At 38.5% G+C, this 144,179-nt stretch overlaps 1 pseudogene; it reads left to right on the top strand.

The window, feature by feature from the left end:
- Positions 1 to 41,319: 41,319 nt before the first annotated feature.
- On the top strand, positions 41,320 to 142,266 carry LOC101968314 (hexokinase-2-like; annotated as a pseudogene).
- Positions 142,267 to 144,179: the final 1,913 nt, after the last annotated feature.

Here is a 144,179-nt window from a genome sequence, read left to right as displayed (position 1 = left end):
ATTTAGCTCTTTCTGCCTCTACTGCTGTGAATCTATAAAATATTCAATGAAGGCACTCTTAGTTCCAATTCAGAGAAAAAGTCAATAAATCAGCAGAACCTGATAATAATTTAGTTTTGCAAATTGCTTGTCTTGAAGACTTAACTTAAAACCCATGTAATGGCTGGCATTTTTCTTTCACCTGAACTGAAACAAACCTCTGATAACTCAAGACAAGGTAGAAAGATGCACAGTTCCCTCTCTTGGAATTCCAGGAGTCGAATACTAAGAAAGGTGGCTTAAAAATGTCATTTCTGCATGGAAATCACCAGTAATAATACACTATCCAATCCTTTTATACATAAAAAGTGCAGAGAGTTCTCTGGAACTTTAAAAAAAAAATTGAAAGTTACAAAGTGAATATATATGTTATTTAGAATACATCTGTCAGACACATTGAAATAAGTTATAAAATTGATTTTTTTCTGTGTCATTCCCACTGTATTCAGGTCCTCATAAACTAGGAAGCTTTATAAAACCTTTACAGACACTCAAGGGAAAAGACTGCCAGAAAAGCAGAGTCTTGGTATTTGTATCTCTATTTCCCTAACTATTATGTAAATGTCCTCCTTCCTCTGGGAATCCATTTCCCAGTTTCTCATCTGCAAAACTCAGTGGCAGTCCCCAAATATGAAGTCTACATTCCTTAAATATGCAGATACCTGACACAAGGTTAAACTAAATGGAGTCTCAATCAGTGGCCTGTGTAAATACCTTATCATCTGCTCAACTGAAGTTTTGTAATAACTTTTCCTGCCAATCATTCCTGTACCCAGCACTACATGTACATTGTAAGGACATCAGCAAGTTGGAAAGAAAGTGAAGACGAATGGAAACCTGCTTTGGGCCATAGATCCATGTATTCTAACAAATTCTACTGCCTGCTTCACCAGTCTCTAATCCATTCTTGCATCATTTAGTTGAAAACAGGCAAAATACAAGCTATTAGAACTTCCTCTAAATTTTGTATTAATATGCCTTTATAGAAAGCTTTTAATATTCTATGTCCTTAATTCCTGTTTTGTGCCCATCAAACTGATCATAAACCTCAAAATTTTGTTCTCTTTTTAAAAACCCTTATTCCTACCAAACACAGTGTTATTACTCTTCAGAATAGCCCTTTCCTTTATTAGTTAAATTTTGATCCTCTATAACTGTGTTCATTTTAAAAATTCTAGTCTTGTCCTTTTTAGTTGGGTACCTATAGTCAATCCTGAAACTATTATGAAAACATTCACCATAAAATGATAACAAGAAAAGGTATTGAGCTCAGAATTAAGGAACTGGAGTTCAAATCTCATTGTCATCATTGTTTATACCAGAAAAGTCCCTTTAATATATTTAAGTTTCAGGCTCATCCTCAAAACTGTCATTTGGCCAGCATGTCAAACACATACTGAAAAACTAGATGGTTGCTAAAATTCCTTAAAATTCTGAAATCTCTGAACTTTTGATTCTGTCAAAAGAAAAAAAAATAGTATTCAATTGACAAAACAGAAACACAAAGAAAACAAAACAGAAAATACAAATAGAAATTAAATAAAAGATTATAGTCCTAGAAAAAGAAAAAAAAGTATAAAAGTAAAAGTCTTCATAAAGTGGATAGGGATATTAAATGAAGAGAAACTAACTGGAAAGTCAGAAAGTAGAGAAAGTAGAATTTCCTTTAAGGATTAATATAATTAATACAACATTTTCTAAATAATGTTATTTTTCACTTCCAGAAAAATAATTTCTCTACAGCACTTGCCTTATCTTGTTTATTAGAAACCATGTGGCCATAGCTCTGTGAGATTTTCCAAAAAAAAAGCTTTGTTGTATTAAAAAAAATGGTTACCAATGGAACTGTCAATGTCAGGAGAAAATCTTGGACTATAACCTGGCTTCTCAGGTAAAATATATATCAGAATTAGCACACAACTGCCTTTGACTTTCTAAATTGATGATAAAAAATTAATGAAAAATCTTGGTATCAACCTGAACAGTGGAAGAACACCATGAAGTTGTCAGCCAGGTAAGACTACAGTGTAAACACAGGGATGAAACTTAATAATTAGGCAAATATGGGACAAATAGTCAACCTCTATGAATGACAGCTGCTTTATTAGTAATTAACAGGTTATGATAGCACAGGTACTTTCAAAGTGCTTATAAGACAACTTTAGGAAACAAGTGTTAACTGAATGTGGTGTCTGTCCCAGACTAGAATACACAACAAATCCTTTTACTTTCACTCTCCAATTGGTTAATAGAAATTTTTTTAATTTAAAATCTATAAATTCATATCTTCTTAATGAGTCAACTTTAGAACTTTATTTCACTATTAAAGAAAACATTAAAATATATTTCTAATCAAAACAAAAAAATTAAAAGGTTATGACACTGATGTTTTGTTATAAAATATTCCTTCAGGCCCATATTGGAGAAATTTTTAGAATTAATATTAATTGTATTTTTGACATGTAATTAATGAATGCATTAGCAATTCCTATGTCTCCCACTTTCTACTTATCAAATGCAAGGAATAAACATGGGAATTATAAAAGTTTGATACTTAAGTAAATTTTTGGTCCCATAACCTTAATATTTACTAAAAGCTGTAAAAAGAAAGAAAACCTTATCTTTGTCACAGAAAATAGCATAAAGATATCAGTGTCAAACAAGGGAAGACAATCAGGAAGTGGCTTTTCTCACAGCTCCATGACATGGGACGCAGAGAGTGAGAAAATTGCTTCTCTGTGAGGTGGGGATTAAAGCATGCCCCTGATACTCAATATTGGACAGAGAGCCTTGAAAACTGGGGAATTGGGGGTGCATCAGACGAAGATGAGAAACAGAACTAGAGCTTAGGTTCTGATGTGACTGGGGGAAATTAGTACATGAGGATGGAAAAGACTAAAAAGTGCTGCAGACAAGGGGCTAGGATTATTCCTCAGAGGTAGAGTGTTTGCCTAGCATGCATGAGACACTGGGTTCAATTCTCAGCACCATGTAAAAATAAAATAAAGATACTGTGTCCACCTAAAACTAAAAAAGATAATAATAATAAGAAGACAAGTGCTGCAGACAGTCTTGGAATGCAGAATCTAGGGCCAGGGGTCAAGTCTGCCCTGGGAAGGCTCAAGTTATTCTACTCATTAAACTGTGGAATAAAAGTCACCACCGGTCTTCCTGCTATGTACAGGTAGCAGAAGCTGGAGATATATTTAAACATCTGTTACTGCATTGGCTCCAACTCAGACTGAGAACTTAGATCCATGTGTTGAGGCTCAGTTTGATACATAAATCTGGCAGACACCAGCCACAAGACCTAAACTGAGCCTAGCAAATCAGTAAAATTCCTGGCATGGACAGTATTTTTCCTGGAGGTAATGCAAGTCAGATAAGCCAAAGAGAGCCTATCCTCCTGTTTTCCCTTGACACAGCAGTGCCCCAAACCAGTGGCAGTGGATTCAAAATCTCATTGAGCAGGAGTGATGGAGCTTGGTGCTTGGGAGCAAACCTCAGGATGTCAGAAAGAACAGTGCCCTAGAAGTACAGAATAGTAAAGGACTGGCTTCCCTGTCCCATGAATGTAGCCCTGAGGAGAATAGTGGGGTATAGTATGAGGTGTGCATTGATTTATTTATGCCCATTAACTCCCCATGGAATAAAACAATTGGGGCAAAAACTGGACCTCACTGCCTTCCCTGAGTACATCTTGTACAATGCAGCATAACCCTTATCATGGGAATGCAGCTGACAGCACTTCTCACAGCTTCCCATGCCATTCCATGGAGAAGGGAAACTGAGATATGGAAATACACTTTGGAACAGACAACAAGCACATAATCTCAGTAACAATCCAGGTTTTTATTTTTGTTGTTGTTTTAGCTTTTCTCAGTGTACTGATTGATGCATGATGAATATTTATACACTTGCACATCTACATGTTTTTGCTTCTTCATTTGTGCCGTTGTTAAACATAGTTATTTTATCCATTATCTGTTTCTGAGGGTTAAAGATTTCAATTAGCATATTCTTGATTGACTTTGTATTCTGTTTCAAATCTTTTATTTCCCTTTGTTTCTATGTCTCTCGTTTTTCTTACAAATAATCAAATTCCATTGTTCTGTCTTTACTCTTTATTTCTTTTACTACTAAGCAAATAATCTAACATTACATCTTAAGGACCTAGAGAAAAACACTAAAATCAGCAAAAGAAAACAAATAATAAAAATCAAAGATGAAACTGATAAAATCAAAATATTGAAAAAGAAATGAATTAATTTTTTTAATAAACAAAATTGGTAAATTTTAGCCAAGCTAACACAGAGAGAAACATGCAAAGTTATAAAATCTATGGTGAAAATGGAAATATCAGCATAGACACTACTGAAACAGAGCATAAATAGAGTCTATTTTTCAACATCTATATCCAAATAAGCTAGAAAATCTTAAAGACATCAGTAAATTCCTGGAGACATGAGGTACTCAAATTGAACCAGAGGATATAGAAAATTTAAACAGATCTATTGCAAATAATGAGAATAAATAAGTCATCAAGACTCTACCAACAAAGAAAAGCCTAGGACCAGATGGATGCTCAGCCTATTTCTACCAAACCTCTGAAGAAAAACCAATAGCAGTCCTCCTCAAATTATTTCATGAAAGTTAAAAAAGAGAGAACTCTTCAAATTAATTCAATGAAGCCTATCTCACACTGTTACCAAATCCAAAGACACATCAAAAAAAGAAAAATTCAGACTAATACCCTTGATGAACATAGATGCAAAAATTCTCAATAAAATACTGCTAAATCCCATATAAAAATATATTTTAAAAAATAGTGCACCATGACCAAGTGAGTTTCATCCCAGGAATGCAAAATTGATTTAACTAATGGAAATCAATAAATGTAATTCATCACACAAATAGACACAGAGATGAGAACACATGATTATCCAAATAGAAGCACCATCTATTTTTGACAAAATACCACATCCATTCATGCTTTAAACACTAGAAAATACAGGAATGAAGGAATCAAACCTCACCATTGTAAAAGCTATACATGACAAACCCAATGCCCACATAGTTCTAAATGGAGAACAACTACAGAATTTCTTCTAAAAACTAGAATGAGACAAGGATGCCCACATTCACTACTTCTATTAGTACACATAGAAACTCCTAGAAAATACAAAATGTAGAGATAATACCCTGCAATCTATCAGATTATAATGGAATAAAACACCAAACAACCAAATTCACTATTGAATGATAAACAGAGCTGAACAAATCATGTCCTTTAATCTCTAGCTAGAGCAATGTGGCAAAGGAATGCAATTAAAGGGATATGAATAGGAAAGGAATGGCTAAAACTAGCTCCATTTACAGAGGACATGATTCTATAGAATACCCTCCACCCCACCCCACCCCCTCAAAAAAAAAAACTCACTAGAAAACTTTTAGAACACAAATGATCTCATCAAATTGCAGGATACAAACACAACACTCATAAATCAATTTTGTTTCTATACTCCAATAAAGAATGAACTAAAAAAGAAATTAGGAAAATTATCCTATTCAAAATAGTATAAAAACACTTGGAAAACAATGCAGATTAACTGATTGGGGGAATTTCAGCACCATAGGGATGTGTCATTTATGTGACCCAGAGACTCAGAATTGGCCTACTGACTATGAAGCACTGGCTCTCATGATTATAGAAGAGGCTTCAAGGGTCTCCAAACCTGTACTGAATAAGCACAGGACTGTATGTATGACCTGGAGACAGGAAACCCACAAGCATCCCTGAAGTTCCAGGGTTCAGATATAAACTGTTAAATGTCTATTTTTATTATAGTAAAAGTAACAACTTTACATTACTCAGACTTCCCAGACCACAACAAGGTAATGCCTGGTGAAATCTGCGAATTTCCTCAACAATATTACAATACTCAGCACTGCAGTTTTTAAAAGACATACTGTATTCTAAGTTTCACAGTAACATTGTGGTAGATGCTATAATGATCCTACTAACATCAAGTTCCATGGAAGCATGGATTTGGCCTAGTCACTCTGTACTCCACACCTAGTATAGTGCCTGGCACACAGAGGTTGATCAAGCAAAGTGATTAAATCACCCAAAGACATTTTTAGACCAAATTAAAAGTTTAAAAAGCCCAGACCTCAGCACCAACATGCAGAGTAGACTCAATTCTTCTGACAATTGAATGGAGCATAAAGAAAGAGAAGATGGCACCAGGGTGGAGCTCAGGGGCACAGCACTTGCCTGGCATGTGTGAGGCCCTGGATTCCATCCTCAGCAGAACAAGAGAATTTTTTAAAAAGAAAAAAATAGGAGACCCAAGGTCAGTCCTGTGCTTTTCTTTTTTTGTTGAACAACCAGACAATAACAAACTCTTTCACCTTAGGTTGGTATTGGTCACCATGAGGTAAAACAGCAATATGCAGGTAGATGTCAGGGAAATTTGCTTTGCAGCAATGAGAGTCCCAGTTCCCTGGCAGGGGACTGTAACTTTGTTTCTGTTCTCCCACTAGCTGACGGTTCCTGGTCAGGGTCCAGCAGGTAATGCAGGCATAGGCAGCATTTACCTGGTCTAGGGGCACTGTCAGTCTAGACCCCAGGGGAGTCCTTGTGTCCCCTGTGTCAACAGATTATCCTGGGAAGGTGCTCTTGGCAGGAAGGCTGCCGGCAGCTTCAGTTGCTACAGGATGGGGCCTGGGGTGTCTGTAGCCACCTCCCCTGGGAGTGAGGGAACTAATCCCAGGGACAAAGGCAGCTGCCTCCTCCCCCAACTCACATTGTTAGTTTATTGGTAAGCCCAGAAATCTGTGACTTTGTGCAAAGGGGGAAAGCAAAATAGTTTCTACTTTAAGAAACTCCTGAGTCCCAGTTTTCTTATTTGTTAAGAAAAAGTTTTTCATTTTCTATGCATTTACTCATTTAAATCTACACTCAGAGCCAAGGAAAAGAGTAGCACAGATGAGGATCCACCCTTTGCCCTGACCTTTATGCCAGAAGACTTGCCCCTGAGATAGAAAATCTTCTGTCCTTCAGGTGCAGCTGTTCTGGTTTTCCCATCTCCAAGTAACATACTGTATGCACTCAATAAACGTTAATTTTGCATGAGTGAATGAAGAAATGAAACTTCCCAGCGGAGTCTCAGCTCTGGCAGGGGTGAGCGGGTGGTGGAATGGATCAAGGCCTATCCTAGTAAGGACTCCTGTGCAGGTGGAAGAGGCTGATCAGGGCAGAGCCCAAGCTCTGGTGGAGGTCAGCCAGTGGTGGGATGGACCCAGGCTTACCCTGAGAACAGGCTCACTTGCAGTTCAGCTGGGAGGTTGAGGCCTGGGCCTGACCTCTGCAGGGGTCTGCAGGTGGCAGGATGGAACTTGGCTTACCCTTTCCCAGGCTCCAGCACAGCTGGCCTTGGCTGATTAGGCAGGAGCCTGAGCTCCGGAAGGTGTTTGCCTGTGGCAGAGGCGGTCCTGGGTCTGGCCTGAGCTCTGGTGGGACTCCGCCAGTGGTGGGACACAGGGCAGTCTCCCATGCCTGTCAGCAAGGCTGACCTGGGCTGGGGTTGAACTCTGGTAGGTGTCTGTCAGTGGGCAGAGTCTGTTGTTGGCAGAGCCTGAGTTGGGATGCCAGTCTCTTGATGACTGGAAAGACATGGGCTACTCTGGGCTCGGGTTCCATTCTGCCATGTCGTCAAGTTTGATTTGGGAAGAGCTGGAGCTCTGGTGGGGTTCTGAAGGTGGCGGGATGAAACAGGGCCTCCGCTTGCCTGGGCTCCTGTGCAGGATAGTGAGGCAAATCTGGGCCTTGTATGAGCTCTGGCAGAGTTCTGCCTGTGGGTGGAGTCAGGCCTGGGTCGAGCCTGAGTTCAGGTGATGGGCTATGGTGGCCATATGTTCCCAGGGCTACCCTCTTCCCAGGCTTCTGTGCACATTTGTAAGGCTTATCTTGTGTGAACCTGAAATACAGCCGGGGTCTGCTGTTGGCGGGAAGGACTAGGGGCCTACTCTGGGTTTCAGCTACCATTCAGGTCTTTGAGGCTGAAATGAGCTGGGATTGGCCACCAGCGAGTGTCTGTTCCTGGGCAGTCTATCCTCCTCCAAACCTGAGCTCTGGATGGAGCTGCTGAAGGGTGGAGGCAGTCTTGGGCAGAACCTGAGCTCTGGCGCCAGTCTCACAATGAGTGGATGGACTCTGGCTACCCTGAGCCCCATCTCTTTCACAGGTTCTCAGTGTGGATCTGGACTGGATCTGAGCTCCTGCAGTGGTCTGTCAGTGGGAGAGGTAGTCCTGGCCCGAGTCTCAGCTCCGGGGAGGGTCGGCCAGTGTTGGGATGGACCCTGACCTATCCTTTCCCTGGATCCAGGCAGGTTGGCAAGGCTGATCCGAGCAGAGCCTAAGCTCCAGCGGGTGTTTGCTGGTGTGTTGAGGTGGTCCTAAGCTGGACCTGAGCTTGGTGCAGATCTCCTGGTTGAGGGATTGATGTTGGCCTACCCTGTGTCTGATCTCCTGCATAGGTCGGTGGGGGCAGATCTGGACTGTACATGAGCTCTTCCTGGTGTCTGCAGGTGAGTGGAAGCAGTCCTGGGCTGGGCCTGAACATCCTACTGGAGACAAAATGAAACCAGGCTACTCTGGGCTCTAGCTCCAGTGCATCTATGAAGGGCCTAAGCTCTGGTGGGTGTCTCTGGACCTTTATTTTATTCATTTGTTAGTAGGTGGTACTGAGAATCAAATCCAGTGCCTCATATTTGCAAGACAAGAGCTATGTCACTCAGTCACAACCCCAGGCCTATTTGCTTTTCTTGACCTTTAATCATACTATGTTTTGATTCTATATCATTTGTTCATGCATGCATTTGAATTTTAACAAGTAGCTATTATGTGATATCACCAGCAATGCTTTGCAAGATGTCCCCAAATCAGACCTTGGTCCTCAGATGGATTACATCCCACACATCCAGGTCAACTCTGGCATAGGTGTGGAAGAGAGATGACTAAGACATGGTCCATGACTTTGATCTCGGGTGATCAAGGCAAGCAGCAGTGGAATGACACTGATTAGAAGGTGAGGAGAGTGAACACATAATGGAGATGCCCAATCATTAAAGGCCAGAGGGACAAGAGAGACAAAGCCACTTAACACTTAACATACGCTAGGAGTTGTGTGTTCTGCCTGTGGAAACAGAGATGATGAGGTTCTCAGCCATGGCTGAGGCATAAGTCACAGAGTTGAGGCTAGGGTTTTGTCTGGGTTGCACTTGCACCAGTGCCTGGCACCCATGAGGCTGTGGCTGTGCTTAGCTGGGCTGTCTTCTCTGTGGCTCTGCTGACCACTATGATCCAGGAGAATGGGTACTTGAGGTACAGGTGTCTCTGACACCACTATGTCCCTCCCTGCTGTCACTCTTTGCAGGACCCTGGGCAGCAGCTGGGGTGCTGCCCTTGCTTTTTTTTGCCTCAGGGGGACACAGCCCCTCCTTTGTTCTTGGTGCAGGAGCACAAGGCTGGAGACTGTGGGGTAAGGAAGCGGGGAATTCAGGTGCACTTTCTGTGCCATTTAAGAAGTACTTTAGCAGGCCTGAGGGCTGGGTGTTTGTAGGTATTTAAATTTAAAAAACCCAGAGACACCTCTGAGTGACACCAGGGCCTCAGAGTCTGAAAGCTCTTGTAAAAGCCACCAGCACCCTTGGCTTTCACGCCCAGCAATGTGGGAAGAGGAGAAACTCTGGGGCTGGAGCAAGAATGGAGGTTCCAGCTGACTCGGAGGCCAAGGCTGGGTCCAGCATGCAGAGACCTCCCCCAGCAGCGCTGTTAGACAGTCACCTTAGGCAGGATGCCAAAAGCTAGAGGAAGAAGAGCCACAGAGCACATAATCATGAACCTTCTTGGAAAGTTTGGGAACAAGTTCTGAAATAATTATAATTTCACTTGAATAACAAGCACTTGCTACTTATCCTCGGGCTTCTTGGCCATAAACACATGGCTCTTCCTGCAGGATGCCTGATGGCAGTGGGGCCCATGAGAGGAGTAGGCAGTGAGAATGTTATTTTAAGCTCCTATGATTGGAAGAGACACTTGTAACTGGAACAAATGACTTTCAGCTATTTGGATGAAGAATGGCTGGGTTGCCTTCAGCTTTTCCCATTCATAATGACTCACTCCTGGAACATGAGAGCTCTAAAACCTGGTCTGTTTAACCTTCCCAATGAAATGCCCTCCATCAATAATGGCAGAGTGCTTCAGTGCCATCTCTACAGTCACCAGGCAGGGAAACCAAGATGGTAGCCTCAGGAGATGCTGGTCTCAGGGCAGGGGGAGGGGAGGCCTGTGCATATGTCCCCACGTGCCCAGCATCATGCTGGTGTCTGTGGAAGGACAGATTTTCTGACCTAGAAAACTGTTACTTGCATTCACAGCTGGCTGTGGGGCCTGGGGCTTCTCAACCACTGGTCAGCTAGTCAGGCTTCCAGAGGCAGGGTCTACCTGCAGGTTTTCCCCATGAGCTTATGCAGACTGTGGTTAAGAGCAGTGGCAGCTGCCATGGGGGATGGAAGGGGTCTCCTCATTCCCACGCCCTATGATGAAATTGCACATGCCCACCACATTGGCCATATCAAGCAGGCTTGTTTCACTGAAGCTGCCTACTAGAGCTCCGAACTGTGAGGATGGCCTCCAAGGCCTGAATCTCTTTCTGTGAATCTGGGTCTTGGGTTGTGCGCAGTGCTCCCAGGGGTGCCCCGAGCAGGAAACAAAATCTGGAAGTTGTGCTGGGAAGGTAGGGCTGTGGCCCCCAGAGCACTCATGCTTCAGCTATGAACATTGCTTTGTGCTTTCTAAACGTAGGGCTTTGGAGAAGGACATGCCTGATGCCCCTGAGTATTTTTCACAGTTATCACAGGTCTTGCAATTTCATATTAAGGTCACAATTTAGGGGGATCCCCAAATGCTACTTTGTACTAGTGCCAAGTAACAGAATATTCAACTGTAAGACTTGAAATGAGAGGCATTAATATCAGATACTCCAAGATTCCTAGAGCTGCCCAGTTTTAGGGCTAGCTCAGGAATTCTTTCATGTAGGCAAGACCCAGCCTCTTTCTATCTTAGTGAAACTTTCTCCTTAGCATGTTGGTTGGTTCTCAGTCTGGGCCCCTCATGATCACATGATGGTTGCTAGAGCTCCTAGGATCATAAGATCACCAATGCACATTTGAAGACTGGAAGAATAAACTCAGGTTTGCGTGTGGTTATGATTTAGTTAGTTAGAAATTTATTTTACTGGATAACACAAAATTCAGAAATAAGAATTTCAGTATGGTGCAACCAGGCAATACCTTTGTCCCTCTATTGTGTCATGATTGGCCTGTGACTCTTATTGCCTTTCTCTATTTTAGAGAAGAGAAGAAATGAGGTAGAGGGGAAAGGTGCCAAATGATTCTGTTTCTAGGACCATACTTGGACACCATGCCCAGTAGCCTCTGTCTACTTTTTATCCACATGGACTGTAGGATATGTCTACTCTTAACTGCAAGGAAGGCTGGGAGGTGTCTACCACTCCAGCTTGAGCAAAACTCAGGTATTTTCATCAGAAGAAGGGAAGAGCAGCTACAGGGACAATGATCAGCTGCATCTGCCAGTATCTCCATCACACAGAAGAGAAGACTGAGCTGGGAGGACTTCAGCTATTTGTCCAAAACCATGTAGCGGGGCTGAATCTAATTTTTTTGTGGGGCTCAATAATGGACTCCTCCCAACTAATAGGCAGGGTGTCAGGGCTGATGACACTCCAGGCACTAAGAAGATTCACAAGAAAGTTGATTACAGGAGGCTTCCCTGGGGGAACAGCTCAGAGAGCAGTTCTTGGTGGCTAAAGGAAAGCAGGGGATGGACCCTGTGGAGTAGAGGATGGACTGGGGACAAATTCCAGGCTGCAGCAGGGCTTTAGGCTTGGTTTTTCCCAGTGGAGGGTGAACTAACTGTTTTCTTGTGGATTGTTCAGACAGGATCAGATGGGACACAGAGGTGGAGTCTGAAGGCCTCTGCATTTCAACACAGATGGCACGCAGATCTCCATTATGAGTCTGTGTGACTGATTTCTGAGTCTCTGCTAGGAAGCCTGGGCACAGGGAGAGGAAAAGCATGCTCTAACTCTGGCCTCAGTGGGCCTGGCCCATGCTGGGTGGGGATCCCTGTGCTCCCAGCAGGTCTGATCCAGAGAGAGAAGGCTGGGTGGTCAGCACATGGCTGGACTGTGAGGGCTACATCTGGTATCTCCTAGCTGTGGGGGGTGCCATCATGGAGGGGCCTGGTGGTGCCACCTCAGCTTGTGGTGACCATGGGCCAGTGTCCAGAAGGTACCAGCACAGCATGGTCATGGCAGCCTGCCCGCTCAACATCTCTCTGCAAACATGACATGCACCACCATTCTTTCCCACAATCGCCTGTCAACACAGAATTCCACAAACCCCAGCAGTTCACTTGTCCTGACTTTGAAAGTCATTATGATGGAGACATGGGCAAGATGACATTGATTAAGAAAATACTTGGTGACTCAAGAAGGAGTGTCCAAGTGAACATCATTAAAGGGATCAGTGGGCAGGCTGCTGCTAGCCCTTCAAGAATAACAATGACTTGGCCTAATGGCGAGAGACAGTCGGTGAGTTCACTACCAAGGCTTGATGTTTCTCACAAGTTTAGATGGCCATTGTGTGAGTCTGGAAGCAATGCTCTGTATTGATCTTCACCTTCTGCAATACCTCAGTCTGTTTAACAACCACTGACTCAAGGTCCCCACCCTTCAGGCCATAGGAGGTGAACAGAAAAAAAATAGCTCACACTGAAATAGTTGCCAGAAAAGGAAATTGGAGGTTGTGTTGTCCATGGGTACCTGTCTCATTCTGTTCTCTTGAGACCTGCAGACTCTTCTGGAAAACTCTATCCTTCTTCTTTGGCTCTGAGCCTTAAGTCTGAAATGGAGAGAACCAGGAGCTATGCTCAGACCAAGAGGTAGACTTGTGCTATTGCCTTTCCTGTGCTCTTGCTTGTCTTGGTCTCAGCTTCTGAGGCACTTTGTGAGTCCATTTTTCCCTAGCAACCCACAGTCATCCCTGAAGCCTCTTTCTCTATCTTTCAGGTTGCTATAACAGGACAGCATGCACTGGGTGGTTCAGAAACAATAGAAATATGTTTCTGAGATCTTTGGAGGCTAGAAGTCCAAGGTCAAGGCCATGACAGATTTGGTGTCAGGTGAGAACCACAGACAGTTCATGAATGGTGCCCTTTCTCTGCATAATCACTCAGTGAGAGGCTGGACAAGCACTCTGGGGCTTCTTTCATAAGGGCACAACTCCCATTCATGAGAGCTCCACCCTCATTATCTAGATCACCTCCCAGAGTTTCCCTCCTGATACCACCAACTGAAAAATGAAGGTTTCAAAATTTTAATTTTTAGGGCACAAAATTTAGATCTCTGTGGCCTCCAAAGTCCAAGCAGGTTCTCCTCCATGGTTGGTGCCTGTGTGGGTTTCTTTGTGGAGACAGAACAGCTGGAAAGAGGAATACAAAGCACCAATCACACAGGTCTCCTTGGCTCTGGAACTTTGCAGACAGAAGCTTGGCCCTGCCACAAGGCCTGACATTCACCACAACTGGGCCCTGGTGCCAATCATCCAGGGCCCATGGCTTCCTAAATACATGGCATCTTACATTGACTTTTTACAAGTTAGCATTTGTCTTAAACTCACTCAAATTCCTGCTTTTCCTTAACAAATATCTCAAGATCAATCACACATCACAGACATAAATACATTAGCTTATTCCTTTATCTGTCACTGTAATTCTATATTTCAAGACAAAAATCGATGTGACTTGAATAATGACCTTGCATACTTCAAGTGGCTTTTAGAACCAGCAGGGATGGTGGCAGCAATCAATGTAAGATGCCAGCGTGGCACTGGAGCATGGGCAGATGTGGGGTCGTTGCATCACTCACAGTCCACGTCAATGTACAATGCCTGGAAGGTGTGGGGATTCTCTGGGGGGCAAGAAGGCTGCAGTCTGGAATAGGCCTGGTTTCCCAAGTATAAAACAAGCTGAGGGTGCTGCTTGGGAAACAGGATAGTTCACACTGAAGTTTCTGTGATTCTGCCTTATGCTGGTGTCGCCATTCTCAGGCTTCTCTACTAGGATCTGGGTTGTCCTGGAGGCTTTTAAAAGTACCAAACCTCTGTCAACCCTCTCCTTGAGTTTCCAAGTTGTCACTCTTTGGTGCAAAATCATTCTGTGGCCACAGCATTTGTTGATTACATAATGTTTTTCTTTAAAATATGCTGCTTAAATCTGGGTTTAAAAGGGAAGCCACTTGGACACTATGAATGCAAAGCAGTCATAATGTATTATCAGCAGAAGAAAATTGCCACAAGGAAGCATCACACTAGGGAAGTCCTAATGCCACCAGGTTTATCGTGAGGGACTCCGATGTATGCAAGAGAAGGCCTGAAAGTCCACACAGTGAGCTGAGACTCCCTTTGAAGTGCCAGAAAGTCTCCAAGAGATCTATTCAGGGAAATTCCTCCCTGCACCACACAATGGTAATTAATCCCCAGTTAAATGACACTAAAACCATCTGGCCTGTCAACTAAATTTTTCCCTGTCATCAGGTGATGTGCTTCACAATTTGTGGCTGACATTGGACCTGTGTCCAGTGGTCACCTCCTGTTTTGCTCATATATTAAGCATTTTGCCCAACCCTCATTCTAGGGCATGGATCATAATTGGTTTAACCCACAATTGGCCTCATTACAACTCAGCTTCAAGACAATGCAGTTCTGGTATACTTTTGAAGGTTGCAGTCTTCTAGGAGGGAGATATAAAGTAATTGAAGCACATGCCAGAGCGATCACAGCATTGCGGAAGGGTATGGACCAAAAAGAGAGAAAACAAAATAAATTTTAGGTGACTTTTATTTCTTCTTTCCCTTCATTTGTCTGTTAAATATTTAACAATCACCTACTAAGTACCAGGCACTTTGCAATACCAACCTATAGGGACAGCTCCCTTGTTTTCATCTAGCTAGTGGTGGCATTTAATTCTGCTGAGTGATGCTTTGCTGTCTATGGGCACCTGCTCTTCTAAGACGTAAAACCTGGGCTTTCTGGTTGACACTTCTCACCCTTCATAAGGAAATCACTATCTGCTCTGAGTGGAGTCATAGACTGTGTGAAAAGATGGAAAGGAAAGAAATGGACGTCTCCTCTCTCCTCATCTCCTATTGGCTCAACCACAGCCTGTTGCCTCTTTCTTAGAAATTAGACTTCAGTGGCACCAAGTCCTTTTCTGTCAGTGATGCCTCCTAATGATGGTACCAGGATCAGGTGGCTATGGGTGGTTATAATGGGTGGTCATATGCAGTAGAAGGGTGGCCTCCTGTTAAAACTTTTCTTTTTGGGTGTCACTTCTCACTGATAATTAGCAAAGTGACCCAGAAAACAATTTGCTATGGCTTAAATATGATGTGTTGCCCCCAAATCATACATTTTGACCCCCAAAATCTTATATCAGTTGTATGGAGAGGTAAAAACTGGATCTAGCTGTGGTGTCTAGATGTGGGACTTTTGAAAAGTGACTGCATTAGATAGGTCATCAGGGAGAAGTTTTATGATTGGATCCTAGTGGCTATATATGTAGGGGGAGACCAAAGACCCTGAGATATAGCCACAGGGCTCTTGGGAGCACTTGAGCTATGCTTGTGGGACCCCCAGCCTCCAAAAGGCAAGCTAAATAAAACTCTCTTTTTATATAAAGTGGCTGCCTCAGGTATTTTGTTACAGTACTTGGTTATTTTCCAGGAGCAAATCCCTGTTGACACAAGTTTTCATTCTGGGTTAGAGGATGAGAGTGAATTGCTGCAGGTGCCCAACTCTTCTCTAAGTGCTCATGGAGTCATGGAAGAGATGATCACCATGCTAGAATTTCCATGATTTTTAGGATGGTTTTTCTCTTCAGTTTACTGACATTTGTTGAATGAGACTGAGTAATCTGCCTCTCACACACTCTGTAGAGATTTTAACCTCAAGAAGTTGGGCTCTTAAAGTTCCTCATTTTAAAAGATCCATGATGTACAGAATTGGAGAGAGAGAAACACACCAAAGACAAATATGTCCTGAATAAAATCAGCCCAGAACCAGGGGCCATGTCATGAACCAGGATCACAACAGAGTCTGATGCAAACCTGTGATCTTGACTCTGTGTTTATGCATGTGAGGAAACTCTGTCCAGGGCTTCTTTTACCCTTCTGGCAGTTCTGGGTGTTTTGCCAAGCATAACTGCAAATAAGCCCCACCTGAGTATTGAGTGTTGCAAGGGAAAAGGGGCAAATCCAGAATGGAGAGTGACTCTATCAATGGTGTTAAGTATGTGTAGTTCATGGCCCCTGCTCATCATAGAGCCAGGCACACTCAAGAGAGGAGGAGGGAGGGAGAGGAAGAGGGAGAGAGAGAGAAAGGTGCTTCTGCTTTGTGGTTCATCTGCAGAGATTGAGGACTTGGTGTGGCTTTTGATGGACTGAGGTGTGTGTGTTTCTAGCTGATGGCAGAAGGAGCTTTCCAGAGATACCATGAGAGCCTGTCACTGAAGCTAGTGCCTTTCAGGCCTCAATGCCAGCCACACCATTGATAGTTCTTCCTAAACACTTGATTTAAAATAGTCATCAATTCCTTGAAAGTTGCAAAGAAACACAGGGGTCCTGTGCACACTTGGCTCAGCCTCCCAGATCTGACATCTGGAATGACCACACAGAACATCAACCAGGCAGTCAACGCTGGTGTCATTCCTGCAGCTCATTCCCTGTCACCAGTTGGGTGTGCATGTGGCAAGTGCTTACATAGATTCACAGTTCCATTAGTTTGTTCCCTGTGGATCTAGCTAAAGATGCCACACCAAGGTATTTGACCCACCCAATACTGCATCATGTTACCCCTTAGAGCCTCAAGTCCTCTCTACTGGCCCAGATTCCTGACACCTCAATCTGGTATCCCTCCAAGCTATTTCAGTGGATACTTATGCTATGTAATGGTGTCACTTAAAATGTGCCCTTTGAGGTTTCCTGGATGTTTATTTCATCGTGAGGAGCAGCAGCTACTTTGTCTGCTCAGCAGTGTTTCCCAACTTTTACATGCCCCAGCTTCTTAAGTCCTTCACTCATTAGATGAAGTGCAGATGGTTTCTTGGAGTGCATTTTGAGAATGTTTGCTGAGTCGCCAGATCATGTAATGTCTCTCTGCACACCACTTAAGAGAGAACTGGTATTGGCCCTCTATAGGCAGTATAAGCCCATGGCCTGCAGCCATGATTGCAGAACTTGGGTTAAATGGGAATTTGAGCAAATAAAGACATGAAGAGTGACCATATGTCAGTCTAAAGTGAGTTCTGTGTATGAGGGAGGAATGAACATGAGGATACATAGAATCAAGAAAAATAGGCAAGCACCCCAGGAACCCCAGCTGTGCCCAGAGAGCACTTGCTTCCTCCGCCACCAGAACAAGCTGAAAACCACCCCAGGGTATCCTCCATCCAAGCCCTGTGGAGTTTTTCAGTTGGAAACTCATAAAATGATATTATTTGCCTGAAGCCTTTATTTCCTAGCATGCATTGATGAGTATTAAACAGAAAAATAAAGTTGTGTGAAAGATTAAAGTCATCTTGTGCTAATGAGAGACATCTGTCTATTCCTGTCTTGATATTGTGCATTTACCCAGTAGGCAGATTATTTTATGAGTTAGTAATAAAGTAAGAAAAGGGGAGCAAAACAAACCAGAAATGGTTGCCAAAAAAAAGGAAGATTGGCAGAATAAGGCAAAATTTGGTTTGTAAAAAGTTTTGCTGAGGGAAGAGTTCTGCAGTTATTTCCATTTCCTGTGGACATCTTTGCATTTCAGTCTTGCAGATGCTCCACTGGATCCTCACCTAAGCAGCCCCTTAGTTCATCTGACAGGTATTAATTGAGCTTCTCCATGAGCTGGCGCCATGTTGATGTGGAGCACACTTAAGTGACTAAGCCAGATGCAGGCCCCGGCCTGGGGAAGCAGGGCAAGAGGCTAAGACAGGTGTGAATTACTATTGTGAAAGGCCACCAGTCCTCACCAGGAAAAGGCATCTTTCTAAGGGATTTTCAAACAAAAACTTTTTATTCCTTTATAATTCAAAGAGGTGTTGACTCATTATTTTTGTCCAAAGAACATGGATGAGTGACGAGGCACTCAATCATGACGGGAACCTGTATATATCACCTGGGTTTGTGCTGGGTGCTGGGGACAAAGTGATGACATGTCACTGCTGTGGGTTGAACTGTGACCCCCTCCATTCTGTATGCTTATTACCCTGCAAAACCTCCTTGTATGTCTGTGTGTGTGACAGTGGAATTACTGCCCTGGGACTGGCAAGCCTTTCCTCTCTACCTTCCAGAAGCCTCATGTCTTGGTTATTTCAGTCAAAAGACACTTCTATGCATGGGAAGCCTCTTTGGAACTTGCCAAAGATGCTTAAAGGGGCACTTAGATAGTTGGTCAAGAAGCATTCACTAAAAGAAGGAAGAAGGCACTGGCCTTCAGCTTGGAGCTGGACATGATTCTGCCCAGTGGGTTTTTATACATTTTTTTTTCTGTATACAGGGCACTTTCTTTGTACAGGCTGTGATCTGTTTCAGTTAAGTACAAGTCTGGGACTCCATCACTCATGGAGCCCTTCTGAGAACATACCTCTCTGTCACAGCTCCCCAAGGACATCTTAAGAGCTGAGCCTTCAACACAGAAACCCTGGGGGACAAGAAAAACCCAAGCTCCTGCCCATGACAGGATTAAGGCCATTTCAGCTCTGGTCTCAGCTTTGTTGACTAGAAAAGTTATTTGAGGTAGGGGAACCTTTGGTTAAAGTAATAACCAAACTCAGCTTAAACTGAGCTTCATGTCTATCAAAGGGAGCAGAATTTTCTCCTGGGCTTCAGGAGTGAGCTGTGCTGGGTGTAATAAGCCAGGCCCTGGGAAGACACAGGGCCACCTCTGCATGGCAAATTGATGGTGATTTCCTGGAACATCCACTTTTGCACCTGATACAATGACCTGGATCAGCCTTGCACTGTAAATCTATGCCACGGTGGTGTTTTTCTGGTTGCATGAAGATGACAACACATATAAAATATTGCTTCCAGTCTTGAAGTAAAAAGCTGTCATCAGTATGGGGACAGGAGCTTTCCAAAATTCAGATGTCACAAATAGTGCGAAGGCCTACAATGACCATGGCTCTCTCTGAAAGCTTAGAAAAGACTGAGTCAAATGGCATCTCTCAGTCGCTGGCCCTTCCCCTGCACAACTTTTCTTTTTTGCCACCCCATCTCCACCCCACTATGGCATAACATTTCTCAGGCCCTTACATTGTCCCCACCTGTGAAGGGGTATGGTAGACAGAAGACTGCGCTGTGTCTCTGTCATGATGTCAGGCTCTTCTCCAATGGGGTACCCATGAACATCCCCTATTAAAATAGGCTCCATTTTGATAGAGAAAAGGATCCTTGGCTTTGTTCTAAATATGACCACCTTAAAGAAGAGCTTTTGGGGGCTCTTTGGGGTAAAGCTCCTCACTTCATGTCCCAGCGGTTTGCATTGTTTCTGAGGTGAATATCAAATGAAGTAAGATGCAGGGTAAAAGCATCTGCACTCCTGGTTCAGTCTGTGGCCTACATGTGCATGTGTATGCATGAGTGTTGGGCAAGGTGAGCCTTGGCTTCTGCATGAGTGTGAGTGTTGGGCCAGATGAGTCCTGGCCTCTGCATGTGTGCATGTGTCAGGCCAGGTGAGTCCAGGCCTCTGCCAAGTCCCTGTATGTGTTGGTTGTGTGCCCTCTAGATGTAGCAGATGGATTCTGGGGTGGGGAGAAGAAAGTGCTGATGGTCACAGACCCCAGGACTGGGCACACACCTGCACCAGATTTAAGACACTTCCAAAAGATCTCTGAGTCATAGTTCAGTACCTACCAGTGAGACAGGGAATGTGATGCTGAGCACAGGAGAGAGGGATGAACTGAGCTTGGGAGGCTGAGAAGGGATGATGGGAGGGAGGAGAGCATGGCTGGTGGTAGGTTGTACCCATGGTGAGGGGTTCGTGTGCAGAGAGAACTGGATTTTTCTGGCAGGTTCCCAGCACAGGTTCGGATCCTGGGAGAGCATGAAGCAGTCCTGCTTTGAGCACATGGATCCAGGAAAGAGGCAACATCAACAGGTGGTCACTTGGAAGGCACCTTCTTCCTCCACTAGGGTACCCATGCTCTAGGGAGTCCCTAGGGTGAACAGCACTGCATGTGCCACAGGAGCCATGGTCTCATTTTACTTGGAAGCATGACACCTCTGCTTTTCACCAGGAGCAGAACCCCTCTCACCTCCTCCCTGGCTGCCTTCTGTCCAGTCCCCTGGCTGTGCTCCTTGGAGACACTGCTGAGTGTCACAGAGGTAAACCTACCCCTGCATGAACTTTTGGGCAGCATTATGTGTCTGTGAGTCCTGGCATCGAGGGGGACATGGGGACTTCTGCTCCCACTGAACAACACTGTACCATTGACTCTTTGGGGTGTGATCTATTACTAGCATCCAACTTTAGAAAGCCAAGGCCATTATCTTTTTGTAGCAGACTTTGGATAATGACTGTACAATGATATTTGTTCCTTCCTGCATTGCTCTTGGAGAGAAAAACTTCTCATCAGACATTAATAGAAGGCTTTTAATCCTTGAAAGCTTAATCAGCCAATATAGTTAAGAGCATTATGGGCACCACTGGGCTGCTGTGCCTGGTGTCTTTATCCAATAGCCACCATCTGCTGCAATGAAGGCTGCAGATCAAAGCTGATGAATCAAATTTTTTTTTCAAGTCTGTTTCTGCCAATAGCTCTAGATGTTCAAAACCTCTTTTATTGTCTTCTCCTTCTTTGAGAGCTGAAGGGGAAGATGAATGTTCTTTTCCTTCCAGAGTCCCGGTGGCCTCAGAATCAAATTTTATTTCCCCTTCACACACAAGGATACCTTAGCCTGATTTCACAGGGCTGGTCAGGGTTTTCGGAAGCAGCTCTATTGTGTTTTCACAGCAAGCTTTTCACATATAGATTTTCTTATCCATGTGTCTCCAAAAATAATACTGAGCAGTTTTTACCTGGGTTTCTTATTGAGAGGAAGAATCTCACCCCACTTTTGACTCTGAATTATAGGCAGGAACTCATGCACAGGTTCCCAAGATAATGAAAGAATTACATTATCAGGTGGGCACCGGAGAGTGTTTTCATGTCTAATTCACACATACTGTCATGTCACAGACCAGACACAGACCCAAGTGCTCTTCTTTCACTGTCTCCTCCAGGGTCAAGGGTGCTCAAGGAGAGGTCATATTACTGTAGTGAGAACTGGCCCTTTGGCTACCACACCTTACCTTTCCCTTGGTGATGCTGGTCAGCATCCATGGTCTGGGATATGCATATTGCCAGACCATGCCTCAACCTGTCCCTTAGCCCTGCCTGTCCTCCTTCTCAGCCAGATGAGAAGGATACACATCTTGGATCAAAGGCCTAAATGATGACAGGGTGGTAAGGTGGAGGAGTCTGAGTGCTAGGACTGCATGGAGTCACTGTGAGTGTGGCCAGAGGCAGCAAGCCCAGCACTGGGGGTTATTCTGCATTTCACAGATGCCTGGCTGAGAAATTTCTTCTGAGAACTGGTCAGCCTCAGGGGGACAACAACACTTCACGCAGAAGATGAGATTTAAGGATGGCATAAACCTCAGTATGCAGTACAGTTACACAGTAACTTCCCTCCCCATAGGAGGGAAGCACTCTGGCTTGTAGAGATAGGAAAAATTCTCTCTAGACTCACATATATGCACATTCAATAACATATTAGAATAAATGTCAGATTGGTTTTCCTCTTGTCAGCTTAATACACAATAAAGTAAATGGCCCATAAAGAAGAAAAGGTTTTCTTCATCAAGAAAGTGTTAAAATATGCAAACTTTTTGATCGTTAATAGGGAAGGTGATAAAATGGATTTGATGCATATCTTGATTGAGTGTTCACAAGACTTTTGTAAGAAAGACTTTTTGTTAGTACTTGTGTTTAGTAGTTTCTTCTTGGCCTCTGGGACCCTTTTCCCTTAGGATTCTCATGGCATTAGCACCGACAGTCTTACAGAAGCTAGAGGATGTTGTGGTTAAGATGAGAGACCAGGATCTATAGATACCTTAATAACTGAATGCAGAAGTAATGATTCCAGGGTTTTTCTTTTTAATATTTTTTTTTCAGTCTGGAGCAGCCTTTTGTAAAGAGTACATTGCTTCTTGAGGCCAGGTGCCTGGGACTCTTAGTTAAAATCCCACTGGCTGAGGCCAAGGAGGATGCCCAAGTCTCAATGACTGTGGCCAATGGAAATTAATTATAGTGAAGTTTCTCACTTAAACCAGGGATATCTAGCTGGCTGGGAGAGACCGGGCAGGAGGCAGCTCCTTGGAGACCAGAGTCAGCCAATTGAGAGAGGCTGGGGAGCAGCAGCTTCACAGGGACCAGATTCCTTCCATTTTTAAGGCCTTCCTTTTCCCCGGGGACCCAGAGCCCTCTGCTGGATTTGCAGGGCCAGAGGTCAGTGCTGATGGTTTGCCTTCCTGACCTTGCAGTGGAGTCTGCTAATGCCATTATCTGTTCCTCTCCTCTTCCTGGGATCCTGCTTGGGCCATTTGCAGCTGCCCACTAGGACAAAGGATAGCTTCTTGCACCTGAGGTGAGGGCAGAAGTGATTCATGTCCCCTTCTGATGAGATGGCCCTTCCCTTGTTCCTTCAAAGGGGGACCACAGGGGAGTGTGAGGGCTGTGAGGCTGGCAAATCCAGAAGGCACCCAGAACTCAGGCTGCTGTGACAGGGCCTACACCTCAGCAGGTGGTGGGCTGGCCAGGTCCACAGGTCACAAATGGAAGGAGTTTCACCCATGTCCCACCCAGTACTCGCTCAGATGAGGCTCCCGGAGCTGGAGTGAACTGGCACTCTGAGGGTGATGGGCCTGGGTGTGGATCTGGAAATGATGTGCATTCTGGGGGCTGGGGGTAGAGCTCTGCAATTTTTGTCTTTACCCAAAGATAGGTTGACATCCAGCCCCCCCAGGGCAGGATCTGAGCAGATTTAAAATTGGGTTGTTGCAGAGTTAGTCAAGATGAGGTCACACGAAAGCAGGGAGTGCCCCTATGCAGGGTGACCATGGCCTTATGAGGGGCTGGAAGGGTGAAGAGGACACATAGGGGCCCTGTGATGACAGAGAAAGAGGCTAGATCCAGGCAGCTGGGAGGGAAGGGCCTTGAGAACTGTGGGGGTCACTGGAGCTGGGAGGGCACAGGATGGTACCTGGAGGTGACTTAGAGCATGGCCTGAACACCTGGCTCATTATTTTGCCTCCAGGACACAGAGGATAGGTCTTTAAGCCACCCTGGGTGTCCAACCTTGCTCTATCAGCACCTGAAGCTGCTGCACATTTCCCAGGAGAAGCAAGATCTGGCAGTGGCTCTAATGTGGATTTTCTCTGTGTCCAAACCCTCAAAAAGCCCAGTTTTCAGGGTAAGTTGTAACCACAGCCTTTGCCTTCAGGCTTAGTCTCCTCATGGCTGGGGTATGGGTAGCAGCATCCCCATCCTGGACTACAGATGAGGCCTGAGGCATGGAATCTTCGGAAGTGTTAATGGTTTTAGAAAGGGGTTTCTAGCAAGTCAGTTTGGAACAATCTTGTTTATCTGAGACCACTGGTCCTTTTAATTTCTTGTCTAACTAAAATTACTTAAATTACTTTCTTTCAAGACAGTAATAATTTTAAAGGTGGTTATTTCATTAGAGTGCCCTGGAAGAGACATATAAGCCTAATAGTGCACTTTATTTTATGAATTATCCCACCTGGAGTGCAGGTGGCCATTTTTTGTGGAGACCATGAGACTATCCATGTCTACTCTTCCCTTCTTAGGCTGAGTGCTCAGCTTAGCCTTCCATCCAATACTCACTCTCCCTTCTTCATACTCCCTTTCTTCCTTTCTTCTTCCCCCCCTCCCACCCTTCCTTCCTTCTTTTTTCAGGGACAGAGATGCTATTCTAAATAGTAGAAAAAACAAAAATTACAATATAAATGGTCCTGACTCTATGAAATGTATCCGTTTGGATTCTCTGTGATTTGCAAAAGGAAGATAATAATTAAAACAGGTTTAAACAAAGAGTAACATTGTATAGCTGAAGTATTCAGGGGAAGAGTGGGCTGCAGGTCCAGTAGCATCCAAGGATTCATCAGGATATAACTTATCTTAACTTTCATTTCTTGTCTTCTGCTGTGTGTGTCTCATTGTCAGAAAGGCTCTTCCCTCATGGGGGAAACTCCAGCATGACATACCTTTGGGTTTATATCTAGAAAAGCAGAACTTTTCTCAGGGAGTCATCAAGCCCTGGATGTATTCTAACTGAATCCTTGGAGGAAGGGGAGGGGTGTTTCTGGTTCTTCTGGAATCAGTCCCTCTTAGGCATTGGTCTTCAGAAATTGGCTACAAGGCAGCCAGCCGGTCCAGTGAATACAGGGGAGGCTGGTACTTCCAGCCTGGGAAGTAGTGGGTGGGAGGAGAAGGCCCTATGTTTAGCTTAGAGCAGATTTTTTTAAATGGCACCAGAAAACCATTTCAGGGCTTTAGACTGATACCACTGGGGAGAACAGGAACTTAGTAAAGCCTCACTTACCACTGACACACCCTCAGGTGGATGGGCATACCCAGCACCAGATCTCCACCCATATGTCTCCCAAAGAACTTGTGCTGTATGCTTCTGCTGTGAGCTTCACCTTCCATAAAACTTTTAAATGCAGTTCCACTTTCCAAGGCCACTGAGCTTATTGTCTGCTGACTCCAATGTTGCATGCCCATTCCCCTAACAAGATACCCCCACTGGACACATTCATGGATCAGATCCTTTGGGGACTTTGGGAATTATGAGAACAGCCCAGGGGGTGTTTCTGCAGAAGTGTGCTGTGAGTTCCATCCCCCTCCACACAAGGAACAAACCTAGGTAGGGGGAAGTGACCCACCAGGGCCACCCCAAAGAGCTCCAGATGAATCTGCCCATTAGGAGAGCATGGCCACAGGTGCCTGGCAGGGATTCACCTGCAGACAGCTAGGCCTTGGTGGCTGTGCAGTGGGTGGCTGCACTGGAGGGGCAGCAGAACAAGGTGTCTCCTGTGTGGGATGGAATTGTGATGCCAACTGCTGCACCCCCAGGGGATGTGTTGGCCTGGATGGGTGAGCTCAGCCGGGGTAATAGACCTGAGTAGTGTGAGGTTCTGTTCTTCTGTCAGGTATCGATGCTGAGGGAATTTGAGCAGAAAGCAGGAGAGGTGGCCTTTGAACAAGGCTGTGCTGTTTGAATGAAATGCTCAGTAGATATCCAGCTTTGCAAACCTGTCAGCACCTCTGAGAGCTAGTCATGAATCATTGAGCACAGGTGCTGATCAGGTGAGACCCACTGCTTCCCTGACTTCCCCAGGATCAGACAGTTGGTTGGAACCCTAAGGACAGGAGAAAAACTGTTTGAGATGGGGGACAAAGGATTTGGAGTCTGACCCCTTTCACTCTTGAGCTCATGAAGACAGCCAGGCCAAACGGGTCCTCATGCTCCATAAGAAGGGACTGTGTCAAATCAATGTGAATTTTTGCATGGTGGCAGTTGTTTAAATTAATTTTTTTAAAGCAGCTTTACTTTAGTAAAATTGATGTGCAAAGTGCTGCACATGTTGATTACTCACAATTTGGTGAGTTTGGGTATGCCAAACAACATTGCCACCCCCACTGCCAAGTAACAGATGCATCTGCAGCACATGAGTGTGGGCTCATGTGTCCATGTGGCTTGGTGTGCATACTTGCATGGTGTAGGTGTTGGAAGGATACTTAACAGAAGAGATATGCTCCTGACAAGTTTCTAAGTGGACAATCTCATGTTGTTAACTACAGACACAATCCTGTAGAGTGGGTCTCTAGAATTGATCCATCTAAATTAGCTGAAGCTTTGTACATTAATAGGTTTTATTTTTATAATAGTTTTAGATTTACAGAAAAAATGAGCAGATTCAACACTTCTGGTATAGTCACTTCCCCCTGCAGTTTTCCCTATTATTAAGATTTTGATTTGCTGTGGTGCATTTGATACAGGTGATGGACCAATATTGACACATTATTACTGGCTAAAACACATAATTTATTCAGGTTTCCATAGATTTTACCTAATGCCCTTTTTCCATTCTGAGATCTCATTCAGGAGACCTGATTTGTCATGTTTAGTCAATATAATTTTGAATTCCAAAATTGAGACTGTGATTATCTTGAAGATATCATAAGATTATAAATTATCTCACTGTTAAGGTAAAGGTAGCTATTGTCATGAAGAAATTTCAGATCTCAAGAGAGCAGCACAGAGTAATTAGTATCAACAGACTTATTTCCTTGTGGTGCCAGGATCTGGCTCTTTTTCCTTGTACCTGGGAGTCCTTGGCATCTAGCCAAAAGAACAGGAAGCACAAGAAGGCACCTCAATTCAAAGGCACACAGGCCACGTAGTGACAGCCATCCACTCCTCCACTCACGTGGCACAAGAAAACCAGTGCATGGTTGAGCTTGGTGGTGGGGAGCCCACGTATCCCAGGGGAGGGAACAGACCTATGGAAAGTTCTGTCTGCCACAAAGATTGGAATAAAAACACCCAAGGGGCTGGCTGAGCTTTTACCCAGAGGAAAGGTGGGAAAGGGTTTAGGCAAATCCAGGCAGGGATCCTGGAAATCTTGGAAACCTAAAGCACCTTGTTTTCATTCTCCACATAGCACCCTTCCCTATCTTATTTCTGGAATGATTGGATTATACTTATTATGTTTTGTTTTCCCCTCACTACTATAGAAGTCTTGATTGTTTTGTTCACTGCTGTATCCCTAATGACTAGGATATTTCCTGGCAGTTAATTGGTGCTCAATGATTATTTATACAATAAATGAATGATATAATCCCTACTTCCCATATTTGCTTTAATTACTGAAAGTCATCAGGGGCCTGAGAATATAGAACCCAATAAATATAGACTCTCTCCCAACTCAAGTGAGCATGGATCATGAACAACATACACAATTAACTGACCTGATCTTCATAGTTCACCAGGGTAATAGGCCGAGGTCCTTTGTTAGACTGCTACAAACATATGCTGTGTTCCTAAGTTTGTTGGTAATATGTATCTCCCATCACTAAGTGCAGTCTGGCTTTTCTGCCTCTTAGAGAAGAAATAAAAGGCCCAGTTCAGCTTCCTCTTTATGTTTTCTTTTCCAGAAGATAGTTAATCAATTATTTAAGGTGAGTTACATTAAAGTATAGAAAAAAACTTTATTTTCTTATCAGAAAATCAGGTTAATTATACTTATTCAACAAATGGGATTTTTGAGTACCTACTAAATACCAGGTTCTTCTTTTCTTTAATTTTGCTTCTAATACTGGAGTCAGATAACAAATATTAAGCAAATTTCATATAGAAGCCACTCACATTGTTTGATTTAGGAATTTTTTTGTTATATACTAGAAAAATTAAGCTTAGAAGAGTAATGAAACAACACAGGCTTTCACTGGTAGTAGCAAATTGGGATCTGAACATAAATTTTTGTAACTCCAAGGCTCCTCCCTTTATACTTTAGAAAGTTTAAATTATAACAAAACTTAGTTTTAAAACAACTTCAAAGAATTATAATTTATAAAATATCAATTACACATTCAAATAGAGAAATTAGCTATATGTTTTGATCAAAGAAACTAAGTATATTAAAATGCTGCCATCATATATAACTTTAAACATCCACACAATGCATCATTGTATAAATTAGACAGAATCAAGAGGTCATCCAGACAAAAAAAGTTTATTAGTTATTGTCCAATGTGTTCTCATTAAGATATTTCTAACTACTTTAAAGTGTTTAATGCAGTAAACACTAGGCTATGGTAGGCAGAAATTCATCTTTATTGTCGACCAACACTCCTATGCTAATCTTTCACTAGGCTCACTGTCTAGTCTTTGGTAAACAGCAGTGTGGACCTCAGTCCTGCCCCAGGGATTCTTCTGCATGTTAATTGTGAGTTTATGGTTTAGCCTTGAAATAATCTGGAGGCAGGGAGAAAGTTGTTATTGTAGGCATCAAGGGTGAAAGGGGTTCTAATAGGAAATCCAGTGTCTGTGGTGATGTGGGAGTCATACAACCCAAATTACCAGTATAACATTGAGGTTTGAGAGGAGCAACTGAGAAATGGCACTTTATGATTGAGTGCCTGGGTGTCACATGAGCACATTGATGCTTAGGACTTCAAGCTTTCAATCCAATTACATAAGTGCACAAGATCTGCATACAGTATTTAGACCATGGTAGCTGATGCATCTCTTGTTGACATTTTGTCTGGTCAGGATTACTTTGGTAGTCACAAATGTAGCTATGGCTTTTTGGTATGTAAAAATTAGAGATGGATAAGCTCATAAAATAAAGAAATTTGTCTTTGTCATATGAGAATATGTGCAATTCAAAAACAATCTAGTGTATCAGCCAAAAGAATTAGTTAAAACAAGAGAAACTTAGACAATGTTTTATTCATCTAGTCATTTAAAAAACATTTATTCATTGTCTACAGGTATACTAGAAGCATAGTTGGATACACAATATTCTAACAGGAACTTCACAATCAAGATGCAGCAATGAGGCAATGAACACTCACATTAAAAATTAAGTGACATATTCAAGAGGCAGCACAGCCAATCTATAATAAAGTGCCAGATGAATAGTATGAACAATAAAGAACATGAGTTTATAAAGAGGAAAGATCAAGAAAGGTACCATACAAAAACAAATCTTGGTTTTTTGGGAGTTTAGTGGTTGTTGATGAACAAGCAGAAGGTGTTCCAAGTTAGGTGGGGCCTAAGGGAGTGCCAGGAATATTCAAAAGGGTATTGAATGCATGAAAGATTCAGAAACAGTGCTCAGAAATAGTGGGAAGTCTCAAAAAGTAGTTTTCGAACATATTTTTGGGCCCTTGATTATTAACACATTGGAACTTTATTCTGAGAATAATGGGAAATCACTGAAGGTTTTCTATATGAGAGATAGGAAAAATACATCATGTCAGAAGGACTAAGCTGATAGAAATGTGCATAATTTCTTGAAAATAAGGAGATGAGAAAGGAAGACAGTAGTTATAACAGTGGTTCTTGACTTTAATGTGCTTAAGAATACACCTAGGGAGCTTGTTAAAATTGCAGATTACTGATTATTCCAGAGATCCTGACTCAGTAAGCCTGAAGAGGGTCCATAATCTCCATATTAACATGGATCAATGTGATTTTGATTTAAATGGTCCTCTGACAGCAATTAGAATAAAACAAAATTATAATAGTAAAAAATAACCCAGGAGTGAAGTGGTGAAGGTTTGAACTGTAATTTTGGAAGTAGGAATGAAAAGAAAGTGATGGCTATTAAGAAAGAATTGATAAGATTAAAAAATCTTCTGGTACCAGAAATCAAAAGGAAGAAATAGTCTAAGATGATATTATTAATGCATTGAACAAACAATATTTTGTCTATATTATTGGACTTTCTTGCCAATTAACTCACTGAAAATGTTTCATTTAAAATAATGGTCAGATGTGAACTAAGGATAAAATAAAAATATAGAATTGTTTATGATAATATATGTAAATTTTAAAAAATCCAGAAAAACAATAAGTGACTATTTTCTATATGCTGAGGCGGGGGGCGGAATCTTTCAGTTGTTTTAAAATTATAGTGTCATTCTAAGAGAATAATCATTAATATTATTGTCTTTCCTCAAATACTATGAGAAAAATGACATTGATTAAAATAAAATAAAGTCTTGTATCACTATAACAAGTGTGTAAGAAGACTGTATAAACAAGCAAAAACATGAAAACTATCAAAAAGTCTATCTTGAATTATACATTCTATATTTTTTCTCTTCTAAATTTCTTGTTTTTTTTTCTATTATGTTCAAGAGTTACCTGGAAATTTAACATTCCCCCTGAAATAAATAGTGCCTTTTCCCATTGTTTTTAAAGAAGTACTACTCTATTAATTTTTTTATTCACAAACAAGGTAAATATCTTGGCTATAATCCAAGTCAGTTTGTGAATGTGCCCCAGGTAATTATCCTATTTTTATCTCTTTTACAGCAAACATGTATTTGTTGGGGGTAAATGCCAGGAGCCACTTTGAAGTCTTGTTTACTTCAGATCTTAAGAAAGAATTGTGGTTCTGCTGGAAAGTAACACATTTGTTATCACTTGATGAAAATTCATTTGATATGAGTTAGACTTTTTTATCTTTCAATTAAGACTAGCTATAACTATATTAGCAACTGAAGTCAGTGGTTTGGGATAATTATCTTAAAATATTCTCAGGCCTCTTGGAGCTAAAGAATTTAAATTTGGATGGCTAATCCTAGATTGGTATTGTTTCTACAAAATGGGAAGAATCACCCTTTCTCCTATTTAAAGTTTCTGTTTGGACACCAGGAGTTCAACATTCCATTCTTAAGCCATGTGATACAGGAAGGAAGAAAGAAACTATGTGGTATATTTTACATATACATACACACAAAAAAATGTATATATATACACATAGTACAGCATACTATTTTGCACAAAGTCTGAAGTAAAGACACACCTGAGTTTACACTGGTAATCTTAGTAATAACAACAGCAGCAAATTTGTATTGAGTGAATAAAATGGATTGCTTTATTTAATCCTTACAAATTCTTATCATGTAAAATTTGTCACTAAACTATTTTACAGATGGGGGACCTAAGACTTATCAAGGTTACAAAACATTCCCCATATCACACAACTTTCAAGAATTCATATTAGTTCTGCCTGATACTTAACGCCATCCTCTTGAGTAGAACACTTCATTGCACTCCTAAAGAAATTGACAATGTACAGAGAAGACTGGGTTCTGGGGCTGCAGAGTCAGGCAGGAAGCATAGGTCTGGGTTTTGAGCTTTGTAACTAGCTGTCTGAACTGCAAACCTGATTTGCCTATGCTGTGTTTCCTCTTATAAGGTACTAGCTTCTTGGTGCTTCAGTGTCTTTATTTGGGCAATGAAGATAGTAATAAATTAATTCTTTGAAAAGCAGAACAATTCCTGTGTCATGTAAACTCAATAAATATTTGTTAACATTTGAATCTAAGTACCCCACATTTCATACCTTTTGACCTTGCCCCAGTGCCTCCTTTCCAGATTTTTGGAAAAGTTTTAAACATCAGAACCATTCAGAAAACCTGAGGTGATATTAGAAACTAGAAAATTTTCTCTGTCACTATCCATCTTCTATCATTAACTTAATTCTTATCTCTTCTCTGCCAACTTCATTTTCTGATCCTTAGGCAACTATCTTGAATCTTTGCTAGTTGTTAGAAATCCCTGCTGTGGTGTTTGCTAATAGCTAAAATGTTAGATAATAAGAAATATTACATTTTAATGAAAGACATTTGAGAAATGAAACCACTTTCTGATCCTAAGAAATATAATTTTGGAGGACTAGAGGAGATGTAAGTATATACGTGTGCTTAGATGGGGGAATCAGTAAATGGAAAAGGTTCTCCTTGCATTTGAGAGCAACTCATCTTTTTATAAAAATTTTTACCTAAATTTAGTGTTACTTTAAAAACTAAACTTTGAGAGGAAGATGAGCTTTATTTTAAAGTGTTTCAGAACTTATTTTTAAGCTTGAGTTCTGTTTGGATTCCCCACTTTGTTTATTCTACAATTTGAAACCTTTTCCCAGAAGTTTAATTTGGGGTTACCAACATGGAGTGCTTACAATGCCCTAAACTTTCTCTTCTAATGATGGAATATTCAGTTACATTTGTGTGCTGCTCTTCCTATCTCTCTCATTTTTATCTGTTCTGTTGGTGATGAGATGCTTCCTTGACCTGTGATGTCTTTACTATAGCCTTTGTGGTTTTTTTTACCATTCAATACCTAATATATACAATTATCTGTAACACAGATGTAGTTACAGATAATATAATTTTTGATCTGCAATGCCTTCATTTATTGTCTCTTTCTCTGAGCATCTACATTTTCTCATGCACCATCTTTTCCTTCTCCACTCACCAGGTAACTACCATCTGAAATTTTGTGAAACATGTGACCTTCCAATTCTTAAATAGTATTTATAAAACCGCATATGTGTATGTACTCTAAAACTTTGTCTTTTAAGTATGCTTCCCAGGCCTGTAGCATTGACATCATCAGAGCACTTCTTAGAATCCCTGAATCCACTCTTCCCCAGAACTACTGAAACAGAATCTGCATTTGTTTAGAACCCAAGTGATTTTTATACACATTAGTTTCAGGAGCTCTGTACCTAAAATATATTATTTTGTTTTCCGTGGATTGTTTTATTTTTTTCTTACTTTTTCCTTATTTTTTGAGCTTTATAAGATTCATGTAAGATTCATCCAGGTTGCTTTGTGTTTTCATTTATGGCTAAATGATATAACATTTACATTGGTATTTTTTCTTGATAAACATTTGTCTGCACTTGAAATGCCTGTACCTGTGTGTTTGCATGTTAAGATATTTTTTCTGCTATGTACCCAAGAGTAGAATTGTGAATCAAACATGTGAATGTTAACCTTGACAAGATATCAGCAAATCATTTTCAACCTGCAGTGTGTACTCCCCTTGCCAACATCTTTTCCAATGGTATTACCAGCCTTTATGGCTGACATACTAGATATAAAATGCTCTCTTGCTGTGGTTTTTGCACCCATCTCTTATTATTAATGAGATTAATCTATTTTTTTCTTATGTTTAACAACCATTTTGGTTTCCTCTCCTGTGGAATTTCTTTTCATGTATTTTTTTTCCAAATTTTCTACTTTTTTCTTAGTGATTTATAGGAGCATTTAATTTATTTTGAAATGGTTCTTTGAAAATTACATTCATTGCAGTACTTTCTCCAAATTTGACTTGTTCTCTAACTCTCTTGGTCTCACTTTTGATGAGTAAAGTTCTACATGGTAGTATAGTTTGGTTTATGAAATTGTTACTGTTTGTGCTTTTGAATATTTTAAACAAGAAACCCTCCCTGTGTGAATGTCATTATACTCTAATTATATCAGTGGATAGGTGGTTATATACGGGATTAGAGAGTTAAAATAATATTGGTTGAAATATTAAACTACCCATCCATGGATATTATTAAATAACTCATCTATTGCCATTTCATTTTCAAGAGATCTATTTTTAGTTTCTCCCTTTTGTGATTTCATCAGACAAGATTACAGATTTGGGGTCCAGCTTGGCCAGGCAACAAGTCCAGGCTTGGACAATACACAAATGTCTGACCTTAGATAAGTATTGGCCCCTTTGAGCTTAGTTTCTTCCTTTGATCATAAAATGGAGTCACTGCTCAAATTATTCTATCTTAAAAATGTTTCTTAATTATAAAATGCCACTGAATTTAATAGAGGGTTTTAAAAATACAAATTGTTACTTTAAATTTACATTTTTTAAATGAATGAAGTACACTTACATATTGCCATGTAAACGCCTACCATGTTACTTTTCTATATTTCAAAGTGAAAGATGAAATCTTCTTCATATTGAGAATCTAAAGATCTTTTTATGTATTGTCCTTTGGTAATTGGGCCTAATTTCATAGTTATAACCTGTTTCTTGTAATCTCTTTGCATCTTGAGATTGAGAGTGCCATTTCAAAGCATACTTTTTTTTTAAATTTAATTATCAGCAACTAGAAATTAAACATCTTATCTTATAGTCAGCTAGAAGCATTTGAAAGATGGAGACTTAGCACCTGAATAACTATCCTTCAGGTACACAAATCATTTTGAAAATTCTATGAAATCTGAGGAATTTGAAACATCTACTCATGTATATTGCAGCTATATAATTGACCATGCTTTTGTAGTCATTTCAATGATAAGACAACAAATTTTCAAATCCTTATGTCTGATAGTCTACAATAGAATAAGTAATTGTGATAGCTATATGAATACAAACAACAAATCCAACATCTATATCATGGCCAAGTGGACTTCCTTGAATTGTCACCATTTCTAAACAGCCTCTACTTCACTTCACCCCAGGCTAACAGTTGCTTTTCTACTACTCAGTGTCATTCCACTGAATTTTCCCACGTTAGAAAACTGGCTCACTTGCTTCCTTCAGGTTTCTGTTCAAATGTTGCTTTATCAGGAAAGTCTTCCTTAGCTGTTCTGCACAAAATAACATCCCCACACATCAGGCTTGAACTTCTTAATTTGCTTAAGTTTGCTTCTTCAAAGCCACATCTACATATTTAAATATGCATTTGAGTGTTTATATCTTACAATTAAAACAAGAGAATTGGGAATTTTTCCTACTTTATTGACTTCTGTATAGCCAGAACTTAGTATTTGACATGTGTTAAGTGTTCAATAAATATTGGTTGAATGAATAAGTTAAGGTTGAGACAATCAGGTGTTTCATGGATGTCACCTTGGTTGTACTCAATATATACAAGGAGCTAGCAGAGTTCTTTTAGTACCTTATGGAAGGTTCACCCTGATTTTCAAAATGGAAAAATGCAAATAAAACAGTATATTGTTGAAATATTAAAAAAAATAGTGTATGAACAGTGCTTGGAATACACACATTTTTGTACAATGAGAAAATATAATTTCACCCTATACCTGGAATTCATCATAGATGTCTCTCTCTCTCTCTGAGAAGACTTTCTGAGCCTTAAGAATTAGCATTTCCATCCGTGTTTCCATGTAAACACTTCATATCCATATCAAGATGTACTGTTCATTCATTCATTCTCTCCCCTAATTATAGTTGCTTATTTATTTATTCCCTTATAAGAAACAAAGCTTCATAAGGATGGTATTTTGGTATATATTTATGAATAAAATACCAAAGTTTACATGGAAATTGAATAGTAGGTAAGCAATATTTTTAACTTGAATTGACAAGACCAGTTTCAATAGAAAATTTCAAAATTGGTTTCTGATTATACGAGTCACCAGCCAGTTTGAGATTAGTACATTGTTAAAATTGCATTAGTATGCTAATGGAAAACCAATGTATTCAACTGCAACATTTCTTAGTTTAACATTAATTTTATATTGGTTTTTATTTTATATTGGAGAAAATATCACATAGGCTTAATATATTGGAAACAATGGAATAAAAACTTAAATATTGGTACTTATTATAGTGGTGATATTGATGATACATACCACCTAATGTCTGTGTAGATATCTATAATGACAAGAACCCTTCCTATATAAATGTCTATACAACATTTCTATTCAAAATCGAAGACCTTGGGTAAAATCTGAATTCTTTCGATATTTCTAGTTAGATGACAGTTGGGCATCATGTAAGACAAAATATGATGATAAAATTTTCTAATTTTAAAGATATAAATCAATAAAAAACTGGGGATACATAGAATATATACAGATTAAAGTCTCATTTAAATTTTTCATCACCCAGAGATAAAGGAACCCTTAGTTATTGCAGCTTACCAGTTTATTCTGTTTTGGATAGAAACGGTGCTTGCTATCTGCTAGTTTTTCATTGACATCATTTCTGCTAGAGTCCCCATAATTATTGATAGGAATATTCTTCCTTATTAATTGCCCAGCAGCACATTGAGTGATTGATTGTATCATTGGGGAAGACTTGAAATGTGTTGGCAGAAGAAGATGGTAATATGTAATCTCCGTCTAATAGTAATGGCACCAACTAACTGCTTGTTTAGATTTGTTCAGGAAAAAGACCCTGGTCATTTATGTAACTGCTTTTCCACTTTTTATAAAAGTATGCTGATTGTATAAGTATTGACAGCTTTTAAAGATTTCCCATATACTAATTCACAAACTAATAATTCACAAAAATTCTCTCAGACATATGCATTATAAAAGTTTAAGATCTGTGGTGAATTGATGGGATGACAATTCAAGGAAGTCCACTTGGCCATGATATAGATGTTGTATTTGTTGCTTGTATTCATATAGCTATCACAATTCCTTATCCTATTGTAGACTACTAGACATAAGGATTTGAAAATTTTTTGTCTTATCAAAATTTGTGGGTCAATTGGTGGGAAAACATAGATATTTTATGTGACATATAATCGGTGACACTAAATGGGTCTATTGAATGTTTTACATTTTTATTGTTTTAACTGCAATTAGAAAATATCTAGATTAAGAAAAAGTTCTTATGTAAGATTTTCTTTCAATATAGAGACAAATATAGTTATAAATATATTTTCATAAGAGCTGGGCTTATAAGCTGATTTTACCTGGAATTATTTGAGACACATGGACAAGTCAGCTAACAGCACCATGTGTTTTGGCATATCTCTTAAAAACTATATTTCAATGAATCTCATATTCTTTTTACCTATAATCCTATAATTTTTAACAACACTGATATTGAAATGCCACTAATAATTCAGACTGCATTACAACTATATTTGGCAGTTTTTAATTTTTTTTTTACACAAAATAAAAAACCATTATATAATGTGTGATGTCTTACCTTAAGTGAAATGTGAGACATACAATAGATTTATAGCAGTTCTTGTCACATAAATGACATTTTAATTGAGTTCAGTTCAAGCACTATAGGTAAAATAGGCTTGATAATAACAGCAAAAGAACAAACTAAAAGCTAAATATTTCTTATTTATCTTTTTTTCCCAAGTAACTTAATGTCAAAGGAAAAATAACCCCAATGAGTTAGTATGGTTAAGTTATTTCAGTATTTAGATACAAATATCAGTGGGACTCTGTCTCTAAATATAAAAAAACATGGCTGGAGATGTGGCTCAGTGGTTGAAGTGTTCCTTATTTAGTTAAATCCCCAGTGCTCTGCCACCCCCCCAAAAAAAAGTTTTCAAACTTTACACAGAAAAGAAATTATGTAATATATACAATGATAAAACTTTAGCATAGAATGCTAAGTGAAATAATTATTTCACAAAAATACAAATACCATGTTATTCTACTTATGATATATCTAATGTACCAAACAAACAGGCCAAAAGGAATGAAATCAGGAATGGAAAGATGAAAGCCAAATGAGCACTTTTTTGGTGGAGAAAAAAAATTTCTTTTATGTGATACAAACTTTATAGAAATATGTCACAAAACAATGTGAATCAACACTTCAAAGCAGTATATTTAAAATATAAAGACAGTAAGTTTAAGTAAATTAATAGTTTTGATGACAACTAAAATTTGAAAATATATAAAATAAACAAAATTGTGAAAATCATTATATTTACATGCTAAAGTCTTACTCCTAGATTAAAAGAACAGATTTATCTATATAAAGATCGTGAATTTGCTAGTAATTCTAGCTACATGGAAGTTTGAAGCAGGGAAATGCAAATTCAGCTTCAGCCACTTGGCAAGAATCTATTTCAAAATAAAGTCAAAATGTGCTGGAGATGTAGTTTAGTATTATATCACCCCTGAGTTCAATACCCAATATAAATACATATGCCTGTATACATTTATATAAACAACTTTTGATAAATTAAATAAATAATTACATGAACAGAGTAAACAACCACAACACTCTCTACAAATCATAAACAAAACAGGGATAATATTTACACATGTAAGTAAAAGTATATATGACTTTATTAAAAATGAGCACATGGTTTACATGTGTTTTAATTTCAACTTATATTATCCTCAAGTAAAAAATCAAAAAACTTTTATTTCAGTTAAAACATATAGGTATAAAAATTAAAAAAAATATATTTATTGATGTGAGAAAACCTACTGAACAAACTGAAACTACACAGTTATGTATTTGGGAATTATGATTTAAGTGGAATTTAAAAAGAGATATGATTTAGAGAAAATATAAGCCACAAAATTCTGAATAACTCTATTACTTTAGAAATCCTTCTTTTTGAAGTTTTTGTAGTAATAGATGGACAGAATTCTGTTATTTACTTTGCTTTTTTATAAGTGGTACTAAAGACCAAACCCAATGCCTAACCTGTGTGTGTTGTGGGGGAACCTCAGACTCTGAGCTACAGCCTCAGCCTTATAAATCCCTCTTCCAACCACATTTATCTGCTATACTTATATTGTCATGAGGATCAGATATTTTGAATTATTGCTATTCATTACAAGGCACAAAAACATTTCATGGAGAATCCATAAGTATTCATAAAAAGCTGTGATGAAAAACCTTTGAGTGAATAAATATTTAAATTATATTAAAGTAGCAAAAATGGTGGCATGTGATAGACATCATTATCCAAAGTACATGTATGAAGAAAAGAGATATGAAAAATTTTGATATTATATATAATAAGAATTATAATGTAAAAAAAGAGAGTACATGTATAAAGACATAAATTCCCATAAACATACTTTATACACAAAAATATGAAAAATTGTTCTTTATATGTGTAATAAAAATTATAATGTATTCTGCTGTCATGTATTTAAAAAATAAAATAATAATGTTATATATATAGAATATATTATATATATATTTATTTATTTATAATAAAGTAACTCTTCTATTATATTGATATATTACAAAACTTTAATCTATAAATATTCAGAAATTTGTGTAGATTTTCCAGGGAGTTCCTCAGTATCAATAAAGGTCTATCATTATGCAAATCCTCACAGAAATTAGGGAGTACTTTTTTTAACTTTAGTGTAAGAAGATCACTGGAGAACAAGAAGAAGCTTCAAAGATGGGGTCGACATAGAGCTAGGTATGCTCTTTAATGAATACAAGAAAAATAAACCTAGGTTTGGAAAAATAATTCTTCTGGATTTTAGCTTCTCAGTTAATATTTTTAAATGTGACTTCCTCTTTGACATTTGGACATCTTACCTTATTCTTTGCTTCATTGATTTCTAAACACTTGGATATATAACTATTATCACATTTCTCTTGAAATTACAAAGTTACTCCATTGGGAACAGAAAAATGGCCAAGGATTACTTAGGAACAGCAAGACATGTTTGTTAAGAAATAAAATATGGATCATTTTGTTATTTTTGGGTAACTGTGACTTTTTCATAATACTATTCTCATTATAAAAAAAGAAAAAGAAGATATCATAAAGGATTCTATACAATTATTTTTATATTTTTTTGACACAAAGATAAAATACTTTGGAATGATTTTCAGTCTACAGATTGTAAGCACTACTTTGCAATGATAGGTTAAACATAAAAAAAAAATCTCTAACATTTTTCTTTCTACAAAAGCAAATGCCCAATCTTCATTATAAAATCAGGAACCTAACACTTTTTCATGCAGACTAGAAGCTTCCAAAACATATTCTACGAATTTAGAAAATAAATAAATATTGTCAGTGAATTAGAAATTCTGAAGGAAGTTTATACTCACACACAAAGACCAGGTTTCTATAGACCTCTAACATCACATCATCATATAAAGTCTGGTGAGCTGGGTCCAGGCAATTCCACTCTTCTTCAGAGAAACCAATGACCACATCTCTGAATGTCAATGGTTCCTGAAATAAAAATAAGAAAATATATTTCACATCAACCATGTGATTCTTAACACAGTGTTCAATGACACAAGTTCTAATGAGATTTATAAGAACTGGTTTTCACATAGGGGATTGATATAAATCATTCAATATGATACATTTAATGTGGTTTTGGGAATTGAAGTCAAGGTCTTTTGCATGTAAGCACAGTATACAGATACACTCACTGTTCACCTGGTAGAGGTTTGCATGATAGCAGCTGCATGATTAATTCGAAAAACAATTACAAGCTCCCCAATGTAATAGATGTCTTGATGTTGCTTAGCTGTCCACTATATTCTTATTTAGAAAGATATTCATGACATTTATATGTGGGCTTCCATTTAAAAAAATCCTCTAAACTTGCTTCTTCACCATAGAATTACTGACATATTTTGTTGACATAATCTAAATAAGAAGGATGGTATTCATTTCTGTTTATTATGTACATTAATATCTTTATCTTGTTTATTATTACTTGATAGCATATACAATCATATAATCATTCAAAATGCAATTCTGGCTTCTCCTTGAATTCAGCGATTAAAAACAAACCACATAACATGATCTGCTGTGTTTGGCTTCACATCAAACTCCCACCAGTTCTTTGGTAAAGGCAAACTGCAGGCTACTAAGAAGAATAGGCATGACTAACCAAGGTAAATTCTTCCTGCATTAATCTTAAAGTCTTTAGGAGTCATCAAGGTTTTATTTCTATGGCTCCAGATTTAACTGTTGAATTTTGCAGAAAGCATGAAAAGTTACACAAGGGAGATTAAATTGAAACAAAAGATACATCTGTCATTAAGGTAATATTAAAGAGAATGGAAGAAAATGTATAGTTTAAGCTCTAAAAATGTAAAAGAAAAGTGTGTGTACAAATCTCTCTCTCTCTCTCTCTCTCTCTCTCTCTCTCTCTCTCTCTCTCTCTGTGTGTGTGTGTGTGTGTGTGTTTTAAACTCTCTCTCTGTGTGTGTGTGTGTGTGTGTTTTAAAGATTTTGGCTAAGAAGATCTACCTTTCAACTTGTACTGGAAATATTTGTGTTTGATAATCTCATTGAATATGTTTATGTTTAGAGTGAAATTGAGAGAACAACTTATGAAACATCTATCTGGCAGGTATGTTAGGCAAGCACTATGGGAAAATGGTATTAAAAATATCATTGGGGCATAATGTATAAGGTTAGATTTTTTTTCCAAAATGTAAAATAATTTGAAGAACCAAATAAAAACAAAGTTGTTTTTATTCCATCTAAATCTGTATCATATGATCTTCAAGGCCACTTGCAGTTGCTATTCACCAACTTTTCCATTCTTACTTCCTCTATAAGTTTATTAGTTTTAAATATAAATTTTCATGCCTTTCTCCTTGTTATGGTTTGGATGTGAAGGGTCCCCCAAATGCTCATGTGTGAGACAATGTAAGAAGGTTTGGCAGAGAAATGATCGGGTAATAGCCTTCATCTGATTAGTGAATGAATCCCTAATCGGATTAACTAATAACTCAAGGCAGATGGGATGTGGGTGGAGGAAGTGGGTCATTGGGGGCGTGGTTATAGGATATATATTTTGTATCTGGTGCATAGAGTCTCTCTCTCTGCTTTCTAATCTTCATATGAGCTGCTTCCCTATACCACATTCTTCCACCATGTTGTTCAGCCTCAACTTGATTCCCAAGAAATGGAGCCAACCTTTTTTGGACTAAGACCTCTGAAACCGTGAGCCCCTAAATAAATCTTTTAACCTTTAAAATTGTGGTTATCAGTTCCTTTAGTCACAGCAGCAAAAAAAAAAGCTGACCAAAACTTTCCCTTTTCTCTTGAGACATTCATTTTTATCAATTTTTTGATGTTCTAGATGAAAACCCATCCTTCCATTCCTCTTTCTTTGTCATGCCTATGCATGTAGCTAAGTCTTTGTTTCATGTTCTCTGCTTTCATAGGTGAATACTTTATTACATTATTTTGTACTGATTTATAAATTGCTTATGAATTTTATGCTGAAAGCATGTGTTTTGTATTATTTGAATGTTAATAATTATGTATAAAATTTAACATAAGTTCTTTTATAAGCCATGCAAGTAGATTGTTGTATCATGGAAAAAATAGACTGTCTTTGACTTTTATTTTTCTCAAAGTACCTACCAAGGTGTTTTTACTATATAGAAAGTATGTGTTGGATGAATTAATGAATATTATATTTAACTATTTTAAAGTTAATTTTTATGAAAGATTTTTCACTTAAATGGTTAAAATTATATGATGAATTTGCATAACAACCAATAACACCACCAAAAATATTACTTCTGTAGAATGGTGGCCTTCTTTAATCTAGCTTAATTTTCATTTAGTAGATAGACAATCTGAATGGATAAATTGTGAACTTGGTATAATCTCAGTAATCAAGCCAGAAGAATATTTGATATTTACTCCTTCCCTGCATTTGTGATACCCCTCCCTCATTGGTTAGATATTGTCAATAAAATACACTAATCTAAAACAAACATTGTGGTAAATGGTTGCCCTTGATATTCAAAGAGGGTCAATATTGCATGTTGGAGTTAAGCTCATGTTTTGGAGGTTTGCACATGGGCATAAGAGTTTGATTTTATTGTTCCTTAACTGGGAGAATTCAGACTAGTAACAAACCCCAGTTTTGTTTATTTCTTAATTGAGATTAATAATTGTATCTGTGTCAAAGCACTTAACTCATTTGACATATTTTCTATGGCATATAAAAGTTGCAGGTAAATGTTATCTATAATTGTTAGCATTCTTGAGCCTTTAAAGGAATTCTAGTTAATTTAACATATAAATTTACCAAATTTATATTATTCAAATTTATATTAATTCATGTATACCAATAATTGAACCCAGGGGCATTTAACCACTGAGCCACATTCCCAGGCTGTTTTTGTATTTTATTTGGAGACAGTGTCTCACTAAATTGCTCAGAACCTTGCTGTTGCTAAGGCTGGCTTTGAACTCACAATTCTCCTACCTCAACCTTCCAAGCAAACAAGATTACAGGCATGGGCCACCATTCCCAACTTAATCCATTTATTTTATTGTACACTGTAAAGAAATGTATGTATATCCTTCTATTCTACCTTGTCAAATCCCTCCCCACCATGGCCCTGACACCAGTTTCTTTAATCACATTTTTTTCTAAATAGAGAAGAAAATTATTTTGAGTTTTTAGTTTGGATAATTTTTTTTTTTTTTAAAGAGAGAGTGAGGGGGGGAGAGAGAGAGAGAGAGAGAGAGAGAGAGAGAGAGAGAGAGAGAGAGAGAGAGAGAGAGAATTTTTAACATTTATTGTTTAGTTCTCGGCGGACACAACATCTTTGTTGGTATGTGGTGCTGAGGATCGAACCCAGGCGGCACGCACGCCAGGCGAGCGCGTTACCGCTTGAGCCACATCCCCAGCCCTAGTTTGGATAATTTTGATGTCATAGATATTTTGTTTTTATTTCCAGGAAAGTTCTAATGATCCTCACTTTGAACATAGCTCTCAACAACCTTAAAAATTACTTATGATTTTAGTCATACACCTCCTAAAATAACTTTTTTTTCTTTCAGTAAGTGAAATAATGAAAAATAATACTGAGGGAAACTGCTTATTTTATTCTTATGTAACACAATGCCATTTTTATAGATATTTCTCCTTAAATCATAAACATAAAATTCACATGTAGACCAAATTGGAGATTTCTTTAATTAGTTCTTGTTTTTATTTTAACTTATAAACATTTTTTTCAGAAGACTGGAGAAAAATAAATTTATGGAAATGAGTTACATAAAATTAATATTTTAAAACATATTCTATTAGCTCAAATCAAACTAATACAAGAGCCTTTCCTTGGTCATAAGCAGTCTTTAAATATGGCTGTGCTAGGGCAAACTCCAAGTACCAAATGCATTATGCTTATAATTGAAGTTATTATTTCTAATACCACCATTAATGCTGATTGAATCTTAAATTTGTGTTGGGATCATTTATTTGAAGACACTATATCTCTTTAAAATTCATGTCAAGTACAGCCTATAAAGGTTAATCTATAGTCTTGATGCCATTTCTTAGGTTTTAGCAACTTGGAGAAGGTCAGATTATGAATCTATGCAAAAATAAAAGCCTGTATTTTATGGATTGAGAAAGATAACCTATTTTATAGAAAGCTAGGGATTGACAATTTAGCTTAAAGGTTTTATTTTTTAAATATAAAAGGGTTGATAGCTCTATTAATAGTATCACCCTTTAAAAAATTTATTTTGCTAAATCGGATAATTTTAAAGCATTTCTTCTACTCTACCTATAGTGAATTCCTGGAATAAGTAAACACCTCTGATCAATCCATTTCTTTGTGGTCTCCTCCTGGTCTCTTTCACATCTTTTCTTGCATAGAAATTTGGCATCACTATCTACACAGTTGCTCTGTTTATAAACCTCTTGGGAGGGTTCCTCTTGATGCCACCTTTTTCCTCCATTAGCTATATCCAGTCAATCTTCAGCTTCTGTTTTCTCATAAATAGCTGAAGAAGGGATAGAAATCATCTAGATCTCTCTATTCTCCCTCTAGTGGAAACAATAGTTGCATAACCATTATGAGTAAACCATGTCAAATTGGCACTTATGTCAGACAGAATAACCGTATTGATGATCTATTTAATCTCATCTAAAATATTTTACTCTATTTTTTCAAATTCACTTATTTCATACTGCAATCAGAGAAATCTTCCCCCAAATAATATTTTTCTAAACCCAAGATCAGTTCTAAATTCCTTTTTGTAACCTAGAAAATCCTGAAGGATCTGGTCTCTAGTGATTTCTTCAGTACCTGTTTTTGAAACTTTCTACTCTTATAATATTGCTTGTCTAATCTCTGGACTTTGTATATATTGTTTCTTCTACAAGGACATTTTCCATTGCTTATTTTTATTTATTTATTTTTGAATTTTTCTTGTAGTGCTAGGGATTGAACTCAGAAAGGTGTGCATGCTAGGCAAGCATACATAACCTTCATTGCTTTTTTTAGACTGGCTTAATCAAATTCATCTTTTAAAAAAATAGTTTATTTAATTTATATTTATGTGGTGCTAAAGATCAAACACAGTGCCTTACCACTGAGCTATAGCTCCAGCCTCCCATTTCATTTTGTATTTCAAGATAATCAACACTTTCTCTAACCTCCCATCACCACCCACCCCAGGTCAGAGATAGGAATTCACTTAGGCACTTCTGTAGCATGTTTAATTTAATATCATGCTTGCTTTTTTCTCTCTATTTAGTATGCACCATGAGGGCAAGGACCATGTCTTTTTTGATGAAACTTGGGCTTCCAGTGCCAAGGCATGGAATATGCTCATAACATTCTTTGGTGAGTTACTTCATCTCTTAGTCTAAGTTTCCACATTTCAAAGATGAGGATAATCTATATAGATTTGTAGTTAAAGGCTACTCTTTTTTAAGTATTAATTAATTAATTAATCTACTAACTTTTGGTACCAGGTATTGAACCCAGAAGCACCAGGGGCACTTAACCACTGAGTCTCATTCGCAGCCTATTTATTTATTTATTTATTTATTTATTTATTTATTTTAAAGAGAGTGGGAGAGAGGGAGGGAGAGAGAGGGAATTTTTAATATTTATTTTTTAGTTATCGGTGGACACAACCTCTTTGTTTGTATGTGGTGCTGAGGATCGAACCCGGGCCGCACACATGCCAGGCGAGCGCACTAGCACTTGAGCCACATTCCCAGCCCCCTTTTTATTTTTTGAGACAAAGTTTCACTAAGTTATTTAGGGACTCATTAACTTGTGGAGGCTTATTTGAATGTGAGATTCTCCTGTTTTAGCCTTCTGAGTCACTAAGATTACAAGCATGTTCCACCACACCCAGCAGGCTACTCTCTGATTCTAGACCATTGTACTTCCATTCATCATCCACTCCCCCAGTATTTATTTCCTTTCATTTGAGAGCTTTATTATGTTACTGATAGAGAAAAGGTTTAATGAATGATATCCATAAGACAGAAGAGAAGGAGAAATAAAATGGTGTCACTTATGCAACCTTGGAGGGTTGCATAAGCTCATTTCTGGGACTAGGATTTCGGTGACTACAGAGAGGAAATAGTGGTTGAATGCTTCAGCATAGACTGTACCTGGGTAATAAAGGAAAACAGAGTTGGGAAGGAGGGCCTTCTGCCCTTTGCACAGCACCCAGAATTTTGTGACTCTCAGATGATTGGGATCTTGAGTTTGCTAGGCTCAGGTTATAGGAATTTATTGTGAGGCTATACCTGGGAGTTCGGAAGGCAGCATTTATCTCATGGGAATATAAAAGAAGTATTCATAACAAGCCAGTCTTCACACAGACCAGAACTAGATTCAGGGATATTGATGGGACTTTGGTTTTTAGATCTTCATTTCCTTGTTCTCCAGTTAATGGCACTCTAAGACATTCTTTGGGGTTTTGTTTATTTATTTTGGTCTTCTCCATTCTCCTCTTGAAGGCAGCAAGTTTTCTTATTTTTTACATTGTGTTTCCTTTTTTCTGCCAAAGGTATTACTCATTTAAAGCATCTATTAGAACTGAAGCTATCTTTATCATACATGAGAAGACAAAATTAAGTAAGAAGCAAACTCATCATTATAATTTGACTTTGATATTAATTTCTGATCCTATGCTTCTGAAAGGCTTATCATACTTACACTTGTTCATTCAGTTCATTCATTTACAAATATTCATTATGAATCTCCTATATTTCAGGTGCTTTTCTTTGTATCAATAATACTGCATAGATACCATACACACAAAAGTCTCTGTCCTCCAGATGCATGCATTCTAGAAACATTCAAATTGCTGATTTAGTATTTGAAATAGAAAAGAGCCTGGGACTGGGGTGGAATTTAAGTTGTTACCAATGTAATATCACTTTGAGATCCAAATTTGTTTCTCCCTATATGTAATCTGATATTGTGATATCATTTTGAAAGTGATCAGCAAGGTAATGGATGAGAATATGAAAGTCTATTTGAGGTTTCCTTGAGACTATCTCAGCATTCATTCTGCCCATTGATTGTTCATAGCCTTTTTGCACAACCTGCAAGTACACTCTATATTTATTCCTTAGGCCTTGTTCTGCATTAGACCACTTGCTCCTGTGTCACACACTCAGACAAGACCACTCTGTTTTCTTAGGTCATGGATGGTTTATCTGAAAAGTGAATTGACGAACTGAAGAGTATTTATGAGTTCATGTATATCATGTCTAGGTAATATATTTGCATTTTAACAGTGGATATCCTAACCAACTTTTACCCCCCAAAAATCACCCATGTTGTTAATGTCAAACTTGTTTTTCAGGCTAATGGAGAAAAATTTTGGTCAATAGGTAGATTCGTAATTGCTTCTGAATTTCCATCATCTATGTGGCCATTTGGGAAATACTCTCTTAAAACTCCAATGAAAAGAGCAATGAGCCAGAATTATTATATGTTTTAGGCCAACTGTTGCATTTGCCCTTCACCCTCTTTAAAAAGAAAATGTTGTTAATCTAAAAATATTGTGAGATTATTTCCAAATTAAGCTCATTAGCAACTTGAAATGCAGTATGGTATGAGTGTCTCTTGTGTTTAACATTATAAAGAAGGCGTCTTGGGCAAGACTTCTAAGCGGGACAGAAACTGTCATAAGTAAATAGCTGTTTAAGTACAGAGATGTAATCCAGTTACATTGATGTATTATTTATCGTCAGGCTGTTATGCTCTTCCCTTTAGCAATGTTTTATTTTAAATATAAATACATTTATTGCCTTGGATCCCAAGACTCACCACTCTTGGAGTTATTGGTTACTACAAGAGCAGAGAGTACTTTAGAAACAATAGTAGTCTTAAATCTTCATGTTTCCCAACTGTCATTCTCCTGTCATAGTCCTCTTTAAAAGGGTTTGGGGTTCTCCTTTCATTACATATGAATAATCTCCATTAATGTAAATCACATGTTCCATTTTAGAGCTGTTTTGGCCCCTCTGGTTAAATGGGTGTTTAAGCAGTTTTTAATGCATTATTTGTACTTATTTTTAAAATGAGTATTATATGCCCAATTGACTAGAATGAATACAAAGTCCATCAGGTTAATACAGATTTATAATTATTTTTAAAGCATGTATTATTTACTCAACCAACCATGACAGCCCTTTTGGAGTCATTCCAGCTGAGAGGAAAATACATGTATATGTCAATACCAAATAAAGCTTCATGAAATATTTTAGTGAGGTTCTCTCAGCTCAGCTTAAACTTATCTGACTAATAATTTCCTTTTAACCTATTTTCACAAACAAATTCTCAAAATCTTGTTCACTATTTTCAGTGTGCATTCTCATCATTTGTAAACCAGATGAAAGGGTACATACAGAGAATTAGGCTCTGTTATGGAAGTAGAAAGTATATGCACACTTCTTTCAAGTCAGATACAATTGAGCTAAAGAATGATTTTTATTAAAAATTATCAAAAGTATCTAAAAATTAGTAAAACTGAGCAGACTCAAAAGAAATTAAGCATTCTTCTCTCCTCTTTCCAAACAATTAGATTCCACTCTGCTCCTATAGAATTAAGCATTTTTGGCGTCTTCTCTGAGTTTATAGAGTTATCTTACAATTGTTTCCCAGGCCTTTTCTAATTTTGATAATTTGAAGTATTTTTACTATTTACAATAAAAATGCATTGCCCATATATTAGAACACTGGAATTAATTTTCCTTAGTTTTTAAAGCTCAAGGAAAATATATCATGCAGTTTTAAACAATGCATTCAGACCCTATGCCAAATGACAGATGCCTGTTCTAGACCATAGCATAAACCATATCTTGTGGTAGAGTTGGAATACACATTAGCTTTGAGATGAAAATATATTACTCTTTATTAGAAAACTGTAGCATATAGAACATTTTAGGGGGCAGGCAGGGTACTAGGAATTGAACTCAGGGGCACTCAACCACTAAGCCACATCCACAGCCCTATTTTGATTTTATTTAGAGACAGGGTTTCACTGAGTAGTGCTTAGAGCCTTGCGTTTGCTGAGGCTGGCTTTGAACTCATGACCCTCCTGCCTCAGCCTCAGAAGTTCCAGGATTACAAGTGTGCACCACCATGCCCAGCAGAAAACTGTAGCATATAGAACTTTAATTTATGATTGAATGAAATTTGAGTGTCAAATTTTCAAAAATACTTTATAAAGGCCTTGCTTATATTCAGTAATTAAAAAAATGAATACATTTTCATACAATACCTGTGTGATAAATTCTTCTGTGCTGGTGACCCTGGTAGCAGAAACTGGGTGATGTTTGCAACTACAAACCTGTAGACCTGAGGTCCAATGTTCTTGCTAGCATAGTCTTCCCATGTGACAGGACTTGGAGCCCAGGTGTGCTGCTGCCTGTTGTTGTTGCACAGTGATTTCCAAGGGGGGAGGGTGGCATTATGATTCACAGATGTTCTTATGAGTCTTCATGATGAGAAAATCAGTTATAAAAATATGGTTCAAAAACTAGATAGTGATGGGTGGGATGTAATCTCTTTGAAAGAAAAGCATAAATCCCACTATCATAAAATGCATTCTTGAGAAATTATGATGAAGTAAGCTTACTTTATATCATAAAAAACTCCACATTGAAAGTTTTTTTATCTGTTGTCATGTGATTGTCTGTGTGGATGCTGGAATCCAGGGCCTTGATGTTAAAGCACATGCTCTACTGTTTTTTGAAATTCTTAATAATAGATAAATTGTCAGATTTTGACCATATCTATGTCTGTAACTTAATGATATCCCATGTGTGATAGCAAAAGCTGTTTAGCTTAGTTCTGCTACATATTTTATATCATTCTTTATCTTTGGGATTTTCCTGTTTTTCAGGTTTCTTATTCAAGTCTGTCCCTCCTTCATTAACACCTACATTTCTCTTTCTGTCTCATTTCTGTCCTTCCATAAATACTAATTACACATTTGCTACATGTTCCTCTCTGAATTAAACTTTGAATAAAATACAGTTCAAATATTTCACACCTTTATTATTTATAAGGACTATTACATATAACATATAATAATCCAGTCTAATGAGGGAATAAACATTGTTAACCAAAAAAAAAAAAATCCAGTGAGACAATGTTAGCTGGGGGTCATTGGTAGCTGCAACTTTAAAAATTGTGTTTGACGTGGCATATCTACATTTGTGTTAACCTTTAGCAGGCTACCTTTTAAGCAAGAATCTTTCTTAAAATTTAAGAAAAGCCCTTCCTTGAAAGAATCAAAATGATTCTATTAAAAATTATTGGAGAGTTCCCCAATGTCCTTCTGAGTGAATACCTTAGTTAAATATATGTATTTTACAGAATAAAAAAATAGAGTTAATAAATTCCATACAAAAAATATTATATATATATAAAAGTAATAGCTTGACATCAAGATGGAAAGTACTCTAAGTTTTATTACTAAACCTAAACTACCAAAGCATAATTTACCAAGGAATAAAAATTTGCATGATACTGTAAAAGGATTGGCAAAAGTATTTGCATGTCACTTCCTCTCACTTTATTTCAATGACTTTTAAAATTATGAGAATGTAGGAAAAGTATCTTGAGAGAAGAGCATACATCATTTTTACTAACATTCCATATCATCAGTGTATTTTGTTTTTAAGCTAGCATATTTTCTTTACTATTTTATAAGCAACTTTTTTTCATTTCTGTTGTCTTGTGCCATACTGCAATGTCCTTTGTGTATGGGACACATTCTCTTACACATATAGGTCCCCACAGGAAAATCATGTAGATTAATTGACCTGGAGCATTAATTGCTACACTTAAAGAACTCTATAAACTATCAGAGAGGTGAGTTGCAATGTGACATCAACCATGGTGTTATTTATTTATTTATTTATTTATTTATTTATTTATTTATTTATTTATTTATTTCTGTTGTTTGCTTGTATTTTAAAATTGTTTTCTATTACTTTATTATTTTTCACTTGAAAACAATAATACTGAAAGCTTTCAATAGCAATAAATTATCTCCATATTTAGTAATCTCTAAAAATAACAAAGCATTTCATTAATTAGAATGATCTCTACATTTTTCTGAACTTTGTATTAGAAAGGCAACAAATGAATAGCTTTCTTCACATACCTCCTATGCTACTATTATATTGAAAATAATGAAGTAAATAAAAAGCATCAACATTGAAAAAGTGATTTGGTTGCATTTTGGAAAAAGAACTTAGACAAAATTGTGGCTTTTAATGTTTATTGATATTAATACTGTCTCATTCTGTCCTCTTTTGTTCCTTGTTACACAATAGGGGGCTTCATTGAGAACCTACAAAAGACCTAACCAACTGAAAGTATGCTTTACAAAGGAATAAAATTTAAAAATATGAATAATATCTGATTGCAAAAATATTTCCACTGCACTTTCTTCTTACTTCCTTTAAAATGCAGGTGTTGTGGTATACATGTTTCTATATTATTTTTTGAAAGCATAGATCTTTTAAATATTTTATTCTCCTCTGAAACATTTCTAAATGCTTATGTGTTACAATATTCAAAGCCTACTAACCTGATTCAAAGAAAAAGAAATCTGTTTGGTACAGCAGATATATGCTCACAAAGTCACTCTTTGAGAATCAGAAACACATTTCAGTTTTCAGAAAAGAGAAAAATGCATTTTAAGGAGTTAAAGTATTCCGCCTCTCACTCTCTCTTTCTCAGAACCCCCTGAAATCAACACTGCAGCTGAGGGTATTTCATGTTAGAAAACTGTCCTAAATACACACTGACAGAAGGACCTTGTGAAGGGATACAGAGATGTCTTCTCTCTCTCACATGCAACCACATGCTTGCTCAGGTTCTGCATTGTTTAAGAATGCTGTGCAAGAGGCCCTTAATCTTATCTTGAAATATACCATGTAGTTAAGATGAATGCAGATTCATGCACATACAGGTATTTCCTGATAGTTTTATGTGTATTAGAAAATACAAAATCACTGTTGGCATCTTTGTTGGTTAAATAAACATTCTGGTGAGTATTGTGATTGATCCAGGCCCCAAAACATGAGTTTAAAAAATGAACGGTGCTTTAACTGGGTAGGGTTGGTTTGGAAGGTGCTTTCTTAATTTCTTGCATGGTAAAATGAACTGCCTAGAAGAATCCAGTGATATAAAGAAATAGAATTCCTACATATCTTTATCGGATATGACACAATATAATCAAAGAATGCACATAATTAAGTGTTGTAGCTCAAAGCATCTTTGAAGTAGGGATTCTGCTGATTTTTTTATTTTATTAGATTTATTATTAGATTAGTTCTCTATTTGCTCCTAAATAATATACTTAAACACTCAATCAATGAATAACCTACAGCAGTTTGTTGTAGATTCAATAGTGGGGAATGGTGCATTGTACCAGGATAGTCAGATATACCCATAGGGAGTGTCAGTTGTCAAAATGCTTCCATTGCCAGAAGGTAGTCTAAAAATGGTCTAAAAATTCAATACATCATTGACCCTACATTGTATACATGATTTACAGTCAGCTTCTCAAGCATACTTGAATTTTTAAAAAGAGCCATTAAAAAAGCTAGGAATTTTTTAAAATCTATTTTTAAATAATATATTTGTTGTGTGAAATACTTTTTAATGTATTAGTTCAAATGAGTTAAACAGCAAAATCTAATCATGTTTGTTGGAGGTTAAATGCATTTAAAATTACTGTATTTAAAAACTAATTTCTAATATTTAAAGTTGCATAATATTTCTATTTGTGTATGTATATTTAAAGTCTCATCTACTTCACTCTTTTAAAATCTGATTAATGAACAACAAATAACCATCCATAAACACACAATTTGTGAAGTCTGTCTTATTTCTATTACATTGTTTTTTTTCCTTATTGTATTATTGGATTAAGAGCAAGTTAAATGGCAAGATTTCTAAGTAAACAGCTTAAAGACATTAACCAAATGTTACACAAGTATGTTTGCTTTTTACTACATTATAAGAATTGCCAGTATATTTTCATCCATACCCATATCAACATTATACTTTATAATTATTAGGTGGCTTTATTTGTTTAGTTATTCTAAATTGCTTGAAGATGACAACTTTGCTAGCCTAAAATTGGGATGAGATTAGAAATTAGATTTCCTACCAACAGAAAAAAATAACACAAAATGTCAATATAAAAATTTCTTGTCATCCTCATTCACAAAGTTTATTTTTTGTTCACAGTTTTAATGAATTAAAAATGTGCATTTAAATGGCAACTTATTAGATAAATTCTAGCACCTAATTTGCATGTTTTAGTTTTCTAATTTTCAAAATTTTAAGGGTAGCTTCATTGGTATTTTAAGGACTACCAGTATACTTAAACATACTATAGTAAATATTATACATACATATGTATAAAGATACTTCCAATGTTTCATAGATATATGTATATATGAGACAAATTCATTGAATGTTAGAAGCTGATTCTAAAATTTAAGTTTGGTATTTATGCTTGGTATTTATTTGGTCAAATTATATGGACAAATATAACATATGTATAAAGATACTTCCAATGTTTCATAGATATATGTATATATGAGACAAATTCATTGAATGTTAGAAGCTGATTCTAAAATTTAAGTTTGGTATTTATGTTTGGTATTTATTTGGTCAAATTATATGGACAAATATAACAAACATGATATACTATGATGTTGAGAATAAAATGCTCTGATAAGCTTTGCACAGCATCTGGTTGATATTTTGATGCAATTTGTTTTTTATATTTAAACAATATTTGATGATAATGTGAATGTTACCTTTTTTTCCCATATTGGTTGACATGCTTACTTTTTAAAGATATAAGCTACTACTTTAGGGAAGTTGTATTAAATCTCATGATTTATTATTTAATAATTTATTACGACCTTCACAAAATCTGCATACGAAAATGCTGTCTATCTAACTATAAGTGTAGAAATAGTGGTATTACTCAGTTAATTAATCCACACTAAATTAATTTTAAAGATTCATTGGTTGTTCTATTGGGCTTTCTTCAATGTTAAGATAAAGACTATACTTTTCTATAAAACAACTTAGTTGATTTAATCTGCTTATGAAATATGTGAATGTTTGCAGTGAAAAATGTTAATGCTTGCATATTGTGAACATGTCTGTGTGGAACATATGCAAAGTGCCTGGAAGTGAGATCATTAGATGGGGAACAAATGCTAACTCTTTCTATTCCACATTCTATATTCATTGTAAAGATTCTAAATTTTTATGCCTTTCTATGAGAGAAGACTACATTTTCTAATTTAGGGAAACCAGCTGGGGAACTACAGTGCACTTTGAAAATAACACAGGCTATAGAAAGAAAATTTGCATAAAAACTGAGCTCAAGAGGATTTAAGGACTAATGGTACTAGAAAAATTTCACTTCTAGACTGGCTCACAATCATAACCTGATAGTAATGGTCTTGAAGCTGGGTTTTTAGTTTGAAACTACATAGGTTCCAAGAGAACATAGTTGTGACTTTGGCTTGCTTATAGTTGTTTTTATAGCTCCAAGCAAATAACAGGTTCCCTGTAAATATTGGCTATATGAGTAGACAAAGAGATAAAATTTTCTTTTATTTCCATCTTCTTATTTGAAACTTGATTTAATGATCTTGTGATTGAAAACACATAACTTTCTATTTCAAATATAAATATTTAAATGAATTTTCTGAGTACTGTATTTTTTTTCTGTGATTGAAGTTAAATATTCTAAATATTCAGCAGACTCCTCATGTCAAAGAATCCCTAATCTGCATTTCTTATTCTCTAAATATCCTTGCTGAGTGGTATTATACCTAGCACAATATTCCTTCCTCAACTGTAGAATCTGTGGGAGTTCAATGATGTGAATTTATGAGTCTTCATTTTTATAAAAAAAACTTTGTATATTTCTAAGCAAAAATTTCTATCATGATGTTTGGGAGGAACCTCTGAAAGGACTTTTCATATGCCTAGAAATTAGTGCATGCTCTATCTTCACTTATGCAAATATTTACTAAAAAGAATGGAAAAGAAAATAACCTTTCTTCGTTTTTGTTCCCCTTTTATAAAACCTAAAAGCATTTTATTTTCCAGAGCTCTATAAAAGCTCAGAAAATAAAAGGTTAGGAGCCTGACTTTTTTCTGTCATGTATCTTTGAAAAATCGGTTTATGAAGAGTCATACATCATGTAGCCAGACATATGGGAATAGTTAAAGATTAAGGTAAATAGACAAATTGAACTTCTTTAAATCATTTTTCTGGTTTCAGTTCTATGAAAGAGCTTATGAAAAAAAAGCTGACATTAAGTAGTCACAATGGGCTCTTCTATATGTTTTGGACAGTGCTAAAGACTTTAGTGTCAGAGAGTGTTGCATCACCAATAGCTACATCAATTTGATTAGTGTCCAGATTTCAAAAATGTTACCTTGTCAAACCATAACCTTTTCCAAGTCTTTCATTTGTCATTGTTTTGTAGACTATATCATTATTTTACATTAACTGTATCAGAAAGCCTGGATCATGGATTATAAGATTTTTTTATTACAAACTGTTTGTTTTTATTTTTTAATTAAATTAATGCGATAAGCATTTGTGTTCAAAGAGACTAATCAAATATTTTGGAAAGATGTTTGATTTCATGTAACAAACATTACTGTCCCTTTACCTAAGGAGACCTTTGGTTCTTTTTTTGCTTTGGAAAAAGATATTTCAGAACCATTAGAAGAACATTTTTAATAAATTGAGTAAATGTACTGAACTTTTCAGGGTACCTAATACACTAATATCCTGTGGAGAAAAGCTAGCTGTTGAACTTTAAGGTAGTTCCTAGGAATTTGCACAGTGGCATGGTGAGAAGCTCCTACTCTTATGAAAACTGATATGGGATCTTTAATGTCCACACAGGAGAGGAAAGATTTGCGATTTTGTGGTCTCATTTTAAAGACCCCTACATAGTAAACTGCATGGAACTCAATTTATCTACCTCAGAAAGGACAGAAGGCTTTGTAGCGCCTGCAACCTATAAATCTGAGTAATTCTGTGAATACATGCCTTTATATTCATGAAGCACCAATCTCTTTAAAATAATAAAAATAACAAAGTCTATGATCATCAGGTTGATGTTGATAAAAATCCATTAACTTTTTATCATTATCACAGCTGTTATATCAAAGTACAAATGTTTGTGGGGCGAGCTCACCTGCCCTGGTTGCTGTGCAGAGGTAGATGAAGATCTTTTACATACCTCTTTGTCGGTTTGGCTTTTTTAGAGTATGTGCTTGATTTCAGTACCACAGATGATAAAAGTGTCATTTAAGAAGACTATAAATATTTGCGCACAGATAGGTGAGCCCAACTTATAAGACATCCAGCTAACAGCCTTTTCCACAGTCTGAGTAATGTGAGTGATAGAAATTTTAAAAAAAGGAACTTCTAGGAAATGTTGACCAAGTATTTTCTTGATCATGATCTTATTCTACATGAGCTAGCACTTGCATTTATGCCTCTCCTGGAGACTGATCTTTTATAAATGCATAATGTTTTCCTATCATTTGAAATACTCTAATTGTTATTAGAAATATATATTATAAATAATCTAGTGAAACTAGAAACTTCTTGCTGAAACTCCTCAGGATATAAAGGTATGAACTATTTCTCCTTAAGAAATTGGGGTATAAATGAGGAAAACACCATCAAGTATATTTTGATGAAATTCTAGCATTTTTGTGGATTGGAAATCTCTGTGGAATTGGGTGTCTCCAGCAATTTTATCCTCAGTCTTTCCTTATTTTATCTTCAAGTACAAAACTATTTTGGTTTGACACTTTTGATTCAGTTAAAAGCTGAGATTTCTATTGTTTTTTTTTTTTTAGATCAGGTTAGTTGAATCGCTTTTTTATCTGAATACAGTATGCTCCTGCATCAAAATATTATTATAAATTCATGCTTTCTTATTCCTTCATTTTTTATACAATTAGCCCATCAATTCAGAAATACATATAGATCCTTTAATACTGAATATACATCTCCTTTGCATCTGTTCTTTTGGACAATGAAATCCTATTGCAAAATGCTTCCATACCCAGTATTTTGCACATATTCTTTAATTTTTCTCTAGGGGGACCATTTTAGTCTGATGTACTCAAGACTGTAATGGGATTTATTTGTGAAATGGAGGGAGTTAAAACAAGAAAAACTTATTGATTCAATAATTTGGTGGTCTCCTTTTTTACTCACCTTTATAACTTTTCTTATTATAACATACCAGATTCATTAAATGTTGTGATTCAAAGATAAAGTCATTATTCCCCCATTACTGGAAACAATGTAAATTCAATATTTCATTGTACATTTTGGCATCAAGTGTGAAATAACCTTTATATTTAAGGTGTTGTCATTAGTTAAGCTTTACTCAGTTATTCAAGCAATTTAAACAAATAAAATATATCCCAAAATATCCATAAAATTTGACAATGTAAAACTAAAGCAATACCCTAATAGTGTTAATGCACTATTAGAACTTAAAAAAAATCTTGAATCATTTTAAATTTCTCCAGCACGCTTGATCACAGAATTATATTAAAACATTTTAAGTTTAAGAGCACATTTTAGGTCACTTGTGATGATAGATAAGCTTTTTAAAGATTCTTCATATTGGCCATAAAGCAAGTGTCAATGAGGTTAAACTGCGTGCAAATGACTTTTTTTTTTTTACTTTCTACAGGATGCTTCAAAACTATGGGTGCTAGAGGGTGCTCTTGGAACTGATACTAAATAGGAGAAAACTAAACTTGTTCTTTTAAATCAATACTATCAAGATCCAAAAGTGTTTAGAATAAAATACTGTATTGTTATTAGTTTTTGACATTGGGCTCCATGATTGTCTTTTGTATAACTTCCAAAATAAATCACAAAAACAGTAATTCAAGCTGAGAGCTCCACACTGAACTATTATTTGTTATTGAAATCAAGATTCTCCTCCTCCTCTACCCTTTTCATTACTTTGCCTCTTTCTTCTGGAGATATAGATTGGTGATATGAGCCCATATTTTTAAGATAGGAGAAAGAAAGAAAGAGAAAAACACTCAGGAGGGAGAAGGGGAAATTACTTGTGCAACATTATTGACTAGGCAATAGGGGACAGGCTAAAGTAAATATATACATTGAGGGGTTGGCCAAGTTAGAAATGAATTCTTCATTTTTTCTCAAATTCATATGTGTCTTGAGAGAAAAGTATCATATTTCTCTTTTGTTTTGGACTATTTTTTCAAGGATGTTTGAACAGCAAGTTAAAATATGTTTTCTTACTGTTCAGTATAATACAGACAATGTCTCCCTATGGGTACAGGTCAAGAGAAGTTGTTCACATCCCATTATAAAATATTCAGGTTCCCTAAACTCAAAATTCCTTTCCTGTAATGCAACCCATTGCATATACAGATGTTGCTTATTCTCAATACAAAGCCCTGTGGAAATCAGGGCCAAAGGAACTATATTAGTCAGGGTATAAAAATAACAGAATTGATAGATTTATTTATTTATTATAACAAATTGGTTCACACAATGATGGAGGCCGAATAGTACAAGATCTGCAGTTGAAAAGTTAGAGACCTAAGAAAGTTGATGGTGTAGTTGTAGTTCCAGATTGAAGATAGTAAATTGGGAAAAAAGAGAATTTTTTTTGACTCAGACTTTTATTCTATTCAGGCATTCAACAGATTGGGCAAGACTCACCTACATTGGGGTGGGCAATCTGCTTTCATCAGTCTGCAATTGGAATTACTATATTTGCCAGAAAACTAGAAACACCCCAAAATAATTTTAGACAAATATGTGGGGCCCCTATGGCCTGATTAGGATGACACATCACAAGAAAATGTATGTATAGTAGGTGCTTCATTTTCTTTTTTTTAAATAAAATGTGTTCTTTTTAGTTATAGATGATAGTAGAATGTATTTTGACATATATACATGGAGTATAAGTTCCCATTTTTGTGATTGTATATGATGTGGAATTATACAGGTCATGTAATCATTAAGAACATAGAAATGTTATGTCCAATTCATTCTACTCTCTCTTTTATTCCCATTCCCCTTCCCACCACTCCCTTTCCCCCATCCAATCTGGTGAACCTCCATTTCTGCCCCTGCCTCCTGATGCTATTGTGAGTTAGTATCTGCATATCAGAGAGAACATTAGGCCTTTGGTTTTTTGGGGGATTGGCTTATTTCACTTAGCATGATAGTCTCCGGTTCCATTCATTTACTAGCAAATGCTATCATTTCATCCTTCTTTATGGCTAAGAAATATAACATTCTGTATATGTGCTGTTTTTTCTTTATCCATTTATCTATTGAAAGGCACCTAGATTAGTTCCAAAGTTAGCTATCGTGAGTTGAGCTGCTAACAACATTGATGTGACCACATTGCTATAGTATGCTGATTTTAAGTCTTTTGCATAAATGTGGATGAGTGGGAAAACTGGGTCAGATAGTGGTTCCATTCCAAGTTTTCTAAGGGATCTCCATACTGCTTTCCAGAGTGTTTGCACCAATTTGAGGTCCTACCAGCAATGTATGAATGAGGTACTGAAATTTCTAAGAGTACTAAACTGTGCTTTGTATAAAAACCAAGACTATCATGGCTTTTGGTAAGCTAACATTTCAGGCTCAAAGTAAAATAAATAATTAAACTTAAATATATTAAAATTAAAACAATAAATTTAATAAAAAAATAATAAAATAATTATAATAAATAAATAAACTTCATAATTCTTGACAGGTAACATCTAGGATCTGGGCAATTTTCTATGTTAACAGAAGGGTAAGTAGGATTTATGATCATAGATGTGAATAGTTGTGATAACTCCAGTTATCTCAATTCAATTGGAGGCAAATTTATTAAAACATAGCAAAGATGGAATAAAATCTATTGATGACTGGAAATGACAAAAATATCTAAAACTCTTATTAAAGAGAATGAGAATGTGAACAAACAAGAATTTGTACAAATATTGTGATCTTTTTTGGTTCTAAAGAATATGTTTCCATGAATTTAAAGTGATACTGGATATGTGATTGAGACTAGCTCAGTTGTAGCCTTGTTAAGATTCAATCATAGATGTAGGTATAGAGGGTGGAAGTTCAGTAGAGAAATCCGGCAAGAGCCAAAGGAGCTAAGGACCTAGCAAGAGTGATGGTAATGATTGAGCTGTGAAATGTAAACTGGCTAAATAGGGTAGTGAAGGCATCACTTGGGGGTCAGTGAAGGGTGGTAGAATCAATGGATTGTAGACCTCATTCTCAGGGTAATCGAAAAAATTTGGGCTGTAGCCTAGAGTAAGTGAGCCGGAAAGATTATTCTGGTTATCTATCATACAAACTATTCTTCCTGGCATGTGTCATCTAAAGTCTGCTATTTTTTCACATCTTGATTTTTTTGAGTGTCTTGCTCAAAACAATATGGTAATATTTAATCTATTTTCTAAATATAAGAATGATATTGAAAAGATAAATGAAGTCAGTTGTGTGATTTTTTTTTTTTTTAGAAAAGTCAGATTGGTTTCTAATGATTATTACATTCTTTGTATCATGTTCACATTGCTTTTCAAATGTCCCTAAAACATCTTTTTTATCATGTTCCTGGTTATTGATATTAGTTTCCTTGAGCTAGTATTTAGAAAATGTTTTTGATGTGCATCTCATAAAGTAAATATTTTCATGAATTTGAATACTAATATTATTGATATTAGTTTCCTTGAACTAGTATTTAGAAAAATGTTTTTGATGTGCCTCTCATAAAGTAAATATTTTCATGAATTTGTATACTAACATTTTAATTATATGTTACCATATGGATATAGAATATCCCCCAATGGAAAGATTGATCCCCAATGCAGAAGTGTTCAGAGGGAGGGCCTTTGAAAAAGTTATTAGATCATGAGGCCTCTAACCTCACAAAAGGCTTAACCCATTGATGAAACTATAATTTGGCATTATTGGGAATTGACAATGGAAACTGTAGAAAGTGGGGCCTGGTTGGAGGAAGTAAACCAGAAGACACATGTCCTAGAAGGACATCTTTTTTGTTTGTTTTTTTAAGGTAACATTTATTTGTTTGTTTGTTTGTTTTTCTCATGCAATGCTAAAGATCAAACCCAGTGCTTCACACATCCTAGGCAAGAGCTTCCAGGCTTCTCTGAGGTAATCAGCTCTAATACACCCTTTTGCCTTGATGTTTTGCCTTACCTCAAACTCACAGCAATGATACCAAGAGACCATGGACTGAAATTTCTGATATTGTGAGACAAAATAAATCATTCTTTCACTGAGTTTATTTTATCAGGTATTTTGTCACAGCAATGAAAAGCTAACACAATATATAAATTATGGCCTGTATTAAAATATAAACACATTATAATATATGATATCTAATTATAAAACTTTGCCAATTATAGAAATAGAAAAAGAATGAGGAAAAGGTGAATGTAATATTAATTATTTCTTTTTTGAAAATAATTTTCAAAATTTCCCATTAGTAGAAAACTTTCTCATTAGATTTTAATAATTATATTTTAGTCAATATCAATACTATTAATGAATATGACTATATTAGACCTCATGGAAGTATTATTGATTTTAACTCATAAGTGTCTGATAAAAAATAAAGAAGAATCAAGATCTTGGCACTATCAGTTTCTAACTATTTAGTTATATTAAGACAAATGCCTGCTGTTTGTAGACTAATTTGTAAAAATCTTTTAAGATTTCTTTCTCATTTTTGGTGTGTGTTTTATTAAAACCAGACAATGTGATCTGTCGAGATACTTAACTAGTGTGCTTAACTTACAACAGTTCAAATTGGAGCAAGGTCACCTGTCTTATTGAACCACCACAGTTTCATCAGGTTATCTCAAGAAGCTATACAACACATATGAGGTCTTGCATTTGGGCTCAAAAAGGAATTTCATGCCAATTTGTACATTAAATATTAGTATAGCTTTATATATTTATTATTTATAAGTGAGAATTTAAAGAGAAATTGTAGTATTTAACTTCCAACCCTAGTGAATTATCTCATTTCCCCTCAACTTTAATGTCTATTATCTTATTCAGTCCAATTCATGGGAAAATCAAGGTTTCTTTTTTATTGTTCTAGTTTCCAATCTATCATAGGAACTAACATGTATTCTGTGTTTATTAATATTTGGTGAATGAATAAATTGATATTGTCCCCTGGTTTAATATCAGGAAACTGTTTGCAGTATTTGGCTATATTTTTGTCTTCTATGATTTCTTGAAGTAGTTATAAAATTATATCTTCTTATCATCTTTCTAAAATAGAATAGGTCTAGATCCAATCCCATACAGAAATTTTTCATATTGGAAAATATATGATCATCCCCCATTTCAAATGGTCTTTTCCTATCTGCAATGGCTGGCTACACTTCTGTTGTTTTCTGTTTGTTCTAAAATATTTTCCTTGTAAAGTTTTTAAAGCAATGTATATTCAGGGCACATATGAAATAATTTGATAGATATCTCTTTACCTATCATGATTCCAAGGATCAAGTTCAGATACTTTTTTCCTTAATAACTTCCCACATCCTCATCCCCAACTTGAAGGATCTCTAGAGCTCTCTGAGAAATGGGCAACCATGCAATGACAACTTTCTTGCTGGTACTACTTTTCCATCCCAGAAAAGGAATTTAGTTTACATAGAGCACATCTTCTGAAATTCCTCAAGGCCCTGGAGTAATTTTATTCCTTGGTACATGTCTCCCATGGTATTCATTTGGTAAAGATTTAAAGTATTCCTTGGAATTATTTCTTCACTCATGTTACTGTACTTCTCATCTCCATTTCCTTCAATACTTAGAAATATCTATAGTCCACCATTAATTAAAAGAATTTGTCTTAGATAATTTTGAAAACTGTTACTCAGTTAAAAAAATTAGTAGAGAGAATAGGAAATAAAAAAAAACAGAGGATGTGTTTAGTTGATTCTAGCATTTCCCTCTTCATCATGCTATTGCATTTTTCCCCTAGTTTTTCTCCTGTTATGAAAGTGATTCTTAGGCTAAGGATATAGCTCAGTTGGGAGAGTGCTTGCCTCACATGTACAAGGCCCTGGATTCAATCCTCAGCACCACATACACACAAAAAGATTCTTACCTTCTTCACTGTTACTTTGCCATCACTGTACAGACCCATAGAGAAGTGTTGGTTCTGTCATGTATGTAACTGTGCCACACCCTCAATGACAAGTAGGGACTTTCTTTCAGCATGCATAGCACATGTGTAGCAGTATTTTTCCTTTACACGTTCAATATATTTAGAGGAAAAAAATAAATTTCCCATTGCCTTGTCAGAATGTGAGTCAACAGTTGAAGTTGCTTCCTGCTGAAATGGCTAGTTTAGGAGCACTGGGGCCCAAGGTCTACTCAGCTGCCCCTGGAACTACAAGTGATCAGCATCCCTGATACACCTGTAACATCCACTTGGAAGGAAAGTGGGAATTTCTACTTTGAGAGACTGTCAAGACCACTTTTATCATATTTCATGTAATTGTTTATTTTCATCAGGCAATATCTAAAGTCCAAAACTCTACATTTTTAATATTAAGATATGGCATCTTAATATTGAAGAACCAATAAAATAAGAATTTAGGACTAGTATTAAAACTCTTGTTGGGTTAAAAAAGATAAAAATACATATTCTTGAAATGAGAAAATAGCTGCAAAAATATTTAACTTACATATAAAAAGAGTTTTCCTTTTAGTGTACAGTTTTATGAGACTTGATGAACACATAGAGCCATGTAAGCATCACCACAATCAAAAGGTAAAACAATTTCATCAATTATAAGAAATGCCCAAGAATGCCCCTGTAGCCTACTCCATTATCATCGCTGGGCCATAGGTCATTACTGGTTTATTTTCATTAGGTTATCATTTTGCATATTTTAGAACTTCATATAGATGATTTTCTGCATTTTGCATTGTTTCAAGTCTGCCTTCCTCCACTTAACATAAGACATTTTAGATTCCATGTTGCTGCATGTTTCAGAACTTTGTTTCTTCCTCTTTGCAGGGGAGTAGTGTTCCATTGTATGAATGTATCTAATCTAATAGTTGAAACACATTTGAGATGTTTGAGTAATTAAATTTGTTGTAATGATTTTTATACAGTGTTCTGAGTGAGCAGAGTTTCAGATAAATGCAAAACATACACTGTTACCTAATTAACAATAATTTATGTACATCCATGAATATTCCATATTCTATTACAAATTCATTCTGGACTGTCACAATAGCACATAAATCTTACTATGATCTTCTAAAAAGTTAACTTTCCAACTCTTCAGGCTTCTCGATTTCTCCAGACTAAATTTAATGTGAAGACCTTTGCTTCATTCTTCATTTAAAAAATAGAAGCCAACCAGTGCAAAATCTGCCATCTCTCCCCACAGTCCCAAACCTTACTTTTGCATTCCTTTACTCCTGGTTTTGTCCTGCTAGAATAGGAACATTTCTTGTATCTTTCTCCTCAAAGAGGTTATTTCTAAGCTGTTTTTATTTATTCACTGTTTATTTTCACCTATCTACTTACAATTCATTTCCACCCTCAGTGCCCATGGAGACTACTTTCCTGTAAGTTACAAATGACCTTCATGATGCTAAATTCAATTGAGTTTTATTCTGTCATTATCTTACTCTAATCTCTTGCATATTTGTCAGCATTACCACTTCCTTTTGTTTCATTTTAAATTCATTGATTGCTGTGGCTAGAATATTTAATGCAATCAAATTTGATTATTTCAAGTCATTTGGAGAAGTGTTATAAAGCAGTTTTGTTTTGTTTTGTTTTGGTACTGAGGTGCTTTAGCTCCGAAAAGCATCTACAATCCATTCATTTTTGAGGCAGGTCTCTGTAGTTGTGACTCTGGCCTACACCCTGTGATCCTGGTCTCAGCCTCCTGAGTTGCTGGAAATAAAGGCTGTGTCACAGCACTCAGCAGTGCAGCCTTTATTATTATCTGTTTTACTCTATTATTATATTCTCCCCCAAATATTTAGTTTTCAAAACTTTCAGACATACAGATAAGTTTCAAAAATAGTGAAAAGAATGTTCATGTCATGTTGTTTTTTCAATAGTTAAAAATGAAATTTGATTTCTCTCTATACATGTCTCTAAAGTGTATTTATCTACTTTTCTATAAACACAAACAAAATATTTTTTGTATTATGTGTGTGGATATCCAACTCTTCCATTTCCATTTGTTAAAAAACCCTATCTTAATTGAATTAATTACCTTATTAAGTTTGCTGAAAATCAATTGATAATATTAATGTGAGTATATTTCTAGACCATGTATTTATTCCATCATCCAATGTGTCTCTCAATGCTGACACCAGTCTTTGTTACCATAGTTTAGCAATGTATGTTAATTTCAATTCACATACTGTAAATTTTCCAAACTTCCACCTTTTAAAATTCAACTTTCTATTTTAATGCAGTTTTACATCTACACAAGTATTGAGAACATGGCAGAGGTTCCCATATAATCCATATTCAGTTTTCCTCATTATGAGCATCTGGTACATTGTCACAATTAGCACTACACTGTTAATACATTATCATTAAATGCTGTTCATACATCATTCATATTCCTTAGTTTTCCCTTAATGCCCTTTTTTTCCTGGTACGGATTTTATCCAGCAAATGACAGAATATTTAGTAGGCATGTCTTCTCAGACTCCTCTTGGCTATAAATGACAGTTTCTCAGATTTTCCTCTTTTCAATGACCTTGACAGTTTTGAAGAGTACTCATCAAGTCTTTTATAGAATATATCTTGGTTTGGATTTGTCTGATGTTTTTCTCATGATCAGGTTGAAGGGATGTATTTTCAGGAGGAAGACACAGAAGTAAAGTGCCTTTTTAAAGACATCAAGGTTATATGATGGGTGTGTGCTATGCATACCTTGATGTTTATGAAGGGTATATACTATTATTGTGATTTACCACATGATTGATGTTTACCTTGATTACCTGGTTTTTGTTAGGGACCACCTCCTTGAGAACAGAGTTTTATATAAATTATTTGGAATTTATCTACACAGAATATTCTCTCATTTGTCTATTTATGAAATCTTTTATATCAATAAATAAAATGCATTTATTTATGGATATGTTGTTTATACATTGGTTAATAATGAAATGTTTATTTTTTTATTTTGTTGCTCCAGGTTTGACCAATGGGAACTTTCAGTTGGCTTCTATTCCCATTAACTATTCCATCATAGTAGTATTCTTTTTTTTTTTTTTTTTTTTTTTTAGAGAGAGTGAGAGAGGGGGACAGAGAGAGAGAGAGAATTTTTAACATTTATTTATTTTTTTCTTAGTTCTCAGCGGACACAACATCTTTGTTGGTATGTGGTGCTGCTGAGGATCGAACCCGGGCCGCACGCATGCTACCGCTTGAGCCACATCCCCAGCCCCATAGTAGTATTCTTTAGTTTGCTTTTTGGGGGAGAGGAGTTTTACTACAGCATGCTCCAAATTAGTCATGTATATTTACTGCTCAGTTCTAAAATCCAGAATTTCTCTAAGAATCCTAGGAGAATCTTATTAGAAAGTACTATCTGAGTCCTAAGCATGTTTTTTACTCTAGTAATATTATTGCTTCCAGGCCCTCTTAGCCAATTGAGCAAGGAGACATGAAGATGTATTTACATATCTATAAACATTTCTATACCTTCTATCTCTTTATTAAGCTAAACATGTGTTCATAAACGAACTCCAATCCATTTCCACATGGTTCATTCTAGGCTCCTTTCTTTATCCTCTATAATCTCTCATTTCAACAATTAGAAAACTGACTTAATGCTGTCTGCCATCCACTTACTTATGTGTTCAGTTTCTGTATTTACGCAAAGTAATTCTAGAATTGTAAGCTTATACCTTCAGGGAAGCAGTTTTGTCAATTAAAATATAGTACTTGTGCATAGTTACTTCTGCCATTATTCTTACAGATTCTATAATTTCCCATGATACTAAGGTAAGTTCACCCCCTACCTCCAATCCCTTCAGTGAATTGGCTTCAGATACCTGTAATACAGTTACATTGTTTTGTCACATTTGTATTCTATCCTGGAGCCCTGTGACTTCTATTTCCTTTTTTTAAAATAAGTGACTATGTTAAGCTTCTCTCTTGTTCTCTTGGTTTTGACAGATGCATTGTATCATGTATCCACTATAATCTTACCACACAGAATAAGATCATGACCTACAAAATTCCCTGGCATCACTCATTAAACCCTCCCTCTCCAACTCTTGGTAGAGTAACCATAGTTTTGTCTTTACCAGATGTCATATGTTGGAACAATACAATATAGAAGTTTTTCAGTTGATCTTTATTTCCCTTAACAACATACTAGTAAGATTCACCATATCTTCAAATGGTTGAAGGGATCATTCCGTTTTTTTAGTCACTGTATAATTGTATTGGTCTGTTTGGGCTGCTATAACAAAATACCTTAAAATGGGAGGCTTATGAACCACATAAATTTATTTCTCATGTTCTAAAAACTGAAAAGTTCAGAACAGGACACTAGCAGATTTAATGTGAGTTCTTGCTTCCTACATGACTATCTTTTTGCCACAAACTCACATGGTGAAAGGGGCAAGCAGCTCTCTCAGGCCTTTTCTTAGGGCATTAGTCCCATTCACGATGCTCCCCACCTTCATGATCTAATTGCCTCCCAAGAGCCTTACTTTCTAATACAATAAATTCAGGGTTAAAATTGAAAAATATAAATTTTGGAAAGGCACTCAGATCATAGCAATAGTATTTCATTGTATGAATGTATCCAAATAGTTTATATAGCCCCAATGAAGCTCCTCTTGGTTGCTTCCAGTTATGTGATTATGAATAAATCCATTACAAATGTTCACATGCATGTTCTTATGTGTATGTGAGTTTTCAGATTCATCAGGTAAACACCTAAGCATGTGATTGCTGGATCAGATAATAAAACTGTGTTTAACTTTGTATAAAACAGCCAAATTGTCTTCCAAAGTGACTGTAGTATTTTGCTTCCTCATTGGCAAAAATAAGCGTTCCTGCAGGTCTTCAGAAATTGATAATTTTAGAATACTGGATTTTTATAAATTAATTAATTTACTTTATTTGTTCTTTTTAGATATTCATGATAGGAGAATATATTTTGGCATATATACATGAAGTTAGAATGTTGGATTTAAGTAATTTACTAGGTGTTTAGTAGTTTCTTATTGTTGTTTTAATTTTCATTTTCTTAAATACAAATTATATTAAGCATCTTTTCATATACTTGCTTGCTACCTATATATCCTTTCACATTTTTGTTCATTATTAATTGGCTTACTTTTTTCCTACTGTTGAACTTCAAATATTTTGAATACAAATCTGGTATCAGATATGTGTTTTGCAAATATTTTCTCCCAGGTTCTGTCTTAGGTGTTTTTTTGTCCCTCTCTCTCCCTTTTGCAGTGCTAGGAATTGAGCTCAAAGCTTTGTGTGTACTAGTCAAACGGGGTGCTGCCAAACTACAACCCAGCCCCATTTTCGTTCTCTTACCAGTGTGTTTTCAGAGCAGAACTTTTTTTGTTTGTTTGTTTGTTTAATTTTTCATTGATATCTAAAATACATTTTTAGGTAACTTTATTGGAAGGTATAACATCTGTGTTATTTTATTTTTAATGAATATTCAATTCTTTCAGTGCATTTTGTTGCAAAGTCTATCATATCTTCATTGAATTGTTTTTAAGACTTTATGAAAAAAATTAGATGAGCCAGGCACAGGCCTGTATTCCCACCTACTCAGGTGGCAGACACAGGAAGATCACATGAGCTCAGCAGCTCAGAACTGGCCTGGGCAACATAATGAAACACATTCTCTCAAAGAAAATTAGTTGACTACTTTTGAGAATCTATTTATAGGTTGTGTATTCTTTTACCTTACTGTATATATCTATATTGCATATGTATATGTGGATTTATTTTAGCTTTAAAGTAGGTCTTGAAATCAATGAATTAGTTATTACTATTTTTCTTCTACAGTAATTTATTGGTAACTCTGGGTCTTTTGATTCTGTATTTAAGGTTTAAAATCAGTTTGTTGATATTTCCAAAAGAAATTGCATGGGTTTTGAGAAAGATTCAGATAAATTTTAAGATAAAATTTTGAAGAATTGATAATTTGATAATAACGAGTCTTTTAATCCATGATCATGGAATATCTTTCAATTTTTTAGACATTCTTTGATATAAGTTATAAGTGTTTTATAGTTTTTACATACAAATCCTAAATGTAGTTTTTTTTTCAGTTTGTACCAATGTATTGCTTTTTTTGGTGATATTGGATATGATATTGTTTAGTGATTTCTTATGTTAACTATTTATTGTTGGCTTATAAGAAAGTAATAATTAGCCTGTGATTGATTTTGGATTCTGAGAAGTTGGTTTACTTATTAATCAGTCCCATTTTAATTTTTTTGCTGGTTATTTGGGGGTTTTCAATGTGGAAATTGTTATTTTATTTCTTACTTTGTAAAATGTATAATTATTGTTTCTTTTTTCTTATTATACTAACTAGAATATTCAGTGTGATCTTGAATAGAAATAGTAAGACACGACATCATTGTCTTGTTCCCAATAATAGAGGGAAAATGTCTAATCTGTTCACTACTAGATACAATATACTTGCTGTAGACTATTTGTGCACATTTTTTATTTTATTGAGTTGAAGGAGTTTTCTGAGTTTAAATAGGCCTAGTGTCATTTCTATTGAATTATATTGGTTAAAGCAATAATACAGTCCACTTAATTCAAAGAGAAGGATGATAGGTCCACTCTTATCATGAGAGGTATTTCAAATGTGCAGCTATCTTTACCCATCATGGTTTGCCTTGAATTGTAAGTAGTTTATATTTGTTCTACATGGAAAATATACTCACTTCTAAATCTCACTGTCTCATCCTCTTTCATTATTATTATGAATTCCAAAATTTCATTCCACTTGAAATGAGGACTGGTATGTATTATACGGCCTTATGTATGGCTTCTCTGGAGATTAACATGTGATTAAGAGCTAAATTATTTTTTTTCTCCACACACAATATACAATGATGATATAGTCATTAAATACAGTAATAGACATGTTTTTTAAAAAAGGAGGGGAAAAACAGGAAGCATATGGGAATGTATGGCCCATAGCAGTTGTGAAATCTAGTCAGGTACATGTGGCCATTTTAATTATTGGAGTCCAGTGCTGTTGAAGGATAAGATTCTCATCTGGGACATTGGATTTATCTTTCCATTCTCTAAAACACGGTTTATGTTTGTAGCTGAGTAGTTTTCTTAGCTTTATTTTTATCTACAGAAAATTAGAGACCCAACTGCGTTATTCATTCTGTAATGTAACTATATTTTTCCAGTCCAACTGGTATAAATCTTTTAAAAGCTTTGTAAACTTTTTGTGTATTAATTTACAATTTATTCCAACAGACAACACTACACCCACAAATATTTTCAAAATAGATTCTTCTATACTTAGAGCACTCTTTGAAGTTAAAAAGATGACCTCAAGATTTTTGTAAGCCTACTATTTTAACAAATATATTCTACAGGTTTTGCCTAAGAAGATATTTTTTTCTTTATGTCCTTATTAGTCATTTGGTCCAAATGAAAGAAACCCTGAAAAAACACCGTTGCTGAGGTCTTAAAAAAAGAGTTTCACACGTTCACTCTTAGCTTCACTTTCACCCTCAGACCATGCATTACTAAGAGGGACCTGCATGTGACATCTTCTCTGAGTCTATTTCTTACTTTTTAGTTTGGAAAAGATGTCCTGAGATCTTAGTATTTTTTCCAGGGGTTTTTCAGCAGTTTGGCTCTTTAATCTTTCATTTTTGTCATAGGAAGTTAGGAAAATTTGAGCCTGAAAATCTTAGCAAGATTTCTGAGTTCACAAAGTTCTTTTCTGTTTTCCATACTATTGTAAACAATAGTTTTGCTAGCTGCTCTCTCTGTATGTAACTCCACTGTACTTTATATTGGCCTTTTATAAAGTTTTCCTTATCATCCATAATGTTCCAGTAGTCTCCCTAAGGCCATTTAAAGATTCATCAATAGTTCCATCCAGGTCCTGTCCACCATACAACTTGAATTTCAAATATTCGGTTTTAAAAACTTTTTTTATAATAGCAACATGTTTACAGGTATCAACTTTTGTCCTAGTTATCTATTTCTAAATAACAAATTACCATAGGACTTAGATGCTTATAACAAGATATGATTTATTATATTTCATGATTTTTTGACTCACTAATTTGATAGGGCTTATATAGCACATACTTCTCTTTATGATGTTGAACAGTGCCATTTTCTAAGATTCATCTGGTAGATGCGATAGTCTGCAAAGTCAATATTACTTTACAAACATACTTGGTCCCTAACTCTTTGATTTGACTCCTGGTCTAGTCTGAGTTCTCTGAGACTTTTGAACATAACACATTTATCTTAGCACTGAGTTCTTCTCGTAGATGGAATTAACATTGCAGCTCAAAGTTCCCAAGGTATTTCCAGAGACAAAGAATTCAAGAGAGCCTTCTAAGGCCTTGGGCTGGAAACTGACTTGAGTATACATCCAGTATATTCTATTACTCAGAACAGTCACAAAGCCCAGGCAGATTCAAGTTGAGTGAACATAGAGCCACTTCTTTTGGAGAAGAGTCTCAAAGACTCTTTTTCGTCATTTCTAATTTATCATACCTTCTATTTTCTATTTTTAATCAACTGTAACAAATTAAATCTTGAAATATGAACTTCTTTTTGTCGTAGTAACTGTTTGTATACCTTTACAAGTCTTGAAACTTGGTTACCAATTAGTAGTCATTCTGTTAAGAAAAAAATCTATTTAAAAATAAAAATACATGTTAGAAATTATCTAGCCCTGTTTCTTGGAAGAACATACCTTTAAAAATGGAGGATCAGAAGCTTCCTGGTCAATGCCAGTTTTATTATCTATTACTCTTATAAGAACTTTAGTTTCCTCTTTTATAAAGTAGAAATTTATATTTATAGTATTCATATAATTTAGTCTAAATTGCAGCATGTTGAGGAATACTAAAAATAAAATGGGCATGTTTCATTTGTAGTAGTCTAAACTCAAGATATCTCAGTCAAATTTCAGGTTCTCTTTCTATTTCTCAAGACTTTTTTGATGGCCAATGTTATGATTTAAATGTAAAATATCCCCCCCAAAGCTTATGTGTTAGACAATGTGAGAAAGTTTAGAGGTGAGATGACTGGGCTATGAAAGCCTTAATTAAATTAGTGGGGCTGGGGATGTAGCTCAAGCGGTAGCACGCTCGCCTGGCATGCATGTGGCCCAGGTTCTATCCTCAGCACCACATACAAAAGCAAAAAGATGTTATGCCCGCCGAGAACTGGAAAATAAATATTAAAAAAAATAATAAATAAAAAAATAAATTAGTGCATTAAACCCCTGATAGGGATCAATTAGGTAGTAACTCTAGGCAGGTAGGGTGTACCTGGAGGTGGGTCACTAGAGGTTTGCCTTTGGGGTATATATTTTGTCTGTGGTAAGGGGAGTCTTTCTGTCTATGTTTTATGATGCCATGTCCTGATTGTCCTAGTCTGCTTTTCTCTGCTATGTCTTTCCTCCATGATGTCCTGACTTAACTCAGGTGCTGTGAAATGGAGCCAGCCATCTCTGGACTGAGACCTCTGAACCCCCAAATACACTTTTCCTTGTCTAAAATTTTTCTTCTCATGTCTTTTTGGTTACAGTGGTGAAAAGGCTGACCAAAAGAATCAAATATATCAATGAATATTAAAAAATATCAAACAAAATAGGAGTAAGGTAATGATACACATCCAAAACTTTTGGGGATTATTCTTATCATTTATTTAGTATTTCTAAATATGTTCAAATCATTTTCACAATAATAAATGTCTACTGCTGATCTTTAATTGAAAAATTGTCATATTTTAAGGTAATTCCTTTGATAATCACCCCCTTAGGCATGGTAGTCTTTCCTGATCTTTTACAGCAACTCATGTCTTTTTAGTTGAACAATTGTCAGATTAAGTAATATCGGGTCCTTTATGTCCCATGTTTCTTCTTATTAATATAGTTTGATATTCATTAAAGTGGCTCCTCAGTGGTTTTAAATTACAAATCTCAGGACAATTTTCAACTCATCACTCATTAAATAAAGCTATTCTTTTACTTAACTACAAATGAAAATCTTTAGCTTAGCACTTGCAAATTGAAACCATTCTAAAACACTCTAATTCAAAATAGTTTATCATAGACAATAGTCAATATTCATTCTGATTTTCCAGGTCCAGAGTATAAGGCTCCACTCTGGCATTATATTTTGTGAATTCTCTCCTCACTCCTGCATTGTTCGTCTTGCTGTTTTATTCTGATACAGTAGGATCAGCATATGGGGAGCTGTATTCTTGGTAATCCTGGGGTAATAAAGACATGGAAGAATAACTCTGAACAAAAACTTGAAGCCAACTGCTCTCAAATATAAAAGTGGTCTTCAAAGACAGAAAATTTCTTCTTTGTGGGAAATGGAGGTACTCAGTGACTGGCTGGAACTCAGGTGTGAAAGAACTGAGAGAACAAGGTCAGATCGTGCCTAGGAACAATATTGACCCAATTAGCTGTCCAAGGAGTAATGATTAAATCATGGCCTCACACCATTCCATTATTGGGCCTTGGGTTTTTATTTGAAGAGAGTTTTGTCTTACAAAAACTACAATTGTGATCTCTGTGTTTAGAATCTATGTAATATATGTGAGATTTGATTAATTTTTCTAAATGTATAATAATAAAAATGTGTGCTTACAAAATTTAACAAGAACGTGGAAAAGAAAAGTGAGTTTGGAGGTTTGAAAAGTTCCAGGGAACTTCTCCTAACAGGGAATATTTATCTTTTAGAGTGTTTAGTTCATGTTTGGGTTCAGATATGGGAGTGTCACCAAGGTGTTATGAAAGGAAGCTCAGGAAGTGCTATCATGTACACATACACAACACTAGAAAACTGCTTCAAAGTGAAGTTTTTAAAACCTCTACCATAACCCAATTCATCCAAGATTTGATACACTCATGTCATTTTTAATTTAATGTTGTATTTGTTTAATTTCTCATAGATTTTGCAGTATTTCATAGACTTTGCTTAGAAATATTATTTTAGTGTATATTTTCTTATATTCTAGGCTTTTTCTAATGTTAGATAACAAATACTTTCTTGTAGATTAATAAAAAGTATCAATGGTCCCTGCTTAAGTGGCCTCAATCTGAGAAGAAGTATCAGCTTTGCACATATTGTCAAAAACAGACTTAAGCATAGTGTGAATCATGAGTTCCCATGTAGTATTAAGAAGAAAACTACAGCACTCTTTTCCCCTTTTAATGTATGGCATTTCATTCTTCTGTCCAAAGAATAATAATTAAAGAAACATTCCACGGTGCATGGTGTCATGGCAATATTTGGTAGAAGGTTACATGTTTTGATAATTTATTTCACCAGTAGTTTTACTTATAAGAATCACTTACTTAAAAGTAACTGTAATATTCACAGAAAACAGTTCTATTGTTTTCATTTTGAAGATGTTGCATTACATGGGATGAAAGAGATTTTTATTTCTTTGATCTCCTTGTCCTTACATTTTTTTATATCTGCAACAAATTTGTATATAACCACTTTTTACTATATAAGATATTCAAAGTTGATAAAATGAATGTTCAAAGTCTTCTAAGGTTTTTAACAAATAAGACTTTAAAATTCTAGCTAGTAATCTTTGACATTAAGAAAATACCCAAAACAATAGTGTTCTTTGAGTTGATATGATTAAACTGTGAACTAGATACATTTTATTCATTAAATATAATGCTATTTAGCATTTAGTTCTGAGATAATAAAGCTAATGTTATTTGCTTTAACAATCCTCTCAATTAAAATATACACTATGATTAAATTATTGCCAGTTACATAAGTCTTTGTGCTTTTTGTAAGTTTTTCATTTTTAATATTAAATATAAAAATCAACTATTTTCTAATTATATTTGTCTTCATCATACTCATATCCAAAGTTCATATTAACCCTGTTACATCTTTCTTTGAAGATTTTGTGTATGTTTATGGTACTGGTGATTGACTTCAGAGCATAGTAGACAAATGTCTTATCATAAAGTCACACAAAAGCCCCATAATTTCTTAGAATGTTTCAAAATGAGGAAGTCCTAATTTGTATATATTTATATCAAGGATTAAAGTACTTTATATCTCAATTGTTAAGTTTTGATTATATTTAGTTTAGATAATGTTACTAATTATTATACACCACAGAAACATTTTTGTTCAGATATTTGCTTTTTGCCTATGTTGTTGTATTATCTATTTTACCTTTTTTTAATGAACATCATAGCTCCATGATCATATTTATTTCATTTTTTTTTTCCTTTTTGAAGTGCTGGGAATCAAACCCAAGACCTCAAATATGCTAGGCAAGTGCTCTATCAATGGTTCATGCTTCTAGCCTTTTTAAATAGTTTTAAACTTGATTTTTTATTAATATGATCTTTATATTTTTAGTATATTTTATGAAATAGTTCTTATTTTTTCATTTTAATTTTTCCTATCAAATTACAATTCAGCTAATACTAGTAGGTTAAAATTTATTAAGAGATTATTTGTACCTAATTAATTCTTAAACTAACATGGCCATTATGATAGAGTGGACACAGCATTGCAAAACCACAGAGGAGAGAAGGATGGTTTTTCCTCATCTAATACCACCTCTCAGATATTTTTTATTTAGTACTTGGGAAGTGTGGTGGTTACATTTGTAAAATAGGTAAATCAGAATTAAACTATTGGAAAGTGGAAAAGTCTCTTGAGTTTCATTCTAATTCTATGATCCCAGATTCCCTGAACTTTGATTTCCTTCTTGGTGTGGAGCATTTGAATTTTTGATGTTTGTTGATATAAACAGAATTTTTCCTATAACCTTTAGTTTTCAACTTCCATTTAGAAAAGCTTAGACAATGACCTTACTCTTTCCCATCTCACATTATGTATATTACATGCTTACACAATATCAGGTGTAAAATTATTGGGATGTGACTTGATATGATTCCAGTAAGGAAACTGAGTGTGAACAGATGTTGAAAGCAATATAAAAAGAAGTGTATGTCATTCATAGAAGAGAAGAGAATAAAAGTCTGATAGCTCTATGACACTGTCAGAAGAAGGATGGAAAAAACTATCTCAATATCTATACTGGCCTTTGAGTTATTTGGTGAAGATAAGGTAAGAGTGGGGAAAGGAGGAGATGGAAAGAGGTAGTAACACGTGCTGGGGTTGTGGCTCAGTGGTAGAGCACTTGTTTGCATGCGTGAGGCATTGGGTTTGATCCTCAGCACCACATAAAAATAAATAAATAAGGATATTGTATTCATCTACAACTTAAAAAATATTTTTTTTTAAAAAAGGAGGTAGTAACACAGCTCAAGGGATGGATGTGGCTTTTGTCAGAACATTAAAGAATATCTTCAATTTTACAGTACAGATAATATTTTAAAATAGCTAATAAATTAATGATTTATGCTGACCACTACTATGAAATATGGTGGTATAACTTCAAGGTTTCTAGTGAGCCACTATTGACATCTCTGTGACTTCCTACAAGTCTTACTTTAAGTTTGTGAAGTTTTTAAGAGAGTTTCATGATTCATGGGTACCCATTAAATGATTGATTTTTCTTTATTAGATTTTTTTCTGCAATATTGCTTAATAAAATAACATCAGGATTATTACATAAAACCTTATACTGAGATTATCTTTTAGAAGATTTTATAATAACTTATTACAGTCTAAGTCTATCTCCCAAAGATCCACGTGTTAAAGGCTTGATCTCAGGGATGTGCATTTAGGTGGTTTTGTGGACTTTTTGGAGGTGTGTACCATTATAGGAGGTCTTTAGATCACTGGGAGTATGCCCTCAAAGGGGACTGTGTGACCCCAATTTCGTTTTCCTCTGTTTTCTGGCTCCTGATGTGAGAAGTTTAATTTGTCATGTGACTTGCACCATTACCATCTGGTATCCCCACTAATGTCCCAAAGTGACAGAGCCAAACTTTCTTGGACTGGAAACTTTGAGTTAAATAAACCTTTTCTTTTTTATAAGTTGCCTCAGGCATTTCATTACAGCAATGAAAAGCTGTAGTCTGAAGTTGTAGTCTGAAGTTAGTCTCAAGTGTCTTGTAGAGAAACAAAAATTTAGAGTTGTAGAAATTAGATATGTAAAATAGATTTTGACCCACATTTATATTGGTGAATTATAGTGGTACATAATGGTGATATTTGTTGTTACATATTCATAAATGCACACAATATAATAATATACTTTGGCCAATAACACACCCTAGTACTTTCCCCCTCCATCCCACGTACCTTTCACATCCCACCTGTTGGTCCATTTCCTCTACTGATCTCCCTTCAATTTTCATGAGATCCACCCCCATCTTTCTTTTACTTTTTCCTCTCTAGCTCCCACTTGAGAAATGAGAGAGAACATACTACCCATAACCTTCTGATTCTGACTTATTTCACTTAACATGATGGCCTTTACATTCATCCATTTTGCTGCAAATGATGTAATTTCATTTTTCTTTATGACTGAATAAAACTCCATGGTGTATATACACCACATTTTCTTGATCCATTTATCCATTGACAAAAATTTAGGCTAGTTCCATAGTTTGGCTATTGTGTATTGTGCTGCTATAAGCTGGGTATGCATGTATCACTAGAGTATAATCACTTTAATTCTTCAGGATAAATATGAAGAACAGGTATAGCTGGGTCATATGGTGGTTCTATGCCTAGTCTTTTGAGGAACCTCTATATTGATTCCATAGTAGTTGTACTAATTTATAATCCAACCAACAGTGTAAACATGTTCCCTTTCTCCATATTCTCTTCATCATTCATTGTTATTTGTATTTTTGATGACTGCCATTGTGATTGGCATGAGATGTAATCTCAGTGTAGTTATGATTTTCATTTTCTCTAATTGCTAATGATGCTGAACCCTTTTTTATATATTCATTGATCATTTGTACTTCTTTTGAGAAGCATCTGTTTAATTCATTCCCATTTATTAATCGAATTACTTCAGTTTTTGGTGTAAAGTTTTTTGAGTTCTTCATATATTCTAGATATTAACCCTCTGTCAGAAGAGTAGCTAGCAAAGATTTTTCTCTCTTTCTATAGGTTACTTCTTCACATTCTGAACTGATTTCTTTACTGTGCAGAGCTTTTTAATGTGATGCCATCTCATTTATTAACTCTATAAAGTATTTCCTGAACTTTAAGGGTCCTATTGAGAAAGTCCTTGCCCGTTTCTACACCCTGGAGTTTTGAACCAATGTTTTCCTTTACAGGTTGTATCGTTTCTGATCTAATTCCTAGTTCTCATTCTTCTACAGATGGATAACCAGGTTTTCTAGCACTATTTGTTTAATAGACTCTATTTTCTCCAATGTATGTTTTTTGGCATCTCTGTCAAGGGTTAGATAACAAGATGCATGGGTTTGTCTCTTTGTCTTCTATTCTGTATCATTAGTATATATGTCTGTATCTATGCAAGTTCCATGCTATTTTTGTTACCATAGCTCTATAGTATAATTTGAAGGTTTTGTGATGCCTCTATTATTGCTTTTTTTTTTGGCTTAAAATTGCTTTGACTATCCTGGGTGTCTTTTTTCCTTCAAAATGAATTTTAGAACTTTTTTGTAGTTCTATGAAGAATATCATTGTTATTTTGATGGGGGATTGCTTTGGAATATATATATATATATATATATATATATATACATATATGAATATATGTATATATATATATGAGTTATAATGGTACATAATGGTGGTATTTGTTGTTACATATACATTTTACATATTTGTTGATATATAGTTTTGATAGTATGACCATGTTGATGCTATTATTTCTGTCTATCCATGAACTTGAGATGTCTTTCCATTGTCTGAGTTCTTCTTAAAATTTTTTGTACAATATTCTATAGTTTTCATTCTCAAGTTCTTTCACCTCCTTGGTTAGATTTATTCCTGTGATTTTTTAAAGGCCATTGTCAATAAAATAGTTTTCCTGATTTATTTCTCAGCAGATTCATTGTTGATATATAGGAAAGTTGTTGATCTTTGTTTGTGATTTTCTAATCTTCTACTTTGCCGAATTAGTTTATCAGCTCTAGCAGTCTTCTGGTGGAATTTTTTTATCTTCTAGGTATAGGATTGTCTCAGGCATTTCATTATAGTAATGCAAAGCTGACTAATATATCCTACAGTTAGCCTTAAGATTCTTGTAGAGAAATAAAATTTTAGAGCTCTAGAGATTAGACATGAAAGATACCTCTAGGGAAAAAAAAACAAAAATTATGTGGATAAATGATACTTAACCAGAAAATAAGGAAAAATAAATGAATGGAGTTGGAAAATATCATGCTAAGTGAAATAAGCCAGTCCCAAGCTAATATTCAGGAAAGGAGGAATTCCATAAGTAGAGTCTTGGAAATGAGGAAACAAAGTATGGTCAGAGTATGTTCTTTTTCAAAGTTGGAATGGGGGAAAAAGAAAATGTTCCTTGGCTTAAATATAATGTTGTACTTAGATAGTTTATATTTAATATTTTAAAAAATATTTAAAATTTAATCTATATTTATTATATTGTAAGTACATTTATAAATTACCACATTTTCTATGTGGTGATGGAAACTTATGTGATATATGTCTAGTATCATACACTGAGAGCAAATGTTTTAATAGATTCTATTTGATAATCTACTGAATAGGGACAATATTGTGTACCATTTTGATCTATTGACTTTTATTATATTAAAATATTGGCACAATTTCCAAATTCACATATTTTATTTATGCATTCATCTGTTGAGTTGTTGAAAAAGTGATTATTTTAAGCTAATTTTGTATTCAAACTTCTTTCAAAGTACCACAAAATGTTAGATCTTTCACTTCTTATAGTTTTAAATGTAAATCAATTAACATTCTGACTCTCTAATAATTATTCTAATAAAAGATTTTTAATTGCCTTTATTTTAGTTGAGTACTAATGCTCTATTACTTGGCATTTCATAATTCTTCTAAGTTAATGGCTGAATCCCAAAGTCATGTCTTTTCACAAAGAAACAATGCAGAAAGAGAAAAAGAAATATCATTAGCCATAGCTTATGTTTAGACATAACTAGGGGGAGATGACTGCAAGTTTCAACTCACACAAATTGAGTAAATTAACATTCAAAATAAGAACAAGGTTCTGAACCTTTCAAGAAAGCAGAGAATTATCAAAGATTGAACAGAGGAAAGGAGAATGAGAGGGGAATACCACTGTGGATGCAATTTGAATCATGTCTGTCAGTGCTGTGTGAGGCTGATTATGAAGAAATCTATTAAAGAGTGCAATTAAATTAAAGGTAGGAACTTAGAATGTGCTTTGGACCAGAGAATGTGTCACTTTTTGAGGAGAATAGTACCTCTATGAGATCAAGTAGCAGCATAGAAATAGGAGGTACTAACCAGAGATTTTCTTGCAAGAAAAAAAAGAAAAAGAATTTGATGAAAAAGAGCCAATGAAACAGGAAAATGCTCAGTTATTAATTAGACCATATGTGAATATACATCCAAACCATAAGATTCAAAACAGACACATATAAAAAACCAAATAACCTAGTCAATAAATGGACTAAGGAACTGAACAGATAATTCATAGAAGAATATATATAATCTATAACAAATATATAAAAAATGTTCAACATCTCTAGCAACTAGAGCAATTTTGATTTGTATTTCTCTAAGATTTCATCTCACTCTAGTAAGAATGACAATTATCAAGAATACTAGCCACAGTAAGTGTTGGCAAAGAAGTGGGGATTGCTGGTGGGATTGCAAATTAGTGCAACCACTCTGGAAAGCAGTATGGAGATTCCCTAGAAAACTTGGAATAGAAGCACCATTTATCCAGCTATCCCACTCCTCAGTCTCTACCTAAAGGACTTATAATCGACATACAGCAGTGACACAACCACATCAACGTTTGTATCAGCTCAATCACAATAGCTAAACTATGGAACCAAAAGAGATGCTCTTCAATAAATGAATGGATAAATAAACTGTAGAATGAATATATGAATACACACACACACACACACACACACACAAACACACACACACATGATGGAATATTATTTAGCCTTAAAGAAGAGTGAATTATGGCATTTTTAGATAAATGAATGGAGTTGGAAAATATTATGCTAAGTGAAATAAGCCAGTCCCAAATAACCAAAGGCCAAATTATCTCTCTGATATGTTGATGCTGATCCCTAATGGGATGTGGTGGCAAGGGAAGATTGGAAGAACTTTGGATTGAGCAGAATGGTGTGAGGGTAGGGGAGTGGGTATTGGGGTAGAAAGATGGTGAGTGAAATGGACATTATTATCCTGTGTACATGTATGATTGCATGAATGGTGTGACTCTGCATCCTGTATAGCCAAAGAAATATAAAGTTGTGCTTCATTTGTATATAATGAGTTATAACGCATTCTGCTGTCATATATAACTAATTGGAACAAATTTAAAAACTAAAAATTTTTAAAAATAAGAGCTGACCAAACTAAGGAAATAATTTAAGGAAAGAATAACCATATCAATAATTCAGATTCATTACAATGTGCCCACAGGAAAGTAGGTACGTTTGATAAAAGCAAAAAAAAAAATACTAATGAGAACAAAAAAGCTGAAAGAATAGAATGATCAAGAGCAATTCAGACAATCATGGAGAAAGGGACTGTTGTAATTGGAGTCCAAGAACAAGAACAACAAAAAAATGTGACGATGGAAGTGAACTATAATTTAAATTGATGATCTAAGAAAATATCCGAGAAATAAAAGAAGTCATGATTATACACACTGATAAATGTCTTCCATACACTGAAATATTTGTTTTTGAAATGTATTCTAGTAAAATTAGTGTACCATGAGGATTAATTTTTTTCTTCAGGTTTTTCAGACTTAAAAGTCCACTTAAAAAGAAAGAAGTACCAGCTCACCTCTGGAATTCTTGATAGCAATATATAAATCAAGACAATTGAAGAAATGAATAAATGTTTTCAAGAAACGCTAGGGTAGAATGACTAAGATTTCATATCTAGTCAAATTTTCTTCAAAAAGTTATGCTTAGGGAGCGATATTGGCCAAATTAAATTGTTATATTGTTTGCACATATTAATGCATAACAACAAATTTCCATCATTATTCACAACTATAATGCACCAATAAAAACTCTGGAAATAGAACATAAGTTATGCTTAAGAACTGGATATGGAGATTACTGAAACACAGTAGGAATCCCAAGGACTTTCGAAAGCTAAGGAAGAAGGATCATAAGTTAGAGGGAAGCCTTAGCATCTTAGTGAGATCTTAAGCAATTTAGCAAAACCTGATCCCAAAATGAAAAATAAAAAGGCACTGGAGATATAGCTCAGTGTTAACGTGTCCTGAGTTTAATCTCCAGGAATATACTACACACACACACACACACACACACACACACACACACACACACATATATATATATATAATATATATTATATAAATATATATATATATACATATATAATATACATATATATTATGTTAAAAAACTGTTTAAACTTGTAAGAGTTTGTTGTAGTTTGGTATCCCTCAAACCCCTCTGAACCCTCTCATATTGTGTGAGACAATATAAGAGTGTTCAGAGGGGAAAGGATTAAGTTGTGAGAGCCTTAAACCAATCAGTGAATTAATATCCTGATGGGATTAATTGGGTGGTAACCAAAGACAGGTGGGGTATGGTTGGAGGAGGTGGGGCATTGGGGGGGCATGGTTTGGGGTGTATATATTTGTTTCTGACAAGTGGAGAGCTATCTCTTTGTTCTCTGGTCATAATGTGAGCCACTTCCCTCTGCCACACTCTTCTGTCATGGTGTTCTGCCTCACCTCAAGCCTGAAGGAATGGAGCCTTTTGTCTATGGATTGAGACCTCTGAAGCTGTGAGCCAACAAATAAACTTTTTCTTCTCTACAATTGCTCTGGTTGGGTCCTTTAGTCACAACAGTGAAAAAGTTGACTAAAACAGAGCTCAAATATATATATATATATATATATATATATATATATATATATATATATATATATAAAATATCACAATATATTCCTGAAGAAGAATCTACTTTGAAGCTATCTACTCATATTGCTAAAGGAATTTGTGACATATACAATGGATAGTGAAAGTTAAAAATGTTCAGATGGATTAAAGTATGGAAGAAAAGCATGTACTTTGGAACAGTACTTGACAAAGAAATAGTAGAACTAAAAAGGAAATGAGAGGAGATGGGAGAAACTGTTAGTAGTAAAAGCTCATGAAATAGTATGTCATTAGCATTTTGGAATAAAAAATCACTAAATTACTATTTCAAGCTGAGAAAACAAATAGGAGAAGCTTAAGAAAAAAAAGAATAAGGACAACATAAGTAAATATTATCCCAAAAGTAATCACTAGGAAAAATAAAAACCTTTATATCAAAGAAATAAAAAAAAGACTCCTGACTTCCATGAAGTGAGAACAGGGATCCTATGGGTTAAATGAGTTGTTCCAAGCACTGCAGTAGCTATCACAGAGGTGGTTGGAGTTTTTCATGACTCCAGGACACATACTCTACCCTTCACAGTCAATAGGCCTCTAATGTGAGAAGCAGGGCAGTATTAAGTGCAGACCCATTTTATCTATCCTGGTTCTTAGGAATGGTGTCCAGGCCACCATGACATTAGGCAAATGAGGTTCATGGGAGCATACTTTGGACACCATCTTGGACTGTTCCCTGTATGAGAAACTCCAGCCAGAAGCTTAGGATGAATGTCTATATGGAAAAATATGAAGGCCTTGTGGGAGTGTTTTTGTTAGAATTGTGGTCATTTGTGTGGTGGTTGGAAAAGATGACTGGGTCAACCTCAGCTTGAACTCTGTTGTGATTCCCATTTGAGACTGAGTTCTGGAACTGACCTCAGAGAAGTATTTCCATGAATAGTGTTGGGATTTGAGGAGGCCAAGCATGAGAGGTGCCCTTGGAAACTGAGATCTAGGCCCAGGGTGGCTTTCTCCACTACACTGGGAATCTCAGCCATGATGTCACATGATTTTCTTTGAAAGTCTTGTCAGCCATAGTTGAGAGCTAAAACACACATGGACCTCACATTTTGCACCCCAATGGGCCTGGCTTCCTGTGACCTTTTGGCCACTCTTTCAAAAGACTTCCCTGTGTGAGTTGTCCAGAGCTTTCTTTGAAAGGATATTCCTCACCTCTTAATGGTTGCTGAAAAAATCAAAACCCACAGTGCCACCTACTTCATTCTTGAGTGATTGATAGACCAATAGCGTGAAATATTTGAAATTCCTATGACCAGAAAGCACTGGAGAACCTTTGAATCTCTTGTTGCTCATCATGACTGAACCAGATAGTGCCTTTATTGACTAGAATTCATGAAAAAGGCTTAGAACAGAGATTCCATTGAGTTGGATTCTGCTGGGAACTGGGTCTGGAGCAGTGTACTGCAGGTATGTGATAAAACATCTGTGGTGGGGCCATGTGGATCTGCCATTGGCTTCCAAATGACATGTGACTGACATGGGGCAGCCATCAGACCCTTATATGTAAAGGCATCTTGTTGTGGGGAGAGGTTTTGGGGTAATGCTCAGAATCAGGTTGCTGTGCTCAAGTGGGCAAGATGTATGGGATAGCAGCCCAGTTGGTGTTTTCTCTTGCAGACCCTGACTCACCACACGTGACAGAACCCCTTCCAGCAATGTGTCCCAGTTTGTTGTAGGGACAAACAAGGCATGGCACTGAACATAGCAGGAAACAGTTTTATTTGACTGCAGCCAGGTTCAGAGGGCACAACGTTTGTTTGTAATCAATCAATTTCCTGAACCCTGGGTCTAGGGAGTTTCAGATATTTATACCCAGCATGTAAGGGGAGAGGCTTAGAAGTTTACATTCTGCAGAAGTTCACATAAAAGCAGATTTTTGTTTCACTGTTCTGGGCAAGTTAACCCTTCAAGGACAACACCTGAGAATAGGAGAGCTTCTTCTCACCTTGCTTTTCTCTTCCTACCAGCTGTTACCCTGGAGCCCATTGTAACTTATCTCAAAAATGTAGACATCTCTGTGAAGCCCAGCTCAAGGCCAGAGGCCTTGTTTGCACATTTCTTCAAAGTACTATAATGGATACCTTTGTGAAAAAGTAGTAAGGGGGTGTCCAGCACCACCTCGAGTGCTTGTATCTTCCCAGCCAGTGTCCAAGTAAACATGGCAAGATGAAAATGGGAAGTTTATCTACATTGATCTCTTTTGCAGAGACCCTTTGGCTGAGGGTCCCCAAATCAGCCATAGAGAAGAGTGAATCTGTGGAGAAAGGGGGTGCCACTCCATTGGTCCCCTTTTTTCTCCAGGGAGATGTCTTTTCTGCTGTCCTTTAATAAAGCTTTAACTTTCCACTCTAAACTTGCCTTGGCGTACTTCTCTGGTGTTATACTTCAGCATTGGGGAAGCAAGGACTCATTACCAGTGAACAGCGGTAACAATAACAGTCAAAGTACAGATATAATGCCCAAAATAAATAAGAATTGAAGATAAAAATAATCTTTAGTGATAAGAATTTCTTAATTTGATACTTAAAAATAATAACAACTCTCTCCAGGGGGCAAATTTGTGACATATGCAGTCAAGGGGAGAAATAAAGAATGTAAACATGCTTCTGCCCCTTTCAATTATTTATTCACTCAAATTAATACAATTTTACTCTATAGGTTCTTAATGAAGAAAACAACAATCCTTAATGATAGGCACTGCAATGGAGATAATCAATTAATAGCAAGCAATTTTAGATTAATTCACAAAAAAATTTTAGATTAATTCTGAGCATTGCAAAACACATTTAATCATGACAGGCTAGTGATAGACATGTCCTCTGAATGCTAAGTTCAAAAGTCTCAAGCCTTAGGCTTTATGTCCTGCAGATGCACACTCACTCAGACAGCAGCTATCAGGTCCCAAACCAAAACAGGCTTTTTCTGGTGTCTACTGGAAGACCAGTTGAGGAGAGGGTCATAGGGAGAAGTTGCAGCCCTCACAAAGGTCCAGACAAGGCAGTGGAGTTTGAGAGCAGTGAGGATCACACAGAGAATCAGGAGAATGATGGCAAGTGCTGGGATGTCAGTGCAAGTCCTCATCAGGCTCTGCAGCTCGAATGCATCCTTGTTTAGGCTGGATGAATCCCTGTTGATTAGCTCTGTTTTTATACTAAATTTGGGTTTTTTTTGACCACCCCTTGTAATTCTTACTAGGTGCCACTAGATTTCTCCATGACATCATTTACCATGGGGTCAGAAACATCTGGTCTGTTGGTCTCCATCCTGATATTCTCACCTTTCACTCTTATCAGGAGAGGAAAGCCTGCCAGAGGATTCACTCAGTTTATCAGGTTGAAGAGAAGTAATTTGTCTGAGGCCATATTAGAGGCTCTGTGTGTGTGCCTGGTGATAAATAACCTCTAATAATGATCTCAGGTTTCAAAATGGAGCTTTTTAAATGGAGTGAGAAACTGATGTGACTCCATTTTTGAGAAACCAGCCTCTACCTCAAAGCAAAGCTGGTCCAAAGTGGGGAGTTACCCTTTCCTTGGTATGTGCTCCTAGGCACATACCCACTCTGCTGAGTTGTTTATCTGTAAATAACTGGAGAGATCTTCCATGCCAGATGACCCCGACTCAGTTGCACTAGGTTAGGACCCATAGCAACCCCTTAGCAACCACAATCAGCGTGAGACAGGGAAAATACCTGAAATGCCAGGTGACCTTCCCAGTAGTTTTGGTGATTGGTAACATAATTAGACAACCCTGAAAGTTTATCATGTGCACTCTTACAACCTGTTATGGCCTAAACCAATCAGTTCAAATGTATCCACCACTTGAACTAACCAATCACACTTACCCAACTTGTTCCTGCCAATGAATATGCTAATCAATGTTAAGAGTTGTTGTTTGACTTTCCTGTGATGTAGAATGATTGGCTTTGTGATGTTGTGATGCATACTGTATCCCCAAAAATCTTATTAATCCTCACTGAACTAAGGGTCGGGAATTACTCTTGGGACCGCTGCATCTGAAATGGTTGTGAGTCCAGGCTCGAGCTTACAATAAACACTCTTGTGTGATTGCATTAGATTTGGCTCCTGGAAATCTATTGGGGTTCCATGAATCTGGCAATACAGGAGTTGCTTAGGATCAGGCCTAAGGCCATTCTCACACAACCCCTTTCACCTTGACAACATAACTCCTCTCTTTATGAACTTGATTTCTTGAGTCCAGTGTTATTTCAAGTTCTGGGTCTAAAAAGACATATTTATTTTCCCTGACGTTTTCAATAAAGTACAAGGAAGTCTTAGAAATAGCTTGCAAGAGGGCAAGGGATGTGGCTCAAGTGGTAGTGTACTTGCCTGGCATGCATGGGGTGCTGGGTTTGATCCTCAGCACCACATAAAAATAAAATAAAGATGTTGTGTCCACTGAAAACTAAAAAAAAAAAATAAATATTAAAAAATTATCTTTCTCTTTAATAAAAAAGAAATAGCTTGTAAGTATAACAATGTTATACCAGAAAACTTCATGAGCTTTCATATTGCTTGTTGTGTGTGACTGACCAGTATGCGAAAAACCTTGGGGATATGTGAAAAATATATTATGAATATAATGGGGAAAACACTTGAGGTTTTTTTGTTTGTTTGTTTTTGTTTTTGTTTTTTTTCCTTATTGTACACACATTCTGAGGCCAAATGAGGATCTTTATTAGAGGTCATTTCTTAAAGAAGAGATAATGATCATGAGGAAATAAATTAACCTAGATATTATGAAATAAATATAATATATGATTAATTAAAATTGAGGACATATATGGGCATGCCAAATCATTTGCTGAATCATTTCATTTACAGTTATTTAGTTATTTTTTTACTTAAAACATTTTTTAATATTTTGTTTACTATCTGCATTAGAGGCATCATTGACCTGCAATTCAGGAAAAGTGTTAATTCTACCATTGAATTTATCAGGTTTTGTCACTTTGATATATTACTTATTGCCATAGGATCTCTTGTTCTTCGATGTATATATTTATAAATTTACACATTCTAGAAGGTTTCAGGAAGATAAAAGAAAATATGTATTAAAAGAGTAGGTAAAAAAGCTCTTTAAAATTAATGTACCATTGCTATGGTTATTACATAGCATTTTCTTTTTAAGAATGTATTAACCAGTAATATGTATATAATAATAACATAATATTCAAATATGGTATAAACAAATAAACATAAATTAATAAATTTTATATGATTTATTTTATAATAATATTGGTAAAATATAATCGAAGGTGAAAATAAACATTTAAATAATGACACATGCACATGTCCATTTTTATTAAAGTATAGTGAAATATATCTATTTTTGTAATATACTTTTGTTCACAAAAGCATCATAAATATTATTGTAGCTGCACAAAATTAAAAATCCAGATTGTACATACCTCAGTAAATAAATGGCTTTTAGTGACTGAAATTTCTGAGTCTGTTTTGTGAAACACAAATACTCAGTAAAATATGCTCTGAAGAAAACCTCAATTTGAATATGTAAAAACATAAAAAGGAGTATTTAGAGTTGTTTTACCATGAGTTTAAATTAAAATAGTTTTGATACCCGAACAAATACTCTGAAGTTTTTATCCTTAAGAAATACATTTGAAAGAGTACATCAATTCTGTCTTGAGTAATGCAAGCATAAGAGAAATATGATAAGAATATTAAGTAAGCCTCAAAAATCTGAGGATCATGAAATAAATAAATTCTTGGCAAGAAAATATCTAGAATCAATTTTGATATAAAGTCAAAACCAATCAGCATTCTAATTTACCAAATCTTAATGATTTAATGTATTAGAGAAAACAAATCAGAATTCCAAGCAAAGACTTGAGAAATGGGTGTGCATAGAAAGATTTAACCTCAGAAAATTTTATACATCCCCTGTGTCTGTCCATGTGTCTCTCTCACGTCTTTCCACTGTGACACCAAAAACAAAAACAATGAAGAACACGTTTTTGAGTAATTATATTTAGGTCTTAAAACAGTTATCTATTTTTAGTAGTAATTTGCCTTAGTATCTCCTCAATAATTAATGATCACCCTGTGCTTGTTGCTCATAATATAGAATGTGTAGAACCACCGAGAACGAGGCTCTGAAGACTACTATTTGAATAATGTCAGAACAAAAAGCGCCACAGAACAGTAAGAACTGAAAAAACAAGGCCAAAACCAGTGCAGGACCACACAGCATGTAGGGCTATATCAAGGAGGAGTGGAGGTGGTCTATGAGGTCTGACCTTCCTTAGGCAATGCAAAGGACAGACTAGTATACACTGTCTTAGAAAATATTTTTCTTCAAATCTTATATTTTAATGGATACATGGTAAGAATCCAGAAGTAAAATGTAAAATAGCACATTTACATTCATTTCTGGGATACTTTTACTTCTAGTTCACTAGATTAGCTAATTTTAATGCCTTTCACTATGTCCTAATTGATATTTTAGCTATAGTAGATAACTTTTTCTTTTTCAATATTTATCAGGTAATTTACAAAAAAATTCCATTACAGAATACAGTCATTTAAAAAAATTAATGATGAAATTGTTCAAAACACATACACAGTAATATCACAGGGTGTGAAGTCTGTGTAGACATCATAGTCTTTATGTTTAGTTCCTAGTTTAAAGAATGATTGACTGGCTTGGAAGTTTAGCTTGAAATCTTATCTCAAAAAACTTGAAAGGACTTCTCCTGTGTCTTTAGACAGGGAGACTGGCAGTAACTCAGGGACAACTGTGGGTTTGGCACCTTTATTCATGATCACTTTTTCATTTGTGGAATACTGTAAACTCTTGTGATACTAACAAATTGTAGAGGGAAAATGACTCAAAAACCCATGAAATGCAAGAACCCCAGAGTTCTGAGAACTATCTTAGATGTAAGCCACCCAGGAGACCTGCCTGACCATTGGATCTTTTCACTTTAGACCTTTTAGAGTGGGAAATAAACATTGATTAAATAAATCACTGAGATGTGGGGTTCTAAACCACATTTATTTTCTCAACTATGCAGTCTAAAACATTACTCCTAATGTATTGAAGCACAAGTCTCTGGGACACATTTTTCAAGGCTTTTTAATTTTATTAAAATATACACTTCATGTGCCACATTCTTTTCCAAATTTCTTAAGAAACAATGTCAAAGATTTGACATTATGCTTGACCATACTTAGGGAGTCACTTCAAGAAGTGTAGAGTTATTCCACTCATGCCAAAATGATATCATATTCACATAAAGAGTGAGTTTTTAAGTTATCTGTGGAATAAGGTACAGATTCTATTCAAAAAATTAGCAAAAGAGATGAAGTCCTGATATATAAAAATAAAATCAGTTTAAAAAATATTCCAAGCTGTATATGGTGGCGAACACCTGTAATCTTGGTTGGCTATAGGGGCTAAGGTATGAGAATTGCAAGCTCAAAGACAGTCTCAGAAATTCTGTAAGATTCAGTCTCAAAAAAAATTCCTGAGATTTGGCTCAGCAGTTAAGCACCTGTGGATTCAATTCCTGATTTAAATAGTAATACTAATAATAATTCTAAGTGACATCATGAGAAACACAATAAAAATTTGTAACTGAACATCTTTTTTTCCAGTGGTATTGGGGATTTAACCTAGGACTTTATGCATGTGAGGCAAGCACTCTACCAACTGAGCTATATATCCAGTCCTATGACTGGACATCTTACTAGACTCTAGCTTCCTTCTGTGGCTTTTGTACTTTTACTATTCCTTCTCTTATTCTATACTTTCTGCCCAAATTTTCTCCAGAAACAACAACAACAACAACAACAAAACTCACTCCTTCCACAAATTATCTTCATAAAGGACAATTTCTGGAACATCTTGACCCCTTTGGTAAGGATTGTCAAGCCTTCTATTATGAGTTTAAAACTCTATCCTTTTTTTTAAATTCTGTTCTTCTGCCTGTTTTTCTGTCCTTCTGTTCAAAATTGTGATTTATAAGTACATAGTTACAATTATGGTCTACATTGCTTCCTTGACTTAGAACAGTTAAGTCTTTTACACACTTATGTCTAAACTGCAATACTCGTGCTTTGATTTTTCTTTGGGTTCAGCTACATCACCAGGATGGTTACAGTTCTTAATGCAAGCAGTTTCTGTTTGATCTGGTCCTGTATGGTGTTCAAAAATTTTTGTGCTTAGTGAGACTCTTAGTGAGGTTATATCTTATATACCAGTTTTGATGTAATTGCAAATGTAGTGGATATGATAAGTAGATGTGACATTGAGACTCATGGAGATAAGTGACTGCAGGGTCTACCTGTCTTGCTATGAGATCTTCTTCATGGTATAAAAACATTCTCTTATTTCCTGTATATAAAACTTAAATTGATGGAGTATACAAACCATGCTTCATTTAGTTCCGATCTCAAAAGTTATGACCACTACATATTTATATTGTAGACAGCACTTGGTGTTTTTAAGGGCTAATTTACTTTAGGGAACTCTGAAAAATTTTTTAGAACTTATAAGTAAACAATATTGGTCATGTTCAAATTTTCCAATAAAATCTGAGAGCAATTACTAATGATTGGCAGATAATCAACCTGAGATTCCTAGGGTTTAAGTGAAGTGATATATCATAGTTTATAAAGTTATTAAGTGAGAAAAATTTAAGATTAAAATGAAATATAGCTAAGGTTTTACACCTAAAAAATACTACAATATTCACAAAGTCTTACACCTAATAAATTATGAGGCAAGACTATGACTTTACTGGCTTCTCCATTTAATATTTTCAATTGAGCAACATTTTATTAGAAGAAATAATAGTACTTCTGATGACAAATATATAAGAAAATATTCAACACCTTCAACATCCACAATGTTCAATAGAAACCATGTAAAGTAGAATTTTTATATCTTTTTTATCAGATTTTTAGGAAAAAAGCATTTATAATCTGATAGTTAAAAGCATTTTTTGAATTGTGCTACTGTAAACATTTTTGTAGCTACATTCTTTTAGAATTCTGTGATTCCATTCAGTATATGAATTGATAAAGCAAATGTTATTTTTATACAAAATAGGATATTGCTCATCATTAAAGACAATGAAATCATGGCATATGCAGGTAAATAGATAGAATTGAAGAATACTATGCTAAGTGAAGTAAGCCAATCCCCCAAAACCAAATGCTAAATGTTTTCTCTGACATAAAATTGCTTATATGTAATGGAAAGGAGGGAGAAGCATGGGAGGAATAGACAAACTATAGATAAGACAGTGGGGAGGAAGGGGAAGAAAGGGAGCATGGGAATAGGAAAGTGTTGAAATTAGATGGATGTCATTATTCTAAGTACATGTATGAAGACATGAATGGTGTGACTCTATGTTGTGTATAAGAGATATGAAAAAATGTACTCTATATGTGTAATATGAATTACAATGCATTCTACTGTCATATATAACAAATTAGAATAAAATTTAAAAATTACTTTATTAAAGACTGAGCAAATTCAGAGGAAATAAAATATTTAAAAACAAAAACAAAAATTAAAAAGCATGTTTATATATGTTGAAAATGTTTTATATATTCCATTGTGGAGTTTGTTATACCCCAAAATAACTCTAATATATTATGAAAAAAAGCAAATGTGTTTGAAGCAACTAAAATATATTCATTTGTTAAAAAAGTAATATATTCTCTCATTTAAATCTATTCTTTGAGTGAGAGAGAGAAAAACAAAATACAAAGCATTATTAAGAAAGTAAATCAAAATAGGTAGAAGTGGAAAACTAAATGCACAAATGAAGAAAGTAGTCTTAAGTACTAGAGGGAGAATCCATGCTAGAAATAAGAAAAGTAGTGAATGTATGATAAGACTTTGAGTAATGACAGGTTATTTATCCTCTGATAAATCTCTGAAAACTTATTTTCTTGGGAGAAAGATAACATATAAAACTATTTCTCGTAAGTTTAGATATGATTTTGTAATTACTTTTCCATGAAAGTTCATTAAATAATATCAATACCAGATACTTTCTGGAATTTTTCTCCAAGTCAATCAAATATTTTATATATTTTAGAATGTGTGTGTGCATGTGCACTCTAGAACATTATGTATAAATGTATATATGTATCTAAGTTTTATCTAAGGTTAACATTTATATGTATGTAAAATAACTTGATTCTTTTGTATTTTTCTAAATATAATGGTACATAAAATATTTTTGTAGGAAATATAACGTGAGTGATCTGTTTACTTTTATTTTAAAGTGTCTGACTTTTTTTTACATGACTGGCTTTACAAAGCCAGTCATTTCTATATTTTAAATAAAAGATGTGTTTGAATAAAAGCATTTTTAAAAAGCCTCCACTCAATGATGTATAAAACTCCCTATTAAAGACTATTGGCCATTTTTAAATTTTTTTGGTAGAAAATGTTTCCCATAAGAAGAAGCAATGTGGGCTGGGGATGTGGCTCAAGCGGTAGCGCGCTCGCCTGGCATGCGTGCGGCCCGGGTTCGATCCTCAGCACCACATACCAACAAAGATGTTGTGTCCGGCGAGAACTAAAAAATAAATATTAAAAATTCTCTCTCTCTCTCTCTCTCTCTCTCTCTCTCTCTCTCTCTCTCTCTCTTCCTCCTCTCTCACTCTCTCTTTAAAAAAAAATAGAAGAAGCAATGTATGTAAGCCCACCACAGTACTTAAATCGCCTTTAATATAAACCTATGGCAGGGATGCTAAAAATATTATATTTCAAAGCACAATGGATCTCAAACATCAAATAAAACTCTAGCCTTAATGAAACCAAAACAAAAGATTTGACAAGCATTTTCTGTTTACCACAGAGCCTGCTCTCAAAGAAGTAGGAAATCCTATGCTAAATATTTCATAGCATACTCTTGGTGTCAACATTTCCTATCCTTCTATAACAATCACTGGAGTTCCAGATTTCCCCTCACAGTCAGAATTCTATTTTCTTTTATAGACTATGCTCACAAAGCAAAACAAAGAGGAGTTCATGGAAAAGGACTTTTCACTCATATTTTCCTTACTGTCTTTTTTTCTGGAAACAAATAGAATGCAATTTTCTTCAAAATTGCTTTCAAACCATAGTTTACTACACTTTTCTAATCCCGATATTGGACTGCAGCAATCTCTTCTGTGGGAGCCAGTGTTGAGGGTCTTCTGCTGCCAAACAGAGGCCTCACAAGCCATGTGGAATGTGAATAAGCCATGTCATGTCTTGTGAGCTGCATGGCTTACACATTTGCTTTCTAAAGGAGTCAACCTGATGTGGTCTAAAAGGTCCTGTATTATATAAATTCTGATTTTCTTAGAAACTGGTCATCTTTATTCAGCTCAACTAGTGTGCTGATCCTAATGGTCTCTGCATTAATATTAGTGCAACACAAAAGAGAATTGGGCCTCAACCATTATTTTCCACGTGTTTCAATCCAAATATTCATCAGGACTACTTCAGCACTTTTTTGTATAAAAAGCCCCCCCTTCTAATATAGGTTAATATGGTTAGGCATTGGGTGAAGAGGAAGAGCTGGAAGACTATGGTTGGATCTGGTGCAGTGCAACCATTCTGATGTGCTTGGGACTCCCCCAGTTTTACCACTTAGTTCATGTCATAGGAAATCCTTCCATCCTGGCAAATGGGATAGCCAACCATCTGCATGGCCTGGGACCCAGGCCTTTGTTGCTACTTAGCTGGACTTTCATGGCAGCTTTCTAGCCAGCCTCCCTTACCTTACCTCCCCCCACCCCCAACTACAGTGAAAATGCAAATCTGACCTGGTGAAGAACCAAGTTATTGGCAATGGCATTTGCTACATGCTTGCAGCCATGTTATATAAGCCTTTTGTCATAAGGACACACTTCGGAAATATCATTTTCTGGAAGCCACAAATCAGAGCCATCTTGTATAGTTAACCCAATCTGCTGTCCTGCCTTCTGGATATGTGGACATGCCATGGACTCCCACACATGGCCACTGCATCTACATGTCCCCTTTTCTCTGTCTAGCAACTTCATATTCACTAAATCCTGGCTGTCTTTTGTTGCCTCCCAAGAAACCTTCCTTGTCATAGCAGCAATAATCCTTCCTTCGATACTTGTTTCCTCTCTCCCTGTTGGCTCTGGTACTGGGGTTCATGTAGCACCAGACAGCTAAGAAGATAATTTCTCCCATGATCATTGGCAAAACAACTAATGGCAGAATGGAAAGTACTTTGTGAGATGATTCAATCACAAATTCACTTTTTGTTTATTAAGATAGTGATTTTTCAAACATTTCTTTAAATGAATTTTTTTTTCCAATTTTTCAGTTGTGGACCCCAGTCTCAAATTTAATCAATTGAAATCTTATGGAATAGAGCCCTATGTAAAAGACAGAAGCACTGAGAAGAAATAGAAATTGGAAGTGAGGGTATAGGACATTAGCTATATCTTTTTTATGTTTAACTTAGAGACAATTTACCACTGAGCCATATCCCTAGCCCTTTTTTATTTTTTTATTTTTGTTTTGAGGTAGGGTCTCACTTGGTTGCTTAGGGCCTCAAACTTGGGATCCTCCTATTTAGCCTCTCCAGTCATTGGAATTATATGCGTGTGCCACTGTACCTGGCTGTGAACCGTATCTTAATTAACCTCCCTTAACCTTCATTAAGGTCAGATCTTGCCATCTTCATGGATGCCTAGCACTCTGGGAACACTAGGTGAAAAGGGAGTCCTGGGAATCAAATCATGGTATTTGCAGGTAAATGATGGAGTTGGAGAATATCATGCTAAGTAAAGTAAGCCAATCCACCAAAAACAAAAGCCAAATGTTTTCTTTTGATAATGTTTTTTCTTGATGCTGATCCATAATAGGCATAGGGGGAGCATGGGAGAAATGGAGGAACTTTGGATAGGGCTAAGGGGAGGGAGGGGAAGGGAGGGAGGCCTAGGGGTAGGAAAGATGATGGAATGAGTTGATTATCATTACCCTAGGTACATGTATGAAGACACAAATGGTGTGACTCTACTTTGTGTAAAACCAGAGAAATGAAAAATTGTGCTCCATATGTTTACTATGAATTGGAATGTATTCTGCTGTCACGTATAATAAATTTGAATAAATAAATAAATAAATGGAACTAGGAAAAAGAATAAAAGGAAGGAAAGGGACTCCTGCAGTCTGAAGTATCTTTAATTACCTGAGGCCGGGGAGTGAGGGGCTGGACTCTGCTCCAGCCTCAACCAGGGCACTACCATTTGTTAACACAGTTGCCTCAGATGAAGGGCACTGCTGCTTAAAAATATAAAACAAAACCAAAACTGTTTGCAAGAGCTTAGAGCACTGACTGGCACTCTGCTCTGAGTGCCTGAAAGGAACAGGTGGTGATCTATTTTAATGAGTGACAAGTACCTAAAGATTAAAAATAGACCCTGTTGGAAAAAATATAACTCAGACATTGCCAGGACTAGATACCTGTTAGTACACAATATTAACAATGCTGGAGTGGTGGCACCAAATAAATTAGTTATGTCACATCAACTAAGGTGACATTAACCATCATGGTCAGGTGGTTAATCAAATGTCAATTCAGTCCTCGAGGTTTCCCTGTGACAGGTGAGTTCCCAGGAGAAATTAAAACCTCTTTATCTTGCTGACCTTATGTATCTGATAAGAGGGGAACTGAAAGTGGGCTGCCCATAGTCCAGGATGAGAAATGAGTCAGCAAACAAACCCTGCCAGAAGGCACCTCTTCAACTTTCACCTTTGGGCAATTTGATGGAGGGTGGCACCATCCAACACTCCTATCTCCAGTTCCTCTTAGCTAGAAACTAGTGTCATTTCTTTGGGTGTCTTCCTTCCCACTCCTCTTTTGGTGCCCCTTCTCTTGCCAGAGTGGGGAGTCCTTCAGCAGAGAGGACTTGTAAAGTGTCCTACAAGGTGGAAACAATGGTTTGATATAATTGTATAGAAGAGAGCATCAATTTGTGGCTACCAAAAAGAAAAAAAAGCCTGCATCAGTAGGTTCTGAGTCCCACTGTAGAGAAGGGTGTGTCACCCATTGCTAATGGCTATGTACCTGCCACCTCACTTGTCCCATCCTCCACTCAATATGGAAGGTCCAGTCTGAGAGGATATAGCCGTCTAATAAACCCAGGGATATGGGCTGTGATTACTGATAAAAGCTTAATGTGTCTGCTTTCTTCCTTGCTACTTTATGGATTCCAGAAACCATGAAAGATGAGGGTGTAGTAGCAAGGGAAAAGCACATACTTTAGAGACAGATGGACTTGGTTTCCATTCCTAGCTCTCATTTACCTCCCAAATAACCTTAACCAACTGATTCAGCTTCTGAGACACAGCATCATTTCCTTTGTCACCCAGGCCAGCTTGGGGCCTGCTGTCACCTCAAGGTCTTAAAAATTGCTGTAGTTAGTGAAGAATTCCCTATTTGAAGATTTACAGCTTTCCTATGAGCAGCCTCCTTGCTCATTGCAGCAGAAACCTTTGCTAGTCCTGGATTTGAATCTTGGTTGGAATGACTGGACCTGAGCCTGGTTTTTTCCTTTGCAACTTGGGATTAGGGTGCCTAAATGAGTTGTTGAAGATCAGTGACATGTTTATAAAGAAAGAGCACATTGCTTACTTCAGTGTCTCTCCTGTTAAAGATATCTACCATTGAACCATCAGTCTACTAAATCTCCCTATCACCTGCCTCTGTCTTTTTTTTCTTTTTAGCATAACCATCCAAATGGTAATAAGTCTGAACTCTGTGCTAGGGGTAAGAGAAATGAAGATAAGGTCCTGGATTTTATTTTTCAAAAAGATCATAATAGAAGAATTTTAGCTGGGCACTGTGGCACATGTCCATAATCTCAGTCTCTTGGGAAGCTAATGCAGGAGGATTGCAAGTTCATGGTCAGTTTCAGTTACTTAGCAAGGTCCTAAGCAACTTAGAGAGACCTTGTTAAAAAAAACTGGCAATTGTGGGGCTCAGTGATTAAAGAAACCTTTGATGATCCCTTGCCTCCTTACATCAGAATAGTTGTGACCATGTTTAGCAGGAATTGGAGAGATCTAGAAAGGGAGGTAACTGAATACAATCTTTTTTTTTAAAGAGAGAGTGAGAGAGGAGAGAGAGAGAGAGACAATTTTTAATATTTATTTTTTAGTTCTCGGCAGACACAACATCTTTGTTGGTATGTGGTGCTGAGGATCGAACTCGGGCTGCACGCATGCCAGAGGAGCGCGCTGCCGCTTGAGCCACATCCCCAGCCCCTGAATACAATCTTTATTCTTCAGAATTTTTAGATATAGGACACTAAAAATCTTCAAAGTATGAATATTTTGACAATATAAAAAATAAAATCTTTCTTCATGGGTGAAAATAGCATGCATCAAATTAAAAGATAAACATCCAACTAGGGAAAAATAAGTGCAAATATGTAATCATCAAAGCTGTTTTCTTTACTATACAAAGAGTTTCTTTAGCATCTGAAGATACTTATGACTATCTTAAAAAAAAAAGTCATGAACAGATAATTCACAGAAAAAGAAAGTCCATTCGACCCCTTTGATATAAGGGGAGTAAACAAGGACAGGGTAAGGACGAAGAGCTTGAGAAGAAGATTTACATTAAACAGGGATGAGAAAAGGGGAGGGGAGGGGAGGGGAGGGGAGGGGGGATAGTAGAGAATAGGACAGACAGCAGAATATATCAGACACTAGAAAGGCAATATGTCAATCAATGGAAGTGTAACTGATGTGAAACAGCAATCTGTATACGGGGTAAAGTTGGGAGTTCATAACCCACTTGAATCAAACTGTGAAAGATGATGTATTAAGAACTGTGTAATGTTTTGAACGACCAACAATAATAAAAAAAAAAGTTAACTTTATACCAATGAAAGAAACCAAGTTTTAAAAAATCAGATATCACTTTGACTTAGCAGATTGGCAAAGATTGATTGCTACATAACATGGGACACTGTGTGCTCATGCCACGACGGCAATACGCTCGCTGAGCTAGAATTCACAAGGTCTGTCTGCTGTCTGTATGGTCCAGCACTGAACCATGGGGGACTGTCATGCATGGTGTGGATATGGGCACTAGAAGAAGGGTCTGTCTACTGTCATGAAGAGAACACCTTAGAATTTATGGAGTCATTGTGCTGGCTCAGATTCCGGACTCAGAAGTAGTCCTTGGCTGTGATAGTTGGGATCATGCTGTTTGTGGAGGGGTCACAGGGAGTAGAAATGTGGAAGGATGAAGAGAGATGTCTGCTCCAGATGAGCCTGTTGTGAGGAAAGCAAGGGATGACATTTCCTTCTTAGAACAGAATTTTTGACAGTACTTTATATTTGTGGTTTCCTTTAGCCCAACAGAAAATAAGGCAAAACCACATTCCTGATGGAGCTGTGCCCCTCCAGTGAATCCAGCTGGGCTGGCCTTGGAACCAGGGCCAGCCCTGGCTGCTTCGTCCCCGTGGTCACTGATTCAGCGGATCATGTGTGCCCTGGGCCTCAGAGTGCTGATGAGGCAGTTCATCTTTGATTTTCCTTTTCATCCCTCATGACAACTACCACATAGTGTTTCCTAGAATCTGGCTGAGGTCCCACTACCAGGGGAGGCTCAGAACAAGAGTGTCTGGAAAAGTCACCCATGGCCATGAAGGGGGCAAAACCGCCCCAGACGGGTGGTTGCTTTAGTGAGTTGGCAGCTGAAGTGTGTGATGAGGCTGCCTCCAGATGCCAGCAGGGAATGGAAAATTAGTCCTCAGGAGGAATGCTGAAGTCACTGGAGCTGCTTCCAGTGACTTGGACAGATGTCTATAGTCTTCTCTGCCATCATGGGCCGGGGAGACTCTTCAGCATATGTGTGGGGCAGTGTTTTCTGAGAGCCTGGATAGGACATATCTGGGACCTAGTGAGCATTCCTTAAGTTCTTGGCACAGTGCTGGGGGCATAACATCTATTTTTTCCCTTCACAATCCCATGAAGTATGCTATTCCCATTTTAGAGATGAGGCAGCTGAGGCTCAGAGGCTCAGAAACCAGTCTTTGATGAAAAGTGTTTGCGCCAGGATTCTCCATGTAGGTAACATGGGCAGAAGAGCCTGTCTACCAGTGTCATACCTCCTGACAGCAGGTTGTGTACAGGTGAATCCTGAGAAATCTCCAGTACATTTTGTCTGCTCCCAGTTTCCCTTTTGCACTCAGGCTCTGTGGTAGTGTTGTCAGGGAGTTGGCAAGATTTAGCTTTTCTCAGGGCCATAGAGCTGAAGGTGTTGAGAGGACCTGGGCACAGAATGAGCCCTTCATTTCATCTAGCAAGCACATCATTGCACCTTATTTCAGCGGCTGGCTTCCACTGAGAAAGAGGCTAAGTGTTGACAAACATGTCAATTAGTGTTTCCCAGGAAATTACCCTGTATCCTTCCAGAAACAATGCTGTGTGGTAGGGCAGCAGAAGACTCAAGGAGCCATTATGGGTTGAGGAGGCCACTTGCGCGTGAGCCCTCCTTCTTTCCCAGCCCTGGATCTGGGCTCCTCGCCTCTTCAGCATTTTCATTCTGTGCCATACAATGGTCCACTTCCCCGTGGCCGGCTGTATTATTATCCAGAATCTGAATGTTTCCTGTCTGCACTGCTTGTTTCCTGTCGGGAAGGAACTCTGCCTTTCTGGTGCACGTGAAGATTTGACCCATTTGTGTCTGTGGGAAGTTTTAGAGACCTACTGTCCCCTTTCTGACTCCTTCACAGCTCTGGGGGTTGAGTGGAGCAGCTGGGTGGCCTAACTCATGTCTTTCACATTCTGGGGTCAGCATCCTCCCACACTCTAATAAGCCTGAGATCCTCTAGGGGCACCTGGTTGGCTTATTTGTTAGGCCACTGAGTTCATAGACAGTTGTTCCATTCTCCTCCATCATGTGACTCTGATTCTGTAGTAAGAGATCGCCATCGTAGCATGCAAACATTTTTAGGCAGTTTTGTATGGTGGTCACAATTTGGCACAGGTCCAGGGCTCAGACCTTCTGGATAGTCTGAGGATTTAAAAACAAAATTGAGGCCTGGATGCCTGGCACAGGATTTGCTGGGGTCCATATGCTCCATTAGGACTTGCAAAAATCCCTTAGGAAAGTCAGTCTTGAGGGGTTGAGCACCCTATTGTTGGATGTGAAAATGCCTCATTGTTGATGTAAATTGTAAAAGGAAATTATAAAAGTACTTAAGATTAAGAAGATCAAATCTAACTGTGTGTAGAAAAGAAGTAAAATCCCTTGGCCATGCAGTCACCTATAGATGGCCAGTGTCCATGAAGGGACTTGGGGTTTGAAGTCTTGATTGGTCTCTGTGAGGCAGTTTCACTTTGTCTTCCCCAAACTGACAGTGTCCCCTTCTTTGTGTTTAGAACACGGAGAGTTCCTGGCTCTGGATCTTGGAGGGACCAACTTCTGTGTGCTCCGTGTGAGAGTAACGGACAATGAGCTCCAGAATGTTGAGATGGAGAACCAGATCTACGCCATCCCTGAGGACATCATGTGAGGCTGTGGCACTCAAATATGGCCTCTCTCTCAGGGTCTACGAATGCCTTCCTTGAGATGTCCTTTCTGCACCTTCTCCCACTGCTCTCAGATTGGAGACACTATCATGAAAACACTCCTGGACACTAGCACAGCTGTAGGGATCCCTGTCGGCCAGAGCCTGGCTCTTCCTGCCACATTTTATATGCAGCAGGTGCTCAATAATAAAAGGAATGCATGGAGGAGAAATAGAGTAGAATGCTCTTTAGTATTATCACGTCTTTGGCCTAAGGCTTGGGAGAGGTGACAGCCCTCAGAATTCTGTTCCCTGTTCCTTCTACCAAACCAGGCCACTCCTGGGAAAGGAATTCCTGATTATGAGCAGAGCAAGTGAGGAAGGTATTTTTTAGATCCTTTATTTGACTTTGGGAGTGGCCTTGAGGGTAAACCTATTTTCCTTGCTTGAATGCTGGTGTTTGAGAAGGAGCCTGGGTCACTGGGATTGTGGGCATTTTATCTCTGTGGAGGGTGTCACATGACTCCAGCATAAAGTCAGGGAGACACAGAGGGGTGAGTCTCTTCCACTGGCTCCCCATTTACCTGTGCCATGCTGTTGTGTTGAGGAGGTTGGGCCCCTGTGTTCAGGCAATCTGGCTGAGGGATTTGGGGCAAGTGATGATGGCACCTGGCAGAGCATCAGTGTATTCATCTGAAGAGAGGGATGAGAGTATGGAAACTGTGGTGAGGATTAGAGGAGAGGAGGATGCATATTAAGTATTTCACACAACCTGGCCCATAAACTGGCACTCTTAACTATTTTTCTATACTTCTTTGTACTCTGCTCCAGGATGCTGTGGCCATCATGGGGGATGTAGTCATCTTTTCTTCCCATTGCCTCCCTCACCCACTCTGAGCCTTATCCCTCAGATTATAAATACTTGAGAATCAAGTAAATAAGACAAAACCAAAAATCACACCTGAAGTTTGGCTGTGCTTGCAGTTCGCTGAAGATGTGTTGGGTGGATTTTTATGTCATCTGACACATCACATCTTTGTAGCCTATTGCTAACCCTTCACCATGAGGGGCATAAAGACCTCACAGTCCTTATAGAGTCCTCCTCAAGGCCTGGCAAGGGTGTGGGACTCCAGCAGACAAAGTGGAGTATCTCTGCCAATCCAGAAAGAGAATTCATTTCAAACATTTATGATCTGAGTGAAATTTTCCTTGACAAGCTTACCTGGAAATCTCTTAAACCATCTAGTTTCTGTTCTTCATGTATATACATAGGCAAAATGTTTTATCCCAGATTAATAAACAAAAACCAAAGAGTATGAGACCTACATGGAAATGAAAAACTTTTGGGTTGTTAGAAAGGTTTGGAATCAATGAAAATAAAACTATATAAAAATGGAACAGAAATAAAACTAGGAGAAATTATGGGTGTTGATTTTGCCCTAAGCAAGAGAAATAATATTATATATCTAAAATGACAGAAAGTATTTGGAAAAAATACTGAAAGGAAATCTAAGGGGTTATTTTATTGTTATAAATTAATGGTGCTGTTTTTTTCCTACACCCTTTTTGGGGTATTATGTATGAGTATTTTAAGTAAAGGAAAATAAATGGATTTTTAAAATGCAAATTTAGTTAAAACCAAGACCAATTTACCAAACTCCAAACTTGCAGAGGTTTCTTGAGGAACTCTCAACCTGGGCAGAGTGGGTCCCTGTGTAAGATTCTAGAGGCAATTCTGCTCTTCTATTGGGGAAGTTGATAAGAGAGAAAATATGGGATGTATTAAATAAATTCCCAGTACCTTCTTACTGATACACTAGTCAAAATGATTTTTAGTGCAAAGAGTTTTATCCCCCCAAAAAGGAAGTTGTGTTCTGCCACGTCACTTCCATTTCAAAGCAGTAGGTCATAAACCTGAATAGTAGCCACTTACAATCACTTAAGGTGTATCTTGTGGGAAGGTGAGTGAGTGGATCCTTAGACCAAAAAAGAAAAGAAAAACTTTCAAACTCCTCACAGTGATGCCCTTTGAGCTTTTTTATAGCAGGAAGATGTTAGCTCTTTCTCTCAGCATCTTATCTGTAGGTCCTCTGCTAACAGAAAAGGGGTTAGGCTTCCAGTTCAAGGAAGCAGATGGTCTCCTCTTCTCCACTTTAAAAAAAGGTAGGAGGCTGAGACATGAGGATTGTGAGCTCAAAGTCAGCCTCAGCAAGGTGAGGTGCTTAGTAACTCAGTGGGACCTTGTCTCTAAATAAAATACAAAATAGAGACCAGCATTGGCCAAGGGAACTTTTTGCAGAGGTAGAACTGCTCTCTATCTGGCCTGCATGATTCTGTAGCTGTCAGCCTCTTGAGGCATTAATCACTTGGGAAGTGGGGCTACTGTGATTGGAGAGCTGAATTTTTATTTTTTTATTTTTATTATTTTCTAATGAATTGAAATAGCCCCAGATGGCCAGTGATTACTTTCTGGGCAGGGCATTAGTTAAAGCATCTTCACTGCCTTTCTTCTCTGCCTTCCCATCTAGAGAGGGAGCTGGTGAGGGGAAGGTGACTTTCTACTTCTCCTATTAAAGGAAAAGATAGTTGTTCTTTTTCACTTCCCCCCTCCCCCACTTAGCTTTTCATTTTTGCCACCTGGTTAACCTTGCACTTGGAATGTCTTCAGCCTCTTCCTTATATTTTGTTCCCCAAACCTCTGGCCTCATCCTTTCAGCATCTGGAGGTCACCAACTTCTCTTCGAGGGTGCTGAATGGCCAAGAAGGAAGTCAGGGGGCTTTTTGGGGGGCTGATTGAAAACCTGGCTCATTGTGAATGCACCTTTCTCCAGGGCTGAGGAGCTGTGGGTCCTGCTCAGTGTGATCACAGTTGTGAGAGTGCCCACCAACAAAACCCTATTCTTTTTTGCTCTTCAGAGAGAACTGAGTATTCCGTTTTTGAAAGTAGAAAACAAAGATAACTTCTTTGGATTGCCCCTAGGTGATTAGTTTTCTAGAAAAGAGGAAAAAATAGAAAAAAGTTACTCATTTTTGCTAAGTTGGTTCATAGAATGCCAACACAGAATGTTCCACCACTCCCTCAGTCACAAGAAACAGGGATGCTGAAGTACTACTTGATGGTGAAGTGAACTTTCCTTTCCGGTAAGATAATTGGCTAGGCATTTGTGTCCGGGGGGTCTGCCAGGGCCACCAAAGGATGTCCTATTTGTAGGGCGTGCGAGGACATTCTGATAACTTTGGCCACAATTTACCCCTTCCTCTCAGGGTTATTTTGACAGATGTTTAGATAAATGGTCTAAATGGAGGACAGCTTTTAATGAGTACTAACTAGTATTAAGCCCTTATATGAATTGACTCTTTTAATCATTTGGGGAACTGTTTATGGGCAGTCTAGTTACCATTCCCATTTCTTCGATGAAAAGCAAATGAAGACTCAGAGAGTAAGAGGATCTGGTACAAATTCAACTAATTCCTTTGTGAGCCCAAGGTCTTAATTTCTTTGCCATTCTGCCTGCTCATCTTCCTGTATCATGTGTCCTTAGCTATTTGACCACAGTGCTGAATGCCTGGCCAACTTCATGGATAAGCCCCAAATTAAAGACAAGAAGCTCCCATTGGGCTTTACCTTCTCATTCACCTGCCACCAGAGTAAACTAGATGAAGTAAGATGGGTTCTTCAGAAGACTTGCTGCATTGCTTCACTTCTGGGGCTGGGAGGACTGGGAAGAACACCGTGGTGGCCATCTGTTACTGTGGTATCGGCAGTAACACTGAGGGATTTTATAGCTAAGGATTCAGTATTTAGAGTTCTGGGCTCCAGGTGACTGTGCATGTGTGGAGGTGTTGAGGGGTGAAAAAGTATCAGGGAGGTGGGTGCTCTTTGTTACTCTGCATTTCACACCTATTGCACAGTGACCCAATCCCACCCAGGGCGACAGGAATGAAAAGCTAGGAACTCTTTTGATTCTGAGTGTTTTGATGAAAGGTCTTGGAAGAAGGTTGCTTCATGAATTAATGATTCAAGGATATACATATCTTATTTTGGCAAGTCTAAAGTTTGCTCCTTCTATTTCTTAGAGGTAGTAAATCCTGAAGGAATCACTCATTTGATCTCCTTTCCTGAACCTGGGAGGATCCTGAGTTTCTTTTTCCTCCGCTAGTCAGGAGACAGTCTACAAATTCAATCATGACTTTAGCTGGGCATCAGAGAGCTCTACTAATGATGCCTGGCAAAATGTGGCCTGTGTTTAAATTGTAGAAAATCAATATTCATTCCTTAGTTGTTTTGTAGTAGAGTGTCCTGGTCTCATGGACCAAGGGCTTCAAGTCCAGTGGTGTGAAAGGCAAAACGTGGTGGCTCTGATCTGGAAGGCCATCCAGCAGAGAGGGGTGAGTGTGGATTGGTGGGACCTCGGGTGTGCAGGCCCTTTGGGATTCACTCTGAAGTCTGTGCTCAAACTCAGCCTGAGAAGCTTTTGTAGAGCTTAAGGGGAGGTATTCTTCTTCTCTGCTATTACCCAGTAATTTTATATATGATCAGATGCCTTTGGGGTTTTGAGATTAACATGGTGGAAAGTAATCTTAGTCTTGGTGCAAGAAAAAAACCTTCAGTCCTGAAGAAGACTTCATATCATTTCAAGTAAGGAAGTTGGCATAATGGTGACATGACAGTACAATGGGGCCGAGAGTGGACAAGATAAAGTTCTGTCATAGGAGTGGGAGGGAGAGAGAGAAAAAGAAAAAGGGAGAGAGAAGGAAGAAGAGGGGAGGTTAGAGGGAGAAGAAAGAGAAGTAGAAGAAGCCAACAAGATTGACTTTTCTTAGTGCAGTAATGGCTACAAACTAGACCACAGGGCTGGTGTCAGGAAAATGGTTCTCCACAATGAGAACAAGCAGGGTGGGAGTGAGTTGCCCGACGTTCACCTGGGTGTGGATCTAGCTTTCCAGCTCGAACCTTCCTTGGCTCTGAGTTGGGTTAGTAAGCCTGTTGCACTTGAGCTGGGTGTCTTGCTGCTCTTTTTCCATCTTCACATCCTGTATCCATCCCTTATGTGATGGTGAAGGTCATAACCCTCCATTTCATTCCTACAGGACTTTGATATTGACATTGTGGCTGTGGTGAATGACATGATTGGGATCATGATGACTTGTGGTTATGATGACCAGATGTGAGATTGGTCTCATTGTGGGTGAGTGAGCTCTGGGTATGAGAGCTGGATGTGCAGTTGGGGGAGTGGGCTGAAAAGAAGGGAGTGACCTGTAGACTGGGTTATATTTGAAGATAACAATGTAGTTTCTTTGGAGGGCCAAGCCAAGGCTTGTGGAGCTGGGGGTAGTAGAGTTCTGGATCATATATTGGGTAGTCCAGGAGTCTTCAGAAAGGGATCCTAATATGGAGCAGCCTTGGACAGTAGCGTGATAGGAAGATGGGGGCAGGGGAGGGACGCATAGGGAGGTACTTGAGCAGTTCCTTGCTTTGGTCAGGCACTGGCAGCAATGCCTGCTACATGGAGGAAATGTGCCACATCGACATTGTGGAGGGCGACGAGGGGCGGATGTGTATCAACATGGAGTGGGGGGCCTTTGGGGACGATGGCGTGCTCAATGACATCTGCACGGAGTTTGACCGAGAGATGGACATGGGCTCACTGAACCCTGGGAAGCAACTGTGAGTGGGCCTTTGCGGGGAGGGGTTGGGGGTGTGTGTTGGGAACTGAGGTTGGGGCTGCTCAGGGACAGGGCATTTGTTTTCAGGTCATCTCTGTAGTCTTACTTTGTCCCCCAAAGTTTGCCAAGGCACCCACCAATTATGGGAACATTTGGGAATATAAATTGCTGAGAGGGCTCTAAAACCAGCGTGAGTGATAAACCCAATCATCCTTCAACACATTCACTTTGGAAGGCCATATCCTAGTTCTTGAAAGCCCCTTAGTAGCTCTCAACCACTGCACCCCACAAAGGACCAGGCTATATCATATGGCTGCTCACTGCCAACCCACAGAGTCCCAGGGCCTCCTGCTTCAGCTGAAGACTGACTACGGCTTATGGAAAGGCTGGCTTCTCAGAAGCCTTTTTGGGCTCCACCCCTGGTCTGTGGCCCAACCTTAATCTCGAAGAAGATCGGATAAAATGCCCCAGCATTTTGTTACCTGAATCTTCTACACTCCAGCCAGGTCAGAGTTGGTTTTATGTTATTTTCGACTCTTACACAACCTTATTTCATTCTCACGTTTGCCAAATGTCTCTGAAGATGTTGAGACTGGATTGCTACAAGCACTAAACATAGTTACAAAACATTTTGAGCAATGCAGCATCTCTATGGTCTTCTTGGTGTTGGGACTGTTTTGGGAAGTCTTTTCGCACATATCTCGACTTAGAAAGGAAAACTAGCCCTATATATCAGGTCAGTGGTGGGCAGCCTTTTGCTTTACTGGGGAGTCCTTTCTTCCTCAAAGCTTGGTTTCATTAAGTCATAAGCTTTTTTTTTTTTTTTTTTTTTTTTACGTGTTGAAATGTGAGTCCATTTACCTGAACTTAGGAACATACCGGTTGTGTCTGCTATAGGTGGCCAGAGGTTTATGAGCTGAGAAGTCACTCACTCAATGCCTGCCTCCATTAATGAGACATACCCATGTCATTCCAAAGAGCCCTGTACCCTTTGAAGTATCAAAAGACAAAATTCCTCGCCAGGTCTTCACAGCATATTCCTGGTTTATCCATTAAAAAAAAAAAAAAAAAAAAAAGATTGGGAAGTTATCTTTCAAATTGTCAGCTGAGGTAGCCCCAAAATCATGAGCGATGATATCACACTGTAGAGACCCGCTTGCCCTGGGGGTGTTTCCCTTAGCTCCTATACAACTAGCTTCACATGTGAAGATGTGGAATCCTCACTGTTGAAGCCAGGTTACTCCCAAGGCGGGTGCTCATGTTGGTGCTTTGACATTTTCAATGTGCCTTCTGCTCAGAACAAATGCTGCCACCTGTCCCTTAGCTCCAATGCTTTCCGACTTGGCCTAAGTTGTCTCTTTGTAGGTAATTTCCAACTCCCTTTCACACCCCTGCTCTGGGCCTCCTTGTCACTGAAGCCAGTCCTAGACAGTACCAGTAGTCCTAGGAGCCTCCTCTCTCTAAGACCCAGAGGCTTTCTGAGAGACCAATGGGTCTTCTTTGCCCAAAAGAGATTGAGTTTCCTCTGCCACATAGTCGTCGCTGGAAAGACTTCTAAAGAAAACAGTGTCACCTAGTGCTGCAAAATTAAATTACCAAACTGCCTCAGGTTGGGAGCTGATCTCTGCCTTTCTAAAACATGTTTCTTCTATCACCAGCCTGCTCCGAAACTTCCATTGTGTTTACCCCCAGACTCTTTGAGAGCTGTTCTAATTTGGTCTTGTAATCTTGCCTCACTATCTTCCTGCCCCAACTTGTCCCCTCACCCCACCATTTTCTCAGGAATCCACAAATTTCCTTAAAGAGGCTTGTGCCTATGTTTAATCAGGTTGAATTTTTTTTCCTCTTGAAAAAAAATATTGGGACTCTACGTGAGATTCTATTTCAAAGAAGCTTTTTTTTTTTTTTTGAGAGAAGAAATTTTAAAAAACATTCTCCTACACAAAATTAAATTACCTAAAATTCAGTCTGTCCAGAATGTTCTATACACTTGGTTGTTTCATCTGTTTAAGTCCTGTTTTTTCCCATTGTTCAAGACTCACCAGCCTGAGGGTCAGTCCTAATCCCGCAGTTCCTGCAGCCCCCCAGCTGTCAGGTCGACACACACCTGAATAAGTTAATCCTTAATCATACTGTCCTCTAAAGCATGCTGAATCTCACATATTTGTGTCTTGCCTCCCTAGGAAAGTTGTGCATTCATGGACGGTGGGGGGGTATTATTGCTTTGGTCTGTATTTCCCTGCAGGTTTGAGAAGATGATCAGTGGGATGTACATGGGGGAGCTGGTAAGGCTCATCCTGGTGAAGATGGCCAAGGAAGAGCTGCTGTTCCAGGGGAAGCTCAGCCCAGAACTGCTCACCACAGGCAGCTTTGAAACCAAAGATGTCTCAGATATTGAAGAGTAAGTTTCTGGTCCCAATGCCTCTCCCCATAACCGAGTGTCTGGTTATGGGGAGAGGCATTTGGAGAACATGGATGAGGAATTGGCTTTTGACTCTTTGAGCAGGAGGTCCACATGATTGCCTTTTTTTTGGGGGGGGTGATACTGGGGATTGAACTGAGGGGTGCTTAACCACTGAGCCACATCCCTAGTTCTTTTTAAAATATTTTGTTTAGAGATAAGGTCTCGCTGAGTTGCTTAGAGCCTCACTAAGTTGCTCAGGCTGGGTTTGAAATCATGATCCTTCTGCCTCAGGCTCTCAAGCTGCTGGGATTATAGGCATGTGCCATGTCACCTGGCCACAATAGGGTCTTGAAGGTTACCCATGGTGGGCCTGTGAATTCACTCTACTTACTTGTCTGTGCTCCTGTGGATTTTGAGGTTGATGCTAATGAAGTGACTCAGGGGTTCTAGAAACAGTTGGCCTGCGCATGCAGGGACTTGGGCTGTTGCCCTGGGTTAAATCCTAGAGGCATTAACGGGGGCACCTTAACACTTGTTTGCATCTATCTCCTTGTTCTTCTCCTGAATTTCTGACATGTCTTTTCTTATCAGCAGTTCTCAAAAGGGACTACCCTGAGCCCTACTTCAAAACAGAAAAATAGGTGCTTGGATGCCCACAGATATATTTACCCACTCATAGTCCAGCCCGGGGGTGGGAGTGAGGATGGCCCATAGTATCCTGATAGCTGGGGCTAGTTTTCCATTATTGCTATTTCCTCATGTGAATAGAGGGGGTCCTATTAGTTGAGGAACCAGGTAGAGAGAGGAGGTGATTTCAGTGCCAAAAGGAGCAGTGAAAGCATTCCAAGGACTTTGTTCTGAGTGGAACCTTTAAACAGTGGCTAAAGTTGCTACACCCCAAGGGGATGGTAGTACTCAATCTAGTGAGGCATTTGGCTCCCCTGAGAAGGGCACTTATGGTGTCAAATCACCTACCTTTTCCCACCATCTTCAGACACAGACAAACTCTGGCTGCTTTAGAGAGAACAGATGGGCAGCACAGCTGGCACATGTTTAGAGGTGACTGTTTATAGAGGCAGAGATTCTGTCTGTTTACCCTAAGACAAGTAAATGGCAAATGCAAAGAGTGCAGAAGGTCCATGAACCAGGTCTTATCTTCATATTAGCACACAGAAAAGAAATACTGGTTTTACTCACTGGGGGAAAAATGAGCCAGGTTAGCACTGTATGTGAGTGTGTGTGTGAGAGAGAGAGAGAGAGAGAGAGAGAGAGAGAGAGAGAGAGAGAGAGAGAGACTGTGTGTGTGATGTCTGGAAAAGATACCTCAAGGTGGCGATGTTGCATTGTATTCCCTCCTTGTTGTCCCCGCCCTGCTCACAAACAGGTAGCAAGGTCATAAGAGAAATTGTGTTCTCACTGATAGATGGGGTTTGCTGGAGCTGATGGGCTTCCTTGCCAACCCACACCCTCCTCCTGTTGGCCACAGTGGGTCAGACAAGTGCACACACACTATCTTTCTCATTCCCAGCGATAAGGATGGCATCCAGAAGGCCTACCAGGTGATGGTGTGGCTGGGTCTGAATCCATTGCAGGAGGACTGTGTGGCCACTCAAGGGATCTGCCAGATTGTGTCCACACGCTCAACCAACCTGTGTGCAGCCACCCTGGCATATCAAGGAGAGCAAGGGTGAGGAAAGGGTGTGCTCCACCTTTGGGATTGATGGCTCCGTCTACAAGAAACACCTTCAGTGAGTCAGCATGTTGGGCCCAGGAGTGAAGGAGGTCCCAGAATACCTGGGACCTGGTGACTCCATCGGGCAGCTCTGTTTTTCATCCCAAGGTGTCAGGGGTCTTTGTAGAATTATAGTTCCCAATGGAGCAAGTGGCTACTGGAGGATGTCATTCCTGGTGTGGGTGGAGGTGATTTCTGAAGGCTGATGATGACTCAGAGCTCCCCTGCATGCTGGGTACTCTTCTTGGCCACGCTCTTCTTTATAAGACAGAGTTTCATTCTTTACTCTTATGATTCTTGGTGGTTCTTATATGTGCTATGTATTCTGCCAGGGACCACCTCAGTACTGGGGGTTACCAGCCTCTGATTTGGGTATTGAATTGATGCCATGCTGCATGTTTTGATCCCTTGGGTTATATATATCCAGATATTCAAGTTTCAGTTGGGACCTGGAAGATGCCTCTTGTTGCACTCATTTAATTTCTCCTAACATGAGTGCCAGGTAAATATGGCATCATTAACTGAGCTGGTCACTGTGGAAGGTCTCAGCTCTGAGGTTCCCTAATCTCCTAGCTCAGTGCCTCCCAAACTTTAGTTAATGTGCACATGAATCACATGGGGATCTTAAGAGGCAGATTCTGGTTCAGAAGGTCTGAGGTGAGCCTGAGATCCTGCATCTCACAGCCTCCAATGAGGCAGTTGGCTCATGGACCACACTTGGAGTACCAGAGCGATACCTCAAAGCAGTCATCACCTGGAGAGTTTCTTGTCAAACATAACATGTTATATTTAGCTGTTCAGATACCTTGAGATGGTTGGAAGAAATTGGCAAAAGAGAGGTGAGAGTGCAGAAGAAGTTATATCTTCAAATAAAATGAGTTATGGAACATGAAAAATGGGTAATGTTAGAGCCACCTGATTCTATTAGACTGCAGAGGCTGATTGCAATCTCCTGGGCAGAGGAGATTTTTTGTGACTGCACGTAGGGAACAGTGTTTTGCAAGAAGTGTCCTTTCCTTTCAGTGGGTAATAAACCCCACCAGGGCGGTTATCTGAGGTTTTATACAGGGATTCCTAACATGGGAAAACGTGGAGGGAGAAGGCTGAGGGCAGCCTCTGCTCTTGCAGGCCCAACTTTTGGGCTGAAGCAGTGAGCCATTGTGCAACCATTTATACCACTGACCTTAACTGTGGACACCTGTCTCTTATCTCACCTGGGCGGCTACAGTTTTGCCAAGCGTCTTCACAAGGCTGTAAGTCGGCTGTTGGCTGACTGCGTCATTCACTTCCTCGGCTCTGAGGGTGGCAGCAACAAAGGGGCAGCCATGGTGACTGCGGAGGCTTACCGACTGGATGATCAACAAAGAGCCCACCAGAAGACCCTGGAGCCTCTAAAACTGAGCCATGAGCAGTTTCTGGAGGTCAAGAGAAGGATGAAGCTTCAAATGGAGCGAGGTCTGAACAAGGAGACACACTCCATCTCCCCTGTGAAGATGCTGCCCACCTACATGTGTGATACCCCCGATGGCATAGGTATGCAGCAGAGATGCTCTCCTGGCAGGCCTTTGTCCTAGCATCGATGATTGGGGAGGTCCGTTAGCATTAGCCTTGGACATTTGAACTGCCACCTGTTTTTGAAGCTATATTACTATAATACTAGAGTCAACCAGACATACCTCAGCTAAAATCAAACAGTACTTACTGGTACCTACTATGTATCAACACACTTAATGCCTATTAATTCCTTTAATATTTGTTAGCTATTAAAGATTAGTAGTTACTTTTGTGTATTAACCAACTGCTGTATGTGGCAAAAAACAGAGGCCTGAGAAGTTAAGAAACTTGCCCAAGTTCACGCTACTAGCAAAAGTCAGAGCTGGGATTCAAATCCAGGAATTTAGGTACCAGAGCCACTGCTCACAACCATCACTTGGTCCGGGTACTGTACTACCTGGGCCAGGTTTGGCCTATGCCTGCTTTTGTGAATAAAGTTTTACCAGCACACAGCTATGCCCATTGGTCTGTACAGCATTCATGACTGATTTGCACTACCCTGGAAGAGTTGAGTGTTTGCAGTGAGACTATGTGGTCCATGAAGCTTAAAATGTTTCCTGTCTGTCCCTTTACAGAAAAACATCACTATAAACCCTCTTGTAGGTCTTGTAACCTAATAAATCAAGGTCTTTTCCCAAATAAGAGAAAATGATTGCTGAGCAGGCCAATGTAGCAGTTAGTATAGGTTCCAGAGACTAGGGTTTGATCCTTCTCCCTTTTTCTACTGATGTGATTCTACATAAGTAATGTTGTCCATCTCAGCCAGATTTTGATCATCCATAAGAAAGGAATGAACTGTATCCCTTAGGATGGCCTAAGTGTTGGATGGGGACTGTGTGTGAGGCTTGTGGCACGCTGAAATTGCCTAATGGTGGAAGTTTTTCTCATTTTAAAAGATTTTCCTTCTAATTCTCTTAAAGAATTACACTCTCTTTTTCCTTCTCTAGTCTGGAATCTAACCTAAGGTGGTATTTGATTTGGCACAAATAGCATATTTAGATAGTTTTAAATGTACTCTATCAGCATCCCCAGAGCTCTGCAGTGCTCACTTTGACTTCTGGGCCCCCAGCATGTGGACTCATTTGAGAGTCACTAAGGAGCCAGCAGAGATCTCATCCTGGGGCATCTTTTTTCTTCATCATTAAATAGAGATCACACTCCATCACCCCCTGAGGCTGCTGCAGCTGTAGAGTGGGCCCTGTCAGGGGAAGGTACATAAACTGTCACTCTTTGTCACCCCAGCTCATTACCTCCTTGGATTTGTTTTCCAGAGAAAGGAGACTTCTTGGCCTTGGACCTTGTAGGAACCAATTTCCAGGTCCTGCTAGTGCGTGTGTGAAATGGGAAGCAGTGAGGAGTAGAGATGCACAACAAGATCTAATCCATCCCACGGGAGGTCATGCATGGCACAGGCGAGGAGATGAGCAGCATGGAGCCTCCAGGAGGGCCCAGGAAGCTTCTTGCTTTCAATGACAGCTCTTTCCTTGTTCACCCATGGACCTGGAGAAGGTTGGTGGGCCCCAGGCCCAGGCTGCTCTCTGGGTTTGTGCCTGAGCTTTCATTTCTTCTGGATAGAAACCTTGAGCTCCTACTGAGGTCTTATTGGGGGTAGCCCATCTAGGCCAGGGCCTCTTTTTTTTTTTTTTAATTTAAAATTTTTTTTTTTATTGGTTGTTCACAACATTACAAAGCTCTTGACATATCATACTTCGAACAATAGTTTCAAGTGAGTTATGAACTCCCATTTTTACCCCAAATACAGATTGCAGAATCACATAGGTTACACATTCACATTTTTACATAATGCCATACTAGTGACTGATGTATTCTGCTACCTTTCCTATCCTCTACTATCCCCCTCCCCCCATCTTCTCTTTCTATCCCATCTACTGTAATTCATTTCTCTCCTTATTTTTCTTCCAATTCCCCTCACAACCTCTTTTATGTAGTTTTTTTATAACAATGAGGGTCTCTTTCCATTTCCATGCAATTCCACTTTTCTCTCTCTTTCCCTCCCATCTCGTGCCTCTGTTTAATGTCAATCTTTTCTTCCTGCTCTTCCTCCCTACTCTATTCTTAGTTGCTCTCCAAAAAATGTGGCATTTATACACTATGGAGTATTACGCAGCACTAAAAAATGACAAAATCATGGAATTTGCAGGGAAATGGATGGCATTAGAGCAGATTATGCTCAGTGAAGGGCCTCTTTCTTAGTGCTCTAACTTCTCCCCACAGCTCTTTGACCACATCATCCAATGCATCACTAACTTTCTGGAGCACATGGGCATGAAGGGTGTGTCTCTGCCTCTGGGTTTCAACTTCTCCTTCCCCTGCCAGCAGAACAGCTTGGATGAGGTAACAGTGCCTTCCCACAGGGCTCTCCTATGGGCTTTATTGACCTTAATGAGTGAAAGAAGGGCACTAGTGACCCTTGGGGAGTAAGGGCCCATTGATAAGAATAAGTTGGTTGAGGCTGATGGAGGTTAAATGGGTTAGTTAGGATCCAACTTTCTTTGGAAGAATGATGATGGTGATGCTAAAACAAAACATGAAATTCACATATTTTAAGCACTTATTTGTATGCCACATAATACATTTAGCTTCCTATGTGCATTATCTCATTCAATCCTCACAGCAACCATCTATGTTAAGTGTTCATATGCCTAATTTTCAGTAAAGAAGATAAGGTCTACTTAGGTACTTGGTGCCTTGCTCCAGGTCAGCTAGCTTGGGAGTAGCCAAGCCACTATTTGAATTCTGTTTTTCTGATGTCTTGAGCCCATGAGCTCAAATTCTCTCTCCTGCTCCTGAGGCTTTACAGGCTCAGGCATTTTTATTTTGTCTCCTGTAAATGTGGATGCTCTGGTCTTTCTAGACTCACCTTTGCCTCTCATTCCTGTTCAACTTGCCTTGGATGAATGAAAGAGGAATTGAAGATCTGGTGTTCCCAGATGTTCTGGATAAGAGTACATAAAGAGATGGAGGACAGCTGAGTAGGCAATGCTGGGATCTGGGCTGATGGGTTCGATATTAGAGTATTTTTATTTGAACAGTGGTTCCTCTCTGACATAGCCAGTCATGTAGAAACCTGCATGCATGCTGCAGGGTTATGGTGCTGTGGATGCAGTTTCCAGGTGCAAAAGGCATGGTTCCTGCCTTAGATGCTTCCAAACTGGGCTGTTGAAGCAAGCTCAGAAAAGTAAGAGCTGCTGTTTGGACCATGGCAATGGGATACTACAGCTCTGAAGACGCAGTGAGGTGTTAATCTGAGTGCAGTCCTGGAGGAGGTGAGGAGTACTTGGAGCAAATTAGAAGAATGACTTGATGGGGAGAGGTTTTATTTATTTATTCTTAAATTTTTGAGAATTATAATATCTATATTATATAGAAAAGAAGAAAAAATGATTAATAGAAAAGTAAAAATAACATTCCAACAAGGTCCTTCCAGACTTTTCCTACAAATTTTTATTTTATTTTATTTTAAACAGACACTATCTTTTCATACCATGTATTTATATATTTTATTGGGTATGATAACTGTTTCTATCTGAATAGAAGTAGTTTATCTGAATAGAAGAGTCATCCTGCTGGATCTTAATCTGTATGTTCCAATTTTCTGTAAAGAGCACATGTTATGTCTAGGATCATAAAAATGAACAGCAAACAAAGGGAAAGACGATTCTATCTGTTAGCTGATGAGGTCATCCTGATGATGAGGTATTAGCAGGTGCTCAGGAGGCCTGAGGGCCTCTGGCTGTATTTACTCGCCACTGGCCTTGGGCAAGTCTCCCCAGCTGTTGGGGCCTATTGGTGTCTTTTTATAAGGATTACCTGAAGTGATATTACTTGGACATTCTATAAATTTTAACGCGTCAAACTTTTGCCAGAGATATGAAGCTAATGTGCAGATGAGAGAGATGGGTGGAGGTGAGCACACCCTTGTCTGGATGTGAGTGTGTAAACCAAGGCTCCACAGGAATGTGCTTTGTTCTTCTGAGTCTCTTGGGATCTGATCATGGTGTGACACATCCAAGTGGATGAGATGCCAAGGTGATGGGCATGAACCACCAAGGAAGGCCTGGGGACACCATGCAAGTGGGAGGTAGTGAGCACACAGTCCACTGGTGGGTCCAGCCTCTTGGGAAATGGATCTGGGACTGCTGACACTGGTTCCTGGTGTTCGGCAGCACAGAGAGCTCCAGTGAACAAAGATTTCTCCTACGTGCAAAGCCACCGGGCATTTACTTCCAGATGGCCCTGTGACATGGTCAAGGGCCACATTAAAGATGGGCCCACAGAGGACTCTGAGAAGCCTTAGAGAGCTTTCTCACTAAGAAATGTGGAGGAGTGTGAGGCCTAGACACTTCCCCAGCTGTGGCCAGGTACTCGTTCACTGGATACGGAAGTATGAAAAATTAAGAGATGTACTGGCCCTTCTGTTTTAAGTGAAGGACAGGTACAGGGCAAAACTGCTTTGCCCAGTAAAGGAAACATGTATTGGGACATTTGCACAGTGCTTATGAGCCATTAATTGGAGTCAGCAGGTCTGGAGGTGAGTCCTGCTCCTAGCTTCAAACTAGGCCTAGGCAAGTCACCTGGGTGCCTGGGTTACCTGTAAAAGGTGGGTGTGATCATAATAAATGTTCTCCAAAAATGGCTGTGGGGATTAAATGGTGTAGCATATATCATGCACCAGCATTGGTGTACAGAAAGTACTCAGTAAATCCAAGCAACAACCTTAGGAACAACCTTAGGTTGAGGATCACTGGTAGGTGAGATGGCTAGTTACTCCAGGGAATCTGTCTAGTTTAAGAGATTGAGAGCCCAGAAATGACCCAGCAGCCCTTCTCTGAGGTCTTCTCTGTGCTTTTTAGAGTATCCTCCTTAAGTGGACCAAAGGCTTCAAGGCATCTAGATGCGAGGGTGAGGACATGGTCACCCTGCTGAAGGAAGTGATCCACAGGCGAGAGGTAAAGGAGACCCCATGCATTGATTCCTTGATGCTTGAAGTGATCTGTGAGGGCCAACATTGAGTGCAGTTGCTTTGGCTGGCAGGAAAATTGATGTAATCACTCATCTCAGCAATGGTTGAGTGTCCACTGTGCATAAAGCTCTGTTCTGGGTGTGGGGATTCAGGAATGACAGCAAAACAAAACAAAACAAAACAAAAAAGAACGTTTGTTCTCAAACATAAACCCATTATCCAATGGCAACTGTTATTAAGGGCTAAGATAAATGAAGTTGGACAAGGAGAGCAGATAAAGTGAGCAGGGAAGTGGCAATCTTAATAGCAGCACAATAAGGAAGTCTTCATGCAAGCCTTGAGCGAGCCTCGCATGAAATAAGGGAGTGAGTCACAGCATTTGAGATGTATTTTATATACATGTAAGTGTCCTTGCAAATGTCTGAAGGGAGAATGTTGGGGTTCACTTTTGGACTAGGCATCTGCGTCTGCCTTCTTAGGAGTTTGACCTGGACGTGGTGGCTATGGTTAATGACACAGTTGGAACTATGATGACCTGTGGCTATGAAGACCCTCACTGTGAGGTTGGCCTCATTGTTGGTAACGTTATCAACCATCCTCCCCACAGGGGAGGGGGGTAGAGCCTTGGATGGGTGGGAGGCTGGAGCTGAGTGAGACCTGGTGTCCCTGTGATTGGCAGGCATGGGTAGCAATGCCTGCTACAAGGAGGAGATGTGCAACGTGGAGCTGGTGGATGGAGAAGAGGGGCAGATGTGCGTCAACATAGAGTGGGGGGGGCTTTAGGGCAATGGATGCCTGGACGACTTCCGCATGAAATTTGACAAGGCTGTGGATGATCTTTCGCTCAACCTGGGCAAACAGAGGTAGGCACCCAACTAGGTGAGGGCCTTGTATCCCAGAACTGGACAGCAATGAGTGATTGGAGACTCCACCATAGCATTTGCAAGGAAGCTTATTATCTTGAGATGACAATGGGTTTCTTAGAAAGTTCTGAGTTAGTAAACATGAGGAAGCTGCTTCCACCTCGAGGCTCGGGAAAGCGGAGGTGGGGGTGGGATCAAAACCTAGGGCTGAGTCTGTGAGGGGAAAATGATGAGTGGACCACTGCTGATGCCACGGTAAAACAGCATTGCTGGGGCACCCACACAGGAGCAAATCCTTTCTTCCTCCCCCAGCCATCCAGCGTCAAGCACCCTCTCTTGCCAGAACTGCTCAAGGGCCAGCATCACAAAGCTCCATGAGTGGTGGTGGTGGTGGTTGGGTGAGGGGAGGGTGTGAGCAGAGAGCACATGCTCAGTTTTGCTGAAGGTGGAGAATCCTGGATTGAACTGTGACCACCTCTCCCCACATTTGTGTATTTTTTTCCTAAATCAAAATGTTTATATCAACATTTTTATTTATAAACATAGTTTCAATATATTTGGACAGTATTATACACTATCTACATAGCAGCTACTTGATTTTTTTAATTTTTATTTTAATTTATACAGGACAGTAGAATGCAATTTGATACATCACACATAGTTGGAGCATAATTTCTCATCCTTCTGGATGCACATGAGGTAGAATCCCACTGGTTTTATAGTTATATATGTACATAGAGTAGTAATGTCTGATTCATTCTACTATTCTTTCTGTCCCCATAACCAACCCCCTTATTGTGAATTAGCATCCACATATCAGAAAAAACACCAGCCTTTGGTTTTTTGGGATTGACTTATTTTGCTTAGCTTATTCTTCAGCGCCATCTATTTACAAGCAAATACCATCATTTATCTTTAAGACTGAGTAATAGTCATATATATATATATATATATATATATATATGTATTTTCTTAATATCAATCACATTTTTTTATTCATTCATCAATTGAAGGGCACCTAGGTTGGTTCCATAGTTTAGCTATTATGATATAATGAGTTGAGCTGTCACCACATTTATTTTAATGACCTAAGAGGCTCTTTGAGTCTGCACTATTAGTGAAAAGAGGGGGACTTCCAAAAATCCACATCCCTCTCCTCAGTGATAATTCTCATTGTAAAAATAGGAGTCTTGGCTCCAGATGAGGGTTGGGAAAGGGACTTTTATTCAGCTTTCTCTTCCTGTCAAAAAATACATGTGATAATCAACTTATAAAGAGGAAAGGGTTATTTTGGCTCACAATTTCAGAAGTTTCAGTCCAAGACTGGTTGGCCCTGCTGCTTTGGGGCCTGTGGAAAAGTAGCACATGATGGCAGGAGTGTGTGTGGAGCCAAACTGCTCACCTTGTGACTGGAAAGTGGAAAAGAAAGAAAAAGGAAGACCAGAGTCCCACAATTTCCTCCAAAGGCATAGCCCCAGTGACCTAAAAACCTCCCACCTCTTACATGAGGGACATTTAGATCCAAACTGTAACAGGGATAGAAACCTAGCTCTCGACCCTGGGACCGGGCATCCTAAGCTTCACAGATGAGAGGGCATCCTGACCCTCTTGGATTGGGATGGGTAGGATGGTGACTGTCTCTTTTTCCAGTCCCATAGGAAGATGATCTGTGACCTCTGTAATGTCCTAACAGAAACCCTATACATCTGCCCCTCTTGCCTTCAGTGGCATTTTGGAGTCAGTGTAGATCTGATGTGAAGTAATAACCCTTGGAAAATATAGAAACCACATGCACAGGATTTGGTCCTCCCCTGCAGAGGAGGTTACACACTTCTGCAAGACTCATAGGTGGCTCACAGGACTGTTGAACTTCTTTCACTGATTAATTTTAAGAGCACAGTTCACCAGAATCCCAAGGCATTTGTCCTAGAGTGAAATTTTAGCTCTCTTGAGCTAAGAGCTAAATGGGTACACTGTGATATTGAACTTGGACAGATTATTAGCATCTCCCAGGCTTAATTTTCTGGTACAAATAAATAGACCCACAGTGTAGCTGTCGTGCTCCTCCTCTTAATTACTTGTGTGTTGCCAACATTACTTCTCACCTCTGAGCACACAAATCTGTCATGATTAAGGTGCTTTGTTCTTTTGTCTTTCTCTCCCTTTTTCCAGTTTTGCCAAATCATGCATGAGACTGTGAAGGACCTGGCCCCCAAATGTGAAGTGTCCTTCCTGGAGTCAGAGGACGGCAGTGGGAAGGGGGCCGTGCTCATCACTGCCGTGTCCTGTCGCACCCGTGAGCTTGTCAGTGATAGAACCCCCAAATTCAGAAGGGACTTCTCTGCTTCCCCCTCTTCCATGTTTTAAATTATAAGGAGTCATCTTCTTGTGTCAGAGACACAGTCCCCTCAGCTTTTCCTTGGCAGAGAGGACCCTGTCGGATTGGGATTTTTTTTACATTCATTGTAAAGTTTTGTGCCCAAGTCTTGGCCTTCCTGAGATACAGAAGCCAGGACTGTTCATACTGGTCACAACCATTCCCATTGGTTCTCAAACAACTTAAAATAATAATAATAATCCTTAGCACCCCTCCCTCCTCCTGGAATTCCACATCTCTGTGGAAAATTGCTTGACAATAACTGAGAAAGGAAAAAGATCAAGGCTAAGAGAATAATAGAGCCAATGATAAAGAAAAAATTAAAATTAGTTCCTATTGTTTTTAACAAAGTGGTGATGGTGAGACTATGGGAGTATAAGTTGGTAAATTGGTCAAAGTATAAATTGGTAGAACCTGTTCAGTGGGGAAATAGATGATGTGTGTGTGTGTGTGTGTGTGTGTGTGTGTGTGTATATGTTTTACATAATTTTCCAGAAATTTGTGCTAAGGAAATACACATTGGGAACTAAGTTTTTGACTATTATATGGTTTATAATAGCTAAAATTAATCTGTTTGGCTCACCCTGTTTCAGAGTCCAGATAGTAAAAACAATTGTCTCCAGTTTTTCCAAATATTATAATTTAGTGATGTGATTAAACAGGTGATGGAAAGTGGAGAAGCCAAATACTACAGAGAAGCAACCCAGACATTATGACATCAAGAAAAGTTGCTTCTGAGACTGGAGTTGTAGCTCAGTGGTAGAGCGCTTGCCTAGCTAGCATGTGTGAGGCATTGGGTTTGATTCTCAGCACTGCATAGAAATAAATAAAAAATAAAGGTCCATTGACAACTAAAAAAAAGCTGCTTCTGGAGGATTGCATGTTCAAAGCCATTCTCAACAATTTAGCAAGTCCCTGAATAACTCAGTGAGACCCTGTCTCTAAATAAAATACAAAAAGGACTGCAGATGTGGTTCAGTGGTTAAGCACCCCTGGATGTAATCCCTGAAACCAAAAAAAGGAAAAGGTGCTTCTATCCTGCTGCCTAGATCAGAGTGCAAAAGCTGGGGTGGGGGGCGAGTAAAGAGGCAGTAACTGGAACCACAAAACTGGGTGGGGGATGTAGAGATACCAGGGTTTCTCTCCCTCCCACCTTTTAGTGTTCTGCAGTGTTTCCTGATGGCTGAACCTAGTTGGTAAAGGGAGCCTGGGAAATACGATAAAGAGCAGGGTGGTGGGATGACTTGGACCCCAGCAATTAGCAAAGTAACTGGCATGTGCCCTACATTATGGTCTTTGATTAGACCATTATATGGAGTTATCAAAGAATATTATAGGCATTATAGAAGAATATTTAATAAAAAGGACAATGTTCAGAGGATGCTGCTTCATGCCCCCAGTGTGTTAGAACCTGAACAGTTGCCCTCTGAGCGAGCTGCATCCTGGGATCCAACGGATTGAGAATTGAAAATGTACTTAGGCCTTGATGTTTGCACATGTAAGCTCTTATCATACCTGGAACAATATAACAACTATTTACATTATATTAGATATTACAACTTGCCTAGACATCTATGTTCTCCTGTATGGGAAGATATGTGGAGGTTATATGCAAATACTATACCATTTTATATAATGGATTTAAGCATTCATAAATTTTAGTATCCTTGGAGAGTCCTGAAATCAATCCTCCGTGATGCCCAGGGATATGACTATATAATGATTCTATTGTTGTTAAAAACAATACTATATGACAGCAGGTGTAGTGGACTTCCCTGAATGTCCCCTCTGCCTCAATGATCTGTTGTGGTAAAGGCAGGCAGCCCCCTCCTCAGCAGCTCCCCACAGGTTTCCCACCCCTCTGGGCATCTGGGAGGCTTGGCCTTATCTGCCATTCCTAGCCTAGCTACTCCGTGCAATGTTGGTACCTGCCCTTGGGTCTCTGTGGGTTCCCTTAAAGCCTCAGAAGAGCTTCTCTGTCATTTCCCTTGTGGGGTGTGGGTTTGGAGTGGCATAGACCCTTAATTCTCCCCAAATCCTAATACTAGACAAGATGTTTAGCATATAATTTTCTAAATTTCTTAAGATGAATTCCTGCATGAGAGGGTCTCAGAGCCCTAGATTCTCCATGCTCATGCTCCACCCCTCACCATCGGGAAATTATTCCCTTCAAACAAGTATAAGGTCCGTACATCACCTACTCACATCTTAGAAATATCTTTTCTAGATTCATCCAAGACCATCCAACTTTTTCTTTCTTGGTTGCTTTGTTTTCTTACAGCATGGGCCCACAGGAGCAGAAAGCCACTGCTTTATCCTTTCAGGGTAATTTCTCATCATTGCACAAACTTTTTTTTGCTTTTTCATTTTCTTATTTCCTTTCATCCTCCACTTCCAAATGCCAACCATTGTGCTCCATGTGAAACTTATTTTGTATGTGTTTTGATGAAGCATATATTGCTTTGATGCTTTTTAATTTTATGTGTGTTTGTTTGTGATGCTGGGGGGCTGGCACCCAGGGCCTTGCAAATGCTATGCAAATATTCTATCACTGAATTACATCCCCAGCCTCTGTGTGCATTTTCTTAAAAAATACTAATTCTATTGGCTAAAAGACTCTTTCTGTCTCCCACCTCACAAAGCACCATGTTTTCAAAGGCCCAGGGGTGTCATGTGCTCAGCTAATGCATTATTTCCCATTGCCACAAATATCCCATTGTGTGCATATACTCACTCCGTGTTCCCATCCATCTTCTTAAAAGTGGTCATGTGCATTGACTCACTCTGGATACACAAACATGACAATGAGTGTCACTGCAATGAATTTCTTTGCACATAACTGCATAATTATCCTTGTGATCATCTCTCTGGGCATCTACCCAAGAGCAGGACAGCTAGATCATAGGATGTGCATTTGCCAAATTTGACCCCCACACTACCAGCTTACCCTCCTGAAAGGCTTTCCCTGCTGTCAGTCACCTGCACAAATCTCCACTAACATTTGGCATTGTCTAGACATCTATTCATCATTAATCTTATGAATGTAAAATTGAATTTTATTGTTGCTTGAATCTACATTTCTCTGGTAGAGAGAAATGCTGTGGGTTTCAGCATTTATTTATATGTGTTTGCTTTTGGATTTCCCTTAGTTGACTCCCTTTTAATATTTGTATTCAACCAGCATTCTTTTTCCCTTCTGATGCACTAGAACTCCTTATTTAATGCGGGTATCAATCCTTTGGGAGCTTTAGATATTGCAGGTATCTTCTAACCTGTTCATTGTGTCTATGGTGTCTTTTGTGCACTAGAAATCCTTTAATTTGGAGTAATCAAATCTTCCTATCATTTTTGTTTACAGTTTACAGTTTTGTGGGGTTTCTTTTGGTACTGTCAATTGAACCCAAGGGCTCTTAACCACTGATCCACGTTCTCAGCTCTTTTCATTTTTTAGTTTGAGACAGGGTCTCACTAAGTTGCTTAGGACCTTGCTAAGTTTCTGAGGCTTGCCTTGAACTTTTGACACTCCTAACTTGGCCTCCCGAGTTGCTGGGATTACAGGTGTGTGCCACCACACCTGCTTACTGTTTGTATAGTTGGTTCTTCTGAATTTTATCACCCTTAAGTCACTAAAATGGTCTTCTGTTAATTTTATTTATTGGTAATTTTTTGCCTTAAAGGATAAATGAATCCGTTGAAGAAGTTTGTTTTCTATATAATATTAAATAGGATTTAGTTTTTCTTTTCCCATGTTACTAGGGATTTATATCTTTTCTTACTGGCTTGGGACAACTTTTCTAAAATATATTAGGCTTGCAAGGTTGTATTTCTGAGTGTTCTGTCTCTCTAATTAATCCCTTTTGTTTGTTCTTGGGACAGTAACATTCTGTTTCTATTACCAGGGTTTGGTAGTGTGCCTAGTATCTAGCAGAGTTAGTATTCCCTTTTCTTTTTCAAAGTTGACTATGCTAGTCTTGGCCCTTTATTACTTCATGTAAAATTTAGAATAATAAGTAATCTCTGAAAATAATCTGCCTAAATTTTTGAATTTTGTATTTATTGATCATGGAGTTAAAATTAACATTTAACATTCACAAAAGCATTAAAATCTCTGTGTATTTATAATATCTTTTCTGTTATTTGTTAGAGTTTAAAAGTTTATAAAGATTTTATGAATTAAGTTAATGCCCATATCATTCATAGTTGCTGTGTGTGGTTCTTATGTTTTTGGTCGGTTATTATAAGTGTGTAACATAGGATTCTAACCTTAGAATCATTACTTTGTTGTATGTGTGAGAGGTACCATCTTTGGCATTGTAGGCTGTATAGCAGATGTCATTAATACCCCACCCCCAGTTTAGACGAGAATGTCTTCAGATGCTGAATGTTCCCTCAAAGTAGGATTGACAGATAAAATATAGGATACCTAGTATTTTATCCTAAATATTGCATGGGATATACTTACACTAAATAATTTTTAATCTGAAATTGTAACTTAACCAGGCATCTTATATTATTATTTTTTAAAAGTGTCAACTATACCTGAGAGGCAAGGAAATATACTGAAATTTTCCTTATAAATTTTTTTTTGTTAGCCAGGTGTGGGGGTGCATGCTTGTAATCCCAGCAGCTTGGAAGGCTAAGACATGAGGATCTTGAGTTCAAAACTAGCATTAGTAAAGGCGAGGTTCTAAGCAACTCATTGAAACTCTGTCTCTAAATAAAAAATACAAAATAGGGCTGGGGATGTGGCTCAGTGGTCGAGTGCCCCTGAGTTCAATCCCTGGTACCCACCAAAAAAAGTTTGTTATAGGTTTTTGGTAACAATTCCTGGAATTTCTTTTTCATTCTTGGTGTTTTAGACCATTTAGGTTGCTAATATAAAATTCCATTAACTGGTGACTTAGAAACAGCAGAAATTATAGAGTAAAAAAAATCATTAAGTTTAATGATTGTAAATTGGGTTTGGGGCTATGTATTTCATATTTTGGCATTTCATATTGCTTCATAAACTTACCAACAATATCCAGATTTTCACATTGTTTAGCATATCGTTGTTCATCATATTTTGAAAACTTTTATTTTAGAAAAATTTAAGCACATAATCAAAAGTAGATTTATGATCTCCTGTACTTCAGTGGTTATCAACTCACAGCTAATCTTGTATTTATAGCCCTCAGCCTTGCTCTCAAAATGCTTTAAATCATATCACAGGCATTTTTTGGGAGGGGGGGTAACCAAGGATTAAATCCGGGGGCACTCTACCCCTTAGCTATATTCCCAGTCCTTTTTCATTTTTTTATTTCAGTCTTGCTAAATTGCCCAGACTGGCTTAGAACTTGCAATCCTTCTGCTTCAGTCTCCTGGATAGCTGGGATTTCAGGTGTACACCACTGAGTTTGGCTAACAAGGGCATTTTTATAACTGCAAATGCTCTTGTAGGGAACTTCAAAAGTTAAGAACTGTGTTTTTTAGTCTATCCACCACTCCTTTCCAGGTAATTTTTGCTCAATATCAAGAAACCCCAATTAGTGTTTAAGCTTCCAATTATCTCACAAATGCCATTTTTTTTAAGCTTGTCTGTTTGAATCTGAATCTGAGGAAGTCTATCCATTGCACTTGGCTGATATGTCTTCTAATATCTCTGGTCCCTTCTAGCTATTTTTCTTCCTTTGAAGAAATTGGGTCACGGGTCATGGCCTAGAATTGTCCATGATTGCATCTCCACTTTGACATGTTCTCCTATCCTCTGTATTTCTGCAAATTGATTCTTAAATGTTGACCCTCAAACAGATTTAGGTTTGATAGTCTAACAAAGCTACTTCAAAGGGATTATTGTTATTACATCATTTTTTTTCTCTTTGTCATATCTACAATTGTTTCTCCCCTTTCAATTAGTCTTATCCATTTGCAATTTTTTTCTCTCCCTTTTTTTTTTTGATTGAATCCAGGAGTGCTTTACCACAGAGTCACATCCCAACCCTTTTAAAAAATTTTTAATTTTGAGACAGGATCTGCTAAATGGCTTAAGGCCTTGCTAAAGTGCTGAGGCTGCCCTTGAACTTGCAATTCTCCTGCCTCAGCCTCCCGAGTTGCTGGGATTACAGGTGTGCACCACTGTGCTTGGCTTTCATCTCCTCTTTTCTTGATTGGTCTTGGCAGAATTTTACTTTAGTTATTTATTTTTTTAGAGAGAGAGAGAGAGAGAGAGAGAGAGAGAGAGAGAGAGAGAGAGAGAGAGACAGGAGAGAGAGAGAGAGAATTTTTTAATATTTATTTTTTTTTAGTTATCGTTGGACACAACATCTTTCGTTTGTATGTGGTGCTGAGGATCGAACCTGGGAAGCATGCATGCCAGGTGAGCATGCTTGAGCCACATCCCCAGCCCAGAGTTTTACTTTATTAAAGTTTTCAAAGAATTTGCTTTTGCTTTTGTCTTTTCTTCCTTTACTTCATTGATTTTTTGTCCTTATTTTTATTTATTTTTGTTTCTTGTTATTAAATTTGCCCTTTTACTTTTTTCCAGTTTCTTGAATTAACAGTTTTTGTTTGAAATTATAAATTTCCCTCCATCTACTGTTTTAAGTCCCAGGAAATTTAAATGATTACCATTTCATTGACATTCTGAGTGCATAATAATTCACTATATGTTTTCTTTTTTCACATTTTAAAATTTAATCTTATGTATTTCCCAGCAATATATTTTGCAAACTATCCTTTTGCTATGCATTTCTATTTTTTTTATTAAGGTCTGAGAAAATGATATATTTGTTATTTTTTATTCTATGGTATTTATCAAGTAATTCTTTGTGGCCTGGCACATGGTCAGTGTCATAACCCTCCTATATCTGTGCTTAACAACAGTTTTTCTATGGTACTGAGTAAAGAATTAGAGGAAAAGGGAGAAGGATAGGGAGAAAAAGGGAGGGAGGGAGAGAGAGAGAAAAATAAAGTACAGAGGTAAAGTGACTGTGGATATATTCCAGAATTTTTTTCTGAGTTCATTGATGGTGAAATTACAGGAGATTTTTAGTTTTATGCTGTCTGCTTTCCAGGCTGCAAGCCCATTTCCAGGGAAAGCAGACAAGAAACATGCCCCCCAAAAGTGTAGAAATAAACGGGAATTAGTATCCTTGGCAGCTTTGGGTCCTCAGGTCCTCCGAGGGACAAACATGTGTTCTGTTTTATTGAATGTTTTCCATCTTAATAAGCAGTGGGAAATGCCAGAACCATCTGCAGCTGCTGCTGATCCTGGGGACTGAAGAAGGTGCAGCACAGGGCTTCTGAGCATTGACATTTTCCCATTGCTCAGGAGTGCTAGGAAAGTCCTCACCTTAGGGTACTGGAGTTGCCCCAGGAGACACGCTCTGCTTTGTAGGACTGGCGACCCCTTCCTTGGCAACATTTTTTTTTTTTTGTATTCCTAAGCCTCAGATGTCGCTCTAAGGCCATTTACCCATGCTCCACAGAATGAAAATATAGGGGAAAAGATGTTTGTGCACGTGTATTATTCAGCTCAAATATATTATGCATAATGTGACTATGGAGTTGCTGCACAAGTACTGGGATGGAAGAAATGTCACTGTACTGAAATCAAATTAAATCTAGTCCTAAGCCCTCCATCACTAGGGAGATGAGCTGTCCAATTTCAGGTATTCCCCAGGATGGAATGGGAGTCCCTGAGAGATGACACGCATCAGAGCCACTTGGCAGAAGGCCTCCCATCTTCAGCCCATTGAGCTATCACTGCTTTCTGAAACCTGATGACCTGTTCAAGTTCTCTCGGAGCCAGGGGGTGGGTGGTGGCGCGCCAGAAGCACTGGTAGTAATATAATTTACACTTGTCTAGAGATGCAGAGAGATGGTGCCCCTGGAGGCGGCACTGGACACTGCAATTGACTAATGCCTGTTCCTTATCAGCGGCTCCGCCCCAGAGGCGCCCTCGTGTGGCTGTATTTCGGAACTGCTTCCTCAGCCAGAGCCATCTCTGTTTTTAAACCTGATCCTGAACTTCAATATGGCCTCTGATGCACCTGGAAGACAGGACATTGCTATGTATTTTTTTTTTCATTTAGATTCCCCCAACAAGCATCTTAATTTAAAATCATGAATTTCCATTGTTTTTTAAAGTCATAGACATTATTTCAAGGGAGGAGGTGAGTAGAGATGGAGAGGTAGAGAGAAGGAATGAAAGGAGGAGGGAATGGGGATAAAGGGAGGAGGGAGAGAGGGAAAAGAAAGAAGTTGCTAAGAAGGGAAAGGGCGGGGGAACCAGGGGTGAGGGGAAGGAAGAACAGGCAGAGAGCTTTGGCCAGCATGTTCAAGGCACTGTCCACACCCACCAAACTCCCCTATCCCCTCCAGTGCCTCTGCGTCCCCATCCTGCGTAGATTGCCTTCAAAAGATCCAGTCTCCCACTAGAGACACCTGATGGTCTTAAATAAATGGCCAGATTTTCCCAGACAAGTGGCCAGTCTAAAAGAAAATGACCCTTTTGTCTAGGTTTATTGTAAACCAGTGATTTAAACTCCTTACCTGAACACTCATGAAAGCAGAGATGGGCTGACTATGATGTGCTCCCTGAAATACGCACTTGGACACCCTGCCTTCTGCTGGAGTGCTTCCAAAGGCCTTGCTAAACTTTGTTTGAGTAGCTAAATAGGGAGACTTCTGGGTTCTCTTGTTCTCTGATATTTACAGAAACTCAAGAGGGCTCATTTCTCTCCTCTACACTGTTTGTTCATCTTTATATCATGTTCCTGCAACTCTCTGTAATAAATGGTTTCACTTATGGTTCATTGCTGAAACCAGATGAGGCCTCTTCTGTTGAAGACCAGGAAGGTAAGTCTGGAACAGGAGAGAGCTCTGTCATCTTTTCCACTGGCAACATCCCATCAAGGGTCAATGCCACCACTGCCCCAAAGGCTAAATGAGAGGTCCCCAAGTCTCCCACTGTCCCCTCATGCATCAAGGGCTTGGCCAACAGTCTGTAATGCTATTGAAAGAAGGTGAAAGCTTTATGAGGCAGAGCCTTGCAGAAGGTCATTGGGAGTCTGTCCTTGAAGGAGATATTGGGATCCAGGCCCCTTCCTCTGTCTTTTTGCCTCCTTACCAATGATGCAAACAGCTCTGCTCTGCCCCAAATTTCAGCCATGATGGACTACCTTGCTATGGGTCCAAAAGCAACAGGGCTAAGCAACCATGGATACAAACTTCTGAAACTCTGAGCCCAAATTCTTTGATTCTCTCAGGTATTTTGTCATAGGGATGGAAACTTGACTAACACATCTGTCTCTTCTCCACATGTTCCCTCTCTCCTTTGCCTTAATTCACTCATTCATTGAGTCAGTCAACAAACATCAGTTGAACAATTTCCAGGACTGCTATTTTAGTTCTCGGGGTACAGCAGTGAACAAAATGGACAAATTCCTGCCTTGTATCCTAGTAGTGAGAGAATGAGCACAGCTGTCCCCTGTGCTTAGTGCTCTCAAGACAAAAAGAGCAGGGTAAAAGGACAGAGATGTTGGTGTGGGGCCGTGTGAGGCCTATTTTATACAGGAGTGAAGAAAGTCCTTTCTGATAAAGTGAAGACAGCAGAAATGAGGAGATGGGGAAGAGGGGTTTGTGTGTGTGTGTGTGTGTGTGAGAGAGAGAGAGAGTGTGTTAGAGAGAGAGAGAGAGAGAGAGAGCGAGCGCAAGAGCTCTCCAGGCAGAGGGAAAGGCAAGAACTGTTGAGGAAGAGAATGGAAGCAGCTAGGCAGTGAGCACAGGGAGGTCGAGGGTGGGGGAAGGGTTTGAGACCAGATCATGCAGGCCTTACAGCCTGTCATAACGTGTCTGCACTCTTCTCCAAGCACAAGGAGAAGCAAATCATATTGAGCAAAGGAGTTCCAAGGTCTCGGTCATGTTATTCAAAAGAGCCAATTAGCTGCCCTGTAGAGAACAGACAGAAAAACCAGTTATAAGGCTCCTACAATGCAGCAGGTGAGACCACAGTTCAGGGAGTGGTCGTGGCCGAGATGCGTACATTATATGAAGCCAAAGTCAGCAGATTTACTGATAGAGCAGACATGGGTGTGAAGGAAAGGGACTCAATGCTGACTCCAAGGTGTTTGGCCCGAGTAATTAGATGAAGGGAGTTGCCACCCATGAGCATGGGGAAGAGTGAGGGAGGAGCAGGCTTTGAGGAGAGAATCAAGAGATCTATTTCAAATGAATGGCACAACAGTCATGCCAGCATTCATATTGTGATCTTGCAGTACTCTTTCCCACGTTTGCTGACCAGAAGTATGGGGCAGGAAATGGACCATAGGATCCTGGGGTATTTGGAAATACTAGCTAGCAAGAAAGCTTTCAAAGACGATTTGGGTCTGGTCCCAAGGACTAATGCCAGTTAGAAGGGTGGGATAAGGATGGGATAATGATCTGGGAATGTAGCTCAGTGGTGGAGCACTTGCTTAGCATGTAGAAGGCCCTGGGTCCAGTAAAAAAGAAAAAGAAAGAAAGAGAGAAGAAAGAAAGAAGAATATGTGAGCATTAATAAGGATAAAACTGCAATGAATTGCAATGTCATCAAATGTGTTTAAATCCATGTGTTTATGATGATGCTAAAATAGATCTTTTAATTGGTGCTTGTTGGAGAATGATGGCAAACCAACTCATTATTGAGAAAAATGATTGATAGTAAAGGGAAAGAATAAGCATTTATTATGCCTTTTATGTGCAAACTATACCTAGGATAATCAAATAGTATTTGAGGGGGCATTTTTCTTTAATAATCTTCCAGCTAATGAATGAGGAAGAATGACAGAATTTGAATATCACACCATCTTAATGAGGTAATGGGTCCAGGCAATGAGCATAAACTTCTCTGAATATGATAAAAAAGAGACATTATTTGCCTCTCAATAGAAGGATCTGCCACTACCTCTAGAATCCAAATACCAATTTTCAGATAATTCAGAGGAGGTTGTGACATGTCAAACAATACTGTGGGGTGCATTCAGCAAGATCCAAAGAGAGGATAACACCATAAGACAAATGACCTAGTTTCCACAAATAAATTGCCAAGAAAAGGGAATGGGAGGGAGAATCTAGAGATTAAAAGACTTACAGATATATTAATCACACTGTGCAGACCTTATTTGAATTCTGATTCAAGCTTCCAAAAAATTATGAGGTAGATGGATAATGGAACATTGACTGGCTATTAGATGATGTTAAGAAATTGTCTTTTTTTTTTAATGAGGACAATGAGGGCATGATGATGTTTAAAAATGAGGACTTGTCTTTTAGAGATGCAAACTAAAAAAAAGATATATATGGAATGATACAACATGTATGTCTGGGAAAGATAATATGGGGTGGAGAATGGAAACAAGATTGGTCCTGAGTGAATAGTCACCGAGCCTGTGGGATGGGTGGGGGAGTTGGTACACCAGTCTGTCTATGGACTTTTGTGGATGTTTGAAATCCCTTATTATAAGGAGTAAGTCAAAGATAAAATATAGGAAAGAAAAGGAGGAAGGAAGAAAAGAAGAAAAGGAAGCAAGGAGAAAGGCAGGGAGGGAGAAAGGGAAGGAAGGGGAATTTTGTTTGGGGCACCTTACAGTGAGGAGGTAGTTTGCTATCCAGGTGGAGGTGTTGCATAGGTAGTTGAGTCTGTGGGAAGGAAGTTCAGGAGTGTTAAGGCTAGAGAAAAAAATTAAGAAATCTTAAATTTTTATAAATTTATAAATGATGAGCCAGGGATGGCCCATGTCTGTAAACTCAGTGATTCAGGAGCCAGAAGCAGGAAGATCACTAGTTCAGGGCCAGCCAACTTAGCAAGACCCTGGCAACCTAGCAACACCCTGTGTGGTTCTCTCTAATCCTCAGCCACTTTTTTTATTGATTTTATTTTGAGACAGGATCTCACTATCTTGCTTAGGTCCTCACTAGGTTACAGAGGCTGGCTTTAAACTGGTAAGCCAAGAAGGGAGAGAGAGAAGTGGAAGGGTCACCCTGGGGACCAACCAAGTGGGAGACCATGCTATGAAGGATGGGCACATTCAAGTGCCAAGTGCTGCACAGAGTCAAGTGCATGCTGGATGAAGAGGGGCTGTTACCTTTGGCAGCCATCATTTATTTGGGTTAAAAAAAGTTTGTGGTGGTTGGACTGGGGATGTGACTCAAGCGGTAGTGCACTCGCCTGGCATGCATGCGGCCTGGGTTCGATCCTCAGCACCACATACAAACAAAGATGTTGTGTCCACCAAATACTAAAAAATAAATATTAAAAATTTCTCCCTCTCTCCCTCCCTCTCTCTTTAGAAAAAAAAAGTTTGTGGTGTGGGTGGGAAGAAAAACCCAAGTGGCATGGATTCTAGAAGACAGGAGATGAGAGGCAGTTGAGTGTTTAGGGGGGATTTGCAATACAGAGCAGAAATGAGACAGAGGCAGCGGTGAGAGCCATGTGAGATCAACAGAGTCGTTTTATTTTAAGTGGGAGAAATTATTCTTATGGGAATGGTGGAGTGTGGGGCAGAGAGAAATGATGTGGGAGAGAGGGCAACTACTGACTGGATTTCCCTGTTCATCCAGAACATCCTGAAACAGGTCACAATGCAGTCAAATTCATTGCATTTGGTGTCATGACACACATATTTCACTGTCAGAAGCCTGAATATTGCCCCCATGGTCTCCCCAGGGAGATGTATGTTTGATGGCCATGTGTTCATTCTTGAAGCTGCATCCACAATGAGGCAATGGGGTTGAGGCCCCATGGGTTCAGGGCTCACAGATCAGCACAGGGCACTCTGTGAAAGCCCATGCCAGCCCAGGCTGGGGTCACCTGGAGACACTTTATTGGTCCCCTTGCACAAGTTCTTGGCAAATTCCTCACCTCCACTCACTGGTGGCACCAAGAAGCAACTGATGACTTCTGGTGCCAACAGGAGTGTGTGCCCACTGTTCTAGCAGCATCCTCATGGCTCAGGCCATGCTCTTGCTATGCTCCTCCATAGCTGTCCACACTGAGAACAGAGTGAAGAGGTGAGGTCATTTCACACAGACCACACAGGTTTCAGTGTCTAGCCGAGATGTGGGGTGGACAGTGGGACAGATGGGCCTGAAGTTCAGAGAGAAGATCAGGCTGGAAACAGGCAGTGGGGAATTGTTAGACCGCGGCCAGGTAGTGAGCACAGGGAGGAGGGGAGGGCAGGTAGAGAAGAGGGTAGGCAGCTGCAAGGCACTTGAGTGAGGAGACTCACCTGTGTGAAATACTGCTGGCAGGTCACCTCAGGGGAGGACTCTCAATGGCCCCTGAGATTTGCAATGTGGAGTCATTTAATGAACTCCATAGAAGCAGTTGTGGCAGAGTCATGAGAAGGAAACTGATTGAAGTGGGTTTGAAAAAGAATGAGAGGAAAAGAAGTGGAGTCTGAGTATGAATAAGTGCTTTGAAGAGGATGGATATAATATGGTGGTGAGAGGAGGCTTGAGGTTTGGGGTCAAGAAGGTTTTTAGTTTTTTATGGGGGAGATTTTCGTACACATATATGATGATTATGGAGATGATTCAGTGAAAAGAAAAAAAAACTGTTCCTGAAGGAGAGACAGAGACAAATTGATGAAGTGATGTGGTTGAGTAGGTACAGGACAGGATCCAGGGTGTGTGATGGGGGCTACACCTAGGAGCACACCCCACTCATCCTTCCTACTAGGAGGAACAGGGACTATGATACAGTTGCACATAGTTGCAGTGATCCTTGAAGATTTTTTTTTACTTTGTATCAGGAATTGAACTCCAAAGCCCTTAAGCACTGAGATACATCTCCAGCCCTTTTTAATATTTTATTTAGACGCTGAGTCTCTCTGAGTTGCTTAGGGCCTCACTAAGTTGCTGAGGCTGACTTTGAGCTCCTGATCATCACTTGCTCCTGATCTTCGTGCCTCAGCCACTGGGCTTACAGGTGTGTGCCACTGTACCTGGCTGAAAGTGTGGTTTTAAAACTGGGGGCTTTGTTCTCAAAGGCCCAGAAGATTTTTCTCAGGTCTGAAAATGTATTATCTCAAAAACAAATGTCATTATAATTGTATCTTTGACTCTTCCCTATTCTTCACATTCCACATCCAGATAAGTCATTAGGTGATGTGATTCCACCTGCCCCAGGGGTCTTGTCTGTAGTGCCCCTGGCTTTCTTTAGCTCAGTAGCATGGAAGGGCTCCTGCTCAGCATCTGGCTGACCTGATCTAGCAAATACTTGATGCCTGTTTGGGGAGCTTGTGAGCAAGTGATGTAATCTGTTTCCCTCCTAAACTCGGGTAAACTCGGGATAATAATGGTACTTACCCTCTCAGTCCATTAAAAAATTAAAATAAGTAATGGTGCCCAGTGCTCCACACTTGGTGGGCATCAAGTTTGAGCGGTCTATATTTTTATCAGCCCTCACTCTGCATTTCAGGTTGAATTTGCATAGTGTGAATTTCTACTCTAGAATTTCTGATGCGTCCTGTGGGTCCCCCAACTCTCCTGCCTGGCGTCCTTGCCCTTCCTTGTATTTTAGATTCAGAACAAACCCACCATTCACCAACCCATATATTTCCATTTGCTTTTACAAATTTACCAAAGATACTGTTTCTCACATCTTAACCTGGAGAAATCGTGCACATTCTCCAGGCTTCATTGCAAAATACTGCAGTATTTCCCCTGACCATTCTTCCCATGCCTGGCTGGTCCCTTCTTGCCTTGCCCCTTATTTCTAAGTTTGCCTCTTAGTTCTAAGTTTGCCTGTCTGTACTCCCATGGGACTATGTGCTCCTCGGGAGCAGGATGACTGTTTATTTCCTGTCTTTATTTTTTTGGTGCCTTGAACTAGCACCAGGACAAATCAAAGCTTGGAGGAATGAAGGGTTAGTTATTTCCTCCTTGATATCCATCTCTTTCCCAGCTCTTTGTGATGCACATTGAATTATTGAATTACCTGTTGATGATCTATCTTCTCCATCATGCCATGAATGCACCGAGAGATGAGATGTTCGTTTTATTTTCCCCCCAGAAATAACGATCCTAACACACAGCAGTGTCTATAAATGTTTATGCACAAAATCGAATGAATGAACCCTCCTCCAGGGCCACAATCTCCCTCACCCCGCCACAACCCCAAATGCAGGTGGGCATCCCCGCAGACATAGCAGTGGCCTCCAGGAGGCGCCCGCCTCTCAGAGGTGCTGGGAACAGCAGGCGCCCCTTCCTGGCAGGCGAACGGGTTAGTTACAGCTGCACCAGCCCTGAGCAAAGAGATGGGGACCGCACGATTGACACGCTGCTTCACCCCATGAACGCGCGACTTGCCTCAGGGATGCATCTCCTTTCTGTTCTTCTGGGCCACGATGCTAACATTTAAGGAACGTTAATTGAGGGTGGGTTGTGGGAGGCTGCCATCTTCCCGTGCTCCTTGGGAGATGCTAAGCCTCTGCTGCTGGCTGTGACAGCTACAATATGCGCACATATAAAATGTTCTTTATCTGTCATCATATGATAACAACAAGTGCGTGGCATGTCTAGCACTATCCTATGTTCTTTATACATCAACTGAAAGGCGCATAATAAGATAAAAAAGTATAAATTCCCATCTTGTTAGAAAAATTCGATGCAGTGGGATTGAATTCCTCACAATATGGCCCAATTAGCAGTAGCTGAGGCAAGGTTAGAACCGCGGCAGTTTGTACGTGAGTGTGCAACAGGCTCCCAGCTATCCACAGCCACCTGCTGTCTAGCCAAGGGACCACTGAGCTGTCTTGCCAGCTAGGACCCAGATAGCCAGACAACAATTTTAAAGGCCTACTATGTTCCAAGTGGCTTGCTTTGCATTGAGTATCAGCAGGTAAACAAGTGACCCTTCCTGGAACATTCAGACTGATAGAGGAGACCAAAATGTTGGGAGAGTGATGTGGCCAGTGGGAATGATGGGCAGAGCAGTAAGTGCCTGGGAAGGAGCCAGAAAAGGAGTTACCAGCCTTTTCACTGCCTTCCAAGGCAGCCCACCTGGGTTCCTACCACCACTAGTGCATTATAGTTATACATAATATTGGGCATCATTTGACATGATTATACAAGCATGAAATATAGTTGGCGCTAATTCCATCTCTAGGCTTTTCCTCTGCCTGTCCCTTTCCTGTTTCCTTTCCTCTGTTCTGCTGGTCTTCTACTTATTTATAGTTTTTTGATTAGCACATTAGCGCTTTATGGATATACATAAAGGTGAAATTCACTGTGGTATATTTATATATATATACATAGGATAGTTTGGTCAATTTCATTCTGGTGTTCCTCCCTTTTCCCATTCATTTCCCCCCACCCAATCTCTTTCTTCTATTTCATTGATCTCACTTTTATTTTTATGGGGTCCCCTCACTATTTCCTTTATTTTTCTCTTTTTTTGGGAGCTTGTGAGCAAGTGATATAATCTGCCCCCCCCTTTGGTAAAATCAGGATGATAATAATATCTTCCATATTTGAGAGATAACATTTGACCATTGATTTTCTGAGTCTGGCTTATTTCACTGAGTATGATGACCTAGTTTTATCCATTAACCAGAAAATGCTATAATTTCATTCTTTTTTTTTTTTAATGGCTGAGTAAAACTCAGTTGTGCACATATAATATATTTTCTCTATTCAGCCATCTATTGACAGGCATCTGGGCTGGTTTCATAAGTTGGTTATTGTGATCTGTGTTTCTTTAAACATTGATGAGGCTATACCACTATAATATGCTGATATTAATTCTTTTGGTTAGATACTAAGGAATGGGACAACTAGACCATATGGTGGTTCCACTTCTAGATTTCTGAGGAATCTCCATACTGTTTTCAAAAGTTATTGTACTAATTTGCAGTCCCACCAACAATGTATGAATGTAACTTTCCCCCTATACCCTTACCAGAATTTATTATTATTTGTATTCTTGATAATGGCCATTGTGACTTGAGTAAGAAGAAATCTCAGTGTAATATTGATTTTCATGATTGATAGAGTTGTTAAACATTTTTCCATGTGTTTTTTGGTAATTTGTCCTTCTTTTGAGAAGTGTCTGTTTAGTTCTTTTCCCCATTTATGAATTTTTTGTGTTATTAAGTTTTTTGAGTTCTTTATGCATTCTGGATATTAATCTTCTGATTGAGACATTAGTGGCAAAGGTCTTCTCCCATTCTGTAGACTTTCTCATTGTTCTGGCTTGTTTGCTGGGCAGTACCTTTTTAATTTGATGCCATCCCACTTATTGAGGTGGTTTTATTTCTTGTGCATTAGGAGCCTTGTTAAGAAAGTTGATGCCTGTACTAAGATGTTGGAGTGTTGAGCCTACATTTTCTTCTAGGAGTTGGAGAGTTTCTGGTCTAATTCCTAAGTGTTTGATTTACTTCAAGTGGAATTTTTTGCAGTGTGGGAGATGCAATTTTTACCCCAGTCTTGTTATTGACCTTCTTTTTGGCAGCTGGTGCTCTGGTCTTTGTGCTGGAAACCTGTCTGTTCCCTAGTCCCTCTAGGGCTTGGGTAAACCCCCAGTCTCTACCAGTCCAGTCTTTTTTTTTAATATTTATTTTTTAGCTATTGATAGACACAACATCTTTGTTTGTATGTGGTGCTTGGGATCGAACCCCGGCCGCACGCATGCCAGGCGATCGCGCTACCACTTGAGCCATATCCCCAGCCCTACCAGTCCAGTCTTGTCCCCAAGTCCTTGTATGGCAGCTAGGATTCTTGTCCTTGGTGGTCAACTTATTTTGTGCTTCCTGCTTAGATTTCTGAATAACAGGGACTGTTCTTCGCTTGCTTATTGGACTGTTACCAATTAGACCTCTCACCCCTGTCTTCCCATGCTTTCCCATCCGCATGTTGGCCCCATCATCAACAGTATGAGCTTGCCTGATCCTCCACTAGGCTCTGCATTTCTAGGCCTTGGCCCAGCTTTCCCATCTATTCTACCTCTGAAGCCCTCCTTACCTGCTGGCTTAATCACACCTCTGTCTCCCCTCCAACAACTGCTGGTGTCTACAAGACCAACAGACTCTAGACTATTCTTTTCCTCTGACAGTTTCTCAGGCACAAGATGTCAAGTGTTCCTAGGGTTACTCAGGACTAAAAATAAGAGTCCACAGCTGCCCAGGATTCCTGGGGACATCTCAGCCCCAGTGCAGGCTAGCAGCTTTTCTTTACCTCTCACAGAGTAGGCAGTTTAGGCTTGTTATTGGCTGTTCTAGAGGTGAGATTTTCAGCCACAGAACTGCTGTTACAATGGACTGGGTGATGCTTGCCTCTGGGCTCTACCCTCTAGATGCCAGAGGTACGCTACCCTCAGTTGTGGTGGTGAAACTATCTCAACATTGCCAGTCATCCCATTACCACTTACACAGAACATAGGGTTGGGGGGGTCAAGTGGCACTAGAGAAAGGATCATGCCACAGTGACATCCCAGCAGAACTCTATGAAAGGGACATCCTCACTGTAGCAGGGGTTGAAATGACCCAAGGAACAGTAAATGCTGACTGAGAGGGTCTCCTTGCAAGTGGAGCTCCATCTTTGGGGACCTGAAGCCCTCTATGTCACAGTCATTTCCCTATTTCTAATTCTGTTCATCTCGTCCCACGTGGGTTTCACCTCCTCGCCTTCTGAGAAATCACAGCATTCATGTCAAGGAGTCTCAAGGTTTTTCTAGTCACTGAGTCACAAAAATTGTTGTGGGTAAAGATTTTAAGAGAAGGTGGCTGAGAACCAAACAGGAAGTTCTGAACCCCCTTGAGTTCTCCTTTCCTTTCTACCCACGATTAGGAGTAGATAAGCACATACAGATGCTTCCAGACCTGTGCAGATCAACCCATCTTAAATTTATTTACTTATTTTTATTTTTTTATTAGTTGTTGATGGATCTTTATTTTATTTACTTATCTATTTATATATGGTGCTGAGAATCAAACTCAGTGCCTCACACATGCTAGGTAAGAGTGCTACCACTGAGCCCGAGCCCCAGCGCCCCCATCTTAAATTTAAAATGCCCTAAGTTGAAAATGCATGTCATGCACCTGACTTACTGACCATCACAGTTTGGCAACACAGTCCACTGCAGGGTGGGGGCTGTTCCCCAATGATGGCTTGGTTACTGGGAGCTGGGGCTCACTGCCAAGGCCCAAATTGCAAGTTTGTTGTAGTGCATATCGCTGAACCAAGAAAAGATCAAATTAAAAAATTGCAGTACCTTTTGTGATGAATACACATTACTTTTATATCATTGTAAAGTAATACATATATTACTTTACAATGAATAAATAATAAATAATAAATAAATAAATATTTATTTATTTATATTTATATATTGGGTCCTATGGACTGGGAAGTCACAGTCCTCTCTCTGCCTCTTCAAGGGGCCTTGGGCAAGTCACTCATCTCCATACTAAAATCACACAGTCCCCTTGAGCTCTTGTCCCCTTGGACCCCCTTTGGTTGTTGGAAGAACATACAGATGTTGAGGTGACCCATCATGAGATGCTACCTTAGCACCAGGCTAGTGATTGACAGAACTGGGTTTTGAAACAAATATGCCACCCAGGGGAGCAGGGACGGGAAGTGTTACCAGGTGCCATGCCCTGTGAGTACCCTTTGCTGGCCTTTGACAGGAAGGAGCCTCAAGATTTCAGTAGTGGCCTCTGCCTTTCCAGGTATTGGATAACATCATTTTCCTCTATGCCAAGAAGGAGGAATGGAAGAAGGCTGAAGAACAACTCGCACTGGCCACCAACATGAAGTCTGAGGCCAGACACTCCTTGTCAGTACAAGGCGATGGAAAGTGTTTGGGTAGGTGTGTTGGGGAGGGGAGGTTTCCACAGTTCTCACTGTGTCAGCGCTCTCTGTGTCTGGGCAGCCCTGCTCCACGCTCAGCATGAGACCATTTAAGCTTTTGGATCTGGGCCAAGAAGCCAAGGACAAGAGCACAGGGTGGCAGCGCCTTTGAATCCCTTGTAGTGGGGATCCTTGGCAGCCTGGCACCCCTGGGTGGTAGGATGTTAGAGGCTGAGCAGTGCTATGAGGGCATAGGCTGCTTGCTTTTGAGTCTTAGCAGCCTGGCATAGAGCCAGGTGTTGCGACCCCTTGCCCGCAAGGAAGACGCAACTCGGGAATCTTCTTTCAGCAGTTTATTCAGGCCTTTAATTATGTGTCTCTGGAAGCTTCTTCTATTACTACTACTACTACTACTACTACTACTACTTCTACTTCTACTACCGCTACTGCTACTGTTACTTCTACTGTTACTGCTTCACCCGAGCGCCCCAGCCTTGATAAAGCATACCAAGCCCCAATGCAAAACTGCTACGTGGACCTTTCTCATAGGGTGTTTTACAGCTACATGCCATCTCTCCCAAAATAAGGAGTTGTTTATCACAGGCCACGGCGCTTATCAGCGCCATCTTGTAATGGCGACCATGGTCCGCTGACACGGCTCACCACAGCCAGGTACAAAATGGCCCTCCACAAAACATCTTGATTACAGGAATAAATGAAAAAAGTAAATGATAGTCTGAGCACATTGGGAATGAAGTTTTAAATAGGATTTTTTTTTTTTTTTGGTGGGACAGGTACTGGGGATTTAATCCTGGAACACTTTACCGCTGAGCTACATCCCCCAGCACTTTCTTTTTCTTTTTTTCTTTTTTTTTAATTTTGAGACAGCATCTCCCAAAGTTGTTTAGGGACTCTCCTTTTCCTCAGATACACCAGTCTGCTGCTGGCTTTGCTTCCTTTCCCATCCCAGATGCAATCTAGCTTGATCTCTTGAACCCTTTACTTGCTGGTTCCTCAACTTTTCTGTCTCCTTGTAAACAGCTGTGCTGGATGACATCCCTGGCTGGATCAGCTTTCTGTCCTTCACTTGGGATGCTCAAGGGTGCTGCAGTTCACACAGTTGATGGGTTATTGCCAGGCTGGACTGGCTACCTGACTTGTGAGGTCCAGTGTGAAATGAACATCTAGGTCTCTTGTTTAAAAACTTCAAGAATTTCAAAATGGTGACAGCAGGTTATTAAACCAAGTGAGGAACGCTTTTAAGCATGGGTTCTTGTGCTTGATCATAAGTGTGGCATCCACCTTCACACAGCATCCAGGACTATGCATGTGATCATCCTGGAGTCTCAGAACTGCCAACTCCTCTGCCCTCCCCATGGGCCTGCCACCACTTCTGTCCTTAGTTATCCCTCCCCACCCCCACCTCACATGCATGCTTGCAGGCCCTCTCATGTGGAAGGGAAAGATTGGGGTTCCCACCATGTGAAAGCCACCAGGAGCAATGTGGCATTAAAGCCAGATTTGAAGATAGGTAGTTAGTGTAATTAGGTTAAATCAGGTCTAACATCGAGTAAAATTAAAAATGAAGGCCAGAATTGAAGACCATATTGAGAATGGAGCCCAGAAAAGCAGAGAAGCACTTGGGGAAATTGAAATGTTAATGTTCCCAAGCCCAGAGCCCATTCTAAGGAAATGTTAATAAAGCAGCTCCCAGCAAACAGGGAGGTGCTAATAGAAAGCCTCCCAGGCCCTTCTTGCCCAGATTACTCTTCTGGCCCATCTGTCCCTCACCTTTGGGCTTTTCTGCCTACATTCTAACACTGCAAGATAACAGAACAAAGGACAGGAATGCTGACAGGAATGCGGGAAAGCTGAATGGAGACCTTAGCTATAAAAAGAGGGAAGACCTCCCCCTTCCACGGATTTTACCTCTTAGGTCCCCTTCTTCCTCCCGGGAGAAGTCTTTTCTGCTGTCCTTTAATAAAGCTTCTACTTTCTACTCTAAACTTGCCTCTGTGTGTTTCTCTGGTGTTATATTTCTGCATCTGGGAAATAAGGACTCATCACTGGTAAACAGCAGTAACAGCATGGTAGACAAAGACCCAGAATCTCTGTTATCAGTGGTCCCTTTTGTGGCTGGATCTTCAGCTGCACATAGTATGATAAAACTACCCAGCTTTTTGAGAAGCAAAAGTCGCTCGGCTAATCTCTGACAATCCCTTTTTACTTGAAATTTATCATCCTCTTTCTGTGGGCAGGAGTGGGAGAGGATTTTGTTCCCCTTACTCAGTGCTAGCCCCAGGCTCCCTGGGCATGCCCCACTATTTCTTTGCCCAGTGGAACCTTTAACACTCTTTGGGTCCTGGTCTCAAAGGTAAGGTTACCGAGGCACTGAATTGAGACACACAGTTAAAAAGCTAGTCAGATCCTTGCATTTCAATCCAAGGATCTGATCCTTCAACACTTGAAGTAGGACAGTCCCCAAACTTCTCCTATTGACAGGATCCCCTACCTAGACTCCAAACTGGCCAAAGTGGTGATAGTGGTACATTAAGAGGTGAAAACATCACTCAGAACCCCTTAAAAAAGGCCTCCTCCAACAAAGAGTGACTTCCGAGCATCTCTCCCTGAAAAAAGAAAGCCAGAAGCCCCTGGATCCAAGGTGGGTCTCCCTACGTGGCTTAAAGGGTTGTGCATTGATATCAATATCCACAGGTTCAGGAAGGGAGCTGGAAATAATGAGGATAACCACTTCTCCACAACTGCCCCCCACAAGGCCCTTTCCAGTACCAGGTCTGTAGCATCCAACTTTTAAAATATCCCCCATTTCTTATGCAGATCGCCATGGTGGTGGTGGTGGTATGGCATACTTTTAAAAAATAATAATTGTTAGAGTTATACTCTGAAATATTAATGGGGGAATCAAAATGGCACTTGGGGATTTTTCTTCAACTAATATGGTGGGTGGTGGCAGTGTTAGATAAAACAAGACTGAATGTGAATGATTGCTCTGTCTTGCTGATAGGTGTATGTGAGG

The sequence above is a fragment of the Ictidomys tridecemlineatus genome, chromosome 14 (genome assembly GCF_052094955.1).
Source record: "Ictidomys tridecemlineatus isolate mIctTri1 chromosome 14, mIctTri1.hap1, whole genome shotgun sequence".
NCBI lineage: Eukaryota > Metazoa > Chordata > Mammalia > Rodentia > Sciuridae > Ictidomys > Ictidomys tridecemlineatus.
Note: the sequence above shows the minus strand (reverse complement) of the source record. Positions and strands in the feature narration are given on the sequence as shown.